Consider the following 144,179-nt stretch of genomic DNA (forward strand, 5'->3'; position numbering starts at 1 on the left):
TGGGGGACGGCCCGTCGGGGGTTATAACAAAATCTGTAATGACAGCCTATGTTGAGTTGTACATCATTTTACATGTCTACTTGAACTGAAAACAATGCCGCAAACCGGACTTCAAAAGGTTGATCCAGTCGGAAGAAATCGCTGTTCAAAGATTAAAAAATGTTTAACATCATTATTACATAAGAAATGATTAATACTGTAGCTGTTAGAAGTTAAGGGGAATACTTATTGAGTCTTTCAAAGTAGGTGTTCAAAATTTTCACCATCGGTCGTCTGGCAATGTGCTAACCGGTTATAAAAGCCGGCTACTGCATTTTGTATGTATTCTCGTGGAATAGCTTGAGCTTCATGTGATATCCTATGTCTAAGATCGTTCAGATCTGTAGGCTGAGTTCGATACACTTTGTCCTTGATGTAGCCCCATAGGAAGTAGTCAAGCGGAGTTAGGTCAGGAGAAAACGAGCCGGCCACTCAATCGCACCACGTCTTCCAATCCACGGTGTGGGAATACTGCATCTAAGTATTGCCTTACCTGAACACCATAGTGTGGCGGTGCTCCGTCTTGTTGGAAAAAACATGTTTGGAAGTCAGCGCCCCAGAGTAGCTTGTAAAGCAGGAACAATCTCATTTTGGAGCGTATCATGGATACTTGTTGGCATTTAAATTTCCATCGTTCAAAAATGGTCATATAATTGAATTATGTACGATAACTGCCCATACGTTTAATTTTTGGGGATGTTGTGTGTGACACTCACTCATCCAGTATGGGTTAACATTATCCCAATACCGGCAGTTATGCCTGTTTACATGGCCATTCAACATAAAAGTCGACTCATCTGAGAATACAATACCGTCTAAAAGTATTTCGTTTTGGTCAATTTTATTCATCATAATTTCACTGAATTCCATTCGGCGATCAAAATCATCTTCGCTTAGTTCCTGCAACAGCGGTAACACGGCATGCTTTGAAACCAGACTTCTTTAATAATTTGCGAACTGATTCGCGACCTATTCCATGAGAATTGTGCTTGCTGATCTAACTTATTCGTTTGGATTTTCAATCAAAGACTGAAGAATGTCTAATGAGCCGTCTTCGTCTGTCATAGTACTTGGTCGTCCAGATCTGGCCCGATACTTAACACTACCAGTATTTAAAAAAGCGAGCAACTGTGTACTGTGCGGTGGATTTAGAAATAGGAGCTCTATCAGAAAAAAGTAGCATTGAATAAATGTGTTACTTCTGCAAACGGTCTTACATTATCACCCCAGCCGCGCATCATTAAGAGTGTAATTTCTTTCACGCTCACTAAGCGACATCTCTTAAAACTTATAACTTACAGTAACAGGATGTGGCTGCAAAAAGTACTGTACCAAGAGTGGAACTGATAAGTGAACTGATAGACAGATAACAGCCATTATGGGGAAGTCCAGTGGGATGGGAAACCCTGACCTAGAGGCACTGCTTTCACTTTTCATTGTACTTCTTAATGCAGCAGGTTTTTCTGATTACACGTGACGGCCGAAAGGAAACTTTTGAACATCTACTTTTAAATGAGTTCACTAAGTATTCCCTTAACTTCTAACAGCTACAGTATTAGTTATTTATTATGTAATAATGGTGTTAAACATTTTTTAAACTTTGAACAGCGATTTCTTCCGACTGGGTCAACCTTTTGAAGTCCGGTTTGCGGCATTGTTTTTCAGTTAAAGTAGAAATTTAAAATGATGTACAGCTCAAAATAGGCTGTCATTAAAGATTTTTGTTATAACCCCCGACGGGCCGTCCCCCAAAGGTGAAATCTGACCACCATGTACACAGAAAAGTAGCTTACAATTTTCCAGTAACGGTATACCAAATTTGGTTATGATATCTCTTTGACGTTTAAAAGTTATAAAGTCGTCCTAAGACTTAATGGTCACCCTGTATATATATATATTTAATTAGCAAAGTTAATTATTCAGTTTAGATCAACTCTTGCGATAATGCCTTTAATACCAGATTTTCATGCAAGGATAAAGGTTTTCTTGATTAATTTTTAAAAATACACCCACAGAGCTAAATCTACACACACACACACACACGCACGCTCGCACGCACGCACGCACGCACACAAAAACGCACACAACACACATATATATATATATATATATATATATATATATGTGTGTGTGTGTATGTGTGTGTGTGTATTTATGTATTAGAAATTTCAAAGTGCCTTTGTATAGTCTTTTTTTTGCTTTCATGTATAACCTATTAGACCGATTGTTCTAAAAGTATAAACTATCATTTTTAAAGGGTCTACTCTTACTTCAATATACCTCCGTGCTACTCCCCACTAGTCTCTAAATTTGCTTCTTAGTCTCTAAAGTTGTAAATTATTAATTCAGAGAGGCTGTTAATTGCAATCAATTGTTCTGTGTAAACACTAGTTTTTTGATGGCATAATCAATATTAATTCATTTTCACCACTATTTTCAACCTTTTTTACGCTTAGAATTTGAAAGCATAAAGTAAGCTAAACAATTATTCTTTAATTAAGTAATAATTAACTAAACTGCAATATAAAGTTCTTAATATACCAAGGAAATTCAAGACAGGTCAAGGAATTGTTGAATGACCATGCCTTGGTTATGGCAAACGAATTTAATCACGAAGAAAATTATACATTCACACAATTCTGGTGATTTCCTAAAGAGTTCGTGAGCAACGCAACCTTAGTTAGAGATTATTGTGTGTTTAAATGCACGCCACCTTGTAAACACAGTTATCGAACGATTTGTGCTGCCTTTACTTTACTCTTCAGAATTAAACTTCGGGGAAGTATAGCATACAAAGTTATCATATTTTTACGACTGTATATATTAAACATACAATTACATTATATTGATCTAAATGAGATGAATATTTTTCTAGAATAGTGCAATATGTAGAATATAAGTAGAAGCTTTCAAATTAAAGTTGTAAGTACTAATTTGGAACAGAAGTAACTTTAACTATGCGTTCTAAGGACTTATTCATTTTTTATGTTGTTACAATAAAACATTCACTAAAATATAACCGCATATATTTTAGAATAACTTACTACTTTATATACTTTTTAGCATGTAGGAAGGTTCCATTATTTTAAAACAGTAACATTATATTTGAAGCAATTAATTTATGGTAATGTCTATTAGACATGTTTCATGTTAATCATCTTGAAAGAGCCATCAACCTTGCGATCAAAGTCATTGGGCTATTAGTTATGTTTAATCTTAAACTTTAAATTGAATCACTTTCAACTATCTCATCTTACTTTAGTGACTATCTTACCATATAAGATTGTAAACTGTTCCGCGTAGACGTGTAGTGTTCGAGTAAAGAGGAGGTCAAGATTAAGTGTTTTATTTATTGCACTGTATTGAAACCAAGGGTGGTTCTCTTGTAGTTCCTTTATAAGAAACATTCTTACTGGTAACAGTTCGTAGATTAAAAAATTAATAAATCAAATATACTTTCTATTATGTATAATTTTATTAGTTCTCTTTTCATACGGTTTACATAATATATTTAAAAAACAATATAATGAAACAACTTATTTTGATGAAATGGTTTTCCTTTATTTATATACAGTATGAGAATTTTCTAAGCATATTTTAAAATTTTCATAAAATGAGAGGAAATACACAGTGTCAATATTAATGACCGTTGAGAACAATTAGTTAACAATGTATAGAAGAAACACACAAAACACAATAGCAAGAATAAAAAACTACCTTTGTTTGGTAAAGACTTAGTGTACGATTATGCGATTACGAATATTTTATGCCTTTATAGTTATGTTTAACAGCAAATAAGAAATATGAATTTTTACACGAAACCTACCTACCTAACACTTTTTTGACATCTATAATAAATAAAAGAATAATCGCAAATGTATTCAATATTTAAAGAACTAAAAACAGACTGTCGCTGTTATAAACTTAATGTGCATGCAGTGACACGATATACAGTTATGAATATTTTATGCCTTTCCTGGGAATAAACCTACATTTATACTCTCTATCAGCATAAACGACCACTATTAATTGACAGCAGTTTTTGACATGCATTTTTTATTAGTTCCAACTACACGAACATTACCGCATACACTTAAAATTGTCGTGTTTTCTACCAGAGGTTATACTTTATAAGCTTAGCTAGGGTGATTCGCTTTGAGATTACTAACAAAATATTCATACAGATGTCTTAAATTAAATGCTACGACATTTTACTCTTCAAGGCAATGACATTTATTTTTGGTTAGGATAGTATTATATAGTCTCTGGTAGGGGTAGTGAATGACGTAAGTTCTATAAGTGGATTTGTTAACATAACAAACAGTAGCAAGACAGTGATTGGAAATTAGAGCGAATGAGACGATAAAGGTCACTTGTTCTTGTTCCTCGTCTTCAGGCTGAATCTAAAAGTACGAGACTAACGTAAGAGTATTTAAACTACAAAACTCTAGTCAGAAGAATTTCACGATCATTTTCTGAGCACTAAAAATTACCCAATCAACACACAAAAATAAATCTAAACTTTCTCAGAATAAACCTATACAAACAATAGTTGGCAAAGAAGCCAAGAAGACAAAGCAGTCTCAGTAAAATGTCCAGCCTAGACATAGCCCAGGCATAAATGGTTTTACTAGTTACTAGTCAAAAATAACATTAAGTTACATAAATATTCAGTTTATTGAAATCAAATCTATTCCACAGCCACCTGGACTATTCAATCCGACAGCCAACCCATACTCCCGTTGCCAGGGCTTCCTTCCTCTATGAAGAAACCCTGTTGGGGTATGAACATCATGTAACATCACCGATTAGACTATAATAAAATAAAACCAAAATTTGTATAATGATAGGTTGTAATGGTATATATAAATATTGTCTTTTAAATGTTAAAGTATTGTAACAGATTTTAATCTGAAGAATGGAGGTTAAAATATCTTATGCAGAGAATGCGCGACGAGATTTAAACAAACAGCACATTCCGCTTAAATCAGAAGAGACATTTCAGATAAGCTAAATTTAGTTTAATTATAATTCCCGTAATGCCGCCTACGAGTGGAAAAGCCCAATTAATTTAGATAACAAAATTAGTCTTTTCTCTTAAAGCTTAATAATATCGTCTGTGATGGAACTTTCATTTAACAAGCTTATCCTTCGCATGCCACCATATTAAGTACAAAGTCATGCTTGTAAAGGTAGCCAGTTAGTTGTTTTATTGCTACATAATTCACTTAACTCTAGCCGGGAAATGGGAACTAATTAAACCAAGGAACTTTATGACACGTTGGTAGGAGATATTTCAAACTTTAAGCTGGTATGAAGACCAGCTTTTATTTATATTTTTGGCCAATTAAAACGGGCTAGTACTGGCAATTTACTACTTCTGCATATATGTAGGAGAATAATATGCAAAATAATTAAAGTACATTTCCGAAATACCTGCTGTCGGTTTACTTATTCTCATAATAAACACAAAACTCTCTAGACAAGAACCCTTCGTTCTTATAACCTCCGGTAAAAACTCTAACTCCCCCTCCCCAGAATCTCTCTGGTATATAAAGATAATCTCCTGGGTCAATTGAATCTACTGAACAACTTATCCTGCTGATAAAGACTACTATACATTAATTATCATAGCACAGACACAACATTCTCCAGAAGAGAACCAGTTATTCCCTTCAACTCTCATCTAAAAAAATAACACATGTAATATCCTGCGTAAATTAAACCCACTAATCAAAATGATAATCTAATAAAGATAACTGTCCTAGATTAAGTACTCATCAGGCACTAAAACACCTTGTCCAACTCCCTGTGGTTCAGATGTCTCACTAACACAGAATTTGAAATGCCTTTCTGTGATCATTTCCGTTTTGGATCCCCTGATTACTCAAAACAGATATTATTGTGACAATGTGCACTCGTATTTGTAAATATTAAATATGGATATACGAGATATTATTTAGACAAAATTTCACTTAGTTTCATAAGAAACTAGTATTTTTAAAGATTTTTAGTTTTAAATATGTTTGACAAAAATAACAGGGTTACATTTTTTGCAATATCTTGAGAGCCAACTAAGGAACTGTTTACATCGATGATAACTACTAGACAGATAACTGAGCGAACGAAACTTGACTTTGTAGGCGAGCGCTCTCCCATCCACCAGACTTCAAGACAATCCGCACAAGCAATAATTTGCATGATGTGACCTCGTCTTTTTGCACTCAAACATTCAAATACTTAGTTGTACTCGCTAATTATTTCAAAACTTGCAGTTAAAGTATAGTAGTCTAGGTTTACTTTAATAATCAATATCATGTCTTATAGAGCAAGACAAGAGTTTACAGGGTGGTAAATAAATTCATGAATTATTCTATAATGAAATAATCAAAATCTATAAAAACTGTTAAACATAACGAAAAATAAACTTGATAAATTTGATAAAAATCAAGCTTTGATAAGTCTATTGGGTTAGTTCTCTCTCGTGGCAAACATGGCAAACAGTTTTAAAAATGCATTTCCAGTTACCTAATAAGGGTTAATAATGAATATTTTCACTAAAAGCTTTTCTTTGTTATAATGTGCTTAGTGTTGAGCTCGTCGAGGTTTATAAACTTACACAACTTATGTACGTGAATATGCAATTGCTCAAATCTTCAGAAGGCCTAAATAATTTCCGTCTCATGTAGTCTGTAAGGCGAGTGTGCTTACTGATAATAGTAATACTCTTAACAGCATATAGCAATCCTCACGCTGTTTTTAAATAGCCTTCACGATATACAATAGATATACATATTATAATATCAAATGTTATCTTATAAGAAGATTTTTCAATTCGTTCCATAATTTTACAATTATTCAATATCATTTATGGAACCTTCTACCATTCTTGGCCTAATTAAAAGGTGAATAAAATTAAGTATCGATTAATAGAAATTATCGGCCTATAGACTGTATTTTAAATATTTTTCATATTATCTCAAGTTTAGCTCTCAAAGGAAACTGCAACTATGATTAATGGTAACACAGTATTTGAAGTAATAAATGAAATTAATATCACTCTCTTCCTTATATTTATTTCTGAAGCTGTAGGCGGTACGTGCTATGACCATGTTGTGTGTAGTGTAAACCAAAAGATGAAACTTATGTGCCAATATCAAATAAAGCAATAAGAGAATGAGGGATGAGACACAGCACTGCCAGCGGCGGCAATGCAGGCGTCTCTCGGGTTGACGTTCAGTGTGTGGGGGAGGGAGCTCCGAGTCGCTGCGCTAGCAATCCAGTAATTTATATTTATCGATAAATGTGCTCAGGTCAAATCCTATGGAGTAAAACGAACCATTATCGATGTTACTTAAATATACATGAATTTTCATGCAAAATTTCAAGTCTGTATAGGTCAGCTCGTTCTCGATATATCATCGAGATAAAGTGAAAGATAGACAGCCAGATAGGATATTTGACTACTCCCTCAAGAGCTACGATCAGCCAATGACTCTAAGAATGGTCTTGTAATACCTATGAAAAGTCTAGTTTCAAAAAGTGACAGATGGAGGTGAAATAATAACTGTTTAATCTACCTCACCTGATTTTGTTCAAAGATACACCAACTATCTGTGATAGCTTGTAAAGAAAGAATGAATTGTTTTAATAAAACACGCAAAGTGAGTTTTCACGATCCGGCATCTTTTTTATCAGAAATGCCTAAAATAAAAATTAATCATACCCAAACACGTGACATCAAATGTTTATATGCCAATATTCAAAAGCTGTATTATATTAGTGGTTCCATTCTCACAAATTGCAATGCCTTCATTCGTTTTCTACCGTTCACAAAGTGTTGAATTTAAAATCCATGTAACAAAATGTATTCAATTTTTTTGAAGTAAAATTTAGTATATTTTGATATTATAAAAGAGTTATGAGTGGGAAAATGGAATTAAAGAACATACGCTTTGCATACAGTTAATTACTCTATATTTTACGTAATTTAAAACATATAAATTTACTATCGTGTTCTTACCAAACAATTTGATAATTTTTAATAATTGCATTATTATATTTAGTTTTTTATCTACTTAAGAAACAGGTTAATATAAAGTGGTAGAGAGTAAGTTATAACAATATTACTAAGAATATTTGATGCTATTATAACCGATAGCTCTGTATTAATGGTCATTGGCGTAAACGTAGTACACGTATTGATCGTCATGGCGTGATATGCATAATTTATAAAATCCAATGCCCAGGGGTATTACCAGAGTCACGATTAAAGTTCAGGTAAAGGTTGGCTATTACATCAGTTTTATTATTGAAACCAATCACTTTGTGATTTATTAATACTTTCGTTAATTTTCCTCTGAAAATAGAAAGGAATTGAAAAGAAAATCACATATAATTTATATTCTTATGTATCCATATTAATTCTGGAAATACGTTTCAATATAAATTATGTTTTATGTATCATAAAAGTCTTATGTTATTAACAAATATAGTTTATCTCAATGGAATGGCCCTTGAGAACCAGAGTTTGAATTGTAAGTTAAATTATATCCAGAGTTTGATTTATTGTTTTATTATTTTTAAATTGTATTTAATTCCAGACACTGAGGTGTGTATCACGTTTCATAGGTTAAGTTCGTATGAATATTTCTTAGTTTTCAAATACCAATCTGAACTAGGATTTGAACACGGTTTCCTGAGTTTATAAGCTGAAATTACCACCGAACAGGAACAGCTGCCTCAAATTAAGTACGGGCAGAGGAATTGACTGAAAATTAAAAGTAAGCTTTTAAACTTCTTCCTCCTGAAATCATTTAGGAATAATATTTTGACAAAACATCAACTTTCTTGAAATACTTAATGATCAACAAATACAATATTACATTTTAAATTTGTACATCCATGTTTAAATCTGGAACCATCAAGAGTTGTAATTTAGTTTTAGTTTATTGAAATAAAAACCTTTGATACTGTCTGAACTCCACAATCTTGTGATCAAAAGGGGTTTTTCCGTAGCCACAATATTCTGCACGAAATATGTGTGATGTGTGGAAATAAAATAATGTATTGAGAGTACAAGTTCATTTAACTGTAACTTTCTCTAACTCACATTTTCGGTAGCACCTTGAACATAAATAAGTACATTATGATACCAAGTAACGGGGATTATTAGCAACGCTGTAAAGATAACTGTTGTCATGTTGGTGCAGTTTATTGACCAACATATCAAGTCTGCTACAACAAGAGAGATGAACTTATCTTTACCTTGCAAATCGAAGCTTGTTAAATACGCATACAGCAAGATCAAACGATCTATTTAGCGTTCCGTAGTGTTGTATTAAAAAGCAGGTAAGAAGCAGTGTTGGATCTTCATACGCTGTTTGATCTTCAAACGAACCTTCGTAATCCGATCGAGGCACAGGTAAGTGTTCCAACCTTCTCTCTCTTCAGTTCTAATTGGACTTTGTTGTACATACCAAAGGCAGCCTATTTTGTACCAATGTTTTATCCCTCTGTACGAGGCTTTGATATGCTTCGATTTACAAGGCATTCTCTTTGATAATATGCACTTGAAACGTTAAAGGTTAACTCCTGCGCTGCAGCCATCTGAAGAAATGGAAGGACAAAGTATATCTAAGAATGATGGGTGAATATAATACCAAAGGATATGATGATTGGTCAACTATAAGACATAATTTTCAATATATATATTATACAGAAATCTAATGACACTGGCACATTTCTTAAAGAGTGCAATTCAAAATTTTTTACAAATGTTCTTGGAAGGGAACGCCCCGTGGAGGGTATCATATAAATCCTAATTATAAGCATAGGTTGAACGATATTTTTAAAGAGCTAAGTTAGTAGAGTTGAATGACATAAACCGCATCTCAAAAGGTTGATCGAATAAGATATGGTGACATGTGGAATAAAACAAGTAAATGACTACTACTAGTGAATTCCTGTTTTTGGGGTTTTCCCCGGGCATACCTTGTCACTTAAACAGACCTTTTTAGGATTCCCTATCACTCGGAGTTATGCAAAACTTTTAATCTCTAAAATATGTAATCAGCTGTTCATTTCAAAAAGCTAATCAGCTGTTCATTTCAAAAAGCTAATCAGCTGTCAACTTTTATTAATAGGATTTGTTTTTATTACATTGTATTTTTTAAGTCATATCATTATAGTGACATATTGCTCTGTTAAAATTTAATTTTGTGATTGAAATATCCCTCAATGAAAAGGAAAGAATTACTTTATTTATGATGAGGGGATGTGATGAACGGGTATAGTCTTACGAAGAAGACCACCCATATCGAAGTCAAAACAATACAACGCTTTGAGCAGACTCTGGCAGTGTTAAAGGTCGTCTAAGAAGTGGTAGATCCTTATCTGCTACAAATAAAGATAAATCCTTATAAAACTGCAAACATTTGTCGAAGAGCTACATTATTCGTAATAAATGCCACTTATCCATAATAAATTTTATCACGATGTAAGTCCTTATTTAGTGCTGAAAGTGTTAAAGATAATTCATATCCGTTTTGTAAGATTAAATTTGTCCAGGAGCCTTCAGAGGACGATTTTGCCCGAAGAATCGAATTCTGTGAAGTAATGATGATAAGTTTGACCAACTGTTTAGCTAAGACTGAGTTTTCTGACAAACTACTTTAATCTTAATGAACAATTATGTCGGCAAAACTGTTGTTTTTGGAGTGATGAAACCCCATTGGATGAGGAGGAACTATCCGCTGAGACCTTAATGTTTGGGCTGAAATTGTTAACTTCCACGTTATTGGGCCTGTCACAATTAATGAAAATTTGAACGGGGATTTTTATAAATTACTGCTGATCCATTTCATTTTATCTGCTTTACGAGCTTTGATAGGACAATTTTCGAATAGACTATGGTTTTAGCAGGATTGCGCACCCATGTTTGCATTTAATATTTCTGTGACACCCTCTACGGCCGTCTCCTTAATGTATGCTTGTAATAGTTTTTGCGTAATAAAGTAGTTAATAAAGCCTTACACCAATTTGCAAAGTTTATATATTATATCTGAAATGGGTTGAAAAGTTAAAGGCGTTTCTAAACTTTTATATTCATCGGTTGCCGCGTATCGCAGACTCAGTTCTATCTTAAACCACCCTGTTTTTTTTTATACATTTAGAGAGCGAATTAACTCTCAGAATAGTAGGAGAACACCACAAAACTAATTTAAAGTTATTAACTCATCATAATCATTGCTAATAAATGTATCCATGTTTGTTAAAGTACAGTACAGCCCATGTAAGTCTATTGATAAGACCATGATTCAAATCCAAAGTAAACAAGAACACCAATAATTGGCATACGTTCTACCCAATACTTACTGAAGCAACACAATTGGTTCAGGTCCCAGAACTGTAGATTCATACTTTACAAATATGTCGGCACTAATTGAGTAAGTTTTTTATTGTTGCTCTTGTTGGTGTAGTTAGATTTTCAGGAGGTGAACGGTTCATTACTGGTTTTGTAACTTTTTCTGATTGATCCTATAAACAAAGTTAGTTGTCCAACGAGTAGAGAGAAAACTTTAATTGTAAAATATAAAGTTGAACCTTACTTCAGATGACAGATTAGTACGTGGTGCCCTCAAGGATGCATTTTAAACCCTTTTATTGTTACTAATTCGTATACCCAAGAATATAATGACGAATTTAATACTGTCACTTTGGGAATATTTATTAATTTCAGAGCTCTGAATAGATATTCAAGATATCCTTTACATTGTTAATATAAGATTTATATTATTAATATATCCATAAGTGTGTGTGTGTGTGTGTGTGTGTGTGTGTGTGTGTGTGTGTGTGTGTGTTTGCATATATGGAAATCTAATTTTACTTTCATTCTATGGTCAGTTTTTACATTTTAATCTATGTAAGTTAAAGAATATCAGTTAAAGAAACGGATCGTGGATAAGCTTGACAAATTTAGTGATGGAATTTAGCTACGTTCTTAACGCATTATATTAATTTTCATCCAGAAAGTAATTCATTGATAAGATAAATATTAAATATTTACTAAATAGAACACTATTATCGTAATTCTAAATACAAAAAAATATATTTATTATTATTTATTTTATTATTTTTTATTTCATAATATTTTATTATTAATTAGATTTCATGGTGTAGATTCCTTTCCAAAGATTTTGACATAATAGTTTCCTATAAGACTTGCAACAATAAAAATCAGTTATAAATAAATAAAATAGTAAATATTTGACTGTTTTATCCCAATAAGTTCTTAACAGTTAGTAAATATTATTTTAAAAGTGTAAGTGAAAATATTATAAATATTATAGGAAAAAAAAACATTTCAAAGTAAAAACTACATTACAACAAAAATTTTTCTGTTCGGTAAAGTTTATATCTTGAAATTATCTCAAAAAATATAGAAGTGAAATGAGTTAGTTACTTTGGTGGGAAATATTGGACTTGTGGTAATTTAAGTTTCCTTTTTTCCACAACATCTCTTAAGTGCATAACCTTCACGGTTTCAGACTATAAAATGTTGCTAAACTATAGATGAACGTTCAGTTTAGTTTTAGCGACAAAAATGCTAGAACTAAAAGTTATTGTATTTTTCTTTGCAAAACTATAAGATATTATCCGTTACAATTTATAAAATATTGTTTGTTAATTATAATTTCATACTTGGAAAGGCAAATTATGTTCACCAGTACATTAAAGGATCCAAACCATCTACACTTTTTTTGTATGGTAAAAGAGCTATAGATTTTACAATTCATGCGACTATCCTCAAACTGTAAATGCGGTAATACAAACTGTAATACTCTCTGTAAATGCAGTGACTGAATTATTGCTGTTTTAATCACAACCTGCACTTATTGACATTTATAATTTAATTGAGCAACACGATTGAATGTACAATGAAGGCAAATTAGTTTTCGAGTAAGTTATCCAAGGTTCTTCACGAATTAAATTAGTTTATTTGTAAAAAATTACATTTCGTCTTGTTATTTCCAGCGTTATATAAAATGTATAAGGTCTATTATCTTATCACTTGTTGAAAAGTTCAAACCTTATTTATTTCCAGGCAATACCATGTGCGGTTTGCATTCATTAATATTGTATTATATATGTATTATATGATTTAGGCAATTCATACAGATCATAGAGTTTAAGGAATCTATGAAGAACATAAATGATTATAATAATGTTCATGGATATGTTCTAAATACATATGTTTTAAATAGTTTTTTGTGTAATATTTTAATGCGTATCAATTTATCCATCTCGAAATTATTTGGTGAATCATATTGAAGTTATTTTGAAATTATTAGAAGATTTGTTTAACAAGGTTTATTGTAAGTTTATATTGATATAATAAAAAAACTCTAATCTACATACGTATGCAAAGAATCTAAATACATCTCTTATGATTTTCAGTTCACAGTCTATGTAGTATGAACTATGTTGGTTAAAAATTGAAATTGTGCTTACATTTCTCCATATTGTTTAATAAAAAAATTCTAATCGCTTGAAACAAGAGCTAAGGGTGTTTTGAGGAAATTAAGTAAAAAATTGAGAAATTATAAGTACAAAATTCATTACTTATAAAATTTGTTTAGACAAATATGTATGTGTTGACTTTTAAGAGAGAGTGAAGTATAAATGAGTATTTGTATTAATTTGTTCTCATTAAGTTATAAAGTGGAGTTAAAACTATGTTTCCGTCAATAGTGGGTGTTAATCCGCCAATACAATTTTCAATATGCAACACATTGAGCAATATCAATATTTTGTAATTACCTATATTAATTTGAACAGTGGAAATTTCATCAAATGAGGCCTTACATATTTATTAAGTGAAGAGGGCTCCCCGCATAGAAGATAAAAATTTTATTTGTTTTAGCAATGTTACAAAGCGTGTGCACTCTATCTGATATTCATGACACCAACCATAAAAGTGCATGTGATAACTCGTTGAAAATAATTTTTGTATTTCTTAAAGAATTGGAATGTAACTTGTACGGAAAAATTCGTTGAAGTCCATTTTAAATTAACTAAAACTAAATACAATTTAAATTGGAGTGTTTGTTGAAAATCCTAATTTGGAAATACTCTAGAAAGGGTAAACCTTTTATTTTTTAAACTACCTGCAAAAGGTACCACACACATGTTTTATTATGCAAGTAACTGGAACAGAGGCCTCGTTAAAACGGAATGTACTGCTCGTACTGTAGAAATATCTAAGATTTTACAAAATACAAGAAAATACCAATGTAGACTGCAAATGTGTAATTTATTTTTAAAAACAATATTTCCAGATTATATATACTCTCCTTCTAATTTGTGTAAGCTAGATCATTAATATATCACAGCATATGATAAAACTGTATAGACTTTGTACTTAAATTTCTTACAGTTTTCTCTTTTTATATCAATAAACAACCTACACTATCACAGAAAAAAGACTCAAATGTATCTCTTTGACAGAGTTAGCAGAGGAGTCTGTCGGTCGGTCGGAGGGTCGGTGCAAGTGGCGAGTTTTATAAATTGATTATCGCTTTTTTTTAATATAAAAATATACCACAATTACACAGAAGAGTGTAATATGTTTTTTAATTCTAACCTATTGGGTCAAAATTATCGCCACGAGTATAGACAGCTAATCATCAATAAAATGCATATATAGCTTCTTCTGTTGTGGGAGCTTTCCGTGTAAAATTAAATCACATTTTTCTTTGCATCTGCTATGCGAACAGTTTATATTTATTCAAAATTGTTTTTGTTTAGACTGAGGAAAATATAATTACTGATCGCGACTAGCTCCCAGTCCGTAAAATGGTTAAAGTATGTTTACTCATATCCAATTTAAATCAATAATGATATTGAACGTTTCGATGATTTATTTTTGGAAAGAAGAAAATTGATCGATTGAATATTGAGCTCTTACCATCTGTAAAACGGAAGATAACAGAATCAATAATTTTATCATTATTAACAACTTACACCTGTTTCTTATCATTGACACGTTCTAACTGAAACAATAAGTCTCTCGACGAAGACATCAGATATGAATAACTGTAGCCTTAAAACACGTTTTTATTACGTGTTAAGGGAATCAGTTCACTGTTACCATAACCACCAATACTTCTTACGCGTTATTTCGTTATCGACTCTTCGCCCACTGCTTATTCTGCAAGAGATTCCGAATAAATACAAACAATACATCCTTCTTTCGTTAATGAGTTATTGGCAAAATATAATTATTTTCAACAGATATTAGTTCCAACTATCTGTATATGTAAACATGTGCTGTTTATTGATATAAATTTTGATAGGGGGAATTGTGCGTTTTAATCTAAGGGAGGTGTTTGGTTTCAATAGACTTTCAGTCCATATTTCCGCCTAAAAAGGATTAAGTTCTCTCTCAGTGTAACAGTATTATACTTTATTTTCTTCATAGAGAAATAACGTTGAAAGTATTACGTAATACTTGTTAGCTACCGTTTTGCACTATTAATTAGTAGCCTTTAAAATGAACTATATTACTTATTACCCTATAAACTTATGTTTACATAAATTTAACAGAATTTAAAAGGAATATTTATCAATCTCAATCACTAAACAGTTCAGCTTTAGTAACAGAGAGTTATTTAGTATTTATAGTTCGATAATTCAACGCTATATGTAATATGTGATATAACATATAATATATATTTATCTATATATATACATATATATATATATATTTATATTTATATTTATATATATTATAACATAGATAATAAAAACTCAGTAATATGCCTTGTAATTTTTTTGATTAGAACTATCTGAAATATTTAATCTAACGAATACACTACAAAGTATTAAAAGCAGTTATGGTTTTTTTCTAAGCTCAGCTTCAATTCGTTGGATAACAACCAAACCCTCACCACATGCTTTAATGCAGTCAATTAGCTTGTTGTGTTGTAATTCAATCCACTTTAACACAGGGTTAGAGGGAATAAGAAACAGAATATACTCTTCTTACTTATCACCTATATACGTCTATCATATTTAAACCACTTAATATTCAAATATTGTAATTTATTAAAAATCACTGACCTCAGGAACAAAAAAGATGTTTCTCTCCTCTTATCTATGAAAATCTATTAATAATAAGTTACTAAACTAAGTTTATTATTTCCAATTGATGCAGAATTTATTATTGGAAACTTGAACACTGCTTGTCATCTGCTGTGCATTCTTCAGCATTTACTGAAACCACAACTGTACATATGTAATATAGTATGTCAATTCATAAAAATCTGAAAAACTGAAACTGCAAATGAAAGTTTCAATTAAAACATTTACGACAGATACTTACTTAGATTTTAAATCCAGTTGAATCTGGTGTACCAGAAAAAATGAGAGGTAATTAAGGCAGTTTTCCTTGTGAAGCTGTAGTAAAACGTGTTTCCTCATATGTCAAAAATATTTCAAGGATAATGTTCAATATTTCTTAAATTGAAACTAAACTGTATTAATACTCAAATTAAAATATCTAAGTACAAATATTATTCTAAACCAATTTTAAAATTCGTCAGTACACTCTAAGTTGTTGTGTGTAAACAAAACATTAATAATTTTGAGTACTCTGCTGCCTGATGAAATGTATTGTTCAAACGGCAATTTTATTCCAATTTGAGACTGAGTGTCAATTTAACCCTTAAATGTTTCCGGCAAATTTAATATCATTAGCAATTTCTTGTAATAAAAGTGATAATCATATCATGTTAATATTATATTTCACAAAACGGCTTTGGATGAGGAAATCGGTAATATATGTAAGGCTAAAATGATTTCATACGTTGTACAATAGGAAATATTGCCATTCAACTGAAGTTGTTAGTATTCTAACAACAATTTCAAGTAAAACTATGACGGTGAAAATGCAGTAAGGTATAATAAGAATTGGTTTGCGAGCCTTCACCTCATTTAGCTCTGCGTGACCGAGACTGTTAACGTGATAGCGATAACGCCGTGTTATCAGTCGACAAGGCCCGCAGTGATAGCTATCTGCGTGACCAATCATAGTTCTCAAATTTTAGGGGATGGTAAATTAGAGGATAGTGAAGTGGAAACATATTTTCAACATAAGGGGAGACAGAAAAGTCTAAGCTCTGGTGCACGTTACAGGTACAGTTTAACAGTACATTAAGTGCCATATTTTACGTATATCAGTAAAAAAGGATATTTAGACATTATTTATAAACATAAATTTTGTAGTACGTTTGGCTAATTAAAAGTGTAGTAACTTTAAGAAGGAGAAAAAGAAAGAGTGGTGCTACTGTGGTAGATTACATTTAATTTAAAATAATTTTATGGTCGTTACCGTTTTTTCCAAATCCAGATCATTTGCATTGCATGGAAGTCTTATTTGTATTGTAGGTATAATTTAAACGTGAGGACTTTTTACAACTTGAAAGTAAAATGAAAAATGGATAATATTGGGTTCATTTTTATTACATCAAGAAAGATTTACAAATAGACTGGTTATATTGCTCTTCCAAGTGAGTTGTTCTAAGCAATTCTCCTTTTTTAGGTGGTGAAAAGTGCGTAAATACGATTCCGACTAGATAAAATTACACAACACTGCATTTTATTCTGATAATACCAATGTGGTGCCTGACTACATCGATACAGAAAGGTATGCAGGACAATATTCCTCTCAATTACCATCGTGAGTTCAGGATTCATGTATAATAATAAACACGCAAGTGAGTTAGCTAATTTTATTATAAACTAAAGTAGATCTGTTTTCATGATAAAATATTATCGATTATTCTTTTAAGGAAATGTGTACATTAAATTAGATTGAAGAGATAAGTATAAAGAACTTTAAGTTTCCAACATAAGCTTTTCCAAGCGTCGGCTTAAGCTTAAGTAGGACCTACCTACCCCAGTATCGAACGAGATCCAACAGCTTCTGCACAATGCTGAAGTCAATTTCATCACCTGGGCTATGGGTACCAAATAGCTAACTTCAAGCCTCGTACAATCGAATATAATATATTCAGTACTCTCCTCTGGCTGATTACACAGTCTACACCTGGCACCTTCAGTGGCGAGTCCTAAAATGTGCAATTGTGTCATTAATTTATTATGTCTAGTATTAAGGGAAATTACCTGTGCAGGATGACTTAACACTATCGACCAATTTGTGACAAGGATTTTAGTGCCTTCTTTGAGGTTCTTGGCAAATAATTGCCCAGAGAAACTCTGCCAATTATGATAGTACTTATTTATGAACCATTTCCTAATAGCTTGATAGGCAGTTGACTTGCTTATACCACAATCCAGTTCAGGTACAATAAAATGCTTCTTTGAGAAATCTCTCAAGAATTTGTCAGTGAGCTCATTATCCTCATAAATCCAGCATTCCAGGAATCCAGGTAAGATATATTGAATGTACGGATAAAGTATTAACGCATACTTCCATGTTAGCCTTGAAGTACATTATGCCGAGTTAAGAGCTGTAAGAGCGCTCTGGCCATCAGTATCACTAACATATGATCGACTTAATGCATAATTAATCATTCATTAGCGAAAGCTAGAATAGCTTATTTTACAGCCTAAAGTACTGAGCAATGCTCTCCCAAACGTTTGCTGAAAGCTGATCTGGGAGTTTAACTCCACACGTATAGTCAGATCTGCCCTCCAGCAAGTTTGCCATATGTATACCAAAACTAAATCACCTTTATACAACTTATTCCCTACTTCCTCCTCTAGTCCCCGCAATCGGATGGTTACGACAGTGTTTGCTAAATACAGACTTTTTGCCATAGAAAGAATGCTATCTCATTCGATTACCTGATGTATATGCTTCCACCATAACCAGTAGCTCTAGTGGTAGCATTCTTAGAATATATCCGATTGCAATTGTAGGGTTTCTTCTAATTCGTATCTGTTAACAACAAGGAAGCCAGTCTTTGTAAGCTGGTAAGCTAGTCTTTAACTGTAGCTTGATTTGCCTTTGTCCACCGGATAAACGAGTCATAGATTACTCGGAGTCTTCCGATCACACAATATAGACAACAAAATAAGTAGGTTTTTATAACCCGGTTTGAGCCAACGAAGCATCTGAAAGCCATAAGGGCCCATCTTGCCTTATAAAGCACTATTTATATGTTTTTTTCATGTCAGAATGCAGTTTACGGTCAGCCCTTAATCCTTGACTCTGAGACACCAAGCCGAGGAACACCCAGGTTTTCTGGTGCAGAGAACTACAACTGTACTTGCAAGTTTACTCCACAAGACACCTAGTATGTATAAAATGAAGTACAGCAACATTGCAGTATTTTCTTTGTACCAAACAAACTATGACAAAGCCCTAAGCGTATACTCGCTCGCATCACATCGTTGAGAAGGCCATTGACCTCAAGATTCCAGAAGCTTGGGTGAAGTACACTTTTGGAAAAAAGGTTTGGAATACTTATTTCTAGAAGGTTAACTGTTGCGTATATCTAGATGGTACTGGCGGTTAAAATTATTAGTCTACCTTGTATAATTCTGTATTTTTGTCTACATTTTGTTATTTTAATCTTACTTACATAAAATTAAGCACTTAATTTATCCGTAGTCATCCTTATATAATTATTTAATAATTAAATTAATACACTATCATATAAGATTTGGAATTGACCATGTAAAATCGAGAGGTCAAGAAATTGTTGGATGTCCATACCTTGGTTGTGGCAAACGAATTTAATCAGGAAATTAAGACAGTTATACATTCACACAATTCTGGTGATTTCATAAAGATTTCGTGAGCAACACAACCTTGGGTAGAGAATATTGTGTGTTTAAATGCACGCCACATGTTGAACACAACTCTCGAACTGCCGTTATTCTCTTCTAGAGAATTTAACTACAGGGAAGTAGAGAATATAAACTTTTGATTGCACGACAGTTTATTTTACTTGTACAGTAACATTATATTGATTTACATTTACAAGAGGTAACTATTTTTGTAGATCAAAGCATTATGTAGAATATAAGTAGAAACTTTCAAATTAGAGTTGCAAGTACTGGTTTGGAACAAAACTATCTTTAAATATTCGTTCTGAGGACAGGAACTTATTCATTTTTATGACTAAAATATAACCGCAGTTAGTTTAGAATAACATATTGCTTTACGAGTATATACTTTTCAACAGGTAGGTAGGTTCCATTTTAATTAACAGTAACATTATATTTTAAGCAATTATTTCATCGAAGAGTCTAATAGACATGTTTCTTGTTAATTATCTAGAAAGAGTCATCAACCTTGTGATCAAAGGCATGAGGTTATGAGTTAGGTTTCCGTTTGCTTAGTCTTAAACCATAAATAAAATCACTTTCAAATACCTTCCTCCCACTTAAATGATTGTCTTAACATATAGAGATGAATATTATTATAGAACAGGGCAATATCACCTGTCCAAGCAGCAGCCACGCTCGGCGTTGCTTGATCTGGTTATCTTGCGACAACCGCAGTACCCACTACACTGCGCCATTGGCAAAAACATGTAATGTGTGTGCATATACCAATTGTACGCTTATGAATTTTATATGCTAGTCTACGATTATTATTATTAATGCCTTTGCAGTTATATTTTATAGCAATCATGTGTATGAAATCTTATTCAAAAGGTAACTAACAATTGTTTTGTAAACTGCTAAATACAATAAAAAGATGTAACTTACTCTTGAACACTACTATGCAACGTTAATATTAACGAATTTAAGAACAATCGCTAAAGTAAACGATATTTAAAGAGATAAAAACAGATTGTAGTTCTAATAAACTGAAAGTTCATGCAGTGACACGATATATAGTAATGAATAATTTATGTCTTTTCTACCATTAAACCTGTATTTATACTCTTTATTGCCAATAAAAGACCCCAAGTACGACCCCAATGTTTGTAACATGTATATTTTATTAGTTCAAACTACACGAACATTACCGCATACACTTAAATTGTTGTGTTCTCTAACAGAGTTTATATTTTATAGCTTATTCTCTTTGCGATTTTTAAGATATTATTTTAGACGTATTTAGTTAAATAACATGACAATTTAATTTTTAAGGCAGTGTAATCTGTTTTTGGCTGAGGAAGTATTATATAACCACTGGTGGAAGGTGTGTATAACGTGAATTTCAGTTGAAACATATGGTATAGTATATACCTGGAAGACCTACAGACTAGAGTTCAGGCCAATAATCCATACAAGGTTGCTTAGAGCCTGATAAAGAATACTCACATGCTAATGTCCAACATGAATTGTTTTTCCAGCCCAGATGAGTTTAACCATTACTTAATAGGAACTGACAAACGTAATTGTCAGTGCTATCCCTGGTGTCACCTGTTCGGCCCATATATTATTAATCCAACCTGATATCAATTCTTGTTATTTTATTTTAGATTTCCGATAAGATTGTATACCATGCGACAGGCTTTAAGACTTCTAGAAGCAGCGACATACCAGGTGTGATGGCCAATCTCCAGAAGTCCATAATTCATGCTATAGCTCTTCCAAAGCTTTCAATACATTTACGAGTTACAGGATCCATCCTGACGCTCTTAAGATTCCAGATATATCCAAATCTACTGAAAAGGACAAAAATGCGTGAGACCATATTTCAATATCTACTTATTGATACTTAGAAATAAATGGTCTAATTTCAGACTGTCCACGTTGATTTAGAATAATTAAATCGACAATAAAAGCCATTATACTCTTGCTGTTGAGAATGCGGACTCATTAGAAGTCCGGAATTCCGTGCCACGTGTGTGCCATGAGCGGGACGAATGTTATGTTAAGCACGAATTGATTACCAAGCTAGAATGCTACGGAATCAGAGATGCGGTACTGAAAATGATTTTTCTAACCTTAAGAAGAGATTACAAGTCGTTTCGATGTGTGTAGCGATATCGCAATCTGCCATAGCTTTCCTTAGGAACCAGGTCTGAGTCTCTGTTTGTGATAATGATCAACGACCTCCACTATCGTATCCTCTCTTCTCTTTGCTGACGACACTACACTCTTTTCAAGAGTAGGAAATTTCCAAAAAGCCAGCCAATCTCCAAGTAAACACATGGGCAAGATCAAGACAACTCTCAGCTAACAAACTGCAGCTAAATGAATATGACACAGGAATTGGTTTGCACCCTCAATCGACCAAACTGTGATCGAAGTCAAACTTTCTTGCTGATTCAAGGCCAAGAAGGAGCGATTATGATTATTTTATTATAAAATTTACTCACTATAAATTTAAATATATTAAAATAATAAACAATATTTAGACAGCACAGTTTATTACATTTGACAGATACATTCAATTAATACTACACAACTTTAGAAACCAAGATGGAAATTTTCGTTAAAGACCATTGGGCGTAACCTAGAGGGATTTTCGAAATAAGAATAAGCCTATATTAATCCCAGGAACCGCAAAAACGTCCATTTAAAATTTTAGTACAATCGGTTGAATAATTTACGTATAAAAATAAAATTAGTAAATAAAGGCACTTTTATAATATTATTAGGACTTATTTAATTATAATCCCCTTAATTCCACCTATGAGTGGAAAAGCTCAATTAATTTAAATAACAAAATTAGTCTCTTCTCTCAAAGTTTAATAATATCGCATGTAATGGAACTTATTTAACAAGCCTATCTCTCGCATACCTTCATTTTAAGTACAAAGTTACGCTTTCATGCGTAGCCAGTTATCTGTTATCAAGGCTGAGTCACTCAGTTAACTCTAGCCGGGATATCGGAACTACATAATCATTATTTGTCAAAGCATTGCTTTTGTTTACTCATTGGAAGGAGATATTTCAAGGCATAATATATCAGCTGGAAAAGAAAAAACACTTTGATATCTGTAATGTTCTCAAGTTTAAAACATATAGTAATTGCAGTTTCTTACTTATGCAAATATGCAGGAGAATATTATACAAAAGAAGAAAAATACATGTATACTACTTCAACAAATTTTAAATTGGCTTTCTGTAATAATCTCCGTTATGAAAACCCTGAGTAAAAAAACGAATTTAGAATAATCGCTAAAGTAAATGATATTTAAAGAGATAAAAAAAGATTGTAGTTTTAATAAACTGAAAGTTCATGCAGTGACACGATATATAGCAATGAATAATTTATGTATTTTCTGCCAATAAACCTGTGTTTATACTCTTTATTGCCAATAAAAGACCCCAAGTATCGACCGCAATGTTTTTAACATGTATATTTATTAGTTCCAACTACACAAACATTACCGCATACACTTAAATTGTCGTGTTATCTAATAGAGTTTATATTGCATAGCTTACATATGGTAATTACCTTTGCGACTTTTAATATAATATTTTAGAGGTATTGAGTTCAATAATATGGCAATTTAATGTTTAAGGCAATGTAATATGTTTTTGGGTGAGGAAGTATTATATAACCACTGGTGGAGGTTGTGAATAACGTGAATTTCAGTTGAACCATATGGTATAGTATATACCTGGAAGACCTACAGACTAGAGTTCAGGCCAATACAGGCTTTAAGACTTCTAGTAGCAGCGACATACCAGGTGTGATGACCAATCTCCAGAAGTCCATAATTCATGCTATAGCTCTTCCAAAGCTTTAAATATATTTACGAGTTATGGGATCCATCCTGACACTCTTAAGATTCCAGATCTATCCAAATCTATCGAAAAGGAAAAAAATGCGTGAGACCGTATTTCAATATCTACTTATTGATACTTAGAAATAAATGGTCTAATTTCAGACTGTCCACGTTGATTTAGAATAATGAAATCGACAATAAAAGCCATTATACTCTTGCTGTTGAGAATGTGGACTCATTAGAAGTCCGGAATTCCGTGCCACGTGTGTGCCATGAACGGGACGAATGTATTGTGCACGAATTGATTAGCCAGCTAAAGTGTTACGAAATCAAATATGCGATACTGGGCATGGTGTGTAAACCTTAAGAATAAATTTAAAATCGTTTCGATCAGCGTGGCGATAATACAATCTAAAACTGTTACTAATAATGTTCCTCAGGAATTGGTTCTGAGTCTACCCTTTTTTCTGATAATTATCAACGATCTCCACTCTCTTGTTCCCTCTCTTCTCTTTGCTGACGACACTACACTCTTTTCAGGAGTATGTAATCCCCAAAAATCAGCAAATCTGCAAACTAAACCCATGGACAAAAGCAATGCTTTGTTCTCAGCTAACAAACTGCACCTAAAAAAATGTGACACAGAATTGGTTTGCACCCTCAATCGACCAAACTGTGATAGAAGTCAAACTTTTAGGTTTTCTTGATGATTCAAGGCCAAGATGGACTCTACGCTGTAGCAGTGAAGGCTGGAAGAGTTATGTATCTGCTCTACAAGCGAATATTCCCTACTCCACACAATGCACCACGCTTTACTCCACATTCAATTTGACTATGGAATCCGGAAGTGAGGTCTTACTCTCGATGCTAGAGCTTACTTCTTCTACAAAAAAGCCCTATTAGTACAGCGTGTATCAAAATGAATGACCTGATTTTAAAACTCAATATCTATTGCTAAAAATGTACTACAAAAATAATATTTATTGCAAAATACTCACAAAATCTTAAAGTTTAAGGTTCATTTTCCAACAGGATGGAGCTCCGCCTTACTGGCACAACAATGTTTGGCAGCTTCTCAACAACACTCTGCCCCACCGCTGGATAGGGCGCACAGGACCTCGAGACAATGCCCTTCATTCTTGGCCTCCAAGATCACCAGACTTGACCCCATGCGACTTTTTCTTGTGGGGATATGTGAAGGAAAAAGTGTTTGTTCCCCCTCTAACTCATGACATCGAAGAACTACAGAACAGAATAACTGTCGCAATAAGGTATGTGAACGCAGATACGTTGTGTAAGGTTTATGAGGAATTTAGCTATCGTCTGGATGTTGTTCGTGCTGCTGCTGGTGGAAATATAGAACATTTGTAATAACATACCTAAAACCTTAAGATTTTGTGAGTATTTTGCAATAAATATTATTTTTGTAGTACATTTTTAGCAATAGATATTGAGTTTTAAAATCAGGTCATTCATTTTGATACACGCTGTATAATAACATCTTTTACGTTCTTCGATTAGGCTATAATCGCATTAAACAAACAGTTCAAAAATCTTTGGTTATAATGGTATATATGTATATATAGTATATATGTGTGTATATATATATATATATATATATATATATATATATATATATATATATTGAGTTAGAAAATGTAAAAGTATAAAATATTATCAAAGTTTTGATCTTAAACATGGAGGTATAATATCTCAGTAACAGTGAATCCAGCTTAAATTAGAACAGATATATCAGATAAGGTAAATTGTGTTTAATTATAATCCATGTAATGCCGCCTACGACTGGAAAAGCCCAATTCATTTTCATAACAAAATTAGTCTCTTCTCTTAAAGCTTAACAATATCGTCTGTAATGGAACTCATTTAACAAGCCTATCTCTCGCATACCTTCATTTTAAGTACAAAGTTACGCTTTCATGCGTAGCCAGTTATCTGTTATCAAGGCTGAGTCACTCAGTTAACTCTAGCCGGGATATCGGAACTACATAATCATTATTTGTCAAAGCATTGCTTTTGTTTACTCATTGGAAGGAGATATTTCAAGGCATAATATATCAGCTGGAAAAGAAAAAACACTTTGATATCTGTAATGTTCTCAAGTTTAAAACATATAGTAATTGCAGTTTCTTACTTATGCAAATATGCAGGAGAATATTATACAAAAGAAGAAAAATACATGTATACTACTTCAACAAATTGTAAATTGGCTTTCTGTAATAATCTCCGTTATGAAAACCCTGAGTAAAAAAAATAGTTTGGCGAAAATTAAAACCCATATTTTTGAGTGCGTGTATCTATGAGTACTTGGAAATACGAAATATAAACAAGCTAATTATTAATTTGACGTAATGTGATATGCTTAATCCGGTTATAACAAACATTTTAACGATTTTAGTTTGAAACATTAATAAAAATAATAAAGGAAATAATCTTGTTTACTACATTGAGAGTGAATCTAATTGTATCCATCGATCTATAGATCGTATCCTATCTATCGATCTATAGATCGTATCGTATCTATCGATCTATAGATCGAATTGTATCTATCGATCCATAGATCGTATCATATCTATCGATCTATAGATCGTATCATATCTATCGATCTATAGATCGTATCGTATCTATCGATCTATAGATCGTATTGTATCTATCGATCTATAGATCGTATTGTATCTATCGATCTATACATTGTATGCAACTACTGGATAGATTACTGCGCGATGCATTACCTCATCCTACAAAGCTCAAGGCGAACGGCATCTGCAATATATTGTATGTTGTGTGTGCCTCGCTTTTTTATAATCCCTATCATAAGCTTAGTTTTACACGTATTATTTAGTTGAAAGTGATGAATTTTCACTGGTGTTATGTTCAGTAACTATGATTATTTCCTACACGAAAGACAAGAGTTTTTAAATTGATAAGTAAAATATATTCGGCACATTTCTGACGAAAACCAAACCAGTGAACTTGGTTAGTTCTTTCTCTTGCTAAGTCATGGCATACAGTTTTAAGGAATACAAAAGTTATTTTTATGACTATTTTAACAACAACTTTGTTAACTATTTATTACTTGAACACTATACCTTTTTAATACTTACCGTCTTTGAAATTATGTGCTTATGGTTATGCTTGTTGTTGCTCAGTGTAAGTTTATCAAAGTTTTGAGAGTTATACACTAAAATGCTATACATAAATATAACAAATTTTACTAAAATGCTCATATTTTCTAAGAGATTTCCCTTTAACGTGAATTCAGTAAAATTCGCGTACTTACATAATTTTTTACTTGCTAACAACAGTATATAACAATCAACACAATGTTTTCTAAGTAGCCTTAACTATAAATCAGAAGATGTAATAACAAATTATGTCTTCATGATAAGATGTTTCATTCCTCTCCTTCAATATTTCAATTATTTTAATACCATTGCTAAAACTTTACTATTCCATCGAGCAGTTACAGAACTGATGAAAGTTAAATTTCATAGTAATATCATCACATTTAAATGAATCAAATGAGCTGGTATGACGTATTTTAAACGTTATTCCTTTTATTTGCCATAACTCAATTTTTACTTAATTTTTGGGTTTTTCAAGATAATTGCAATATATCTCTGATTAGTAAAAATAAATAATTTGTATACTGTCCTTTATAATGTCTATGTGTGCAGCTGTAGGCGGTACATGCTATGACCATGTTGTGAGTAGTGTAAACCAACAGATGAAACTTATTATATTCCAATATCAAATAAAGCAATAAGAGAATAAGGGGTAAGAGACAGCACTGCCAGCGGCGGCAATGCAGACGTCCCGCGGGTTGACGTTCATTGGGTGGGGAGGGCGATCTGAGTCGCTGCTGTCAGAGATCTAGTAGTTATATTTATCGATAACTCTGCACCGTAGACAAGTTCAAACTTGAATTATCCTAGATATGAATAATGAATAAATGAATAAATGATTTATTTCCAGTTTTTTATATAATAATACAATACTTGTAAATCGTTTGGAAATATTACTGGTCACTTGTACAAGTAATGTGACCAGCTAAAATAAAAATAAAGTACCACTGAATAACAAAACTAAAACGTTGAGTCTAGCGTCTCAAGAAAAAATACATGTCGCGTACAACTGCAGTATCTGTATAAACTTACATCTATGGTTATTTTATATAAAGTAAGAAGCGAAAACTGATTATTTTTTTTTATTCTATGTAGGCTTCTATATAAGGACAAATCATGGACAGTAAAAGACAATAAAGACAACTAAGGACAAGTACATAACATAAGCAAAAAAGAAGAACAAAAGAATGGCCATGAAGAATAAATAATATAATAATATAATATATAATATATAATAATATAATAATAAAATACTTAAATTATTCCTAGAAGTTACAGAAAGGGTACATTTATGCAATAACGTTAAATAGGAAGTTAACATCATGAATAGAAGAAAGCCAGGTAATTGTAATCCTTGCAGAATGCCCTTAAGGAACAGCTATTTTTTACACTGGATGGAAGTTGATTGTATAATTTAGGGCCTAAATAAAGAAAACAGTGACGAAAAATTGACTTATTTACCTTAGGAAGCCGAAAATTCTTATTTAAAACATATCGGGTGTTATAATACAAGTTGTCAGTTCCCATATTTCCACTTCTGATAAAAAAAAATCCTAAGAGAACTTTAAAAATGAAAAGAATGTTGAATTGGTTAAAATGTGCAGTTGTTGAAAAAGGGGGAATGGAACTTTCTATTTTTACGTTTGTTTAAAATTATTCTTAAGTAGTAGTTTTGAGTTGTTTCGTAATTTTTCTATTAAGTATATTTATAAGTACCTCCCCAACATACCAGCCCATACTGCAGTCTTGAGTTTTACCAGGGCAAAGTAAAGTGTTCTCAGAAGACTAATGCTACAAAAATTTCTTAAAAAATAAAACTTTCTAATTGATAATCTTATTTTACTATGCAGATTCGTAATATGAGATTCAAAATGTAAATTTTTTCATCAAATATAATTCCTAATTATTTAATATTGCTTACTTTTTCTAAAGCTTTACAGTTACAATTTAATAAATTACAAAATCTTGAATGAAATTTTAAAGGAACAGGTATGTTAAAACCATAAAAATCAAAAAATATGTATTTGGTCTTGTCTACATTGACCTGCATTCGGTTTGCTAAACACCACCCTCTTAACAGCAACAGATCATTATTTATTAGTTCACCAATTCCAAGAGAATCGCTGTGGAATAAAAAAAGAGCAATATCATCGGCAAAAGCACTGATTTTTACCTTGAAAATTGAGATTAAGCAAATCATTAATGAAAATTAGAAATAAAACTGCAGAGGTAACTGAGCCTTGTGGCACACCAGATTCTACTAATTTTGGAGCACTATAAAACATTTGCTATTTTTACCCGCTGTTCTCTACCGACAAGGAAACTCCTAAACCAATTTAATGCAATTCCTCTTATTCCAATGGTTTCTAGTTTATTTAATAGAATGTCATGATCCACTAGATCGAAGGCCTTTTTAAAAGTCAACAAAGAGTCCCAGCGGTTTTTAATTTGCAATTAAGGCTATTATATATTTTTTTTCCGTTACTGCTAATTAAAGCGTCCTCAGTGGATTTACCTTTTATAAAGCCAAATTGGTAAGCACTATAGAAATTTAACCTATCAAGATATTTTTGTAATCTAACCAACATAATAGTTTCAATTAACTTAGAAAAAACTGACAATAGGCTTTATTGGTCTAAGTGAATCTATTTTTATAGAATTACTGCTTTTTAAGATTGGCACTACGGAGCTTAGTTTTAGGACTTTCAGGGAAAATTCCCCTTACTAAAACTATTATTAACAATGTATACTAATGCAGGTGCAATTTCGTTGACAATAAATTTTAACAGTTGCACGCTTATGTGTTGTCAAAGCCAGTAGATTTTTTATTTTTGAGGCCTTTTACAATGTTTTTTTACTTCATTTTCAGTTGTAGGTGTTATGAAGAAAGAATGTGGGTAAGCAGGTAACGGTGGCAAGTTCATCACAGACGGCACCGCTCTGGGCCGGTCAGCCTGTACAGAGATAAGATAGTCATTGATCTTATTCAGCTACTTCACTCGGCTCACCGATAACTGTTCCGTCTATCAACTCAATATTCTCCACGTGTTTATTGGAATTCCCACCAGTCAAGTTATTTATTATTTTCCATTGTTTGGATGAATCTCCGTTACAGCTAATCAGTTTATCCGAGTAAAAGTTGTTCTTAGTAATAACAATTTGTGTTTTTAAATCTGAACAGAATCTCTTAAAGTAATTGGAAAAACGTCAAGTCGTAAGGTCTTCTTTTGTAAATTTTGTACAATTTTTTCCGTCTATCTAATTTGTTTAAAATGTTTGTTGTAATCCATGGACTTAGTGACTTAGCTTTTTAAGAACTTATAATTACTCGTAACAGTTTTACTACTTTTATCTATACATCTACATAAAATGTTACAAAAACTTATCATAAGACGTGTTTACATTGTGTTCTAAGTATACTTCATCCCAATTAACCAGCGACAAATTTGCTTTAAACCAAATTGAAATCAATAAAGTTTTTTTTCTATTAAGGTGTTTTACGTGAGTTTAACACCTCAAAATTATGAAAATTTTGGCTATTACTTTTATAAGAGAGGCCCAAAATACAATGGTTCAGTTACACCCTTGTCAAAAACAGAACCATCAAAACCATTTATATTTCTACTTCTTACAAAAATATGATCTATACATGTTTGAGATAAGTTTTGTATTCTAGTGTGAGAGTTTATTAATGATATATAAACCGTTATTATTTAGTAAGCTATGATAACTATTTGATATACTATTTTTACCTAATAAATCAATGTTAATGTCACCTATATACAATAAATTGTTTTTTTGAAGATCAAGCTCGTTGGATAATTCTTTGTAAAAATATTGTTTCACTAAAAAACTTTGAATTCTATATAAACAAAAGAGTTTGAAAAAAATATTGGTTGAATTTTGATATTTAAAAGTAGGGCATCTGCTGATGTCATATTTACTTGTAACCTGTTACAAACTATATTATTGTCAACATAGCATATGACACCACCTGCCCTGTAATTATTGTTGCACTGTGCAAAAAGGTTGTAACCAGGAATATTATACATACACAATTCCTCAGTAGTAATCCAAATTTCACTTAATATTATAAAATCAATTTTTCGTTTAACATGGTGCAATTCTACTAGGAAACTGTCAAAATTTACTCTCATACTCCTTACGTTTGTGTATATAATAGTAAAATCATTTTCCTGGTTAAAAAATTCTGTGAAATTTAATTTAGTTGAAGGAGGCAAATAATTATTTTTGAGTTCATAAAAGTATAAAAAAGAAACAGATAATGTGTTATATATGTACATATATCAAGTCAAAGTAAAGAAAAACCAAAACACAAATAATTAAAAAGCAATTCTCGTACGATAGAGGAGATATAAGGTTTAGTTTACTTAAAGCTTATCAAAGTTCTTCATAGGTGTCAACTCTTTTGTATTTGTCACCCTGAGTTTTCCCTCACGAAAAACCTCCCGTCCCTGCACCAAGCATAGGCGTAGCCTATATCCTTACATTTTGATTTTGAGTTTGGATAAAAATACCTTGTTATCAGGGGACAAGTGTTCGTTGATATACAACCTTTGTTGGGGGAAAGTAGGGTTGACATCACGTGCAGTCATTCCTCCTCTCTTCTCTCTGTACTTGGCGAGGATGCTGTCTCGTGTCGATCTTCGGGCGAATCTTACGATGAGCGATGGCGTACGTTCTTTCTTGAAACGACGGGACCCGATGTGCTGTTCGAGATGTCATCCTCCCGAATCATTACGCCGACGGCTGCTGCGACGTCTTTCTCACGAGGCTGACAACATCTTCGTTTTCTTCGTTCACAGGCAGACCACTGACTTCTATGTTGTCCCTTCTTGAGTATTGTTCAATATAGATACAAATTTAATATATGTGTGTCTATATTTATAGAGAGTGCATATGGCGGGTAATATTCGATCAATCGAGTAACGCTTCACTGATGCTACATGAAATGTTTCAAATCTATAACTTGTGTGTTAAAATACGATTCTACTGAGTTTGTTTGAAAATTAATATGTTTTTTTTTTTTTTTTTGTAATCCCATCAGTGTAGGAATGTTCACTAAAGCCCATAACAATCGTATGGAGTGACATGCACCATCATCGAAATCAATGTTTGTTACAAAGAAATGAATTTTCTTGCAAAATTTCAAGTCTGTAGTTCAGTTTTTTCTTTATACATCGTGGGGGCAGGCAGAGAGATAGACTGATAAAAATTAAATGATTCCCGTCACTGGAGAGATACGCTAAGCCAATTTCTCTATAGTAAGTGTTCATTGATACATATGAAAATAAATTTCGTTAAAACAAGTTACGTACGTGCTACTGCAACACGAAGGTAAATTAATGTTATTACATATTATCAATACTCACTTGATTTTCTTGAAATATCTTCCAACATCTGTGTTAGCTAATTTACGATGGATAGTGCAAATCGGTTGACACCAGTAGAGTATTAAATTAGGCAAAGCGTATTTTAGAGATTTGTCATATTGTTTCTCAAGAAAACCTAAAATAAGTTTCATACCCAGACGCAGAAAATCAAGAAATGCACCATTCTGAAAATAAGTAGAATGGTTCACAAACTGATTTAAATATATAATATCTTCAAAAAATAATCGTTATTATTGAATAATTATATTATATTATTTAATTTTTTTCAATTTCAGAAAAACAATTTAATATAACATGTTATTTGTAGTAATACTAATTACGATATTTAGTACTGTTCTTACCAATGGCTCTATATTACCGGCTCGGTGTCGTAAACCTATAAAAAGTATTGATCGTTCTGGAATGGTATACAAAATATATAAATCCAATGCCCAAGAGCATTATCAGAGTCTATAAAAGTTCAGGGAAAGGTTTACTGTTTTGTGAGTTTTAATATTTAAACCCACTATTAATTTATGATTTAGAAATATTTTCGTTAATATTATTCTGAAAATAAAAGAAATCTTAATGAAAATTAATAATAGTTTTATATTCTTATATATCCATAGTAACTCTCGCGGTCCGTTTAAAGATCGTTATTCCTTATGAAACATATAAAACGTAATGGTTTCGAAATTTTGTTTGTCAGTTCAATGGGCAATTGGATACACTGAATTTTGATGGTAATGAAAGTTGTATATTCAGTGCTTTGAGTGAAATTTATCTCAAATTGAGTTTGTAATTTGTTTGTATGATTTATCTGAAAATCATTTCCCAGGCTCTGAAATGTTTATCAAAGTTAGGCTAGGTTCTTATGAATATTTCTTAACTTGTAAAATGCCCGAACCTGGATCCCCACACCCGGCTCCTTGGGTTGATTGGGTGAGATTTAACACCGACCGGGGAAAAATGCCTCAAATTCAGTGCGGACACTGGAATTTGGCCGAAAAAACACAATTAGTCTTCATGCCATACCCCTCAAATCTTTTACAAAGACAATTTTGAAAACTCATAATCATAAAATTTCTTAAAATATCTGTCTAAAAGTGAAATGTCACATTTAAACAGTACAAATCCATATACACAGCTAAATGAGGTTGTGAACAGTTTCATTTAACTGAAATTGAACTGGTTAATTTAAATTAAATGCCTGTTACACAACTAACCTCCATAGGCTTAAAACTACAAGATTCGTTTCTCCGTAACCACAATATATTAAACAAAATTAGATTATATAAATTGGTTCGGCTCGATGCAATTCCAAGCAATGAAGTTCACGAGCACCAGAGCACCACTGAAAAGAAAACTGCTGGCTTACTAATGTTGTAGAGCTTATTGACGAACATATCAAGCCAGTAAACATGAGAGATCGCCTTTTACCTTTGCCTTGCAAATCGAAGCTTATTAAATACGCATACAGCAAGATCAAGTGATCTCCATTTCCTTAGCTTTACATTAATAAGCTTCAAAGTAGGGATGAAGGAGTGTTGGATCTTCATACGCTTCTTGAGCTTCAAATGAACCTTAGCTAGAATAAAAAAAAGGCAAGAGTGTCAAACTTCTTTCTTCAGTTCACATTTAACTTAGCCATCCATAGAAATTTATTTTATTTAATTATTCATTTTAATGGTAACCCATTCACAAAATAAGTGTAAAATACAATATGTATATGATAAAAACATTAGTATTGGCACTATTTATAAGTGCAAATGCAATATTGTCCAAATCTAAGTAGGTCAAACAGCCCAAGATGCAGTTAAGATATACTGCAATAACTGTAAAGGTAAAAAAATATAAAAAACAGTACGAATAACAATTTATACTAAAAGAAAAACAAACAACGACCATTAATTACGAACCCTCTGTACGTAAATAAGCACTAGGAATTATTGAAGATGAACTGCTACCTGAGTCTGTCTGGTGCAATAGAGGACAAACCATATCTAAGAATGGTAGGCGAATCTTTTAGTATAGGGTATGATGGTTGGTTAACCATTTGACTTCCCATTTCACTAGAAATTATACAGGAATATCAGGAAACTAACACCAAGGTAACGTCCTTCCGGAAGAGTAAAATATAAGAATACAAAATCTTTCTTGAAGGTGATTTTGGGAGCTATATCATTTTGATACTTATAAAACTATCTTGCTGGGTCGAGACCACTTGGTTTATACAGGTTGAAAGAATAGTTTTGATTTCACACTACGAGATCTAGTGTTTACTGGTATCCTAATAGACTCAGAAAAATAAAAAGTTTCAGAAAGTTAATAAAATCATACTCCTAATTCTTTATTCCTAAAAAACTCAAATTATTGTCGAAATTGGGTATTAAACGAAAAATTGTTTTTATATTTAGTACTGAATAGTATTAAAAATATTGCTGAAATATTTCTTAAATTATTAATACTTAAATTTTGAATGAACGTTTTTAATAATGATTTTGCTCAGTAGCAAATTTAAGTACCTTTTAACAATGAAGATATAAATAATGTACTGTTGCATTTTTTTCCTTACTTATCTTGACCTGATATATGTTTGTGTTTAATTTCCAATATAATTCGCTTTTCATTTATTTGTGTGCGCTATATAGAATTCTTAGGCCAAGATTTGGTTTTTAGTTGCATAAACTTTTTGAATTAAATGTTTTTAAAGTAACATGCTTTTTGCATTAATTTTAAGAATACTATGGTGTTTGTAATGTTTTGTTTCATTGTGCAATGTATAAATAATGTAAAACAGTATATTTTCAAGCAATCAGTAACATTTTTGATATTATAAGAATAATCTGGAAGCAAATATATTTAGCTATCAGGAAGCGTTTCTGAACTGCAAGATTTCTTATTAATCTCAAGTTTCTAAAATAATAATAGTTAATATTGAATAATTGCATTGTATTACTTACTTTTTGTCTAGTTCGGAAAAAATGATAATATAACGTTGTAGATAGTAAGTCGTACCAGTACTAATAACGAATATTTTATGCCTTTCTGACCAATGGCACTGTATTACACACTCGGTGGCGTAAACGTAGAACATTGATCGTTATTACGTGATATGCATCATTTATATAATAAATGCCCAAGAGCATTACAAGAGTCACGTATGATGTTCAGCTAAAGATATGCTATATTGCGTGTTTTAATATTTAAGCCCAATATCACTTCGTGATTTTGAATTATCGCTAATATTTCTCTAAAAACAGAAAGGAGTATAAAAATTACAATAATAATTTTATATTCATGTAAATCCATACAACTCCAGAGATCTGTTTGAAGTTCGTCACTTTTAAGGAAACATTTAAAACTAAGATAGTTTATAGTTCTTGTATCTCAATGGAATGACCCATGTTTACCTGAATTTGAAAAATTAGTCTAGTTGTATATCTGGTGCTTGGAGTGATTATCTTAAATTAAGTTTTTATCTTTAATATTTTTTCAATGAAATTACTTATTTGAAGTTCAGGTTCTGAAATGTTTATCACGTTTCATTAGTCTAATTGCCCAGATATATTATTCTTAGCTTGTAAAATGCTGTACCCGAACCAGGGATCCCTAGGAATGATGTTGATATTAACCACCCATTAAGGACAGCTGACTCAAATTAAGTACGGACAGAGGAATTCATCAAAATTTAAACAAATTAAACTTTCTTAAAAGACAGAATTTGCCTAAAATAGGCACATCACATTTTAAATGTGCATATCCATGTTTTTACTTTGACTACTCGGTTACTTGAAATTATATACCCCAACTAACCTCCATATGCTTTAAAAACTATAAGGTATGATTTTTCTATAACTGCAATATATTGTACCATATATTCGGACTAAGGTGATAGAAAATGTTTTGAATATTATAAGTTCATTGAGCTGTGATTTTATCTAGCTAACATTATATAAATAAGCACGTTACGAATCCAAGCAATTAAGTTCATGAGCAACACTGAAAAGAAAACTGCCGTCTTACTACTGTTGTAGAGCTTATTGACGAACGTATCAAGCCATAACAACAAGAAAGATCACCTTTTACCTTGCCTTGCAAATCGAACCTTATTAAATACGCATACAGAGCGATAGAGCAACTTCCAGTTTCCTTAAGCTTTACATTAATAAGCTTCAAAGTAGGGATGAAGGAGTGTTGGATCTTCATACGCTGCTTGAGCTTCAAAGGAACCTTCGTTATGCAATCAAAACCACAGGCATGAGTGCCAAAATTCTATCTTCAGTTCTCATTTAACTTCCATACAATCAGTCTATTTTCTAGAAATTTATTTATCCCTTTGTACGCTTGGAATTATTGATTACTGTAACATTGAAGCTGTCTGGTGCAATGGAGGACAAACCATATCTAAGAATGGGTGAATCTTTTAGTATAGAGTATGATGGTTGGTCAACTATTTGACTTCCTAGTTTCAACTAGAAAATTATACATGAATATCAGGAAAAATAACAACAAGTCCTTCCGAAGAGTAAAATATAAGAATACAAAATCTTTCTTGAAAGTGATTTTTTTGGGAGCTGATATCATTTTTTTACTATTAAAATATCTTGCTGGGTCGAGACCACTTGGTTTATATAGGTTAAAAGAACAGTCTTGATTGCACACTGAGATCTTAGTGTTTACTGGTATCCTAGTAGACTCAGAAAAATAAAAAGGCTGTAAAAATCAATACAATCTTACTCATAATTCTTATTCCCAGAAATAAATATTATTGCTAAAAAATGGGGTTTAAACGAAACAATATATTAGAATATTAGTTAGTACTGAAATAGTATTAAAATATTATTGAAATATTTGTTAAATTGTTACTACTTATCTTTTGAATTAACGCATTAATAATAATGTCAATTCATTAGCAAATTAACTCAGTAGCAAATTAAGAACCTTTTCTTAAATTACATTGCAATGAAATAACAGTACAAAATAAACGAAAACTATCACTCAAACCCAACTATATACGAAGTAGATTATTTTTTTAAAATAGAATATGGTTGTGGAACAACAATATAATTATACATTCATTGAACAATGATCATTTCACTGAACAATCATTCCAATTGTGTTCTAATCAACATTTGGTATTACACTAAATAAATCATTGTTTAGTTAAACGATAGTAATTAAACTTAACTTGTGACAGGTTTGTCATGTAATTGAATTACTGTCCCAATTAAATCTTATTGCCAGTTGTGCATTTAACACATATTGTCACACATTTTATTGCTGTTTTATTTTTCAGTTTTACATTATTTTTTAAATAAATTCTAACTAAAATTCGCAAAAGACACTTTGAATAATTTAATGTGTTCTAGCCGCAAGAACTTTATATGTTAAGAGGTATACACTAAAAACAAAAACCCACATGAAATTATCAGACACTAAAGATCGGTTCCTTAGCAATTCTTGTTGCCAATATCAAATATAGAAACTTGGAGCATTTAATGATGTAGCCCAGTATATTCACTTATTAAGATGAGACAAATATCAATTAAATATCAATACCAGATGTACCAAAATAGCAAATAAAAAATGTATTTGAGCATATTCGAAACCAACATTATTACCAAATATTACGAACAAATCGTTTTTTTACGTCAGTTTATAAGTGAAAGACTAGGGAATCTTTCTTGTAACCAGCAGACACGCCGGGTTATAGTGTAAAACGTACATGTTTATTATCACAACATTAAAATATATTATTTTTCTAGTTAATTTTCTCTTAACGCAAACGAAATTTAATTTATTATATTGCGTTTTAAGGAAAGCGCCTGAATACTCATATAGGTGCAATCTTTTTTTCATCCCCGCAATTTGAACCGTCAACTCTCAGTTAGAAAGACCGAACCTTATTCTACATGAAGTTGTATGCTACAAATTAATAATTACGCTTAACTTTTATTTAATAACTTCTACTAATAATACAACAAATGTGGCATTGTTATTAGGAGTCCCACAATATACACTCGTATCCAAATACGAAAACACTTGTAAAAGGGTAATAAATTACAGAGTATTGAAGTATAGTTTTATATTTTTTTACAATAGGTTTACAAACATTGTATATAATTAATTCTTGTAAAACATAATGTACCGTTTTACTGGCACATGAGGGGTTAGCTTTGAAATTTAAAATAAACTTTTGTGAAGGTTTAAAAAGTAAATCTTAAGTAAATAAAGTTCAAACTAAAATAAAACTTCTTCTTAAAAATAATCACTGGAATTAAAATAAAAATAAAAACTTCTTGATGACTTTTAAATTCAAACTTGTAATATATTCTTCACTTGCAAAATGTACAAAGTTCTCACAGCTTGTCTTTTATTCAATTTTCAAAATTCAAACACTCACACTCTAATCTGATCTGGCAATTCTTCACTTTAATTTATCTTCAAAATTCAATTTTTATTTTGTTACTAATTTTAATTACTTTACTTTTAAAAATTATTCTTCAGTGTTAGACACTTAAAAATTCTTCAGTGTTAGAGATTTAATAAATAAAAAAATTGCTGAAAGCATCTGCAACAACCACAAAACTCTTTTAGTATTTTTACATAAAAATTTTATATACATGTGCTCACTGCACCAACAAGTTTTATATTGCACAGATCAAAAGGACAAGTTCCTAAATTCCCATTGAATTTAATTTGTACAATATTTCTTTCCCAAAATTATTCCAAAATAACTAAGAATGAATATTGACTGGACTCCAGTTAAAAGGTTTACTTACCCGCAGGTTCGATGACGATTAGCAAAAAGATTTACTTAAGCACTATTTCATCTACTCGTTACAATCACTTCAGATGAACTGAGATGGAGGTACGGCACGTCTACCTCACCCCACCTATCAATTTCGTTATCAAACACTGCCATCTGCGATGCGCGCCTCGCCGATAGCAGCCTCTTTTGTATAGTCCAGTCCCTATCATTTATCTGGGCCTACTCCTTCCACCGGTAATCCAGTTACCCCAGAACTATTATTTAATACAATCGGTACAATAAAATGAAGTAAAACACATTTTTGTGCTTCTGTTGCAGCAGTATATATTGTAAATTAAAATTCTTAAAATTAAATTGCTAAATTTATTCTAATTCAGTAGCCTTTGCTTATATACAGCCCATAGAAAGCCATTGATGAAAGCTGTTTCAAACCCAAAGTAAACAAGAACACTAATAATTGGCATACGTTCTACCCAGTAGCTACTGAAGCAACACAATTGGTTCAGGTCCCAGAACTGTAGATTCAGACTTTACAAATATGTCGGTACCAATTAAGTAAGTTTGTTATTGTTGCTCTTGTTGGTGCAGTTAGATACTCAGGAGGTGAACGGTTAATTACTGATATTGTAACTTTATTTCCAATCAGTCCTATAAACTTACGAAATAAAGTTAGTTGTCCAACAAGACTAGAAAAAACGTGTAACTATAAAAAATAAATAAGAACCTGATAGTAATAAACTTACTTCAAAAATTAGCATGTGGTGACCCTCAGAGATGTATTTCGAGACCTTTATTGTTTCTAAAACGTATACCCAGGAATACACTGACCTAACATATATTATTACTTAGAACATATTTTTAAGTTTAGAGCTGTGAATAGAAAATAAGGGTTTCCCTATGCATTATTAATAAATATAAAAATAATTTTACTTTCCAATAATGGTAACTGTTTATATTTTAATCATAATAAATTTTAAAACTGAAATACGAATATTTTTATTCTATAGCCTACATGTAAACAAGCTTATTTAAGATAACTTATTTATAAAGATAAATATAAAACTGAATTAAATATATAGTTAACATTTCATTAATTATTTTATAATTTATTCTTTACTTTAAAATTTAATTTTGTTTAAAAATTATTTATGAAAAAATATTTTTCTAAAAGTTATTTATTTATTACTATTTAATGTTTTATTCAACATAAACCTGTGATGAAAGTTTATTATTCAAATTTCTGTTATACTAATTTATACATCAAGAGTATGGACGAAAACTAAATTCTAGCATTATATTTCCACATCTGTGGAATATTATTCGAAAGATGACCTAGTTAAAATATACGTATACATAACAATATATATGGTGTGTGTGTGTGTGTGTGTGTGTGTGTGTGTGTGTGTGTGTGTGTTTAATTAAAAAATGCAAAAATGTACCACTTGTGATGATTTAACCTATTATTATTCTGATGAAAAAGTATTCCCTTATATGGTTAAAAACATATTTTCAGAAAAATATTTTAATGGTTTTGTCATTGTAAGTTATACTTATTCATGTAATTCAAATGGTTTGTATTAATGGAAACTTTAAAATTCTGCGTGTATTATATTTTACAGGTACCGCAGCCGCAGCCGTTTGTCATTGAATTAACTTAAAAAGAGATATGATCACGGTTTTATAGTTTTAATGATTAAAGTTACGCCATACAGTACCTGGTCATACTGTTACTGTTAAGATTTCCAACAATAAGCGTTAGAGGATTTGATAGGAGTAGTTAGAATGCTTGGTACTATCTAACCCATATTCCAGTAATAATGTTGATCTTGAACTTCAGCAAGGACTTGTTACTTACAAGTGTTTTCATATTATAATGAAATTTTTAATACACTGTATACTTTACACATTTTGCTAGTAAAAGTTTAAGTAAAGCATTATAATCTTCTGCAAATGTTCTCAAAAATCTTTTCCTGTTCCAGAATAGGACTGCATATGTTTTTTGCGTTGTTACAAAACCATATTATCCATCGTATGTGTTACAGATTAGTCTTATACATCAATAAAACTTTCTTATGACTTTTTAGAGTTAAGAATTATGTTCATATTGTATATATTTTTGTGTTTCTTGAAAACGATAGACATTTACAACACTTTTCATCACTGGTTTATATAGCATCTTCAATTATACCCGTTTTAATGCCCTTTTATATATCGTTCAGATTGAAAGCTGGAAAACCTGCAGCCTTGAAACTACTGCACGAAATCCTAAGGAGGTCAGATTTATCAGACTGCGTGCAATCAAACACACATTATACCTTCGATTGTATCGTTGAACTGATTGAGGTTTCAGTACGTTCTAATATTACAGTCGCCACATTTTTCGTAACTCACTTCAGTAAATAAATATCTTTGCTGGTTTTTGTTGCTTCTTGATCGAATAAAATGAAACGTTAACCCGTGTTTTATTAAACTGCAAAACAATGATTATAATCAAAGAAGAGAATTATAATAAGGTCAGATAGTGGTTTCATAACCATCTATATTGCCACGTTTGCCTTTTGCTATCAGATATTCGTAAATGTATTTGATCATTTATTTTATTTGTGATATCTAACAAAATTATAACTTTTTATAGGTATATCATTTTATTCGCTTACTTCACTTTAATACAACTATTAAAGCTATTGGTGCACAATTGAGGAGTCAATTAGAACACCTCGTCACCTAAATTACATTTTTTAGTCTAGTTGTCTCTGGATGTCAAAACGATCCAGGGGCCAGGAGTAAAGTCTGTGAGAGCGTCAGATTTCAGAAACTGCTCTATATTTAAATTTATGTTTTGGCGGATTTTTTAAAAAGCTATAGGGAGTTATTGATCGGGGTATTTTTTTATTACAATTACAATTTGTTAAAAGTGTAAGAAGTGGCGTTAAATTAGATTGCACACTCAAATTAGTAAATGAAATGACAAAGATGTCTACCTGAATATTAGTGACTACGCTACTTATCAGGTTATGGATGAGGATGTAATGAAATGGTAGGTGGTAAATGAGCAAGTCGTGCGAATAAGAACGAGGTACATCGTTAATGATGAGGCCAGCACGATTGTAGACGCTATTGCTTGGACAGCGAGCGGTCATTAGACGGACCCTCGTTAGTCGCCGGGCTCTGACGACATAACGTGACGTAGGTGAGAAACTGCTTTATCACTTTCTACACTTATACACTGATAGACAATCACCGATACTGATTCTATAGTTATCATTGTATTAAGGTTTAAGTATATTTAAATAAACTTAAAAATAAGGTGATTATTGTGCGTTTATTTACCTAATGAAACGTGATAAACTTGGCATATAAATTGTACGACTAGATCAGAATGTCAATACAAAGCTACATTTGTCAATAAATATCTGATAGAATTTAACGATCCTAGTTTGGTTGGGAGACTAGAGGCGATAAACCTGTTCAATTTTAAGGTCATAAGAAAATCATACTCAAGATCTCAAACTATGTAAAGGATAAGTTTTTCCTAACGGATATTTTAGTATCACAAAAGAATTAGCTTTGACCTTTCGGAGTGAAGGAAACTGTACATTTAAAGTGTTAAAACTAATTGGTCAATTACGTAAAGTAATCCTTACTTAGTTAAGACTTTTCATTTTCATAATTACATTTATGGACCATTCTATATAAGGAGATAGAAGTAGATATGATTAGGTGGTTTCTAGATCCCTTTTTGAATGAACATAAAATCAACAATCATGTCTGTACCATAAAGCATTGCTGTATAAATTATGTTACAATAATCCCCCATCTCTGTCTAAAGTACCATAAATCTACAGATGTAGACAGTACATCTAACACTCGTTTGCATCTAATCAGTCCTGTTGATAAATCTAAATATTATTGGTAAATCTTTGAAGGAAATCATTAAAAAAACCTTTTTAAAATTTATAGACAAAATACTTTAAAATAATTAGCAAATCTATTAGAAATGATGTCATATCTGCTTATAATAAGTGTAAATCTACTGGAACTTTTAGTAAATGTGATTCGAATTAATGATTCAATAACAAAAAACGTTTTTCGTTAATATTATTGTGGTACACTTTCATTAATCTTCCTGCATAATTTCTATTTTATCGTATCGATCAAAACGTTTATTATTTTTACATAATTTACAAGATGATCTTAATTTTTGAGCCGTTTTCAAATTTCTTGCAATATATTTATTTTTTTAATAAAAATTATGGGTCATAGGCTATATTGTGGTACAATAGCAATTAACATTTTGAGGCAAATGTTTCCTGGCCAATTGATTTCTCGGGGAGGGGACATTGTGTGGCCAGCGCGATCACCCGATTTAACCCCATGTGAGTTTTTTCTGTGGGGTTACTTAAAGGCCGAGGTGTTCAGACATCGCCCCAGAAACCTGCAAGATCTGAAGCAAGCTATACGGGAGGAAGTTCTGCGCATACCTCAAGCCATGCTCGAGAGAGTCCACGACACTTTCAGAATTCGCTTGCAACAGTGTATTGATAACCACGGCCACCACTTATATAATATTCTTTTTAAAAGAAAGTAGAAAAAACTTCCCATGTCATAGAATAAGTTAAAATGAATACATTTGTTTTTTGGAAAAAATTGTGGTTTTTATTAGCATTTAAAATAGTGAGGTTATTTTGCTGCACTCTGTATAACACAAAATATATTATAAGAAATAAACATTGTTTTTTATTAATTAATCAATAATACAAAGCAGGTTTGACATTTCCGATAAATTTGTCATTGATTCAAAGCATATTTTTCATAAATTTCCCAAAGATTTTCTAAGGATTTCCTTCAGGTTTTTAATATTTAACATAATATTTACATTTATTAACAAAACTGATTAGAAGGATACATACAGCAAAAGAGTGTTAGATTTATACATGTGTACACTTATTGTACTTTAGACAGAGTTCGGGGATTATTTCAATAGAATTTATACAGCATTGGTATATGCTACTCTGGATAGGTCTTTATAATGAATTTCTGTCCTCAATAAAAGTGAGCTAGAAACCCCATATTAATATCTACTAAAAGATCAAATATAACGTTCCAGATATTAACATTGTTTACAGCATTTATTTATTTAATTTCAACTCGAGATTGACTCATAAATCAATTTTATAACTCGTCATGTGCAAAGGGTCTTTCCTGATCTACTTAATGTAGTATAACTAATATCATTCTCTCATTCTCTCACGATCTTTGTTAATCTGTAAATATTCTTTAATAACAATCAAAACAAAACCCTGTTAATTTTAACTATTTTGTGTGTTAATGTATTCAAACTTTTACTCTATTCCATTTACTCTGTTTTTATTATAAACAATAAAAATTTATAATTTACGGATTCCTTTTACCATTTATTTAAATCCACTAACAAACAAGAGTAATGTTTCCAATTAATAAAAACCTGGGGAATATATGGGTGCTCATAAACTGATTGAAGAATGAATCCTTTACTTTTTCGCTTGAATTAACATGAACTTAGCCTTAGTCTAGGATGCGAGAGCGAATACGCAATAAATTAAAGCCAATAAACAAAAAATATTTTCGTACAAATTATGTAAGAATGAATTAAATTAATGAATTGATTTCAATAAGCCCCGGTAGTTTTAGTGAATTGATAATTTTACGCAGATTGTATTTTTTCATAACTTTAAACCAACCCCATAAGAATAGCTATATCAATGTCAGACAATGAGATAAAGGGACTGGCTGTATATGGTCAGCTAACGCTAATTGACCATTTGTTTACGTGACGATTGGTTTCCACTAAGTACAGCTAAGAAAAATAGTTTATAAACAATTATCGTATTATATTATCCACCCTTTGGAAATTCTACCATTTCAACCTCCATCAAAAGTAACATGCCTTACGGTCGATTTCTTTCTTAGTTTTTCTAAAGGTTTTTATAAAAAGCAGATTGTGTGTTTGTTCATGGACTTTCTTTCCTTATGTTTAACCCAAAACTCATACTTTTGGAAGGAGATAAAATGTTCTATCAGTAACAGGATATAATTGGGCCTCTACATTGAAATGAAATGTAATCGTTTTAATTAATATTAAAGGTTTGGTTATTGAATAACACCAAGAATTTGGTCAAAATATATTTATTATACAAATACTATTATTTACACTAATTTCATCCCATTGATTGCAATATTCGTATACAACAGTTCATATATCTATTACTAAATATTTACAAGTATACGATCAATTTTCATATAGATTAAATACCAAATCGTCTCTAAACAGCTGAAACCTTTCACTAAGTGGCAGTAGATTTCTAGCATTGATTTCTCGCAGTCTACTGTAATCACTAATCACCAACTCATATACATTTCGAAAACGAAAGTCTATGAATTTGAGAAACTTATTATGTTAATGGTGGAAATTTAGTAAGAGAAACTTGGCTACGTTCTTGACGAGTAATAACAACTTTCAGCCAGGAGCTAATGCAAGATATTAAGAAATATTATGGAATATTTACAAAATAAACCACACTAAATCTGTCATTTTAAATTACTCAAACAAAATTTGAATAAAGTATTCGTTTAATTCAATAAAAGTGTATCTTTGTCTAGTTATAATACTACAGATTCCTTCCCGAAGAATTTAACATTACCGTTTTTTACAAAACTTTTAATCAATAAACTCAGTAATTAAGAATATAGTAGTAAATCTTCATTTTAAGCCCAATACAATAAATACTAGATGTCACTAGCGGCTTCGCACGCAATTATTTAGGCTTTGCTAGTGCATGAGTACTTCTGGTTAGAGTGAAATATATTTCCGACAATATTGGAAATATTATATTTCCGAGATTGCTTCCCTTGTTGCCACGAGCAATAAAGATGTCAACTATTGTATATTTATGGCCCTTGCAATTTACTCCGGTCTTAGCATTGTTTGTGTTATAGTTTTGCCTTGCCTTTCGGATGAAGATATAAATATATAGAATGCTTTTTGAAAACGACAATATTAGTCTAAATATTAAAGAATTTATGTGGAGTCTTTTTCTTTTATTGTTTAAAGAAGCCTCTGCGCATTTTTTTCTGCATACAGTATATACAGGGTGTTTGAAAAGTATGGGTACGGCTTAATAATTTAAAAACCATAGGAGATAACATCTATAAACTTTGCACAGTGTCATATGGCTATGTAAACTATTTTTCCTTGCTATTACCATGACATGCCAACCATGGGGGGACGGCCCACAGAGGAAAACATGGAAAATCTTAAATTGAAGCATGGGTCGAGTGATACCTCATTTGAAAGAGCTCACTTAGTAGAGTTGAATGCCGCAAACCGCATCTCAAAAGGTTTATACAATCAGAAATGGCGGGTTGTTTTAGGTACACATTGTGAAGTACATTATGCGCTGCCATTTCTGACTGGATCGTCGTATTCTGATGCGGTAGGCGGCGTTTCACTCTACTAACCAATGTGTTTTCACTAACTTTTTTAATTAGCAAATTATGTCATAAATTTATAACACAATAAATAAAACACAATAAAATTAATGTTAAATGTTTTTTAGTTTTATTAATTTATAATATTTATATTTATTTTATATTTAGTTCATAAATTACGCTACAAATTACGTTAATAATAATAATAATATCTGTGTTTTTTTTATTGGAGCTAAATCTTCTAGAGGCTTAGTTTTTATGATTTTTAGCGCTAGTACTGGTTGATTGACAATTTTAAAATATTTTGATAATTTCCATATCACGATTCTTAATGTGACAACACAAGTAACTATTAATGACCAAGCCATAACATATAAAGAATAATGAAAATTGAAAAATTTTACGAGCAGCTTGGGCCTTTATGTGGAATTGAAGGGGGGAAATGAGGATATAAATTTAAAAAAATGCTATTCATAAAATATCATTCAATTGCTTATATGTAGAATTTGTATTAAAAATTAAAGGAAACACAGATTGATTGCAATCTGTCAATAACTAGTATTGTTATTAATATTATGTTTTAATTTTTAAATTATGTTGTACTTGTAATAGTTGGAGTTAAATAATACTTTTTGACATTTCCACCATTTTCGCAACAAAACAACTGTATTTAAAAATAGGATTAATAAAATACCACTGGAGGAATGAATCATTTTTTCATTTAATTGTCGGCTTTCTCAATTTTATTACAAATACATATCAATTGGGTTTTAATATTATGAACATTCATCATTGTTTAGTATCACTACATTATTTATTGCTTTAGACATAGAACACTCCAATAATTAAATTAAATTTTACGAAAAAAACTTTTGTACACGAGTAAAAGTAATCTTTTTGCTTTTCATAAATTAACCTCATGTGGAATAATCTATCTTTAACTTTATCACTCTTGTGAGTACTTATCCAGTTCAAATAACTGGAACAGGGGCCTGTCCATAAAAGTACTGCTCGTACATTAAAAAAGTATAGGGAATATTAAAAAATTTAATAAAATAATCAATATAAGCCTAAATTACACAGTTTTGTTGAAAACGTAGTTTTGTTCTTTTATATTATTTGTAAATCTCTACTTCTCATTTATTAGATCATTCACGGGTTTGTAAGTATATGTCTGTCAAAACAGTGTGGGACGTGTATTGAACTTTCGTAGATGTTTCCCTTTTGAAATCACAAAACCTAACCTGGAATAATAACATTAGTTGCCAAACCAAATGTATCAACTTGTACCAGGTGTGTTCGTCTTCAACCCTATTGATGCTGTCTGTAGTCATGGACGAGATGCAGGCTTAAATCTGCCAAAATGCCAGATATCACCTAATGACTAAAGAGACCATCACCAGTGTCATTGTGACACTGTGGTACCGCCAGTAAGGTGCCCGGCTGAGGGCGCTAGCATGGCACCGCAGATCCTCGGGGTAGAGAGACAACAGAGGAGTCTGCCGGTCGGTCTGAGGGTCGGTGCAGGTGGCAGCCCTGGCGGTGAGGACCAGGTGTTGGGCGGCGTCCAGCGGCGCTGTGTGGAGCTGCAGGGACTCTCGGAGCCACCGGCGCAACCACTGCCCCACCCAGACGAGCCCGCAGTCACACACCCAGGGGTTGTCGTGGAGTAGCAGTCCTCCTGTAAGATCACACATTCCAGATTCAAACTCGAAGATTCGGTGTGATTAAGATATGGCTATCATGGATTGACCGTGAGTGTTACTCAACAAAACAATGTCCATCACTTTTAATCCCACTTTTTCGGTGGTAGAACTACTGGAAATAGTACACTTAAATTCATTGGCACCCTTTTAAATTAAATGAATCATTTATCCTCGGTAAGAATCAACAATGTGCCCACTGTTACGACTAATTAGGCCGAGTGCATTGCAAGGGTGGGGATTGCGTAACCTTTCGCCTAGCATCCAACTGTACATACCGTAGTCTGCTTGTGCAGCGTAGGCATAGACCTATTAAATTTTAATGCCTCTTTGTGAAACGAGTGATTGTTTCTTGCGTTATGTGTTTTGTGCAACTTTAACTACAAAATCAAAGCCATCCAGTGGATTCAGTTTTATGCTCTAATCTGATGATAGAGTATTGTCTCCGAAATATGCTTATTGTGACAACATCTCAAAGTTGGTTTTGCATTTTTTTAAAGGTAGAGATTCCTGATTAAATATTACGCAACGGAACGTGTTATATTTTGTTTTGCAAAGTTCGATTTACAATATGGAACAAATTAAAAACCGTTTGAATGCTTGTGTTTAAAATGTAAAATATGCTGTAGTTCTAAACTCACAATAGAGCGTAGAAATATTTAATTTTAACCTTAGTTCTTATTGGCCTAAAATAATGGCCACTTATACAGACAGTTTATAAAAAATATAATTTATACAGATTTTTCATACAATTTAAACTTTGGTTTTCATGTGATACTATAATAACTAAAACATTCTATACCTGTATGTTCCTTCTATACCTGTAACTTCCTGTATGTTTCTATGTATATGTATATCTGCCAACAGGGTATATCGAAAACGAATGGACTTATAGGCTTTCTATACAGGCAATAATGAGTTTTATAATGGTGCCAGTCACTCTATGGAATTTCTTTATGCAAATGTAAAAATATTCGTTTACGCTCAGCCAAATCTCATGGAGTGGCAGTCACTCTTACTTAAGTGAATTTCACTGTTTAGGATGATGGCAGAATTTGGTTGCACCAATCTCCAGCGGGATTATTATATGAACTTTCCTACGAAGCATAATTCAATTAATTAAAATGTCAATGTAACACGTAGCACGATATCTGGAGAAAGACTTCATATGTAGTGTTTAAATTTGTAATGAAACTTCATTTCTACATCAGATTTACGTTGGTACAAGTCCAACAATTAAATTTTCCACCTTACGTTTACTAATTAATTTATTTTGCTATTTTCTCGTTCCCAGGATTATGGAAATTAAACTTAAAGCAACATTTCAAGTCTATATATTATATCGTGCTCGTGACATCGTACGACAGGTAATAACACATAGACAGAACATTTATCCAGCCTATCACTAAAGCTCATACAAAATACCTAATACATCTCATAATAAGTCTATAAACCAAGGTTCCTATTTCCAGTTCTAATACCTTTTGTGCATTTTACAGGAAATTTATTCAAACCACAATATAGAGTGTTAATATAACGTATACAATATTTAATTTAACGTAACACAATAAAACTGTAATTTGAACATTCAATTTAATTTGGAACGAAAAAGCTATATTGTACGTTAAATTAAATCTTGTTCACTACGACACATGAAAGCTAAATAAACACTGATCCATGAAAAACCATTAAAGCGTATAAACGTATTTTCCAACATTCTTTTGTTCAAGCATAACAAGAAGTACGTCACTATGTCAAAAAATGTAGCTGCACGTCAGAGTCAATAAAATAACCTTTACAATTGTATTATGGCATAGTTGGTTAGTTAGACTTAAGGTTCTTTCATGTCTGAAGAAAAATATGGGTTCCTATCCATGAAATACAGTCTTCGCATTTTGTAATGAATAACATAGAAATATTTTCTAATATCTAGTTATCTACTCAATTGGTAAAATTTTACCTGCAATCAATTTAGTGCCCATGTGTTCCCATGAGGTCGCATTGCTGTAGAACGCTGCAGGGCTGAGGGAGAGCAGACTGTTGTTTCTCAGGTTGATGGAGAGATGGGCGGCCTGGGAGAGGCCGGCGAAGAACCCACTTGGGATATCCTCCACTTGGGTGCCTGTCATCTCAACCACCAGCTCCCTGGAGTCCTCCAGGTACGATAGCGCCCCTGGCTCCAAGAACATGAGCGTCTGCCCGGAGATCGTTAGGTGTCGAAGGTGTGGCAAGGTCAGACCATGAAGCTGGTCTGACAAAGTTTCCTCGAGCACTTCTAGGGAAAGTCTCCTGGTAGACCCACAAAGATGTGCAACATAATATTGATTTTAATATTTAAATATATTTAGATATCCTTACAATGAAAAAGTGCCTTCGTCACCGACATTTTTGGATGTCTTCAGACAGCAGTGAACTCCAAAGAAGTCGAGTCTCTGACAGTGAATTCAACTGGTATAATGGGGGTAAAGCTAAAATTTGTATTGAGCAGATGTTTTTAATAATAAGGGAATTTGAATAGCAAAAAAAAGTGGTTAGTAAAATATTAAATAATTTTTATAGTGTCTGGTTTAACATTCTTTCCTTCATGCTGAATGCGAACACTGCCATGGAACCGCCTTTACGTTATTGTGTATTTAAATAAAATTTTGTATTCCAGAGTTGGTGGTTGTGAGACAAAAATGATAGTTGAGTATTTTTAATATTTTTGCTGCAATAATTTTTTATTTTTTATAAGGTAAGTTACCTTAAAACTCTTTATAACTTGCTCATGTGTACATTTACATGTTGAAAGCCAACGTTTCTTTAGTAGGCCATGTATCGATCAGTCGATGAGAAACTTTATCCCTTAAAAAATTAAAACTACTTTTGTGAAAAAATAAATTTAATGAGCTGATTGGCGTAAAACTAATCACCAATCTAAACAAAAATAAAAATAAATTGACAAAATGTGATTCAATTGTGCTTATAGTACGATTACTTATTTGAATTTCAATTAGAACTTTATCCCATTACGTAATATGTCTACAAGGACTCTTAGAAAGCATATTTACAGTTTATAGTTAACTTACATACAGAATGACCTAAAAGATAGAGTACCTGAGAGAGGTCACTCCTTGCAGAATGGATGATACCTGGAACCCTTTCTGCCGTAACCATCGTCAGCTCTGGAGCTCCAGAGAAGTGAGCACTTTCAGTTCTGACAACGATCCGGCATCAAATCTTTCTAGGCGATAGAGTTGCTTCAGATTCAGAGAATCCAGTGTCTGAAGGCCTAGGAAGCTATCTGAGGTAATCACCTACAATTTAAATTTTACCTTTGAATATGCTTCAAATGGAATATGCGTATTTCCCTGAGTAATGTATGTCCAAATTTAGGAATATATGTTATTCTTATATAATTAATTTATAATTCTTATATATTACAAGGATTGAAGATTTTAAAATTTATACCCATATTTTCTTTCAATACAGTGAATGGCTTCAGGACACCTCATTGACCATTTCATATTAGTCTTCTAGGAAACTATTGTTACAATTTCATCAGTCAACCATAAAACTAAAGTCACATAACATTGTTCAAAATAATACTTTATGAATTTTATTCCTTATCATATATACGAAAGTAACAGTGTGATCTTATTTCATAGTGTAGTGTTTTCTACAATAATAGAAATATATATTCTAAATCATTGTTACGATATATTGTTCTCGATTGGAAAAAAAAACAGAAGTAACTATTTGCAAAACTGCTGAGAATTTAAATCTTTAATATAATCTCCATACTCAATAAAAATAAATTTTTACTTTCTTCTTGTAATATTCATTGTTGATTTTTTGTCCAGTATTTAAAAGGTATAATAGATAATACATAAAATAATATTAATATTGTGCAAAAAATCTGTCAACTCCGTTAAAAGTTATAATTGTAATATTAAGGAAGGAAAATGATCTTATGCCAATAATCAACTAAATTAAGTTAATAATACTCTATAAAACGATGTACAACTTACTTTGATAGGGTTGAGGGAAATATCCAGATGCTTGAGCATGGGAAGATTGGACCAACAATTGGATGGAATACTGGTCAGCCTGTTTCCACGTAGGTTCAAAGTCCTTAAATTCGCCAATCCTTCCACAGAACTTGTCGGTAGGTTTTCAAGGACGTTTCCTGAGAGATTTAAGTGTGTGAGCTTGGGAAGAGGCAACAGAGGTGAAGATTTCATCCCAGTCTGAGCGAGGTTGAGGTAACGAAGTTTTGGTATGTAGTGGAGAAGTTCCTTGAAATTGGCAGTTAGTGGATTTCTGCAGAGATCCAGCCTCAAGAGGTTCCCGAGACTCGTAAATACGTTGTCGGGCAATATGTTGATCTTGTTGTGGCAAAGGTTCAGACTGGTGAGGAACTGGGTCTCGTAAAACATCGTGCTGTCAACACGGTCGATGAAATTACAGGATAGGTCAAGGTGTCTCATAGTAAACCCTATCTCTCCGAGAGCCTGACTCGGGAACACTATAAACTGGTTGTTGGAAAGCACCAGTCGTTCTATCCTCGTATTCTGAAACGTGTCTCTGGGTAAGGCTCTGATGTGGTTGAAGGACAAATCGACAACCCGAAGATTTGGACAGCTGACAAACTGTGAGACCTGTAGTGACTGTATGTGATTGTGTGATAAATCCAAAATCTGTAAATTACTGAGTCCGAAGAATGCCTTCCTTCTCACGCTGACTATCCCGTTATGCTCCAATTCCAGCACTTCCAGCAGAGTCAGGTTAGCAAAACTGAAAGGACTGATCTGATATATCAAATTGTATCCAAGGTTTAACCTGGTTAGAGAATTCGACATGAAATTCAAAAATGTAATCGGTACTTCACTCAACCTATTATGACTTACATCCAATACCTTAATTTTTATATCTGCAGTGCTGTTATCAAATGTAAGTAAACTTATCTCATTCCTTGAAATATTCAAAGACAGACTTCCGTATGATGTCACGTTTTCAAACGCGTTCAAGGAAAATTCTCTCATTTCGTTTAGCTGCAAGTCAAGTTTCCTCATGCTAGGAAGATTTCGGAAGCACTTCCGGTGTAAAGTGCTGATCCTGTTTTGTGACAGGATCACAGTTGACAGTTTCGGCAAGGTGACAAACGCGTTTGAGTGAACTGTCCTGATGTTGTTTGATATGAAAACTACCGTTTGAAGATTCCACAAATTGAAAAATGTAAAAGGATCAAGCTTTTTTACGTGATTGTAGGAGAGGCGGATGTCTCGCAGGTTACTGTGCACGCTGCTGTTGAATAGTCCTCTAGGTATCGAAGTAAACCAGTTAGAATCAAGATTTAAATATTGCAGCTTCCTTAGATTACCCAAGGAATTCGGTGGTATATATCTAAGGTTATTGTTATCCAAAGATAGCCAAACAAGTGACGATAATTTTGATATGACCTCTTCGGGGAAATCATCTCTGTAAAGACCAAAGCTTATCTCTAAGTTTTCTAGGCTATTCACTACATTTGTGAAAGCATACGGGTCAATATCAATCAATCTGTTGAAGGACAAGCTCAACTCTCTTAGATGAGGAGTATATTTGAATAAGTTGCTTTCTAATCTTAATATGTGGTTGTTTTGGAGGAGCAGTACATCGATGTATTCCCCCCATCCCATAAAGTCTTCTGGAGAGAGTTCAGTTATTTCATTGTATCCCAGATTCAAATGAGTTAATTTCATGCATTTCGCTAATGCTGCTTGAGGAACTGCTCTCAGATTGTTTCCTGCTAAAGATATTGCTTTCAGCGTCCTTGAAAAGTTGTAGAATGCTGTCTCATTAATATAATGAAATTTTATTTGATGGGATGTATAAATACTTTAATTTCCTAAGCATACTTAGGGCATCAGGGAAGGAGGTTAGTAAATTTCTCTCCAAGTCTATGTATTCTAATGAATCCTCTAAACCAACAAAAGCATTTGTCGATATGTTCTCTATTCTGTTCAGTGCCAGAATTATTCGTCCAGCATTAGTTCCGAGAAAGTTTTTGTCGTTTAAACTCCTAATTTTATTTAAATCTAAACTCAGATCTCTGACATTTATTGTTTTATTAAACATGTTATCGATATTGTTTATGAAATTATTTCCAAGATCTAGCTTCTCTAGACGCTTTCTATTTTGGAGGGAATAATCCGGAACACTTTTAATCAAATTTCCTCTTAGAGACAATCTTACTAGGCTTTTTATACGATCAATGTTTGGAACCTGAAACAAAACAAAAACAATTTAAAAGCTATTACTTAATTATGACCTCATTTCTTAGACGAACACTCATATTAATGAAAAAACAAGTCACGTCATAGTGTTTTCAGTTAGACAAAACTATTTATTTTAGGTTTTAATTCATATTTTTACCAAAATAATAATATATCTATAGTGAATTATACAATGACTAAAATAATATTTTCGTCCATTTTCAGATTGGAGCATATGATAGAAACTCTACGTGTTTATTTGAAACTAGTTTTAAAGAACGTATTGTAAAGATTCATACAAATTATTTGTTTAATAAAATTCAAATTTGGTTAGAGAACACTTATTACTCATAAGATTTATTATACTAAATACTTCAATAAAATATCTATTTAGTGGTATTAAACAGAAAAGTATTAAATTATCATGTTTTAAACTTACAAGAAAGTCGTAATAACTTAACGTAATAAGAGTTATTTTTTAAATAATAAAACATTCTAAATTACCCTGTAATTTCTTTAATAAAAAAAACAGAAAATTAACCATTTCCAAATAAAAATGAATAATTGAATACAGTACAATCTCATTTATCCGGATCTCATTCATCAGGACCTCACTCCTGGGTTATCTGGATAATTTTTGCAGATTGCAAGGGCATATAATTTTTGAGGGTTAGACAATTTTTGTTGTTTTTATTAACACATTTTCGGTATTCAGAATAATGCGCAAAATATGATTATTACTATGTTGAACTGATCTACGAGAGGTTGATCATTCTAAATTTGGACTGATTGGCTTCAGACCTGAAATAGCATCGGTGCTAACGTAAACATTGATCAGATCCATTTTCTATAGCACTACTTTTAACAATTTAAAATGACAATGGTAATGAAAAACCAAAAGACAAAGCAAGATGGACCGTTGTTTATTTTTGGCGTTAGCCCGACACTTCTGTCGGCGGAAATAGATTGTGTCGAACATTTTCTTGGACTTACTTCTAAGAACTGGTGTACCAATGTTAAACCAAACTAGGCGATTAAGGTTTTTATGAAACAATAAATAACATTTTATATTATGTTTATATTTAATTTTCCCCTGAAACGAATCAATATTTATATAAAGTACTAGTTGTTTCCCTCGGTTTCGAACGCTTTTCGTAAGCCTTGTACTTCTGGAAAGTGAATTATATTTCCAATGCCGATGTAGACTTTTTCTTGTTGCGAAGATCAAACGACGATCAAGAAAATCTGTCAAAAGCGTATTTTTCTAGCCATTGTACATGCACATGCACATGTACTTTATTATAAAGTGGTCTAACACTCAAGCTTTAAGGTCAATCAGAAATTTATTTTAAAGACCAATATACATCATAACTTAGCGCCTTCAAATAGTGTTTGGCTATTTAATATACGTAACTATCTCGTAATTGCAGTTTTGTAATGTGCAGGCACTTTGAAAACATATATTTTGCAGCACTGCCTGGTGACGAGTTACATCAATGGTCAATGGTCATTAGTAAACCTTCTCTGTGAAAAAATACATAGCCTATTCATACAAATTCTCATAATTATCGGTAAGATAGTTTACGATTCTATAAAAGACATACAGACTAACATTCATTTATACATATGGTGTTTTGTGTATTACCCGATTATCCGGACCACATTCTATACCAATTAATCCGGATAAAAGAGATTGTACTATAATTTCTTTATAAATTAAACATGTGTAGGTATCTGTAGATGGTTTAAGACTTCTACTGAGGATCTGTCAGCCCACCTGCTCCAGGTAGTTGTGCTGAACGCTGAGTGTTTGAAGCGACTCTGGTAAACTCAGCGGTTCCACCTTCCTCAGCAAGTTGTGATCAAGACTCAGCCACGTCAGTGATCTCAAAGTTCGCAAGGTCTCTCGTGGCAGCTCCTGTAACTCATTCTCTCCGAGAAAGAGGCTGTCGAGAGTGTCTTTCAGATGACACCAGTCGTTCCCCTCTAGTGTTGGAATCTGGTTACTGGGGAATGCAAATGAAACATATCGATTATATGAAACGTACTGCATAGCTACAAAACTACTAGAAGAACTCGTATGCAAATCTAGCTATTTAATTTGAAAAATGTACATCCTTATTGACACACAACGTTAATTTAACCAAAGCTCGTAACCAATGTATCATTAGTTGATTTTAGATTAATTCTAAAGGTTGGACAAGTTTAACAAGAAATAGATATGCTACAACTACTCTAAAAGTTACTTTACTACCCTTGTGGTAAAAGAATCGGTGTCATGTTACTTACAAAAGAAGACTTGCGTAGTTATATTCTATTCAATAATTCGGAGTTACTTAATTTATTTTAGAAATTCTGTATGTATATATATATATATATATATATATAAATTCATATGTTTGTCTTTAGCTATGCTGAATATTACAAACCTTTGAAACCTATGTGAAGCTTACAATAAATATAAAAATTTAAATATTTTACTATGATAATAAGCAATAAGCATGATTGTAAGCACTTCATAAATATGAAATCACACACAAATACACACACACACACACACACACACACACACACACACACACACACACACACACACACATATATATATATATATATATATATATATATATATATATATATATATATATATATATATATATATAAAACAATATATATATATAGAGCCAAACCCCAATCAAAATACCAATCTGATAAATTTAAGAAATGTTGAAATCGCACATCAATTAATTTTAAAATCAAGGCAACCAGATGGGTTGAACCTAAGATGATTCTCTTTTCCTTTTTATAACAAAACATTTTTTAGTTCTATGTAAACATTTACAAATATTCTACACACAGCTGATTGGGATCTTGTTGTTTATGGCATTTTTTGTTAAAATTTTATTTTGGTTATGTCTTTTGTTTTTGGTTTGAGTTCTGTTTATATGTTTTAATTCAGTGTGTTCTGATGAAGGGTTGTGTCAACTCGAAAATTAAACATGAGCACTGAATTTTTGTTTCTGTTTTTGTGTACACATTAAAGTACTTCGAAGAGTATATATATATATATATATATATATATATATATATATATATATATTATATATATATATATATATATACTCGTATCATATTTATCAGGTGCTTACAGTCATGCTGATTGCTTACTATCATAGTAAAATGTTCACTTTTTTTATTTATTATAAGCTTTACATAGGTTTATAATATTCAGTATAGCTAAAGACAAACATGTGAATTGTAAATGTTTAAAAATAAACTGATAAACTAAACCAAACCAATCAATAAATAGTAACATATTTGCAAAGCTTAGTGACCTTAGTCTCTAAATTCAATAATAAGTACTCGTAAACAATTATTATTCATTTAAGTACTATTCAACTTAATAGTGGGCCCGGTTAATGAGGTAGCATTTAGGGAAGTTTTAAATGCATTTATGGAATTCTACCTCTTTACATTTGGAGTCAATTTATTAGAGATTTTGAGACCTGAATAATAAGGACCCTGCTCGATTAGTTTTAATCGGTGCATGGGGTATTTCTGATGTTATAAAGGTGCAATACTTTTTTTAAGAGTTCTGAGTTTTGAATAATTGTTTTGATAAAACCTAATTTCCCCAAAATACCACCCAATACCTCAGATGCGAGTAAACATAACCATAGTAAACTGCTTTCACAGTATCTAAACTAGCCACATAAGAGATAGTTCTCAATGCGAAACAGGCTGAATATAGATTCTAAAAAGGCTATGGGTCTTCCCATAATATCGAATCATCCACAAATAAACCCAAAACTTACATGATGATTAATTATTACTTGCATGACTGCGCATGCGTTGTCTCAGGCCCATATAAACCCGATATCCAGTGCTAGACTCACTCGCTTCAGAACTCTGATTGAGACGGATCTTCGATAGTACTTAATGCTTATGACCATCACGTAAGTTTTCTCTCATTAGAGCAATGATCCTTCTCGAAGATAAACATTAGTTCAACTTAAGTTTCCAGCTTCATTCCTCGTCAATATCTCTAAATCGTCCCTCAACATCTCGGCTTAGTGCTAGAGATAATCACGCACTTCTTCACCATCGACGCTAGAGCAATTCACTTACAGTACTGTCTCAGTCCTGTCCTGTTCTTAGGTAACTTTAATTTAGTATAATACAGAATGGTTAATTCATTGAAGACTTTGTATACAGTTGTGGGCAAATTTAGAGGCAAAATCCTCAGAGACCATTTTCTCTTCTACTCCGTTGTTGTGATAATATTGGTGCATTAACGACCTTCTTGGTTAATCGTCACCTCCTCTGGACCACCTTCTTCCTTCTTTGCTAATCTCTGACTCCTGGAATGCGCCCCACTCAGCCAATAATGAATAGTCCGAAGTTTTGTGGACACTCAACCATTACACTCCGATCGCTGCGAAATACGTCACACTGTATAAAAAATGCTGTTTATTATACAGGGTGTCCAGCAACCATTCGAACAAACTTTGCCACATTGTTCAGCAGGGCAAAACTAACAAATAATGCAATATAGCAGGTGCCCTATTTCGCTTCGTTTACCGTCTGTCTGTCTGTATGTGTTTTTTGGGAAAAAAATTACTACTCAAAAACCACTTAAGATACAGAATTCAAACTTAACAGTTATGTTAACCTAGTGTTGGTCCTTTTCAGTGAAAAAAATAAAACAAATATATCTCATTTCATTTCAAAATGGCGGCCTTTTTTAGGTAAATAAACCTAACAAATAAACTTTTAAAGGTTCTTTATTAAAATACTGAACAATTATTATAACCTAAAAAAAAATATTACTATCATTTTTGTTCCATTTACAGTAATCAATGTGTTACACACACACAAATGAAAAAAACAAACTATTCACAATGCTCTTAAAAAAACAATAGCATAATATTACATGAAAACAGCTGACCAACAATCAGCAACCAAATCAGGAGTTTTAAATGATGAAAAACTAATAAACTAACTATTAAGACATTGTTGAGCAAGTCTATGTTTTGAATGTGATTGTCACTGTTTGAATGTTCTGTTCTTCTTTGTACTTCCTGTTAGTTTTTCCTGTTAATTTAAATTTCTTTTATTACTTTGTTTCTTGTACGATATTAAAAGTTTTACTTTTGAAGAGTATGCTGATATTCACTTTGTGTACGGACTTGCTGGAGGCAATGCCAGATTAGCTAGCAGATTGTACAGAGAGCGCTTTCCAGATAGGCTGCACCCAGTTCATAGCGTCTTCAGTGCCGTTCATATTCGTCTTAGGGAAACTGGACATTTGAAAAATAATTTTGTAGAACGGGTAAAATCCGTATGGACTGTTGATTTTGAAAAAGAGGTTTTATTATTCGTAGAAGAAAACCCCTCCACCAGCGTTCGCGCTATTGCTCATAATTTGGATGTATGCAAAAGTTCTGTGTGGAAAGTGTTAAATGAAGAACGTTTGTGCCCTTACAGACATCAGAAAGTACAAGCTTTAGAACCTGCAGATTTTCCTCTCAGGGTAGACTGCTCTCGTTGGTTCCTTCACAAATTAGTTGATGAACCCGATTTTTTAAGGTATGTTCTCTTTACTGATGAAGCTTCATTTACTCGAGATGGCATATTTAATAGCCGAAACAGCCATTTATTGGCTGAAGAGAACCCTCATGAAATTGTGCAACGTAAGTTTCAGCACAAATTTTCTGTCAATATCTGGGCTGGAATAGTAGACGGATATTTGATTGGGCCACACATTATACCAAACAGACTGAACGGACCTACTTATGAAGTTTTTTTGAGGGAAATCTTATCTGAGCTGTTGGAACATGTTCCTATTGAAACTCAAAGACAATAATGACAAAGAATGTGGTTCCAACACGATGGAGCACCGGCCCACTTTTCCCTGATTGCTAGACAACATTTGAATGAAGTGTATGGAGATCGTTGGATTGGACGTGGGGGTCCCGTCCCTTGTCCTCCACGGTCACCTGACCTCACACCCAATGATTTTTACTTGTGGGGACACATGAAGCAATTAGTGTATACCACTCCAATACAGAATGAAATGGATCTAGTAGCTAGAGTTGTTGAGGCTGCTGCAGTTATTCAAGACAGTAATCCTTTTGAAGGGGTGAGAGAATCGTGCTTACGACGCTTCAGAATCTGCAACGAGTTACAAGGACGCCACTTTGAGCAACGATTATGAAAGTTTTACAGTAATGAAATCATTGATTTCTTAATAAAAAATATCATGTTCAATAAAATTGTTCAAACACATTGAATTAATTACGCTGTTTCACACAATTGCCATGTAAGAAAACCCTATACCCAACCATAACGTAGCCCTATTAACATTTTTTTTAAGATTTAAAAACCAGGATTCACAATTGGTTAATAACTTTTTTTTAATTTACCTTAAAACAAATTTTAAAAATAAATATTAAATTTCAGGTTATAATATTCTTCACTATTTTAATAAAGAACCTTAAAAAGTTTATTCGTAAAAATCCACTACATTGTTGTATATGTTTTTACGTTTGGTGCTGTAACTAAGTTATTTGTTATTCAATCTTTTTGAAACAAACATTTTTGAATTGTTAATAAAATACGCTAAAAAAAGTTATCCTGGTGAATTTGTTGTCAAAGTAGCCGTTTCAAAGCTAATACAATTTGAAAATTTTGAACGGCCGCCATTTTGAAATGTAATGAGATATTTGTTTTATTTTTTTTTCACTGAAAATGACCAACACTAGGTTAACATAACTGTTAAGTTTGAATTCTGTATCTTAAGTGGTTTTTGAGTAGTAGTTTTTTTCCCAAAAAAACACATACAGACAGACAGACGCTAAACGAAGCGAAATAGGGCACCTGTTATATTGCATTATTTGTTAGTTTTGGCCTGCTGAACAATGTGGCAAAGTTTGTTCGAATGGTTTCTGGACACCCTGTATAACTACCTACGCACAGTTTTATATCACAGTTGAATACTTTCAATAACTCACTGCATCATAAATTAACCGCGATAAGAGCAGTCATGCCCAAAATCACTCGGCTGCAACTAAAAAAGTGAGCTAAACTACACTTACAGTATGTATTCCCTGACTGCAAACTATGCATTATCTTTTAACTTACCCGTGTAAGTTGAGCCAGTTCAGCGACTTGAGGTAGCATATTGCTTGGGCAGGAACCTCTTCTAATCTGTTTTGGCTGAGATCAAGTGATCGTAGGGAATTGGCCATGCTTCTGGAACGTCAGAAAATGTAAAGAAATATTTTATTACATAGTACAATATAGCTATTACTACAAAAATGACTCTAAAGCAGTGGTTAATTTCAGTGGGAACGCAAGGGAACGGCGTTCCCTTACCTCCCAAGAGTGCCGGAACGCAAGGGAACGCTTTTAAAACTACGAGTACAAGTTTTAGTTAAAAAAAAAATTGTAGGTAGGATCAATATTATGCTATGCTTTGTTTGCGAGTGACTCGTAAGCAGATAGTAAGCGCCCGTACAAGCAGTTGTGAGCTGTGCTGTGATGAGTCTTGCACGGAATCAGGCAGGAGGAAGGTGACGGGCGAGTCATCCTAGTCGCGCATGCGCGGCTGCGCCTCTCAATAACAAAGCAATACCCACCCCACCCCCTTCCTTTCCCCCTCCATTCCTTCACCGCGCCACCGCCCCAGTGATCACAAGTGTGTTGACTAGTTGACTTGACCTTGGTGTGTTTTCGCGTTTAAGTTACAAGTTGCATCGCATCCCATCACGCTTAAGTTCGTTTTTGAGGTGCAGGTCGTTGATTGTGTTCGTGTTTATGCTTATTAGTGCTGGTGCAGCTAAATAGTTTCCTAATTGACTATATGACTACCAGAAAAATTGTTGATTTCTTTAAACCTAACCCTAAGAAACAAAAAGGTTATGCGAATAATGAGAACTGCAGTTCGGAAGCATTGACTACAACTTCAATTGTTGATCAAGATAAAAAAGAAGACGCAATCGGGATCAATGAGGATAATTGGCGATTACCATTCCCCTTCGACTTCCTCGTCGGGTCAAAATAGTATCCAGGTTGGTGGGTTTGGGATCTGATGCAGACGAAGCTAAGGTTAGTAATGAAAAATAATGATTTTGTAATAGGGTGTGAACAGCCAGTTTGTTGGTCCTGAAGAACAAATTGTTGAATTTAAAGCTAAAAAGCAATGGTTAATTGTGAACAGAGAACTAGGTTGCAACGTTTGCCGTAGTGTGAGTACACTAGGTGCAGAGAAAACGAAGGGCCTAAAGATTAGCGAAGAGTGGGTTTTAGGAACTGTTACCCGCTTATGGAAACAATAAAAAAGACCAGCAATCCTCTCTTAGGAAAAAGATATTTTTACACCGTGGGTCTCGAGCTCATTCTTTAGCTGAAAAAATACTCATTGAAGCTAAGAAAGATACAATGAAAAAAGCTGTTGCTTCTATGCATAAAAGAGCAGCAGATTGTAACTGAGCGCATTTTCCGCACGGCTTATAAGCAAGCTAAACTAAATAGGCCATTTTTTTTGAGTTTTGAAACTGAAATTGATCTTCAAATAATGAATGGCTTAGATATGGGGCGAATCCTACATTCAAATGTTGCTTGCTCCAATATAATTCATCATATTTCTGATGAAATGAAATCAGACTTGATAAATGGCCTAATTTTATCAGACTCTAAATTTTCCCTGCTTTTGGATGAAGCCACTTCAGTTTCAAACAAAAATGCTTTGGTGGTTTATATCAGAACTGTTCTAAAGGAATGCAAAACCCTTAATGACAGTGTTCTTAACACTTTTTGAGCTAAATAGCACAACATCAGCTGGTATATATTACAAGAACTTTTAAATCAGTTACAAGCATTAGGTCTAAGCTTTGAATTCATGAAAGACCATATGATTGCCTCTAACTTGTGATGGTGCTTCAGTGCTACTAGGCAAGAAAATCTGGCCTTGCTATACAGCTTACTGAAACGTTCCCCAACTTGTTCATTTGGCATTGTTTGAACCATCGTTTAGAGCTTGCCGTGCACGATTCCATAGAAGAAGTAGCTGGAATCAATCATTTTAAGATATTCATGGATAAAATTAGAAACATGTTTAGTTTGTTCACCGAAAAACATCAGGGAGTTGGCAGAAGTTGCTAAAGGACTAGAGGAGCAAATGTTGAAAATCGGCCGTGTTTTTGGATACTCGTTGGGTAGCCTCCAGCTTAATGGCGGTGAAAGCAGTTTGGACAGATTTTAAAGCTTTGTACAATCATTTCATTTGAAGCATCTGAAGACAAACAAAGGGACTCGAAGCAACGTTCAACTTACATAGGGCTTTGTAGTACATTATCTTCTACAAATTTTGTACACAACCTGGCATTGATGTTCGATGCTCTAGAAAGAGTTATCGGATTTGTCCTTACAGCTTCAAAAATCAAGCCTCAAACCTTATCCAAGCCCACAGTGTGATGTAACACTGTTAATCAAAGTGTTTGAAAACCGAGTTGAAAACATGGGTAGACGTTCAGTGGAAGCTAAAATTGCTATTTACGATTTGATGTTTCAAGATGTTAAACTTTGTGTAAGATCCAAGATACCCAGTATTCCAGAAAAACAGTTCTATCGGAGCCTCGCTAACAACTTGACTTCAAGGTTGCTATCATCATCTTCAAATGCGGGCTGAACACTACACCAAAATCATGAATGACATCAAAAGTGATCCACCCCATGTATTGGCCAAAAGACTTATCCATCACCTACGGAGAATGTGAGATCCAGCGAATCTGCGATAGATTTAAGATTAGCAGCTCTCAGGATATAATTAGAGACTTCAGACACTTCAAGCAGGGACTGAAGCCTATGTTAAGTGGAGAGAAACCTACTATTCTAGAGCAACCGCCGTCGTTTAAGAAACTGATTTCCATCATAAATAGTATTGCAGTGTCTAGTGCTGAATGTGAACGTGGGTTTTTCTGCAATGAATCTAATTATGTCTCCTCTTAGATCTTCACTCTACATTAGCACTGTTTGCGATTTTATTGCGGATCAGGCTCCTAGGACCTCCTGTGGCTAGATACAATCCCGAGCGACACGTCAAAACCTGGCTGGCGAAGGGACACCATTCTGCACTTGACACCAAAGTCAAAAACAACGAGGGCAGAAAAACTTACCATGAAGACAGCATTGCATTGTGGGGAACTTTCTTCCTAAATCTGTTTTTTTTAAATATCTTTTAGAATTTCAGAACATTAAGTTTTCATTAAAATAACTAGCCTATGCCTAACTTATAGTTGTGTTCTGAACTCAAGTTTCTGAGTTCTTTTTTGTACTTACAGTTAGTTTTGTGTATTGTTGTTTTTGTTTCTTTTGTAGTTTTCACTTTAAAATATTAACAAACAACTAAAACTAAGTTTACCAACAGTCTTGGCATTGCCTTACAATATTATAACTACAAATCCGTACATATTTGGTTATAATAACTAATAAGCAAATTAAAATAATCAACCTTAACTTTTTAAAACTACACTAAATTTTAAAAAAATGAAACCGTGTTACTCCACTCTGTGTGTCATTTATTGTTGTGTGTAATTAAACGCTTCCTTTTTCTTTCCAAGAAGTTGGTTTATTTTGAATGTATTAATATTGTTTTGTACCCATAAGGTATGCAATTGTTTTGTAAAATATGCAAACTTGTAAAAAAGCTGTTATATTAACAAACATCCATTTACATATTAATATGTATTATTATTACCTACTGTAATGTGTATAAATAAAACTGTGAATAAGGCTCAATTTGTTTTTATTTTACCATTCATTAAAAAAATTAATATTGGCGAGCTTCATTGATTCAAACAAAATGGTCAATGAAATCAAACCAAATATTTCTGGGAAATTTAAAGTAGGCAACAAGGTGTTTTTATTTTCTTACATCCTAATCAAGCACCTTAAAGAAAATAAACAGCATTAAAATATCACTTGGTATTTTTATAAAAATGAATGTATTATTATGTCTGGGTGGCCTAAAAACAAAGGTTTACAGTTATAATTTTCAAAAGTTTTCCTGGGTGAGGGCCCCCCTCCTTCCTGGGGTGTATTCCATACCCACCGGTCTGAGCTTCCCGCTTTAAGAGTTCCCACACCTAAAATTTTAGAAATTAAGCACTGCTCTAAAGTAAATATTCCTTACGTTGCTTCAAAAAACAACCAATTGTGCTTCATGTATGTTTTCTAAATCATGTTTGTGTTTCTCAAACTTTTTAGACAATCTATATTCTTTGAGAAATACCCTTTATTTTAAATGTTAAGTAAGATTGTATTTTACACTAAATACACATATCGATGGACTCACGTAAAGGTTTTGTCAGAGATAGTGATGATGCTATTGGTGATTAGCCGAAGAGTCTCTATCTGCCCAGCCAAAGAGTCGTCTACGGTCTCCAGGCCTGCTCCCACCACGTCTAGGTGAGAGATGTCGATGTGAGGCAGATCTGTACAAATCATTAAGATTAATTGTTGCTAATCGAAGTGAAAAAAGTAAAATTATTTGATAGATTACGATTAACAGTACCACTTTGTACATACAAATGTTTATTTTATTAATGAAAATACTTGCAACAACTTAGACGTAACAAGTAAATGTGAATTGTGTGTAACTACAAGAATAAATCTAGTTTTGTTGTTCACTGAAATCAAGTCATTGGCAGGGCCTGTCTTTTCATAATCAATTATCTTAATTTTCCTGCAATAAACAACAACACTGTAAAATACTACTCTCTTCGTAGGGATGGTCAGTTAACTCACTCATTAAAATATCTAATGAGTGAGTCAACCTAATCCAAATAATGAAGCTTGATCGATTCATATTTCACCCATGGATGTGTATTGTTAAAGCAAAAGCTAATTGTGCTTGCAGGAATTCACTCATACATATACGTATGAAATTGCAAAAATGACATCTTTTTACTTAGTTACGCTGGCTTAAAATATACGCTACAGTGCAACATTGTTCTTTAGCTTCAAGGGACACCCACTTGACATACGCACCAGAGGTAAAACGCTCTCTTTAATAATTTTAACTTTCAACATTTATGACGTTAATTAACCTTTACATGGATGCCACACGTTTAAATGACAGAAACATATCTTTTAGAACCCAAGTCTTTGTATACATCTCATAACCAACAGCTATGTTTGACTGTGTTTCAGTGGTTAACACTTGTGTCCTGGTTTTACTCTTTGTACAGTTTCAAATTTCATTTATATGAAAACAAATATTCATTTGTGGATAAAATAATACTACAATATTACGTTTGTCTTCCTATAATAAAACTTTTACCGTTTAAACCTTAGAGGATGGCCAAAAATTCGCAAAATATATTAAGTTTTTTGGGCTCGGACAAATAAATCTGTTATTGAATAACGTTTTTCTATATATATATTTTTTGGAAATATTAGTGTGTAATAATAAACTGTTTAAAACAAGCTTCAACCTAGAATGGACAAAATATGACCAACTTGTTTCCTTTGAAACAAAATCTTTTCTAGAATAACTTTTTCCATGTGCATTTTAATATAAAACTAATGTTATTGTACGATTTCATTTAATACATTTTTGACGATTTAGTGGCAAAAAGAATATGCTGATGTATGCAGTGTTACCAACACACAAAACAAATTTCCCTTCAAAATAATCATTCTATTCGTGTATCAAGAATTTGTGTTTAATTTTGTAATGGCTTGTGATTCATCAAACTGCTTTTAAAAAGTGTTGCATAAAAATCAATAGTTATTGAAGGAGGAGCTCTTCTTATTAGAATACATCATTTTCTATTAATTTATGAAAAAATATCATAATTATCCAACAATTTTATTTTTATACTCTAGGCCTTTCAACATCAAAGATGCCATCTTCAGGTGTGAATCAACAATTTGAATGATTTAAATATTTTAGATTTTAAAATAATTATCAGCTGAATAAAGTTTAATACAAGAGTTTTTTTTTTTATTAAAAGTAAAATAAAATAAATATATGTATAGCAATTTGGTAAAAAAGAATGTTGTTATATTTTAGAGGAATGGTACATTTTGAATCGGTCCAAAATCATTACTTAATCAATAGTTATAGGTATGGTTTGATTTTGCGGGTAAATCCGTAAACCATCCGTAAAGAATATAATCGTAAGTGGATATAACTGCAAGCACAGTGCTTAGCGGATATATTCCTTCCAACCGCAATTGTTAGATATTCAACATCTTTTTATGAGTAAAATAGCTTTCTTTGGCTATATTAATTCTGGTTATATTATAAACTTTCTACTAAATCACTGAATGATGTTTGTGTTAGCGAGTGATAAAACATATAGATATACATGTCAAAAACAACTTTTTTGTACTTCCAACATTCCAACTGGACATTTTTAATGAAAACAGAATGTCATAGTAAAGTAAACGGAAAGACCTATTCGTTTTTTTTAAATAGGAGATTGGATTTAAAATTTTCTAGTTATAAAATATTGGTTTTATTTAAGAGGTGGGTTCTTTTCATCGATTTTGATATTTTTAACCGATATCAAAAAGGAGGACATTATACAATTAGAGCTTTTTAATATTCCTTTTTTGTGTAGTATGTGTAAAGACTGTTTTCCCCGAAAAAACTATACCAATTTGGATACAACTGTTTTTAAGCAAAAAGAGCTGCTTTTGACTGGCACCACTAAATTTTTTATGGATTGTACACGTCTCTGATCAGGAAATCACTTTGGAATTTTTTGTTTTATATATATATATATATAAATACACATAAAAGCCATTCCTGAGACGTGTTTTCTACGTCTTGCCTCAGAACTGCTAGAAAACATTACTTTCATTATTTAGTTTCGGAATGACGTCTCTATACTCTTACGGTTCGACTACAAAATAAAATATCTACTAAATGGATTTACCAAGAGTTACGTTGTTACATCGCATCGTTTGTATTCATAGTTAAAGGAGAAAACACACAACATTAGGCACTAACCGTAAAAATTTAATAAAAAAGTAAACAAAATCAATACCTACTTGACTTAAAATTAAGGAATTAATTATTTTTATTATTTAGAATATAATATAAAAAATATTTCGATATTCTATAACTGAATATCGAAAGGGACACTGTATTATTATTATATGTGTTTATTAGGAGTTTAAACACTCTATGAAAGTTTGAATAATAATTTCATGTATTTAATCTGCCTTGTCAACGTAAATCAATGGCATCATTTAAATTCCTAATACCATATTCTAAGAAAATATTTCCTTTTAAACATGTTTTACAAGAACCCGAACTATCTTCAAATTGAATATTTGTGTATCACATCATTACTTTTCAGTATATTAACATTTTTAAGCCGATTTTAAAATTTGTTTGGTACTAGCTTTGAGTAACTTTTATTTTGTCATATCAAAGTTATATCTTCATTTTTGGTCCTTTAATTTTAGTACGAGTAATAAAATTCGATTTATTATCATTTTTATTTTGTAAGCTCCGTTCACACTCAAACACATCATTAACTTAAAGTATTATTATGTTTACCAATTATATCAAACATAACATGAGCCTAGTAATGGATTGGATAAAGCCACCAAAGTAAAATAATTCTCTGGTAAGAGTAAAATATTTAATTTAAAGTGCTTCGATTTTCAAATATTGTTTTAAATATACAATTGTGTTAAACGTGATTTATTCTGTGATAGACATGTAGGTTTATTGAGAAATATAAAACGCTTCGATGCTCAAATACTATATTAAATATACAATTGTGTTATACATTGTTTTTATACTGTGATAGATATGTAGGTTTATTCAGAAATATAAAACTGACCTGGTAGTTTGTAGAATGGCACTCCAACACAACTGACGTCCCTGATGGTGCCGGAGGAGTTGATGTAGCGACAGGAACACATCGAGTTGAAGGAACAAGGCTGTGACGGCTGAGAGGAGGTGAAGAGAGTCCATAGGAATAGAAGCATCAACCAGACCATTCTCATCTGCAGGAACACAGAGCAGAAGAACTGATCTTGATGTTTATGAAGCTCAATAAGGATATGTTTAAGATATAAGACTATTAAACAAGGTTTTGGATTGATGTTATAGACAAATTTATGTTTAACGACATAATGATTATATGGATCAATAGCAAGACAATTCTTATCTGCAGGAAGACAGAGTACACTATGGACGTATAGTAAGGTTTATAAAAATATCATAAGGACAAAATATGGCTTTAAAAAAATGTTTTAATCCCATCATGTTATTTTAAGACATATATACACGAGTGTATAATTAGTTCGTGAAACTTGTTATTATATATATATGTATTGCATTAGTTGTATAATAAATTTTCTAGTTCGAATTATACATTATGTAATACATGTTTATCTTTATAATTGTTTAATGTTTTGGTGTTTTCTTTATATAATTAATTGTGTGGTTAGGTTCTTAACATTTATATTGAATTTATATTGCATTTTTTCTCTCTCAATGGGAAGGTATTTCCATAACATAAGCCATCATTGTTGTTGTAAACCCATACAACAACTTTAAAGCTCCCAGATTTAATTTAAAATAAACAACGTATAAAACGTTAACAACTTATGTAGAATGTTGTACAGCTTGAATATGCTATTTTACTCACAACTTGAGGTAGGTGTTTGAGAATATTCTAAACTGTGTAACTTTATATCACTAGTAGTTTGATACGTATAATAAATAAATTTCATACATTTATTTATTATTTGTATATTATATGATCCATCATATCTCCCATATGCTAGTGGATAGGAATTCTGGAGTTGAATTTAAATCTGCATTGTTGGAAACATGAAAATTTGTTAATCAAAAGTTCAAGCTGTTATTGAAACTTTAATGCACGTTTCCGCAACAATATACTAGGTTCCATAGTTTTCATATTACGCTATAAACAGGGATTTAGACATGCGGCACAAATATAAATTTGGTAATAGGTTGGGCAACGGTAAATAAAAGAGTGATAACCTTAACGAGGGAAAAGAGAAAGAGTGATTTCTTTGCTTTTGCGTGATAGGTTACATGTGATATAAAAATCAATCGACAGTCATTTGCATTTTATAGAAGACACAACCTTAAATTTTTTACCAAAGAACATCTTGACAAAGAAATTGAACGTAAAAATAAACATGGTTCACATTAATCAGTTTTTTTTTTTTTATCACCAATAACTTATAAATACGGTAAACTGATAAATTAGCTTTTCAAAATGAGTAGTCGTGAGTAATTTTCCATATTTTATGGTGTAGCGAGAATGTACAATACTAGTGCCGAGCTTCGAGACGGAAGACAACAGAGGAGAACATGTTCTTCTATGACCATCATAGGTCCGGAATTCATGTATATTAATCACTCAATTACGTTTTTTTAACTATAATCTAAAGAAGAAAATCATTCTGTTTCCAAGACAGCAGACCATTATGAAAAATTGCACTATGACAGAAATATGTTTAAAATACTCCTAAACGGGTTTACGCATTCTTTGCTACAGTAAAAATGGGAAGAATTAAAAGCAAAGAGAGAGAGAGAGAGAGAGAGAGAGAGAGACAGACAGACAGAGTGGGAAGGGGTGAGGGGAGGAGGAGAGAGGGGGGAGATGTGTGTGTGTGTGTGAGAGAGAGAGAGAGAGAATTTGTCGAGTATAGGTGTTGCATGAATAAGTCGTAGTTGCGCCGTAAAGAATTTTTAAATAAAGTTCGAGATTGAAATTTTGTGGAAGAGATTTTTATGGTTTATACATTTCTACAAAGCGCTATCAAGAAATTCATTACGATATAGATCAAGTTGAGTGAGTTTAAAACAAAGATTTATAGCTGATTTTGGAGTTTAATTGACGGAGTGGGGTTCATAATTAAGTCATTGAATAAAAATATACTTCAGACTCAACCGATGTCATGTCAAGAATATATATATTTATTTTTGCCATATTGATAATCATATCCCAAAATTGCTAAATTGTGCAGATTCTATAACTTACAAACCATAATGCTGTTCTAGTATACTTTTAGGCTTGGGTAGTCAATTTACTATTACAGTGCCACTCAGAAATTATAACTTTTTTATCAGTGTAAATAGCTCTTAATTATTATTTTTCTGAATGCTCATTATTAATTCGTTTGATTTTTCTAGCATGGTGTAGCTGGTATGAGCCTGTTTAGCAAATTGTTGTTGAAAAAAAGAACAAGCACGTGGGCTGTAGAAAATAGTTCTGATGGTAGGATATACTAGTGTCAGATTACTCTAGATATCCCTGTTTATTCATAATCGATGATAAAAATAATTGTATCTGGTGATAGACACAATTATGTTTAGATGGATATAATACGTTGTAGGCTGAGCCTTCTGCGACCGTTAAACCAATACACTTGTGAGGATTTTCCTTCGCAGGCAGTCATCGAAGAATAAAAAATGCACTTTTTACAATCCCTAAATAATTTATATTATTATTACCTATTTTATTTTTTTAATGAACATAGAAGATTGAGAACAAAGAAAGTTTATTTGGTTTTCATTTAGATTAGAGTGGTCAGAAGGCTACAAGTTCCAGTTTCCTTTGATCTGATATCAGGTACACAATGAACCCCCATAGAGTTTGGTCCCTAGACCGCGCTCTCTTGTTTGTCTTATCGGTATTGTCCCGCCTATACCCGCAGTTCAAAAGAAAGACACCGGTTAGAGGATTTAGATGGTAACTTTCCATGGATAAATTGTCGCTTAATGTTTTACATTACGTAGATGTATTATTATAAACTTCGAATATATAATATGTTTTGAAACGTTCAACGACAAAGCAGATCTTTATAATGTTCAAAGTTTAACACCGAATTGGAACCAATATCTCTGTACATACAAGTCTTAACACTCACTCACTCAATGTTTCAGGAAGTTTAAATTTGGTATACGTTAACCTATTAAAATAAAAAGTAACATATTTTAGTGAAGATTGACCACCCATAGGGTGGAAATTTATTATTGTTTTATAAATTTATTATTGGCCGTATAAAGATGAAATTCAACTACGCGTACTCTCAACAAAGGATTTTTTCATGAAGATCAACCACTCGTAGGGGCTGAAAGAGTGTTTCAACCCTTAGAAGAATGCATCCCACTGTCCTCAAAGATAAAACAAATGTGTATTATGCTCTCAACATTCTATCAGCAACGTAAAAAAACGAGACTGGAAGCACATATTTCCTTAATTAGGGCTACAATTCTAACGTTACTACGGCATCAAGAATATCTTAGACTGGAAATAGATTGTAAAATTCGGAAGTAGGATTATAAAAAATGAATTGTTTGTGAGGAGGTATATATTTTTTATCAAAGGCATTACGATTATTACGCCATTCAAAAAGGATATGCCTATGATATACCAGTTATCTAATAGGAAATCGCATGCAAAACCAAGGAACCTGCTAGTTTCTTCATATTTCTTTGTTTGAAGGTTATTTTTGACGATGGAAGGACTGTGAAGGAAACAATATTTTTCCGGACATTTGCCATCGTTCAGTGAAACAACGATTCTTCATATTATGCCACCGACTAAGAAGATTTTTATGCAAGGAGAGAACAGTTCCTAAGCAAATTTAAAATTTATATATATATATATATATATATATATATATATATATATATATATATATAATATACATTTATATATTACTTATTTATTTATGTATTTTATTTGACTATGAATAAATCTTCGTACGTATTCACTGCATTATTAATATCGCACAGTAAAAGAACAAGAGAGAGGCCTTTTTTACAACAATCATTGTACCCTTGTGTGGTATTTGAAAATAAAATAAATAGGTTCTCGTGAAGATCTAATCCGTTATGTGAGTTTGATAGGTATGTTTTATTAAAAGAAAACTATTGATAATCCAACGGACAAAATTAAATCACGGACCAACTCAACATGCTTTCGCAGAATTCCAGGAGTAGTACACCATCAGAAAAAAGGGTTTGGAAAACCTTTTTAAGATGGAGCAATGTTTGAGGATGAAGACATATAGAAACAATTTAACCTGTATGAAATATTTTCGTAGAGACTAATCAAAGACCGAAGAAGATGTCTATTGTAGAGTCTGAGGCTGTAAAAATGAATTAACCTCTAAGGTCAAGACCTTATAGTACTATTTTACTGATGAAACTGTTTATATAACTGAGATTAGTAAAGATTAAAAATCTATAAGGCCGCATTATTCCAAGAATCCAGTAGTTTTCAGACCTGTAGTTGTAGAAATTTCAAAATGTTGCAATATATAAAGTTTTGTTGAAGCTTATATTCAACTGTAGATGTATAAGACTAAACTATTGCATAAAATGCTACTCCTTATCGTTTGAAGGTATTTATTACTCCTTACGTAATAAGTAGTAAGTTGTAGTACAAAGTTTGGAATAAACCAAAGTAAAAACGCGAGGGGTCAAGATATTGTTGGAATTTCCGCCCCTTGGCTGTAGCAAACGAATTTAATCAGGAAAATTATACATTCACAGAATTCTGGTGATTTCCTAAAGAGTTCGTGAGCAACGCAACCTTAGTTAGAGATTATTGTGTGTTTAAATGAACGCCACCTTGTAAACACAGCTATCGAACGATTTATGCTGCCTTTTACGATTATTTTCCTTTTCAGAACCTAAAGGAAAGTATAGAATATTAAAATGTACTGCACAACAGCATATATAACTCGTAGAATAACTTATCGTTGACTTACGTGAGTTGTTTATTGTAGTTATGTACTGTGTGCGTTATTGTAACACATCTACATATGTCTGTATTTTCTTGATCAGGGCAACTGGAAATAACTTAAAGTCCAGAACAGATCAGGAAATTCAAATACCTATCAGTAAACATATCTGATTTTCAAGATTGTTTATTTGGCTATTTAAAAAGGATAGACGTATTCCTTATTATTCAATAGAAAATTGTGTGAACATTCGCAGGTTGATGCTAGTTTTATAATAAAACTAAGGTACATTTATTCAAGGAAATTTCAAGGTTACTTTTCAGAGCTATATGTGAAGTTATAATACTCGACATTATGTTATAAAATTAACACAGAACAGTTAAACATGTTTCTATTTTAATATTTTTCATACTATATGCAGGCAAAATAATATATGGTCCAAATAAAACGTTGAATTAAATTATTATCATAACATGGTTTTTCAATATTCCAATATGGAAGTGAAACATGCTAAGTTAAAATTACTGACCATTGAGAATAATTATTTAAGAATGTTTAGAAGATAGAAGAGACTGTTGTTTGAATAAAATGAATGTGCATGCAATGACAAAGTGTGCACCTATGAATATTGAATGCCTTTCCTCCAATAAACCTACATTCATTTATACATTATTGGCATAAACGATCACAAATTGCTGACTGCAGTGTATTTCACATGCATATTTTATTAATTCCAACGACTCGATCATAACATCATACACGTAAACTGTTGTGAACTCTGGTAGAGTTTATTTTTTCAACCTTAATTTACTGTATTATAATTAATACAATGTAAGTATATAAGTATTATTTTAAATAATATTACATTTTTTAAGGTATAAAATGCAGTGTTGCTTGCGAAACGCTTTCATTAAACTTCGGGCTTATTAAATTAACTTTTTCAAAAAAGTGTTTTTGAAAACATGAAAAACTATATTCCTAAAAAAGTTAAAATTACAAATTTGTGTAATTTTGTATTCTGGCTTCAGAGTGTGTCATGTTTTATTTATAAAAGTCAATTCATATTCTTAAAACACGCCATATTGTTATTGCTTAGTAAAAAACATGGGAGTTATATCAATACAATTTCCTTAAAACATAAATACGTTTAATACGTTTTTATTAGAAATTGCTTCTTTAGTATATATTTTTAAAATTTAATAGTTAGGAATGGATAGTAAATCGCTGAAAATTGATCTACCAAAATAAGAGTTTACTTACTGCAATCGGTGAATCGACAGTTTATTCATTAATATTGTAGATATCTTGGAAACCAGTCCACAATAAACTATATAGAATTATAAACGCTGATGCAGAAATGATCTTCTCGTATTTATTGTGTCCGAATCACGATTTCTGCAGTTACAGCTGTTGCAGGAAACGTGCTCCCGGATGTCTTGCAGGATAGATGGTGCACTGTGATAGCGTGTTCTGTTAACTGCCATAACTGACAACACGGATGCTTGGACATATATTTCTGTTCGGCCACAAATCTAACGATTGCTTATTGTAAGTGCACAAGCTTCCAGACTTGTGGATTTGCGTAATGTTGCAGGAATACAGCTAATGACAGTCGCTGTATTACGTAATACAATTTCAAATTCAAGTTTAAGAATATTATTAAGACTGTTTCAATACTCATTTTTCTAAGAAACTTTTTGCTAACGGTAGTATAAAACTAGGTAATTATTTTGGGAATTATCATTGTACATTATTCTATTGTAAGAAAGTGACAAAATTAAAAAAAAAAAACAAAAAAAAAGTAAAGAATGCCTTATTTGACCAGGCGAAGTTAGGGCTAAGAAGCCCTCTCTAACACTTAACCTGGGGACCAACAGCTTAATGGTAACTTCCGAACCACCACCAATGCCCGGGCAGGCGGGCCGCTTGCAAGGACAGGATCGCTCAGCGGTCACCTGTCCAAGCAGCGGCCACGCTCGACGTTGCTTGATCTGGTTATCTTGCGATAACCGCCGTACCCGCTACACTGCACCATTAGCAATTATTCACGTTTAGTTGTAGGATTTGTATTTACCAACACTGACGTCACAATGTAACATTGTATCTGAAAAATCGAGATAAATTTCTGCTACAGAAATGGAAAGAACAATAGGGTTCAAAAAAACTGTGCATTCTGCTTAAATAATAAGAAACATTTTAGGTAAGGTAAAATCAGTTAAATTATAATCCATTTTATGCCGCTTACGAGTGAAAAGCCCAATTTACTTTGATAACAAAATTAGTCTGTTCTCTTAAAGCTTATTAATATCGTCAGTAATGGAATTTCATTTAACAAGCTTATCCTCCAGGTGCTCACTTAAGTGCAAAGTCACGTTAGCAAACGTAGTCATTCCGTGAACTCTAGGCGGAGAATCACAACAACAACGTAATCCATTTTTTTCATATCGTATGATTTTATTGTAAAGATTGGAAGGCGAAATCAGCTAAAGTAGATGACCACAACTAGGATTTCAAAATATTTTTAAGATTAAAATATGTTAGTTACAGCAGTTTTCCGAATTTTGGTTGAGCGTTAGTGAAGTCTACCACTTGAGGAGCTAGAAAAATTTAATTTCAGTCTGTTTGTCCACATGATATTGCTAAAACAAACTGACCTATTGACTAGAATTTTTTATGGATTTTAAATACATTATATACCAAACATATTTACATTGATCTAATGGTCATCTATGATGTCAACGAGCAAATATCAGGATAAATGTGTAAACACACACAATGGTAGTAATTATACCATTTTCAGACAATAAGAAAGTAAAATTAATTACATTAAAAGTTGCTTCTTTTTATGTTTACCTGAACCTGATTTAACATGTTTGACTTATTTACTTGTCTTTTGGTTTATTTTTGTGGATAAGCTACAGAAGCTAAGAAAAAAATATCATTCGTATTCCTACAAATGTAGTTCGACGATGGTTGTTTTCTTTCTTAGGGAAAATTTAAATACCGATTTCAAGAAAATTCTGATGATATAATTATACAATTCAATTACCAATCAGGTCTTGGGCTATATATTAATACTACACTAAAATGACTCACTCCAGATGCTATTTTATCCCCATAATTCGAATCTTATTTAAAAATTATTGGTAAATCTGAACCTTGTAACATTATTTATAGTTTTGGCAGTTACTCGCGGCTTCGCACGCAATGTTGTAAACTTCGTACGTGTAAGAAGACTTCTTGTATAAGTTAATAATATTTTAGACGCCAATGTTGAGTTTACCTTGTTGCTGCGACCAATACAATCTTTCAAAAAATGTTTATTTGTGGTCATTTTAATTTAATACGGTCTTAGAATGTTTCCCCATAGTTAATTTTACCATGTTTACGATCAAGGAAATATGCTGTTAACAGACAACTAGATGGGTTTTATAATAGTCTGTAAGTTTATACCAAACGCTATATATTAGCTTTGTCTTTTATATCTGCACTGTTAGCAGTTACTTTCGATTTCGTAGGCTTCGCACGGGTATGAGCACTGCTGGTTCGACTGAAGAATATTTCCGACGCCTATTTTGAGTATGTCTTGTTGTAACGATAAAAAAATCCGTCAGAAGATGTATATTTATAGCCATTACAATTTACTCTGGTCTTAGTATTGGTTTCATAGTTGATTTTTGCCTCGATGCCAAATTAATAAAATACATATACACATACAGATCTGAGGAGCCTACTCCTATAAAAAGACAGCTTAACATGGGTTTTATAACAGTCTTTAAATGTATAGTAAAATTTCGACAGTAACTTTGTATTTTATATCTAATACTTAATATTTTGTAAAAGTATACTTTAATTTTTAGTTTTCTTACCTTGATATTTTCTTACTCTGTGTTCAACAGCTTGCAGAAAATAATGAAATAAGAAATATCCTTATTATAAACTGTGTTTTCTCACTGTAATGTAAACTAATTTAAACTAGTGATAAAATTAATTAAACAATGGTTATTTTGTCTTAAAACAATCTTTACACCGAGCAGTTGACTACATTTAACAGAGTATATCAGTAAATTTTTCGAAGCTTTAGATAACAAGATGCGATTTTTAGCTACTTTAGAGACCAGTCCAGCGTAGCCCGGAGTGATTTACGAAATAATTCTAGAGCTAAACGTTAAACAGGGACCCTAAAAATGCCCATGCAAAATGTCAGCACAATCGATTAGATAGCTAACGCGTTAAAGAAATACAAACAAACAAAGTAACTTACGCATTTATAATATTATTAGAACTTTAAACTCGGCTCAGATGTTTATTTGTTGGCATATTTAAGTATTTTTCACATACCTGACGATCCAGTAATAACCACTCACCTTCACGGGACAACTGGAACATCAGAAGCGCTAAGATAATATACCATACTTGAATAATAGCGCCTTTGTTGATTTTATTACACAAGGAAATGTCAGCTGAAACTGAAAAGGTGTCTGGGAGGTTTATTGTTTCACGAACCTGTGTGGGAGCCAGAAAGAAACGTTCAAAAGGGAGCTTTCGTTTTCCTGTTTGGCACTGTTTGTGGTGCTTTCATTTACATTTATAAGTAATTCTTAGTATAACAGTGTTGGTTCAAAGTTTAAAGAAGATACCAACAAAAAGGGTATAACTGAGAAACATTACTTGTGTAAAGAAAAGCTTTTATTAAATTTTGTTACAGTTAATTTTCTGGTCCTTAGAGGTGAAATGTGTATTAATCATCTGAGATTATAAAAAACTATTTTGAACGGGAGTTTTTTTAAGCTGTTTTTTGTTTAATTGGACAAGTAAAATAAAAAAATTTTCTTCAGATTTAGTACTGTCTTTCTATGATAAATTGTATTAGATCAATTCGTAAATTAAATGGTGAATCCAGTTACTCTTGCCCAGAAAAGGGTTTTTAGTTTCAGACTAAGACATTTCATTTCTCTTTCGATCAATAAAAAGTACTAAAATGTCTTATAACCTTAGTAAAATTTGAAACTTAATTCAAATTTAAAAACAAAATGTTAGCCAATTGTTTTAACATCCTAGTAATCGTTAATTACTATAATAGTTCTTTTAAAGTTAAAGAAATATAATTTTTCGAGACTAATACATTATGAGCGGGAGGTCATATAGCTCATAATGTACACGAGGTTATTTTGAATCTATAGTTCAGATGAGTACTGATTGTGTTTAAAACTTTCTTATGTAATGATATTGTATTTCTGCCGTACATAATTTATTCCACTATAATATAGTTCATATCCAGTAGATATAGGATTGCTTTATGCTCAGTGTTCTCAAATTCATGATTATATTTTTTTAAGATAGAATATTAATTTAATTCACTAAAACAACTTTATGTAGAGGATTGAAAGAGTGTTATTTCGACGAGGAAATTTAAATATTCCTAATAAATTTAAAAGTGAGGAAAAAATATGTACCAACAGTGTGTGTAAGTTTTTCATTTAGAAAAGATTATTTTAGTATTTTTTTTGGTATTTTAATAACACACGTTGTCTGATCTCTCTTCCTGATAAAAGTCTAAAATTTAAGAGCATTCCGGGAAAATGTTCTGATAAAGAAACTTTTTTTAATAAGTAACGATCAAATGTGTAATATGCTTAATAACTGATAAAGTCGAGTTGTTTGATTATGCGTGCTATAAACTGAGTTTGAACTAAAACTTATTATATAAAATATATAATAATACATTTAATCATTTTCACTCTTTTTTACTAAAGTGTACAATTTGAAGATGAATTTATACTTATTTATATTCTTTGTCTAATGAAAAAATTTATAAATAGAGTAAATGACACTTTATAATTTTAGTGTTGGCGTCTTAAATATTCTCACATTTCCAAAGTAAAGTTATTTATTTTAGAAACATCAGCCTACATCATAATAATATATGACTACTTCGCTAAAACATTTCTATTTCTATTTCTGTTTTAAAACTCTAATGCAAGGTGATAGAAAGTATTATTATTCCTATTAATAACGAATATTTCATGCTGCTCTGACCAATGACACTGTATTACACGCTCGTTGCTATAAACGTAGTACACGTATTGATCGTTATAGCGTGATATGCATAATTTATAAAATCCAATGCCCAGGGGTTTTCATTACCAGCGACACGAATAAAGTTCAGGTAAAGGTTGGCTATTTCATGAGTTAGAAGTTAGCTATATCCCAGAATGTTGAAATTTCTTACACGTATTCCTATTTTTTAAATGAAAAATCTAATTCAAATGAATAAAGATCAAAAATTCATAGGGTATATGTTTTGTTTTTCATCCTCTCGATATCATAGAAAGATGAAATTTGATAAACACATCTTATGTTCTCAGCAGACAAATAAGTTAATCCAAGAAAATGGGGTTGAGCCACTCAAAGAATTATATACACTCTTGCCTTATGCCTTCAGAGAAAAACAATTGTTTCATGCAGATTGAGCTGAAAAAGAGTTGAAAGCCTAGAAGGAATTTGTTTCGTTTTTCAAATTTCCGATTTCAAAATAGATGAAACTTTACACACACGTTCCTTATTGCCTAAATATGAAAAAGTGCGTTTATTAGTATCAACCATTTAAAGGGATTAAAGCATAGGAGCACCTATAAAACTAAGTTTTTTGTTTTAAACATCCTATGACGATGAAAATTTAAATACATTTTCCTTATGCTCTCACCAAACTAAAGAATTCATCAATTTCAACCCCCCGTAGTAGTAGAATTCATCGCTAACCTAGGATAAATTTGACGCAGATGAGTATGTGCCATTCTGCAGTTGTTCAGAATACTGGAATATATTATTTTTTGAAGTGTTCATTAAATCATTGTAAAGACATGTATATGATGTTTCTATTATTCAACATGGAATTGCGTATGAAGCCGCGGGTAACTGCTAGTCATTCCCATAGTGCGTTAAATGTCATTTAATATTACACCAAACAAATTAGTGTTCAGTTAAACGAGACCAATTAGATTTAATCCGTGACAGATTTGTCATTCAATTTAATTACTGTTCCAATTACGTTTGATTGGCAGTTCGTATTTCAAATGTCCTGCACACATATTTCTACAGTTTTATATTTCTGTTTTATATTAATTCTTAAATAAAGGCCCAATTATAAAAACATATATATTATCTAGAGATTGTAAGGTGTTTTAGATAAAAGAAGTTATCAGTTCATCAGTTGAGACTTTTACTTTAAAATCAATCATGATTGTAAACTATTCGTAGTTCCAAATGGCTGGTAAAGAACTTCATTCAGGCTCATCATTCAGTTAACGCAAGGCTGATCAGTCTGTATATTGAGTTATCTTGGAATTCGCGTTTTCTTAAGTAGTTCAAGTTGATCGTTCTATTAGCAGCGCGTCCTTTGTATTCAGCATTTTTACTTATTATAGCATATTCCAAAACAGACAAAAGCTACACAAGACAAAGAGAAGGGTAGGTAAGGTTAAATAATGGTTGATGAGAGGACGCAAACAACAACAAATACGGCCACACCTCAACGCCAGACTAAGCGGGTACACAAACTAGACGGTGAGCAATTCTTGCCAGAAGTGACTGTACTAGGCGAGTGATCGTACGCGTCTCGACTGCCATCTTTCTTTAGTGTTCCATAAAGTTCAGCTCTTCGTTTGTGTAACACCCAAGTATCGAAGTATTATTGGTGCACCATTCAAAAAGGCAAGAGGTGTTTTTGCCAGCGTCATCATCTAATTATTTTAAGACAATGGCATTGTACCTTTCTGTGATCATGCAAACGCGTCATTTTTCCAACCAAGGTGTTAGAGTGTCTGCCTGTTCCTCAATCAGGCGAGCAGCTCGGACTGGATGACTACTACTGACATGTAACATTGCGTCATCAGCACAAGGTATAATCTGAAGCCCGGTATTGTGGGCATGTTATTTGTACATAGGAGATACAAAAACGGGTCAAAAACTGTGCTGAGCAACTCCTGCATGTATTGGGGGAATTTTTAATATTTCCACGTCAAGGCATGCGCGGAATACTCGTTCCACCAATTATGACCGAGCCAGGAGTACCATTGATTGTGAGAAGGGGACTCACTAAGCTTAAATAGTAAGTCTTTGGCTATACTCTATCAGACGCCTAAATGACATTCAGTAAGATGGCAACAGTGATTTTTTTCATATTTGTCTCGTCCACAACTTAGAGAACATCCTCGATGGTTTTAGTATGGTTAAATGGGCTTTACGCAACCCAAATTATGCCGGTGTGATGTTTTCCTGAATGTAAATATATATTCCGGTTAAGGAAAATACTTTTTTCAACATTTTAAATTGTAGGCAGAAAAGATATTGGTCTGTAACTTGGGGTGGGAATGGGGAATTATTCTACTTTGTAGATCAGGATATATGTGATTTTTCTCAGATGGATGGCAAACCTCTTGGTTAAGTTCTGAATTAAATATGGCGAGGATACAGTCCAGCAGACATCAGAGGCAACAAACCAGGGTAATGGCTCCAATACAATCAAACCTCGGTGTATGTGTGGCTTTACTTTCATGACCAAGGCCCGTACTTTTTAAAAAGTGAATTGGGGATATCTTCATCGGATTGGCCGTCAAAATATACTTTCATGAAATGCTCCACGCGAACTTCTGTTCTTACATCATAAATGTCCACGTGGGTCTACAATTGATCTTCCATTGTTTCTGTGAACTCCTCCGAAAACCTTATCCTTGAATGAATAGGAATGCTCCTTTGGTTTATACAAAAGATGGGACTCTGACTTTACATTTTCTTATATGTTTTTTTTTTTAGTTATAGCTGCTTTTTATGCTAAGCCATCCTAATTGACTCCTGACTCCTAAATAGGATTCCCAGTATTTGGTTCCATGGTCATCCAGCAGCTTCTTTAACGGGTACAATTGCTCGTTGAAGGCTGTTTTAGCCTCTATGCTACCGGTGGTCGGACAGGTACGTCGTATCCTTCTTTTCCTGACCAGCTCGAATCTAATTTTGTGAATTAAGGAGGCTTTGGTGCGTCTAGGAGGGCCAGAGACAGATCATTCACTCAAGGCTGTTAACAGTCTTCGTTCGTGTAGATGTTTACCTGCTGATAAGAGTGAGTGTGGCTGCCACCGGGGAAGGTCCTCCTATCATAAGACTGTGGTACTTTTTCATGACGTCATGTGTGTGATTTCGTGACGGTGACAAGTCAAGGGCGTCCGAAATACCTTGTGCACTTATTGGTTGGCAAGTGGGTCATCTCAGTGACAGTGAATGCTGAGTTCGGTGTTGTATAGGCCTATATGATGGTCACCCCAGCTCCCTTCAACTGTATCACAACAGCTGTTGATTCAAGTGTCCCGATGGGTCAAACTTCGGCCAAGATAGCCATGCCACCTATAGGGCGCCCGTTACCATAAAGGCGAAATTATGCCCTATTAATTCTGCACACCTAATAGGAGATAAGAGCATCGGTGTTGAGGTTGAAGTTGAGTTCCTGGATAATGATAACGTCACTTCGTAATCAAAGGTGAGGTGGTGGACCTCGTTTCTCCTTGAAAGACGTTTTGAATTCCAAGAAACCAATTTCAGTCATCTACTGTACATACATGATTCGTTAGGGTATCTGAGGATTCGTAATATCGAGACTACGTACGCACCCAGCACCCTCACACATGCAAAAACTACTCGAAGTCCTCGTCGTTCCTCAAATGGCGCTCTGGGAAAATGCTCAGTTTACCGGTGTGTATATAAGGGCTTGATCACAAATAAAGTTTTATTTTCAGGAGAAATATTATAGAGGTCCACAATTTTACTAACTATAAAGGTGTGGAAAAAATACTAATTATAAGAACTCGCCGTTTTATTCTAATAATAAAGACCTTTAGTTTGATGTGCATATCAAACTATGCTTCTATTTAAGATTTTCATCCGACTCCTTGTGGGCCGTCCCCCTGAAGTGGTAGCGGTTCATTGAAATTGTAGTAAAATATTGCTTATGCCCAATAACAGTGTACCAACTTGTATAGCTCAATCTGTAACGGTTAAAAAATATTATAGAAATCCACAATTTAGTAACGATAAAGGTGTGAAAAAATACTAATTATAAAAACTCGGAATTTTATTCTACTAATAAAGACCTTTAATTTGACCGGGACTTTTCACCAACCCTGTATACTATATACGTTTTTTGGCTCTTTTGTAAAATGGGTTTGTTTCGTGATTCGAAATCTCCACAAGAAATATAATTTAAAGTTGTTCATTAGTCATAGCTTTCATTTAGCCCATGCAAACCGTCTGATGAAACCGTGTTTCAAACACAAAGTACATATGAACACTAGACCGAAATAGTTACAGAAGCAACACGATTCGTACAGGTCTCAGAACTGTAGAATACTGACTTAACAACAATGTCGGCACCAATTAAGCCAGTTTGCCATTGTTTCTCGTGGTGGAGCTCGATTCTCAGGAGTTAAAAGGACAGTTACTGGCTTTGTGTATTTTTCCCAATTATTCCTATAAACTTCCGAAATGAAATTAGTTACCCGATGAGCAGAGAGAAAACGCGCTTTAAATTAAGAAAATGTCTTTGCGCGAATAAACGGAACTCTAATTAGTTTGATAAGTTTTAACATATTAATTTATATAAACATTTGGTTTAAAAAAATTATTTGTATAAACATAAATTATATACATATATAAATTGAGACTTTAGTAAAAGCTGTTTCGAAACTATACGTTTACACATGCTTATTGTAAATTCTCGTTTATACATAATTAATGTGAAATTTAATTATATAGTTAATATTTAATAAAATAGTTTATACATTAAAGCTTATGTTTTACATTTAAATTTTTAAACTTAGTTTTCAATTCTGTTTTTATACTAAACTTTTATACTTTTAAAATGTTTTAGTTATTAAATATGTAAACTATATAACTACATATAGTATTACAAATATATACTATTACATACATATTTTATATTTAGGCATTTCATATTTTTGTTAACATAAAACCTATGATAAAAACTTTTTATTTAACAAATTTTTAAAACTTGTTTAGTTGTACTATTGAGGTATTAAGAGTTTTAATGAAATTCAAGCTTTAAAATTAATAAATATGTATTAATTACGTTTTCGTATCTGATAATCATTTACCATCCGGAGCCATCATGTACTATATTAGACCATTACATTCAATTAAATCACTATTTTAGATTTGGTTAAAATTTATAGTAATTATAGTCAGGTTTGAGACAAAGAAGTGTAATTTTATCAAAAACTCACCAAAAATACATAAGCAGTATTTCTAAAAATTGCTCTAAGAGACGTATAGGCCTGAAAGAGATGTCATTTGCTAGTATATTTAATGTGGTTTCCATTAATATATAAAACAACATGTTAAATTTTGTAAAAAAAATAAATAAAATAAAAAACATTTTCAAAGTTCTCCCTCTCTATTATACAAGAATAAAAGAATTGTTTTTCAAGAACAATATTTAATTGGCTCTCTTGTTGTAATTTTAGTTATTCATGGAAGTATTAAAGTATGTGTTATTATAAAAGTTAAATTTAAAAGAGAACAGATATTGAGTTCATTATTAAATTAATTTCCAAATATTTATGATATGAAAATATTTAATATCAGGACAGTTCTCTCTGTAAAGACTTTCAACGGTAAGCGTTTAGGTTTTAAGGGAGTTGTTAAAATATTTAACATTATCAAAGACATATTCAGTACCAGTTCAATCTTGAACTTAATTAGCCTTTGTTGCTTTCAAACATTTCCAGTTACTTGGAAATTACCAAATGTTTCCTTTACACATTCTTCCTGTATAATTTAATTATTACAACTCCTTTATTATGCAAGGCATCTCCACAAAACAGTGTTGTGTCTCAGAATGGAATTCCCTTCGCTCCTGAGTTATTAAAAAAAACTCAATATCCATTTTCTGAATAGTCTAGGAGTAGTTTACTTTGAAAACTAATTTAGAAAATCCGTAACCTAATGGGTTTTAACGAAACATTTATAGTTACATCACTTCTTTTGTAATAACTCATAAATTATGAAATATTCCTATTGTTTTATCCAAGCGTTAAAGATTTTCGAGTATAATTCCCAATGGTGCAGTACAATGAATATTATGGCGAGAATAAAGAATCAAACAGCTACGAATGGCTGAAGTTTGGATTGATGGTAGCTGAGCGATCCTGTCTTTACAAACAGCCCGCCAAACTGGCATTTAGTGGTGGTTCGGAAGTTATCCTTCTTAGTTTTTGAGCTTCTTAGTTCCAATCACCAAGTTAGTCATGGCATTCTTTACTTTACTAAACACCTAGTAGAGTTGCTTGTGCCAAGGTTCCACTGCCCACCTATCTCGGTCCCATTCCCCGAGACTATAAATTGACATAGAAAATGTATGATACTTTTTGTTTAAAGTTAGTTATTGACGATAGAAGGATTGAAATGATAACAGGATTGTGGACATTTGCCATCGTTAAGCGGGCTCGCTTGGGGTAGAGGGTCAGGGCCTTCATGCTGGGGGTTCAGGGGGTTATAGTGGTTGGCGGCTTTGGAATGTGGTACTTAAGGCAATTGAATGCAAGTTGAATGAATTCGTGTGTGTCTTGCTATAGTATTGTAAATATGTATAAAGTTAAATTAATTATAGATGTTTGTTTTTTTAGCTAAGTTTCATTTAATATATAATGTAAATAAATTTATTTTTAGTTATAAATGTATATGTATTTTAGTTTAATTTTTTTAAGAGGTTAAGTGGTAGAGAGGACTTTATAGTCCTAACTTCGCTTCTAATAAAGACATATTTCATTTCGTTATATGTTATAAAAGGTGTAACACGGCGTTTCGAGGATTGGAATCTATCCTGCGTGGGGGGGGGGGTAATAATACACACGAAAATAAATAACAGAAAAACGGGAAAGAAAAGGGTTTAAATATACCCAAAAGCTGCCTGTAGTACAGTCCAGATGTTTTTCACTGCACAGGATGCAAACCCGAGCACCGATGGCAAATGTCCGAAATCCTTTTATCGTTTCATTATAAAATAATCCTACAATCACACATTTGAAAATAACTTGTATGGTTCCAGGTATAACCATACCGGTTTAATGAGGTTCATAAGGTTTAATCCGGTCGTGGATCGATATTAATCATTCCACCTGAGTCATAAATGATTTTAGTTCATTCTAAAAATATTTGTGTCATATATATTGGCATTAGAGGCAAATAATTCAATTTCGTGCACTACAACAGATGGGTACTGACTTCAATGAGACTAAACTATGTTACTTTTTGGACTTCTATCATTTTTCAATGGACTGCAAAGCTGAACAAATAACCAATTACGTGATGTTACACTTTATTGGAACCATTATATACATTATAAAACACATACATATGTACATAACTAAGAAATTTTTAAAGAATTTGGATTTATTAAATTTATCAGACGTTTTCTATTCCAGTACACAATAAAAAGATTATTCACAGTTTGAATTTGACTAAATATTTCATCCATTCCCATATAATGCAATTAAATGTATTGTCAACGACGAAGCTCTTACATACACTTTCACTTTTACACTTTTATTACCTTAATGTTGGTTCGTTTTCAGGTCTTTTTCGAAATTAGTATTTACATGACCAGTGAAATGGTTCTTCGTGACAGTAAAGATGACTGAAGGAAATCTATTATGGGCAACTAAAACTATTACTATTTAGAAACATATGTAAAAACTTTAACCATTTTAAATATTCATATTTAAGCATAAATTTTACAATTTGCTATTGGAAATTCGACCTGAGAAAGCTGAGACCCTAATTGTAGCTGAATGTGACTTAGTATGAACTTGATCCCTCCCCCATGGTATGATTTACTGCCTCCCCCTGCCTATCATCCGCCCACTCATTCATCAAACCTTGGGATTATTTCCTTAATTGATTTCCACCAATGTTTATTTTAATCTCGTTTCATTCAATGTGCATAAATAGTTTATCCATTTATTTTTGTTTTATTAAATAAACATTTTTATATTTATACTGACAGATAATCAATATTATAACATTTACATTTAATTTTTCATTAAGTTAATATGTATTGTGTAAAGTAATTTTGTAAGTTTTAAGTTTTTTTAATAACATTTCTGTTGATTGATTGATTCATTTAAAATTGATTTCATCATGCAAATCAAAGCCCAAATTTCCAAAATATCAGGCTTTTGGACAATTTTTCCTTAATTTAAGAGATGTTTATTGTAAAAAAGAAGAAAAGACTTTTTAAGAAGGTACCATTCCTTTTTAGCCCAATTCATGTTATCCTCAAGAGCTGCTGGCTTGTAAGAGGACCTCATCAAACATAAAAAGCACGAGAGCCAATACAATACGTCGATGGTAGTGAAAAAAGAGCTATGGTCACAGTCAGTATTGAAATATGCACTTCCTAACTTGTATCCCAAGTCCAACATATTATAGCATTTGGCTATCGATTCTCTGTGGGAAATTTAGTTCATTAGGATTATAGCAGATCCATTATAGATGTATTAGTGTACAGTGCCACATTGAAATTATGTATTTTACAAGTATTAATTAGAGATTTTGAATATAAGAAAATTATTTTTATGTTCTTATGAATTTGATAGTTGACAAAGAATGTCACAGTGGAAAAAGGATTTCATACGACAGACATACGATGGAGGCACAAATCTATATTGATGCTTATTTACATATCTACTACCTTAATTATCTTTGGTAATGAATAAAATTCATGCCTTAAGCATAAGTTGACTCTTTACATCTACCCTTTTTAATACTCTTCAATATCCCTTCCGATTGTAAGGTGGAAAAAATTTCAACCTTCAAACTACGGCACGAAATCCTAAAGAGTTCACATTTATCAGATTGCGTGCAATCAATCTCACATTATACCTTGGCTTATACTGTTGAACGATTGTACGTTGTAAGCTTGCGTGCGTTTTATTGCCATTTTTACACACCCTAATCGCTGTTTTGATTTCTGTGGTATCAATCAAAATAAATCAAATTTCAAACCTGTCCATATGTTATAAAACTGTAAAAAAAATGGTTCCAAACAAAGAAGGGTGTCAGATAAAAGTTTCTTTGATTTTTTGGCCATGCAATCTACATCGCATAATTTTATTTAGGAAGTTAAACCAAGGCAACTTTTGTTTCTATTACTTTTTGATTGGAACTGAAGCTATTTTTACTTTACTATAAAATAATTCGAGGACAAGTAAAGTCGGGAAGTTTTATTAGAGGCTAAACTATGAAAAAGTTAAAAATTTCTGAAGAATATTTATTTCACTTTTTGATTCTTTATCTTGGCCTAAACAGGAAAATAAATATATTACAACATTTACCGTTTTCATAATTGAAAAACGTTCTTCGTTTAATATGAGATTGTATGTCCATATTGGGTATAATTTGGTAATTTCGGTTGTATTTTAGCTCTTCCTAATTTTTGTTTGTTTTTTTGTTTTTTTTTTTTTTTTTTTTGTAGGAAGTCAAATATTTCCTCAAAATTTCTAAACATATGTTCTTGTTAGGGTTAACTATTATTTTCATTATCGCTATGGCTAAAAATTAATGAAATTCCTAAAAAAATACCACAGCAACTCCTTGTTTGAAGTGTTTTTGACCATGGAAGTAATGTGAAGAAAGTAGGATTTTACCGAACATTTTCAATCGTTCAGAGATCAAAACATAAGTAATACAATCGGTCCAGGATGTTGCTGATTTTTTATTTCACTGAATTATGGTAAATTGTCGGAAAATCATGTTTCCTTGATAACAGCTAATAATTTTCAAGGATTCGATGTTCCATCATCTAGTAGAGTACGGCAATTTAAATCTCAACCACCTGTTGCTATAATCATACATCTGGAAATAATTTCAGGAACAATAAACGCTTTATTTATTTTTTTAGTTATACTAAGAAATTTATACATTTTCATTACATACACTTACTTATTAATATTGTACTTTAGTTTTTGCATGTGGCATAATTCGGTGGTCTGTTTTAGAATATTATTTGAATTTATTCTAATTAACCTATTTAATATTAGTTGTGTTTTACGTCGCACGTAAGTGGCTCAAGACAAATCTTTTTTTATTTTTGGTGCAATAGTAACAAATGAAATTCCATTTGTTATAGGACAATATTTTTATAGTTTTATAATTTCTGCTCATTACTATAGAGCACAATTTCTATATAAAATGACGTAATTTTTTTTAAGCCTTCATTTTTAACTGATTTCAGATAATACTTTACTATTTTCAATTGAAAGGTCCTTATAAGTATAGCTAGTCTTAATAATTTCAACTTTATAATAACTGTTTCTTAGAAAACACTATAACATAAAAATTACAGACAGGTAGATTATTAAGCGATTTACGTCTTATATTTATAGGATTTTTTTTCTTAAATATCATATCTGTACCCAGAATCTTAGCACCCTATTTTAGAAACACCTGGTGTTTGTATATATATATATATATATATATATATATATATATATATATATATATATATATATGTATATGTATATATACATACGTTGAAATTACTAATTTTTAAAAGAATTTTTTCGAGTAAAAAAAATTACGGTTGCCTGTAAAGTAGGTTTTACGGGCGAAGATTTTACGTGACAACGTCTTTTTCTCGGTATATATTATTATTGATATGAATATTATTTGCACAATAGGAACAAATTGAATGAAAATAAGAATTGCACAAATTTTAACTATAGAAATATATTTTGTTTACTAAAACATTGTACATAATTTGAAATTAATTAAAATTTGTTATTGTAAATGGTAAAGCGTTGAATAAAACATTTACTAAAATTGGAATTTGAAATTCTTGCTAAACACAGTTAAATTCTAACTCCGCGCGGTGATTGGTCGGTTTAGTTCGTTTGGTCGCACGATGACAGGTTAGACAGGTTAGAGGTTATAATTTGTTATTTTAAATGTTTGACTAGCAATACGCGCTGTTTCTTCTCAATCGACTGAATTACGATTGATTGCAGAGTGATTTAAACTAATAATTTACTTAACACTATCAACATTTGTCAATAGTATGACATAACCTATAAACTCAGTTTCTCAACTTTTGTGTCAATCTAACAATTAATCAATCAATCATAGTTTACGATAATGAAATATCAGTGTACAATTATTTACCTTTATTGTTGTAGTTTTTGTAAATGACAGGAATCTAAGCACTCCACATTTTCACGAATAAACATAGTTATCTTTATCTGCTTTATCCGTGCGTGCGGCGGACTCACAGTTATCTGCTTTATCCCGTGCGGATTGCCGTGCGGCGGACCCACTGGACGGGCATCGTAACGTTACCGGGCGTTACACTTTTTCATGAGTGACTCCGAGCCGCAACCTAATGACGTTGTCACGTCAAAATCGTTATAACTATTGAAAAATGTATTTTGAGGCGTAATAATTAAATTTCCAAGAATACCCTACTACTTATGCCGAAACTTAAGTGGAATAACAAATGTAAGATGTTTTTTTATTTTTTACAATCTAACTTATCCCTTAGTATAGTTAATAACAATTTCAACCCTACGTAAAGGCTTTCACTTTACAAGAAGTAAAAATTCAGTTATTCAAGTAGCAAAAGAAAATTGGGAATTATATAAGAAATTGCTACCCACTAGGTAAATGTAGTGGCCTGAAATTACAACTCCTTGGTTACCAAATTAACCAACAGCCAATAGGTCAGCATGATACACTTTACACCCTTATTAATCCATTCTGCCATGATTTTGTTAACCTCCTAATTACTTTAAGATTTAATTTACAAACTTAATTAATTGGCCTTTATTAACTTTACCCCTCAATCAAATGCATGCCCAATTTATTACCAATACTATGTTACGTTAGCTCTCAATGTCTTATTACAGACCTTTTACAAAACCAGACTTAGTGTATAATTGGTTTTATGACTTTAAGACTAATAATTCTATCTAGGTTACAATCTGCAATATTATCTCTTCAAAATAGTTTTCTCAATAAAGCTATACTGTTCTTTATATATGAGCGTACAAAAATATTGTAATACAAGATACCACCTTTTCTCTCCTCAAAGAGAGGTCATTTACAAGGCTTTTAAAGCCCACCACCGCCGAGATACATTCTTGATAACAATGCCTTTGAAGTACCCATTCCTTTGTGTGAGGGCGCTTATTATACTGTAGTCCCTACATCCTACTCAACCTGCTGCTGTGTAGGATAAGCTCCAGGCAGCGTCCAGATTAACATTTTAATTCATCTGTAAATATTGTATGAACAATCCAGCCACTACATATTTTAGTGTTTGGGAGTGAACATGTTTATTGGCGGAGCGTAAGCTAAGCATCCCCTGGGCGTCGGTATGAGGGGTTTCAGTTATGGTTCCGGTGTAGTTTATTACATAAATGGGATTTATACTAACGACAAACTAATCATGTTACAAAACTATAGACACTAACTCAGTAAACTGTTAAAACACATAAAGAGATATTATCTATGCAAGGAATCAATTTTTGTTCAAACAAAAGCCAATTAATTTCAAAACAATTAAATACTTTACACCTTGGATGTTACTACTAACACTTATAAAGCTCTGCTGATTTATTTGCCATAACTTTACTTTTCCACAGCTCATTTGGTGATAATGTCACCACGATGTCAATTGTGCCAACATGGGAAAGGAGACTACTTAAAACAGAAAAGAAAACTATTAACCACTCGAATATTTGTTAGAATTCCAGCGGAGGTAGATTGTCTCATAGGTTCAAATAAGACATCAACCAATGATCTTAACAATTTAACATAAACTTTATAGTAATCTCTACATTAATTATTTGATAATATTTATTAATTTTCCGTGCATAAATTAGCATTTTTAATTATAAAATGCCACATACATAGAATTTTTATATAGTGGTATACTGGAATAGTACCAATACTTTACATAACATCGGTGTAACTGAGATGCTCACATTTGTTATATAAAGATTTATGTGATGATTATATTTAATAAGCTTGGAGTATTCGCTTAACATACTTTATTGAAGTTGCATGCAAAATATCAAGTCCATTGCACACTTCATTATCCTACAAGTTTTACTATAGAATATTACTAGAATATTACTATCCCATATAATATATTCCCATATTTCCTGTGTTGAAATTTATTTGTATTAGGCGATATTCTTGTTTCTATAATTGTTACTCATAAGAGGAATTTACAAAATTTTCATTAAAGCTCATACAAATCCCATGAATTGACAAGCACTATCTCTAACTCGATGTTTGCTATAAAAAAACTTATGTTTCAAGTTTATAGGTCTGTTGATTCTCGAGATAGTATGTAGACAGATAGACAGAAAGAAAGAATTGTTCGAGCTCCCCGAGTGATAGCCTCCGATAATGATTAGGGCAAATAGATTCAATTTCACTGTTATCACGTTTTATTATCGTATGTTCTTGTCGACATCTAATGATATCAATTTAACGTTTTTAATGTTAATTTACAAACACTTACTTGTCCGTCAAAGGTTGACATAATTAAAGTATTTTTCAGTTGTATGCCATCGTAAAGTATGGTGTGGATTCTATTCTCCAATTCCCCCCCCCCCCCCACTACATTTTGTAACTTCTTAAGAAAACGTCAAAGAGGGTCGAACTTCCCATACCATATTTTGCTACTCTACTCGCAGCGTGAACTATAATGAATACTACAGTATTAATTTCATTAGGTATTTTTCCATGTCTACCATGTCAGTAGATACAATTTGTAAATGTACACTATTTCTGAATAAATAATGTTTTGTAAATAGGTATAGGTTACATAAAATTATCAAACTTAAAAAGCGTTTTAACAGGCAATCTGTTTTAGATTGTTACACAAATTTAGAGTACCCAGTGATCAAAGTTCACTCTGATTTTCACCTTTCTAGAATATTATTTATTCGACCGATAAAACCAAATAATTAACGCGAGTGAACTTTTGGTTATTTTTACTATTTTATTGGTTGTCCTAAATTTCCCGTTTCTAAAATTTTTACCCATGCACAATGTTATAATTTTTACATATTTCTAAAAGTTAATGATTTCTTATAAAACGCATTTATTCGAAATTAATTGAATTTTCAGGCAAAACCAATTGTGCAGTATTGACTCGTATTGCAGTATAGGATCATATACATTCTAAATTGAAGTAACACAGAAGTAAAAAAATAAACTTTATATGATTTACAATTAATTAATTATCAGATGGCTTCACTGATAACAATTAAGGCTTATACCTTGTGTGCCTAATGAAATTTACCATTTCATTAAAAACTATTTTAAACTAAATATAGAAAGATTAATAATCCTAAATCCTAATTTACTTGAAGACACCACAGTTTACTTACTTTCTCTAGTAATACTGCTCAAAAAAGTTCGTTACTTATAACGTTTGCACCAGCAACACTATTTTCGAAGTGGAAAATGTTGTAATGAAAAATATCGAACCGAATCACGAAATAAAATCGGATTTTTAAATAAAATTTATTGAAATTTTGTTTTATTTTTAACTAAAATACGAGGTAATAGATAGGCCTCACCACGCGCGTTGTCGTGTCGCGACAGCCAATACAACCACGACCTCTAGGGGCGCGCTCTACTGCGGAACTGCCGCCCCCGTCTCGCCGTCGCGGCGCCGCGCAATCGCCACCCCTGCCCCCACCACCCCTCAGTTTATTTCAATTGAGTTTGATTTTTGTTATCCCCAGTAACAAGTTGAGAAGAAGTGACCCTATTTGTTCCGACCTCCTCTACCCAATCGCTAGTAACGGAAATGTTCTCACACCTTCATTTTACCTCCACCGTCGAGCAATCGAGTTACGACTTTTGTTCCAATAGAAGATATTAAGTTCTTTCCGAAATCTATTTTACTTTATATTTCATAATCTTTTGTCATTTCATTTTTATAGATAAAATACAAATCTTTTTAACCTCTACAGAGAAGGCTCGTTTCTAAACCAATGTATTTAGAAGCTTTATTCCATAAGCTTCATGGAACAAGAAGCATCAACAAAAGACTTTTTAAAACGCCTAAAGTAAACAAATCAATTTTTAGACAATCGTATCTCTATTTAGGGCCAAAATATTTTAATCAATTACCAAGGAAATTAAGGATATTATTTATATTATGGATATTATATTATGGATATTAAGGAAATTTCTAAATCAAATTAGTTTTGTACTAAGCTAAGAGCTTGGCTATTTACTAAAAGCGATCTGAGTTTCATGAATAATTTTTTTATTTAAAACTATACTAATGCTAGATTGTATTCACCATTTCTTTACAATCGAATGTCAGTAACGCTACAAGTGAGGAAGGAAGAAGGAGTTATGTAATAGATTTAGTCCTACAATAAGAAGTACTCTTTTGTTTGTTATCAGCAGTGATAAGCCGTGCGCGCTGCAGTGAGCTGTTTGTTTAGTTGTAAGCATCAAGACGGACTAGACTCATTCAATTTCATCAGGTATGTTATTTTTGTTTGTATATTAGACGCCAAGCCACACATACTGGCAATTGTGGCAAGGCCTATTCCAAGCTCTGAACTCTTGTTTGTATACAGTATGATATTGAGGAATAAATATTCATTATTTCATTATATTATTTCATTTAGTATAATCCTTTGTTATAAACTTCAACAATGAATAAACCTGTATAAAGAAACAAGTATTGGATGATCAGACGGAACGTAATGGAATAGGTAGCGTACAAAAGGATTAATTTTTTAATCTTATGTCAATAGAGCTCTTTCTTAAACCAAGAGGTGCCTATTTACCAGGTTTCAAGGACATATTTACCACATCTAGGACCTTTCTACCAGGAATTATTGCACCGAAAAGCACACGGACGGACATGCAATGACACGACGAAGATCCTTATAAAGGATATTTTGGGATCAAAAAATTGGAATCATTTTTTTAAATAAATACTATCTTAAATTCTTTCTCTACAGAAAACAAGATACTTAACCCACATCTCAGCCGAGTTACAAAAGACGTTAAGGAGACATACCGTTTTTACAACCCATTCGGAAGTACATTTACTCTTAACGACCCCGTATTGTGGAAGTAATAAAGATGTTATAACGTCATATATGTTACTTCCCTTTCTCATAAGTTAAGGAAACAGTTTAATTACAACTCCCAAATGAGTCGAAAGCTTTCATATTAAATTGAAAAGTAGTTTAAGAAGTTAGTAAAATGACTTAAGTTTCCCAAATACAACAGTCTTGTTATTTAAGAAATGAATGACAATTTCATGTTTCGACAACTCAATGATTATCCAAAAACTTATCATTATTGATACTCGATGATTCAAAGGTGTATTACAACTAAAGTATTTGTGCGCGAAATCAATAAAACCATTTTGTGTTCTTGTCTAATTTATTAAGGAAACGTCGGGTTGTCAATGAAATCGTTCAAACGATTGAGTTTGGGGTCAAAATTTGAAGGAGCGTTCCCTGTACTCTTTGTACTGTTGTCCGCCTGCTCACAACATTCGCTTGAAGGCCCTAAAGACCTCAAACTTGATGCTTAAGTTTCTTTTAAACCAAAGAAGATATATTCTGCAGAGGTGACTTTGTGTACTTTTGTCCGCCTGCTCACAACATTCGCTTGAAGGCCCTAAAGACCTCAAACTTGATGCTTAAGTTTCTCTTAAACCAAAGAAGATATATTCTGCAGAGGTGACTTTGTGTACTTTTGTCCGCCTGCTCACAACATTCGCTTGAAGGCCCTAAAGACTTAAAACTTGGTGCATAAGTTTTTCATAAACCAAAGAAGATATATTCTGCAGAGGTGACTTTGTGTACTTTTGTCCGCCTGCTCACAACATTCGCTTGAAGGCCCTAAAGGCTTAAAACTTGATGCTTAAGTTTCTCTTAAACCAAAGAAGATATATTCTGCAGAGGTGAAATAGCAGTCCGGTTCGAATGTATGCCCTATATTTTTTGCGTTGAGGTGTATGTCCTTCGATACTCCGTTGTACCGGTATATTATCGTTATAGGTATATGTTATAAAATGTTTAACACAACGTTTCGAAGGATTGGAATCTATCCTTTCGTCAGGTGGGGGATGTATTAATACATACAAGTAATAAAGAACAGAGAGGAGTAAAGAAGGGATAGAAAAGGGTTCAAACATACCCAAAAAGCACAAAAGCTGTGCTAGTGTGATGAGTAATAGTGACCCTCTTTCTTGTGATTTGTACTCGGGGCTTGCATTCTGTGCAGTCATGACAACGCCTAGACTGGGACTCCAAGCAGCTTTTGGGTACGTTTGAACCCTTTTCTTTCCCTTCTTTACTTCTTTCTGTTCTTTATTGTAGTTTGTATTAATATATCCCCCACCTGACGAAGAGGATAGATTTCAATCCTCGAAACGTTGTGTTATACCTTTTATAACCTATAACGATGGCAAATGTCCGAAATCCTGTTATCCTTTCAAACTTGCATTGTCAATAACAAACTTTAAACAAAAAAATATATGTTATCTAACAAGGTGAACTCTGGAATGAATACCTTATATCCTTCCTTCACCGTTATAAGAAACAAGAAGTTTGAATAAAACTCTAAGATACGAGTTGATTGGTGTTAGAAATTGTTTGATATGGTTTAAAATTGGTGAATATAGTGCATATACTATTACTAAACCAATAACTTTTCATGAACATATGAAATATATTTCAATTTTGTTTTCAAGGAAACTTGCTTAAGAAATGTAAACATTTCACGCATAATTTTATTACTATACAGTGTTTCTGCAAAATAACTCCGGAATTTTGAACTTAAATATTTTATCAAATCAGAAACCCACTTTTATGTATTATACATCATTTCAAAGGAAATATAACCAAGATTGTTTTATTTTCATACAATTTCAATGTTTGCCACTTTAGTCGCACGGCATACATCAATAAAAGTTATTGAACTTGATGAAATGTATAACCATATTGGATACATTATTAAATATCTGTACTGTATTAAATCCATTTTAATGTTCTATTCAACACAGTATAGAATTTGAAAGAACGTTAAAAAACTAATTCATAGATTTTAGTGCACTTGCACATTACATTTTCAGTCAAACTTTGTAACATTTAATACAGAACGGGAACTTAAACATAATATTCGTTTTAATTTATCTGATTTGAATGATCCCCTACTATTTTTGATAAAAAAAATTAAACATTTCGGATTAAATAAAAAAATGTTTATTATACAATAGTCAGAGATCATATTGAATTCGAATAAATCTTGTCGCAAGTTTGTACAAAAATGAAAGGAAATAAATTTATCGGTCCTCAGATACTTGAGATCCACAAGGTCCAACTGGCCTGGGAGGTCAGAGAGAAGTTTGATGCTGCCACGTTGGCAACATTGTGTTACAGCTGCCAACCTACACAGCTGAGTTCATTGATGATGCCTCAGCAATATTATTTGATCTCGGCACGCCAACTGTTAACACCGTCTGATCTTAAAAATATTCCCGGCATTGTGCCTTGTTATATAACCGCATCGGTGAATTTTTATATCATAACTAATTGATTTGTGTTTATTACAGGGTGTGCGTATGATTAAAGTGTATTATATTATTTTTGCTCATTTAGCATTAAACATAAATCATATAATTGGTTTTGCATATTTGTTTCTAATTTGAATTAAAAATTAATTGTGGAACATACATTTATTGAAGTGATCTTCAAATAGCGTAGAAAATCAAGATTCTTCAGAAAATAATTTTAATCAATTGAATATTACGCTATTTTTAACTGAAACATTAATTACCTATCTTTGCATCTTCAGTCAAACATATATTAACATAAGTTTCATAATTCAAACAATATTACGAGATTATATATAAACTAAACTTAACCAAAGAAAGTTTGAAACTAACATGATTTCACTACATTTTTGTACGGGCCCAAACTTTTCAATAACCTTCTTGCAATTTTAAAACAACTCATAAAAATTAAATCTTCAAAGAAAACTGAAATGTCACTTGGCTGAGAGAGATTTTTTGTTCTCTTCAAGAGGCACTGTGTGGAAGCCTCTCTGATGTTATTTGTTCAGACAAAATTGTTTTATTTTTAACGCATTTATATTTTAATGTAATTTGAAGAAACAATATTTTCCAAAAGTATTGCATTATATTAAGAATTATGTTTTTGTGACTGCACAGAAAGATGTATCATTTCTACTTCTTGTGCAAAACATTAATTTTATCCTATTCCTTTCTATTTAGTAACATAATACACGTAATTAGTAATTAAAACATAATTAGTAATTTTATTTTTTAATTTTTATAATTTATTCCTTTTATACCGAAAATTAAATTCTTTACAGACATCAATAAATACTTCTCAAGACTTCAATAAAATATAATATTATTTACTTTTAATTTACAAGAAATACATAAAATATTAGCACATTACTGTAAATGTCACTCTGTAAATTCTCGTGTTATAGTTATAAGATATTAAACAATATTTGTACCACAACCATGCTTAAAACTGCATTAAACAATATTTGTACCTAATGCAGTTTTAAGCATGGTTGTGTTTAGTACTTAATATTTGGCTACATATTATTAAATCACATTTTATACTGAAATATGTATAACTGGCTGAAGAGATCATGCAAGGGGAACAAGAATAAAGCTTTTTAACTCTTACATTAAAGAACACTTAAGCGTATTTAAGGCGGCTGGAAGGGTTTGTATCCTCACATAATATTTCAACAATACAAGGCTTCCGATAAAGAACTCCGGGGTTTGGAGGTTAAATATTTTTATCAAATCAGGAACTTAATGCAATGTGTTTTACATCATTTTAAAGGTAATATAACCAAGATTTTGGTACAATTAAATAAAATTTATTGGGGTTCCCATTAATGGAATGGCACACATTAAAACGATATTCTAGCTCTTCTAATGTCCAGCTGGCCAGCATTGCTGGCTTGACGAAAGCAAGTATCCTTTGACTGATATGGTTCACATTACTGATATTCTCTGCATATACGATGTTCTTTACATGTCCCCAGAAGAAAAGTCTAAAGGGCTCATATATAGAATTCTTGGAGACCAAGGAGTAGGCCCTAAGCAGACTTTTATGGCTTCGTAGGGATGAAGTTTTGATTCTATCCACATTCTCTCCTGATACACGAGACGTACCACACGGCTTTTCTTTCAAACAACTTTTAGTTTCTTTAAAAGGAGTTATCCATTGTCGAATGGTATTATTAGTACGCATATCTTCGCCATGATTGCGATTAAATTTCCTCTGAACCACCAGAATTTTATTGTCAACGTTATAGTGATTTGAGACTATACAAATAATCTAGCACCAAAGAATATAGATATAGCATACAAGACTATGCGTAATCCCCTTAAAATGATTACTACTTCATACAATAAAATAAGGTGAAATTTTTGGTGAAATACATTTTCGTATAAAAAATAGTTTAGTAAATAAATAAAATTGGCCACATAATTTCTCTGTATTAAATGTTCAAACATTCCTGTCCTAAAACGGTGAGCAGTTTTTTAAGTGATGTCTTAATTTTTTATTGCACAAATTTTCGTTGACATATTTTGTGTAGTGGTACAACCTTACAGTAAAATACTTCCTTTGTCAACTATTTAATTTATCAGCCTGTATTAAATGATTTTATTCCGGTTCCTGATCGAAACAATGCTCACCATAGAACAAAATTGACGCCAACTTATTTTCTGAGCGTACTTATCATAAATGTTTTTGAAGGTACGAATCCGGTTGCAACGATATACTTGACAGTAGATTCACAAAGCAAGCAGAGTTTAGTTACACTTTGAGATGGTTGAATAAATAACTAATCTGAAACCAGTTTATACAATCCAAATAACCCATTGTGCCTTTTGTAGAGTAATCGCCATAGCACTGCACTAACTAATTATCTGCTAAAGCATTTTCAAAGTCAACGATCAGCAGCACTGCCAACTATAATTTAAAACATTTATGTTTCCTTACAAAAATGAACTCGTGAACTATTCTGCAAACAAGAATATTTTCTAAAGTATAAAAATGGCTACACGTTTCTAGTACATTATTCTTTTAGCGATTGAGACATTAACTATCATTAATTAATTAGAATCTCTATACCATTAAATTGCTCCAATTCTTATTACTACCATGTCTCTGTAATTATTTCAACAACTTGAAAATTACAGCTAAATAACTTAAAATTTCAAGAAGATACTGCCACCCTGAATGAAATAAATGTTTCTATTGGGTTAACCTTACTGGGCTTCTAATTGCGCTAGTAAGGAAATTGGAAACGAGAGTATTAAATACATATGTATGTATTCGACATGTATTTTATATTACAAGTTTTTAATTGGTGTTGATTATTGGAAGGTTTATGTCATTTAAAAAAAAACACACATAAACCATATACTATAACAAAACTTTTTTTAAAGTCGCAATAGAGAATTATTTTATTTTTTTCTGGGCATCAATGAATGTCTATAAATTTTCAAACATTTTTGTTGAAATACTCTTTGTTCTAATATTTTTTTAATGTAGGACATTTCATCCTTTTTATTTTAGCATATACATATATTTGGGATTGAATGATTATTTTGAAAGTTGGAAACTAAGAACTAATCCAAAGTCACGATTCTTTGCTTATTAAAAGGATTTACAATTTCCACTTAGACACACCATTTGCTGGTCTATAAGGAGTAGCGGTCTAAAATTACCACTTGTTGAACAATCTAATCAGTCCGAACTCGGATGAATGCGGGTATGCTGTTCAGTTGTGAAACTACCATTAACACAAGAGCACGGGTCCTCAAAGTGAAATGAACTTAAAAGCTGCCTTTCTTTAAGGACGTGAATGGCTCATGTAGGTTAAAAGGTTAGGTCATCCGAGCACCAACGATGCAGTAAAAACGGCGGAAGAAATGTCAAGCGGTCATGATAGACTACTTATACAACAGACGTCTGTAGAGAGAATGTCAGGTGGGATTGTAGTAAACGAAAGTTTATGATACGTACATTACAGTTTTAATACCACATATTAATGTTTCTCTTCAACTGAATTCTTTAAGGAAGATAACAAACGTGTACATAAAAACAAGAATATTTTAAATACCATATCTTCTTATTTTATTTATCTTACTTATATTATAATATTATAAATATGAATTCAAATCTTTTTAATACAATTTTGTATGATCATGGAAAAATTTAATTTGCAAATAGTTTTATCGTGTTTATAATGTTTTCCTTTTTATTTTTTGCAGTGTGGCTGATTATTTATTTAAAAAATAATTTTTTTTATATATTCCAATTTATTATTTATTCCATCCTGAATTTAAAAAGGCAAATGACTACAAATTAAATGTGAATAACGTATTTAACATTGGTTAAACTTTCTTTAACAAATCTTTTCTATTTATATACATGCTACTAAAATAATATCCCAGTTGACAGCAATAATGTTTAGGACCTGACATCCAATTTCCACTGTATAAGGACACAGTCTACCTTTTAAAATCGAAATATACATTTCTCATAAGAAGTAAATAAATTGCTAGTTTTGGTGGAGATCAATAAAGGAAGGTATCAAAAAAGTTAAAATTATGATTTTTTGCTCAGTTTGACACACTTAACTGTCATAGACGTAAATAGGTTAAATCAGTGTCCACTAATCACATACAGAGTGGTAACTTTCAGTGTCGCTATCCAGTTGTCTGGCGGTGTTTAAGTTATTATTTTTGCCTGGCAGTGAGTTTTAAAGTGCATTAAGAGGAAAACTATAATTTGGGAAAACATTTTATTTGTTAGCCTTTCGATACCCCCCCCCCCATATTAACCTCCACCAAAACCAACTGACGACCAATTTCTCTCTTGGGAAAAATTCCTTAATAATTTCAAGAACAAACTAGTTCTGTACTACAAACTGGTTCTCAGTTGCTAGACTATTTAATACCATGAACAAATACACAATAAATAACAATATTATTATTAGTTTACACTTAGCATTTTATGTAATAACTACTACATTAATTTAAAACTTTTTTCGTAATTCAGATTTGGTTTCTTCTTGACACACAGGTTCTAGTTGATTTTTAAAACCATTATATAATGTTTGAAGAAAATCAAAGGTGCCATTAAGAACCTACTATAATTGCGATCATCTTAATTTTAGTGCATTAAGAATAATTTGAAACTTTAAATCATACATTATTTGTAAACGTTAACTAAATGGGGATGTGCATGAATTTTAAATATTATTATTTTATACGCAATCAAACGCTTTTTAGTTAATTTTATTGGTTTTCCAGGACCTTTTTTTTTTGTTTCAACGTACTTAAGTTAAGGCTCACTTCTCAAAGTATAATATCAAAGTCAATAACATGATCTTCTCCTTGAGCGAGAATACTTACGTTAAACCGCAGCATTTCTTCGAATTCACGATCACTTAAATAAATTGCGACTAAGGATTTACCAAGGCAGGCTTATTAACTTTGAGAGGTATAATAAAGCACCACCATAACTTTTGTTGCTATGCAGGTTTAGCTATTTCTTTCATCTCTTACGTTTCAGATGAATAAGACGAGTCCACCAATTCATACCCTTATTTTGTTTATTTCCATTATGGAGGTAGCAATAAAAAATATAAATATAAAATACAAGTATATAATTCATTTGAAGAAACAATACGTGGTCTTACATTGATATTTCAGCCTTAATAAAATTATTATTCTTTTCCTCGAATTAATTTTAAGGTTTACTCAAGTTAGAACCAAGGTAAAACATCTCACCGTTCTTTGTAAACACTCAAGCTTTATGATGTTTGCTGGAGCGTTATTACTTCCTTTACAATTCGTTCACTTTCTTCCTTTATTTTTAATCATTTCATTAAAACACCTTTCCTTTCACGCGTCTGCACTGCAGTAATTTCATTTTACTCAACTTTATTTTTCCAAGAACTCGTTTGATCACCATTTCGTTTACACCGTTGAAAGTATTAACATTTAACTCGCTCACTGCCGAGGTCTATTATTTGGTACTGCGGTTTAACTTTATTTCACAATTCCTAGCATTTTCCAAGACACCACTGACTTGCCAAAATGCTATTCACTGGTACTGCGGTTTAACTTAATTTCACAATTCCTAGCATTTTCCAAGACACCACTGACTTGCCAAAATGCTATTCACTGGTACTTACTGCGGTTTAACTTAATTTCACAATTCCTAGCATTTTCCAAGACACCACTGACTTGCCAAAATGCTATTCACTGGTACTGCGGTTTAACTTTATTTCACAATTCCTAGCATTTTCCAAGACACCACTGACTTGCCAAAATGCTATTCACTGGTACTGCGGTTTAACTTAATTTCACAATTCCTAGCATTTTCCAAGACACCACTGACTTGCCAAAATGCTATTCACTGGTACTGCGGTTTAACTTTATTTCACAATTCCTAGCATTTTCCAAGACACCACTGACTTGCCAAAATGCTATTCACTGGTACTGCGGTTTAACTTTATTTCACAATTCCTAGCATTTTCCAAGACACCACTGACTTGCCAAAATGCTATTCACTGGTACTGCGGTTTAACTTTATTTCACAATTCCTAGCATTTTCCAAGACACCACTGACTTGCCAAAATGCTATTCACTGGTACTGCGGTTTAACTTTATTTCACAATTCCTAGCATTTTCCAAGACACCACTGACTTGCCAAAATGCTATTCACTGGTACTGCGGTTTAACTTTATTTCACAATTCCTAGCATTTTCCAAGACACCACTGACTTGCCAAAATGCTATTCACTGGTACTGCGGTTTAACTTTATTTCACAATTCCTAGCATTTTCCAAGACACCACTGACTTGCCAAAATGCTATTCACTGGTACTGCGGTTTAACTTTATTTCACAATTCCTAGCATTTTCCAAGACACCACTGACTTGCCAAAATGCTATTCACTGGTACTGCGGTTTAACTTTATTTCACAATTCCTAGCATTTTCCAAGACACCACTGACTTGCCAAAATGCTATTCACTGGTACTGCGGTTTAACTTTATTTCACAATTCCTAGCATTTTCCAAGACACCACTCACTGACTTGCCAAAATGCTATTCACTGGTACTGCGGTTTAACTTTATTTCACAATTCCTAGCATTTTCCAAGACACCACTGACTTGCCAAAATGCTATTCACTGGTACTGCGGTTTAACTTTATTTCACAATTCCTAGCATTTTCCAAGACACCACTGACTTGCCAAAATGCTATTCACTGGTACTGCGGTTTAACTTAATTTCACAATTCCTAGCATTTTCCAAGACACCACTGACTTGCCAAAATGCTATTCACTGGTACTGCGGTTTAACTTTATTTCACAATTCCTAGCATTTTCCAAGACACCACTGACTTGCCAAAATGCTATTCACTGGTACTGCGGTTTAACTTTATTTCACAATTCCTAGCATTTTCCAAGACACCACTGACTTGCCAAAATGCTATTCACTGGTACTGCGGTTTAACTTAATTTCACAATTCCTAGCATTTTCCAAGACACCACTGACTTGCCAAAATGCTATTCACTGGTACTGCGGTTTAACTTTATTTCACAATTCCTAGCATTTTCCAAGACACCACTCACTGACTTGCCAAAATGCTATTCACTGGTACTGCGGTTTAACTTAATTTCACAATTCCTAGCATTTTCCAAGACACCACTCACTGACTTGCCAAAATGCTATTCACTGGTACTGCGGTTTAACTTTATTTCACAATTCCTAGCATTTTCCAAGACACCACTGACTTGCCAAAATGCTATTCACTGGTACTGCGGTTTAACTTTATTTCACAATTCCTAGCATTTTCCAAGACACCACTCACTGACTTGCCAAAATGCTATTCACTGGTACTGCGGTTTAACTTTATTTCACAATTCCTAGCATTTTCCAAGACACCACTGACTTGCCAAAATGCTATTCACTGGTACTGCGGTTTAACTTAATTTCACAATTCCTAGCATTTTCCAAGACACCACTCACTGACTTGCCAAAATGCTATTCACTGGTACTGCGGTTTAACTTAATTTCACAATTCCTAGCATTTTCCAAGACACCACTGACTTGCCAAAATGCTATTCACTAGGTCCCAGTCGTGTTGCATGTTTATATTTGTGTTCTTATTAATTATTATTTCCTAATAATTAATTTATTAAAATGTGTAATGAGAGAACAGCTCTCTTTTAAATTCAGGCAACATCGATTTCGATGATGGTGCATGTCTCTCTGTTGGATTTTAGTAAGCGTTGACGGACATTACTACGATGTCAACGATAAAACCACAGAATAAATCAATTTCTAACAAACTTTAGCCTAACTATACACAATATATCTCTATAAATACACTTAATATTTCGCATGAAACTTTATAATAAAATAGCAAAAATAAGTTCTATGATTGTGCATATCCATGGCATTTGTTTGTGTATCTTAAAATCCTACAACTCAGTAGAGTAGCGCAAATTCTTTATTTATCCGGGGATGATGTAAAATTTGTTTGTCTAATTACAGTAGATGCCTGTGTGTCTGTCCGTTTCACATTCAATAACTAAATAAGCTATAGATTTTAAATTCGAATTTATACCTTGTTGTAAAGTAAAATTAAGATAACTGAAATAATTTAGAACCATAAAAACTTCACCCATGTATTACAAATTAATTAATACAAAATGTCCCTACTCTTAACAGGGAATTATGACCTATTTATATCTCGCACTAGTAAATATTTTTCTTTTATTCTATGGAACGAAAATAACAGGGAAATGGTGAATTTTAAATAAACTCTACATCCTCTTTGCTTTACAAATACATCACAAATATTGTTACTGGAGACCACGCACTGCAAACCCTTTGAAAAATAAGGAAAAACAAATTTGAGTTATGAAAGAGTATTTGAAGGATCTTATATTGAATTTCATTCAACAAAATATTACAAGGATGTTTGTAACGATAAAGCGTTCCGGATGTTTTGATAGATCGGAGTGTAGAGGAAATTGAGTAATACCATGAGCATTATTGTTATCGATTATATTCTTTGAATGTGACTACTTTTCTATGCAGCATTATTTAAATTAAGCTATAATTATTACAAAAACTCCCGTACCACTGGCATTGATAATACGCATATATTTGTCGTCATAGATTTCAGAAGTCTTTTGTTATATTCACTTAAGAAAGAAGTGTATGTCAAACAATGTGTCGCGAACAAGCTTCACGGAAGTTTCATGCAACATTTTAAATCCATAACTTTTTTTTAAATTATCTCACGAACAGATAAACATACAGAAAATAGTTTTTCGAATCTCCCAGACAAGCGGATAGAAGGGACATTTTAGTTTCATGGACAATAGATTTCAGTAGTTCACAGTCAAATGCTGTGAGGGGGATGTAAAATTATTGAAGTCTATGTTGCCTTTGTGACAATACATTTTCATGCAAAGCTTAAAATCTATAGCTTAATTTCCTTTTGAGATTCCTTTTCCCCAGAGTCTATCACTCTTTTACCAGCAATCAATCAATAAAAAACCGTACCGTAGCTGTATAGTTATAAATAAATCTTACCCTTCAGTGCTAATAATAATACATTAAAATACTCTGATGTGTGTATTATCGTGGTGGCTAAGACAGGCTAATTTGTGTAACGGAATTTACCTCACTTGTACCGAAGTGGGGTTTTAAGCACATTTTAAAAACATTGGGGATGTTCAGAGATTATTTTACTACCGTAACACTGTATACTATAATTTATTTTTATCGGTATAACACAGTATATGAGCGATTTCGAGGTGCACCATTCATTCATTCATACTTGGGTGGTATCTGTAAAGGGTCCACTGCTGTCTGATACATATGAGTATGCAGGTGGGACTGTCACTTTATACAGACTATAAGACGAACTGGTTAAAAGGGGAGCGGGAAGGCCCTATCCCGACAATGTTAAATTACCAATTTGCAAGTACATTTTTCTCAAGAACTAATTGGACTACGTACATGAAATTTTTACACCGTATTATATACACTATATTGAGTAAACACATGCTGTTTTAAACATTTCTTAACAAAGTTTACTATAGTTTATGAATTTTTGAAAAATATGATTTTAAAAGTTTTAATTTTCACATTACTTAATTTTTTATAAAGGGTTAATGTAATGTTAAGACCTTGATTTAGCATGTATTTGTTGAATATAGCCATCTTCAAAAGCACAAAAAATTTCAACTCTCTACCTCCAATAGTTTTTGAGAAAAATGTACCTAAGTATTAAAATATTAAAGTTACGGAGAATGAGCATTAAAGTCAAAACTCACCAATAAGCTCAAAACATCCCTCCACCATAGGCTGGATCATCTGCTTTCTCTTCTTCCTCTTCCAACTCAATTTTTCTTTTTCTTCTGTTAATTCTAGCTTCCTTTGTCATATTTTCAGCCGCTTTGTCCGCTTTTTTCATATACTATATGAATGTAAGCTTAGTTCATAAGCGCCCGCCCACGCGCAAAGGGTAAAAAATCTGACGTGACATGGCTTACAAAAATATTTATAGTAAGCTAAATAATCATCCCACGACATTGAACCTTATATTTTCTTAAAGAAGACATTCCAAGGAACAATAAAAAAAATTAAAGTGAATTTGTAAAAATAAAAAAATGGCCTTCCCGCTCCCCTTACAGGTTTGAATAAGATTTTATCATTTTTTAATAAAAACGGATCTATAACGTTATTTAGGTCGAATAGGTTTTAAAATGTTACCATATTGGCTCCATACGCACTGTGTGTTTTTTATTAATAATATTTTGTAATTCTAACAAAAACCGTCTATAGGAAGCATCGGTTTTACTTGCTAGTAAAATGCTGTTATAAAATGAAAATGTATTTACACATTAACATAATTGTATAATATAATGTGAGATTATAACTCAAGTGGTAAATGGAAATAAAATTATTTCATTTTATTTCATAAAATCATTTTTTAAATTTTACTATGTGCTTCATTCGCACTCTTTGTTATTTATTAAGAATATTTTGTAATTCTGAAAAATAGGAAACATTGGCTATACCTTTAATTTTTTTCATAATTTAATGCACTTCTTAAATGAAAATGTATTAATCTAGTTGTATAATATAATCTGAGTTCATAACCCTTGTAAGTTAGTAAATGAAATAAATTCTATATTTTTGTAAATACTTGGAAAAAGCCAATTTTAGCAGTTGGTAGAAATTATAAATCTAGAAGAGTGTTTAAAGTGTTCCAAACTTTATTTGTAAAATAAACTACTTAAAGGGTGGTGGTAATCAAACACAAGAAAAACAAGAGATTATTATTCTCCTCTGTTGACGAGTACACGTCACGTAGCCTATCAATGCACAATAAAAAAGAGACAAAAAGCATAACAATAGTTAAAACTGTTAACCGACTACATGGCACCGTACTATTCAGTCCTCACCATGAACAATAGGAGCGGAATCAGGGCCATTGAATCCTTTATTATCAGTCACAGAAATTCTAAACTTCAGTACTTCCTCATGGTCGTTATAACCCGCCCAACTCGGCTTTTGTGTCTACCCACATTAAAACTTTTGAGACGTTTCTGACAATAACAATACTTTGACATAAGGGTTTGTTTGAAAACATGTACATTTTATAAGTAGCATAACAAGCATGATCGTCTTTAACAGAATTTCTTGTTGTTTTCATACTACAAGGAAACATTTACTCATTTAATTAGGTTTTGTGTATTACTACGCTTTTTCACAACGCGTCACGTAATAGACTTTGCAGAGGTTGCATACAAGATCTGAAGTCTTTAACTCATTTCATTAAGCTACACATGCATTACTATGATACATATTACAATTCACATGATGGTACCGAAATTGTTTGCAAAAGCAATTTATTTTTTCGATTGTCTTCCTACCATCATGTTTATCCATAAAATTAATGCAAAAATGTTCTCTAAACGCTCAGTCAAATTCGATGCGATGATTTTAAAACCGTTGGATTTCCAGGTAGTGGCCAATTAATTTTAATGACATTGGACTTTAAGTAGTACAGACATACTATATGAAAATAGCTTGATTTTGTTATCTAAACTAATAAAAAAGTTCAATATGGCGGCCGTTATTTAAATTAATTTATAATCAATCATTTTACAATGTAAGTTAATTTTATAACACATTTGTTTGTTTTGCAAATTTTTTCGTAACGTTTAACAATGGCGGCCCATCCAAACATTTTAGAAGTACGCCTTCAATTCGTTACAAGAAAATAACTTACATACAAAATGTTGGGTTGATTATAACTAAATCGAATATACGTTGAGTAACTTTGATAATGATTGTCTTGTACCGTTTCAAGATGATCAAGTTCCTAAATCTTTTAATGTGTTATATTACATTCAATTGACAACCGTTATAGCTATAGTTCTACAAATGTTGTGCAAATTAAACCTATTATAACCTAATAATGCACTATTAGTTTCACATTTAAAGAGCAGAAAATACATTACATCCTTTAATATGAAATTAATGAATTAAAATTTTAGTTTCAGCTAGAACACTCAATGCTTAAAACTGGTTTTCCTGAAAATATCTGACCATAACTAGACATTTTACTGAATTTAGGAACTACGACTAGTAAAAAGAACTAGTTTCTAGTCCTGCGTTACGGGCCAAAAATGGTACATCCTAGGTTAATCCGTAAGACCACGCTGTGAACTGTGTACCAATTACACTTCTAATCTGGCCGTTTAGATGTGTGCGTGTGTATAGAAAAGAATCTTAGAGAAGGCGGTTAAAAGTGTTTAACTCAAGCCACAAAATTTAAACTGGGTACATTTGTTTTTTGAGATTTTTTAGGTTAGAGCCGCAACACAAAAGCATATGCTTTGTGATCTTTCTCGATAACGTAATTTTATTTTGTCAAAAACTAGAAATGTGTTTATATGATCAACAAAATGCAAAACGCATAGGACAATACTGCATAACAACATAGGAAAATGCAAAACTGTTGCCCATAAAGTAACTAATATATAATATAAATATTGGGAGTGCCGATGGCCGAGTGGTCTAAGACGTTGGACTTTGAGTCTGAGTTAGAGATAGCGCAGGTTCGAATCCTGTCTGTGACCGTTGCACTTTTTATCAGTACCATCGACCTTGTACTTGTACTGTATCGACTCTCCCCCTTATTCTGTTTGATAAGATCCTCGCACAGGCCAGTGGCCCATGAGGACGGGCAGAATAAGGCATAAAAGGAGGATCGGCTTCTCCTTAAAAAAAAAAAAAAAAAAAAAAAAAAACAAAAAAAAAAAAAAAACTAGGTGCAGTGTTCCAAGCAACCAATCTTCCTTCTATAAACTTCCGTCAAGTTAAAGTTGTTTTAAAAATCAAGTGCAGTGAGTAATTTATAGTAACCTAATTGTGAAATATAAGTATAACATACGATGAGGTAGGAAGAGTTGTAGAATTTCCAATTCAGATATAATTCTTCTTGATGTTTTTTTGTAACTGTGGTGACATGATATAATAGTCCAGGAACCGAAAATCAATTTGTATTTTTGTATGAATCCATATATAAAAAAGTCCCTTAAAGAAATAAATTTATCATTTTCGCGCAATTTTTAATAAAGGTTGCAACGTTCTCCCCTAGGGGAATTGTGCAAATGTCCGGTATCACTCAGTGGAGAAAGGGGGTGGTCCTTGACAGCGCGCCGTAAGGGTAAAGGGTAAACCTACGATTAGTACTTCTTCTTCTTTAAGGTTGCTAGGTGAGGGAAAGGGCGCCACCTTGTTGTAGGATAGGTAACAGGCAGGGCTCCAACAAGGAACAGTACCCTGCTCAAGGAAAGTACCAATCAGGCTCCCTACTACCATACACTAAAGCTATTTTTTGTCAACCAGGCCTTTGGATTACACAGATATTTGTATTGAAATATTCTGAATATAAGGTTAAATATAGACCCCTAATACTTATGCGATGGTTATCTAAATCCAGTTTACTAGGACTGAACAAAAGAAACAAAACACTCCAAATGTTTGCAATTAAAACTAATTATTTATGTGCAGGAAATGTATGACATTATCACAAGTAAAATCCAGCCTTACAGTAAAGTAAATGCTTTAGACAGAAAAATAATCAAACAACAAATATAGCGAAGATACAATGTTACCACTTATTAGAGAGAATTACAAATGGCTAAATGAACTCTATTTATGGTAGGGAGCGCTCTCCACTTCCTCAAAACAACATTCAACATACATAAATAAATACAATAAACACATGCAATAAATGGCCTAGACATGTAAATAATAGACGACACAAGTAAATATACTAAAAGATACACTATAATGCACTAAGGTGTGCATAGTTAACGTCTGGAGGGTAGCGTTGAACCAAATTTTTAAGGGCTCCTTCCACAATACAAAGGCTCCTGGTTCCAGAATTAGACATCAGTCCGCGTCCGACTCCACAACTAATCCATAAGAGCACTCTGTGAAATAATCCAAGTCTGTACTCACCAACTGGGAAGTCACAACACAAAAGGCCTTACTACGTCCGGTCCAGACCGTGGCGCGGAAGAGCGCGGCGCGGCGAGAGCGGATCCGCGGTGCGGTAGTGGTAGGTGTAAGGGCGGCACGGCTAGGAGCAGATCCCAGTGTCAGGGTAGTGCAAGCTGGAGTACCCACTAGCGGCTCGGCAATAAGTCCACCAGGCTCTCCGGGCGCAGTCCAGAAGTGTACCCATACCAAATCCCAAAAGCCCTGATTAATAATGTTCAACCAACAGAGAACATCAGATAACAACAGTTCTCAGTAGTAATTGAAATGGACATTTACATACAAAATGAAAAAACAACAATGAAACATTTAAAAAATAAACACATTAGGTTTTTGTTAGTTTGGAAGCAAAGAAAATATTATGCTAGAATGTATATTCAGCTGATTAAGCAACATTACTCTAGGGGATAATGATATCTACCTGTATTTTATGCAATTTCTGGCTATAAAATCATGAGGAATTGTAAGCTTGACTGTTCATATCAAAGGCTAATAAACACTGTCGAAAAATAATAAACAGTTAAAGTACCCTACATGTACACAGTATGATTTAACATAATAGGCAGTATAATAAACAAAATTGAATTTTATAAATTTAATGTGATATCAAGACTAATTATTAATAGCTTGAGGTAATAATTTACCTTGACTTTTATTAACAAATAAACATTGATACATTTAAGAAGAAGCGTTGAAACTTATTGTATCGTACTAACATGAAACTGTGACACATCAAATTAGGACTGTACAACGGTCTGTTTACAAAATATATGTCAATCTTGGTTGTATTTTATGCGACTTGTATGTATTTATATAATTAAATACTTACTTTACTATAAAAGAGATTAATTTTCTTCGATTAAAACATTTAAAACATTGCAGTTATAACAGTTCAAGTTGTGACATTAATTCTCAACATATGTACTATTTATAAGTTTACTCTTTCTCTTAGAAATGTTGTCAACATAGTTAGCGTAATTGGTTTTGAAACAAATACTTTAAACAAATTATTAGGTAAGATTATTAACTATTAAAAGTAAATGCCACGTTTTAGCTTTACACGTTCAATTCAAACCCTAACAGTTTTTCCAAAGGCTCAGTGAGTGATTCTATAATCTTGAGTAGTGTTTTAAACTTTTAAAATTAGTATATTGAATTCACGTAAGAGTGACGAGAACTAAGGAAAATATATGGGTAGTAGTTCACCTTGGCCAAATTTATTAGTCGGCTCCCGAAAATCCAGCGAAGCTGAAGGGCTCGTAGACACACACAGCACCGACGCAATCCAGTCACTCGCAAGCTTCCTCACTAATCAATCCACCAGCTGTTTGTTATAAGTTCACCTGCCGCAGCGTGTCGTCCGGTCGTGCGGTGAACAGTCCACCGGAGATAAAAGGTTACTCAATGGGCTATTCTTTTATGCAGAACAGGCAAGAGTGACGTACGGCATTGGTATACATTTGGTACAATGTCGGCGCGCTACGACATTGATGAATTGAAATTTATATAATGTAGAGTGATCAGTTCTACATTATTTATACCATAACTCACCATAAACTGCACACGTCACAAGGTGGGAGTGAGAGGGCATACAAAAGGGTTAAAAATATTAAAATTATTTTTCTAAAATCATATTTTTTTATTTTACTCAATTAAAACCAACCATCATACACGTAAATAAATGTTAAATCATGTCAGTTGTTATCTGTCTGCCGATGAGTGAGGAGCCTCTTATCTTTAGTCTCCACGCTTAATCTAACTACGGGCCATAACCTGTCCAGTGTAGTAAAGATATGCTTTGCCAGTGAATATTTTATAAGTTGTATAAAATTATTTTGTTACTCCCATCGTAAAAGATCTATTTTATTATTGGTGCGTATTTTTCCAACGAATTACTATGTCCAAGTGTGGAAAGTGCAGTGTAGAGTTACGTATCGGCGACGTCACCACTGAAGTGCGTGGACTGTAATGTTACGTTTCACCCAGCTTGCACACGCCACGTGGGTGCGGTTCAAAATCTTACAAAAACTAAATAAAATTTTGGAAATGTGACACATGCAAGAGTGAATCAGCCCTCCGTACAAAGCAATGAAAGATGTGGGAGAAGATAGAAAATCCATTCTTGAGGCCCTAAATGTAATGAAAACGGAAAATTATTTCCAACGTCGATACCAAAATGGGACGTATTGAACAAATGTTAACAAGCTGTGTGATGAAATAAAAGAACTTAATGTCAAAGTTAACAACTTGGAAGAAGAACAGTGCAAGTTGAAGGCAAGATGCGACGGGTTGGAGCATGAACGGGACCGACTGAGCGGAGAGGTACGAGACCTGCGGCTTCGAGTTTTTGGATGCGGATCAATATTCTCGGAGAACCAATATCGAAATACAGGGTTTACCTCTTTACACCAGCGTGAAGACATATACGAAGTTTTAAATAAATATTTCCTCAAAATCTCGGAGTGCAATTTAAGAGGGAAGACATTTCGGTGGCGCATCGATTGAGACTGTATTCAAAAAAGCAGATCCACCCTCCAATTATAATAATACAGTTTATTTCTCGAAGTGTTAAGAGACGAATGGTTCGCGGCTTCAAGGAAGAACAACCTACAGACAACAGATATTGCAGCTGCGTTACCGCCAAGCAGAATCTACATTAATGAAACACTTAACGGCTGAGAACAAAGCGCTACTGGGAAAGGCCAGGAGACTTTTACGTGAAAGGGAGCTGTATTTCGGCTTGGTTACGTCCAACGGAAAAGTTCTGGTGAAGCGCCGAGAAGGTGATAACGCTAGGAGAGTGACAACCCTTGATGATCTCGACACCTTCATTACAGAATCTCGTTAATTCTGAAGATCATTATTTTATTTTCGTAAGTAATGTACTTGTATTTTGATTTGTTTAAAGTAAAGTAATGTAGTTTTTTATTTTCAAGTTCAGTACAAATATTTTTGTTATTTATAATTTACATACATAGGTAAACAATGGTTTAATCTGTATAAAAACAGCATTAGTTAAGTTTTCTTTGTTTTTGCATGTAATAATAATGAAGGAAAATCATTCTTTTGAGGATTATTGCCCTGAGCCCAACCAAGTTTTTATGATCTATGTGGTGAATGTATATAAGTTTAGAGTTCACAAAACTCTTAATTCATTTTTAATATAAGTCACAAATACATTGTCCCAATGCACCCTGCAAGGTGCGTGCGGGAACCAAAACTAAACAATTATATGTCCATTTACTACTGACTTGCTGCATTTTCTTGCTATGGTATTTTTATTTATATAAATATGGCCTGTTTACACTGCAATCAATTACATTTCTCTGTTTTATAGTTTTTAAATAATTACAGTTGGTTACTCAAACAAAACAAAAAAAAAACTATATTTTTTACCTTAGTTTGCATTGTGCGCATTTGCATTCGCATACATATGGCACTACAACAAATAACCATTATATAAACTGTGAGAATGTACAACGATATAAACTGTGACAATGTATAACAATGTAATCTATGAGAATGTATAACAATATAAACTATGAAAATGTATAACAATATAAACATGAAAATACGCACTGGTGTGTGTGTGTGTGTGTGTGTGTGTGTGTGTGTGTGTGTGTGTGTGTGTGTGTGTGTGTGTGTGTGTGTGTGTGTGTGTGTGTGCGCGCGGTGTGTATGTGTGTGTGTGCGTGGTGTGTTCAACAAAAATTGTAAGTGGGCTAGTTTTTATTGATAAGTACATAATTTTAATCATACATTAAAAATAAGAATGGTATAGTTTAGGTATGACTATGCAAGTAAAATATAGGACTCTGTTATGCTTGTTTCATAAATAAAGTTAGGAATGCATATTGTAATTTGTTTTCTTTCAATTTTAAAGTATAATGATGTAGAATACTCTTAAGCTAAACTTGAATTTAGTTCGGAACACAGTTGTGTTTATATTAATTGTCATAAACACATATGTATATATCAGATTAGACATAATATTAAGATTAAATAATTTAGTTCAAGGTTTATTATTTTTATCATACACTAAAATAGTTATTGTATAATAATAGTGAGCTTAGCAGAAGACTATGCGCACAAAATTTATCGATTCAGTTCTTAATTCTCATATTATAGTGTTTAATAATTGGAGTATATGTTTTTTAGAACTTTTTTGTATTGGTAACTATGCCAACTTAGATCTTTTTCATATTAGAGTGGCATAACTTAAAACATAAACATTGACTATTAAATTAATTTAGTACTGTTCACTGGGCAGGTGGGCGTCGTGGGCTATGGATCCGATAGAGGGCAGCGATAATGATCTAATTGAAATTAACTCATGCATACAAATCCCAGATTTTTCACTTCTCAATAATTTTTTTAGTAGCAACAATGGTCACGACAAACTAAAAATATATCACTGTAATATTTAGGAGTTATTCAAAAAACATAGATGAACTGATGATTTATTTAAGCCATTTGAACTTTAATCTGGATATATTAGTTATGACTGAGTGTTGGCTGAGTGATGGGGTGGAGGGGGTGAGCATTGATGGCTTTGACATTTACTTTACAGATAAGCAACGGAACCGGAATGACGGGACAATACTTTATGTAAACAAGCGATTGACTGCCACTGCCACGCAGATTACGTTGGGGGAGGTGTTTGTTTGGAATTAGTTTAGATTTTATTTATTTAGGAGAACAGTTCAAACTTACTTGCACTTTACAGAACTTTTGATAGCAATTTACACTTATTTATAGATGAGTTAGAAAAATTATTATTCGAGAACGTTTAGAAACATAAATGTGTGTATTGATAGGAGACATAAACATAGACTTGCTTAAGAACGAAGTGCTGACGGATAAATACATGAATTGTTTTACTTGGAACGGGGACTTTGTGAAAATGTGTAGACAAACCTACTAGAGTAACTGAAAACACTCAGTCTTGTCTCGATCACATTTTTGTACGATATAGAGATATGAGTAGAGTTAGCAGCTGTGGTCGAGACAAGCCTCACAGATCATTACAGCAACTGTTTTGACAATAACCGGACCTACGGCCACTAACAAGACACCAGACTGATACAGCTACGTACGTAGACCGAATGTTACTTGCTGACAAACCTGACACGCGCCCACTGGGAACCCCGTACTTGAGTCCTTGGAGGCCAATACTTGTTCCACACTATTTAACGATATAGTACAGAAATCAATCGAGAATGCCCACAAAGTTAAGTATAAAATATCTACTATATCTAAGAAAACTTTAAGCCTTGGATATCTGCGGGATTGATTTGTTCAATAAGAGCGAGGGATAAGTTAAGTAAAATAATTAAAAAAAAATAAAACCTTTTAATGTGTCATTAAAACATTATTACCACAACTATAGACAAACTCTAAGCACATCATTAAAACACGCTAAGAGAGAATATTATCGTTCTAAAAATTACTGAAAACAGAAAAGACCCTAAAATGTTTTGGGGAATAGTAAACGAATTGGCGGGTAGGGTGCAAAACCAGGGATACAATTTCCAATACGAAAGTTTCTGCCGACAAATTCAAACATTACTAACGATTAAAATTACTCAAGTAGCAAATGATTTCAATAATTATTTTGCGTCTGTTGGGAAAACGTTAGCCGATACAATTAACCCGGTAGGGGAACCCAGTGGTGAGCGATAGCGACTATAGGACTGGATGCGACATTTACGTTACGTACGGTGACAGAACTGGACATAATACGGCACGTGACAAATTTACGTGGAGGCTCTGCCCGGGTCATGATGGCGTTTCTGCACGGGTCCTCAAGGGGACAATTTAAGCACTTTATGAAACCACTGCTATACTTGATCAATTTAAGTATAACCCAGGGAATATTCCCTGACAATTTTAAGTTGGCTAAAGTGTACCCTTTGCACAAGTCAAACAGCTTTTACTGACAAAAACAACTTCCGTCCGATATCCCTCTTGAGTGTCTTGCTAAGGTACTGGAGAAGGTAGTTAAGGAACAGCTCGTACATTTTCTCCAGGTAAATAATGTACTTTCTCAGTGTCAGTATGGGTTTAGGGACGACAGGAGTATTTCGGATGCATTGTTTGATTTAAATAAAGAATTTAATAGTGTAATCTCAGAAAACAAAAAATCAATGCTAATCTTTTTAGACCTCAAAAAAGCCTTTGACTCTGTTGATAGAAATAAGTTAATGAATAAATTAGAACAATTTAGGTGGTTAGGGGCAATGCCCTTACCTGGTTTCAAAGTTATTTTACCAATAGAAAACAATATGTCTCAAAATTTTGTAATGTTAGTAGCGATGCAATTAATGTAGACTACGGTGTAGTTCAAGGAGTACACTTGGGCCAATTCTGTTCTTATTATATATAAATAATATTGCCAAGCTAATTTTTTAAACGGAAAAATAACATTATTTGCCGACGACACACTTATTTTTCTGAAAGGAAATACATGGGCTGATGTGAGACGAGAAGCATTAAGTGATTTAATGTTATTGAAAAAGTGGTTTGATCAGAATGTCCTTTCCCTAAATATAACTAAAACAAAATTTATGCCAATTTCTTTGAATCCTCAGTCGGATTATGTCTTAGGAAATCTGATCATACATAATTGTGGAAATCACAGTAACAGTACCTGTATTTGTGAAGCAATCGAAAAAATAAACTCGTATAAATATCTTGGCGTTATTTTAGATTTCCGTTTGAAATGGTCAGACCATATTGAATATCTCAAGCAAAAGACCCGAAAGTATATCTTTGCCTTTAAGAACCTTAGGGATATTCTTACTGTTCAAGAAATGAAAATGGTATATTATGCATACGTGCAATCTCTTTTTGCATTTGGGATAATTTCTTGGGGGGCAGCTTATAAATCAAATCTTGATCCTCTTTTTACGGTTCAGAAAACAATTTTGAAAGTAGCTTTTAAAAAATGTCATAGGTTTTCAACATCCATTTTATTTCAAGAAACTAAAATGTTTACAATAAGACAACTTTTTATAAAATCTCTTTTAATACACATGTATAAAAATTTAGATGATTTATTTGTAAGAACTCAACACACCCATAACACACGTTATTCTAGATCAACAGGAATTCTACCATTGCAATTAACTAAATCTTATTCTAACACCAACTCATACTATCTTGCTCACGTGCTTTTTATAAATATGAGTAAACAGTTTCCAAATTTTAGTTTTTTCAGTGAAATTTCAACAATTATTTTTAAAAGGAAGGTTAACCAGTGGTTATTATCATTGTCTATTGAGGAGGCCGAGGCAGTGCTGTCTTCGGACTACAGACGGACAGTTTGACATGTAAACAGCCACCACTCCTATCCCATCATCATTCATTATCAATAACCTATTATAATCTGCGGTGACCCTGCTTAATTACCATTGTTGCTAATATGTATATGTTTTAAAATTAATAATATTTAATGCTTAAAACAGGTACAAAGCAAAATTACGCGGTTTTTTTCCTTTTAATATATTCATTGCATATTCGCATGTGTATGTGCATGCATATGTATATGTATATATATGTATATATGTATGTGTGTGTGTATGTATGTGTGTGGTGTGTAATGGTGTATTATTTTGTACTATATTTATATTCATTTTTTTTTTTATTAATCCAGTCCGTTATTTCTTCAGGCGTGAACAACTCGAGACTGCGCACAGGCATCATAGCCCATGCAGGCTCATTTCCCGAGGACAATGTTTTATACATGATGCTATTTTTATGATGTTTATTTTATGTTGTTTATTCTATGATGATTATTATTTCTTATTCTTTCTTCACATTTCAAAATTGTTCGGTTATTGTAACAATCTAGAAATTAACTGTACAGATTGTATTATAATATTGTACATATTTTTGGGAAATAAATCAATTCATCATCATCATCATTCATCATCATCATCATGTCAGTTAACTATTTACTTATGTGGCTGACGTTCAGTTATGATTAAATAATGATAAAAATGATGTAGTTGATGATGTAATAATTCTTCTCTATGATACCAGATCACTATTCACTGTCACATGGGGCTGCGAGCGCTGGGTGAACGAGTGATCAATCTAGACATTACTCTTGTGACAGGAGTAATCAATAGATGATGATTGATATAGCATTATGTCACCCTCAGGTAATTCACATTATGTTCCAACACTCTCGCTTGGCTCTGACATACAAAACATCAGATAATCATCATGTAATACGTCATAACATTACATGTAATATTTGTGTTCCTCAGCAACCTTTGTGACAAAGGTTGGAAATCGATACATTTTATATTATTTATACGAATATTTTTTATATATGAAAACCTCTTCCAAAGATTCGCGTGTTTTACTTTTATTTAAGAACTTCTGAAGAATACTAAACCTCCTCAAAATCACTCATAATACTATAACTATATCATATTTTACCAAGCACCTTTACCATTTCACTAAACAATCGTTAACTACTTATTTGTAGTTCTGTAGCAAAGATATTTATATTCAGTTATTATATTCAGATATTTATATTATCAAGTATATTTATATTTAACCATTTAAAAAAGCCTCAGCAGCCTTTGTAACAAACTTTTGAAATTCATAAAGTTTTAATTAGTAGCACGAATAATGGTGAAATCAAAAGCTATTCTAAAAACACTTGTTTCATGGTTGTTTATTTTATTTAAAAGCTGTTGAGGAATACTGAACCTCATCAAAATCCCTCATAATACTATAACTATATCATATTTTATCAAGCACCTTTACTTTATCATTTAACTAAACATTGGTTAACTACTTATTTGTAGTTCTATAGTAAAGGTAGTGAGTATATTTATATTTAACCGTTTAAAAAAAGGATCAGGTCAAAAATATGGCATGCTTCTAAGATGTGTTTTAATATTTTCTCAATGGTATTAACCAAACTACTAAAACAATGCCGATTAGTTTTTTAATAAAAAGAGCAATTGCTGGTTTTCCTTGGTTAGTGCTTGGAAAACGTTGACTTTTCATGTATAGCTTTAGGATTGTGTTCCTGTTGGAGGCAATGTTGAATCCTCACTGGAGCAGTGAGAGGGGTTAAGAGTGCAAAATTGAGTTTTATCCCATAATTTTCACAGGATATACGGAAAATGTTCTTCTTTATATAAGGAATAAATATAATGTTCCGTTAGGTGGCATTTAATTTAACTGGGCAAAAAAAACTACAAACTACTAAAATAATGTCGATTAGTGTTTTAAGAAAGATGGCAATCACTGGTTTCCTTGGTTACCACTGGGGAAACGTTGACTATTCGTGTATAGCTTTAGGATTATGTTCCTGTTAGAGGCAATGTAGAATCCTCACTGGAGCAGTGAGAGGGGTTAAGAGTGCAAAATTGAGTTTTATCCCATAATTTTCACAGGATATACGGAAAATGTTCTTCTTTATATAAGGAGGAATAAATATAATGTTCCGTTTAGGTGGCATTTAATTTAACTGGGCAAAAAAACTACAAACTACTAAAATAATGTCGATTAGTGTTTTAAGAAAGATGGCAATCACTGGTTTCCTTGGTTACCACTGGGGAAAACGTTGACTATTCGTGTATAGCTTTAGGATTATGTTCCTGTTAGAGGCAATGTAGAATCCTCACTGGAGCAGTGAGAGGGGTTAAGAGTGCAAAAGTGGCTTTTAACCCATAAATTAGTGCAAGTGATATACGGAAAATGCTTCTCTTTATATGAGGAATAAAGATAACGTTCCGTTAGGTGGCATTTAAGATACTGTATTGGGCAAAAAATAAGTGCCCTAGTCAAGTGTGACTTTTCTACCTCTGTCCATCACTTACTTCAGGATGCTATAGACTATTCCGTGTGTTCAAAGTAAGTTTGCAAGTGATAGCCGTGTTGGAAGACTCTCACAAATCAGCATAACAGATATCAGAAATTGGGATTTTCAACTAAGCTTAAAGTGCCTCAGAGATAGTATAGGAAATGTTTTGTTCAAGTCAGGGTTCCAGTAGGCGCTTCTCTGGGAGACATTTAGTAAAGAAAACCTAAATGAAATAGGTTACTGAGATAGAATTTTCTCTTAATGGCCATTACTTACATTAGGGATGCTATGGAACATTTTTGTCCTTACCAGGATTCCGAGTAATGTCCTTTTTTAAAATGAGGTACTCTAGAATCCGTTATGGAGTTACGAGATCAGATATTTCACAGAAAGTGAGAATTTTCAAAATTACTATTACGGGCATTAGTAGTGCTAGTACATACTGTGTAATTCATATCGTAGTTTTAGAAACATTTTAGGAGAAATGTAAAACTCATGGAGCAATCAGACTTTTATTCACAGATTTCATGAACTATTTTATCATACTAATCACCGGAATAAAGGAATATCAAATAATGAGTTTTGTAAGGTTTTGTAGTTTGGTTTACTTTAAGATTAAGGTTGTGACATATTTTGAGCAAGGGTTGCTGTGAGAGGATTTAATAATAGGTTAGATTGGCAGTACAAATACCCTCAAATGAACCAACACATTTATTTGTGACAACATTTCATTAAATTGATTTAAAAATTTTAATTAACAATTGATTGCGTCAATCGACATATTAAGCACAAACCTTAATACCTTAATACTTTGAAAACATGTTTGATATTAAATTATTCATTACAATTTATTTTAAATTTAATTCATTATAACATTTACTAGTAATTTTGTAGTGTTGCAATAATAATGAGTTCATGGACTAACATGAGAAACTTTCTTTAAAATAGCTAAACATTTATATGAATTTACATTTTCGAAATTGTGAACATTGAAATAGATATGCAAGCATTTCCTGTTTGTTCACCATCGGCGTCTGGGCGGATGTGCGTATCCAGTTACATCCGGAGGATGTTTGTATCGAATTGTAATACAAGAATTCCTTTCCAGCAACTATCTGTACATTGATTCTATGAATTTTTATATTACTAATAATTACATAAGTCTTACAAGTTTACTCATAATTAGTTACACAGTGACATAGCTTTTTCTCGTACTGAATATAGCCACATTACCATGGCTAGTGAGCAGAAAACAGTAACAACACATTTGAATCATGAGTCCAGGTCTGCATTTTATCACTATAAAGCAGCTCACTGCGGTATTCTTTTCTCACAATATTATATAATATTTAAATAATAGACAGTTTTTCCTTAAATCAACTTTTTTACTTATTTGTGCACTTCGTGCTACAAAGGCATGCAGAACGAAACTCATAACCTTTTAAAAATGTTTACTATGAATTGTTTCATTATGTCCATATCTTTTTTCAAAACAGGGAACCCTTTCATTTCATCACGCATTTTATCGACTCTTAAATTGTTCAATATATAACAGCATTTTATAAAAAGAAGCACCTGGGCAAAGATAAAGGAATCTTCAGGTTTTAAGTCGTTATTATGTTATATTACTTCCATATCATGATCAACACGCGTTGATCTTCTGTTACCACTCCTTGTGTAGAACAATTTAAAGTTTTAAAGCAAAACTAGTGTTTAGATGGAAGTATTTTCAGAATTTAAAACAAATTAAATGACAACTTTGTGTTGGAATTAAGCTAATGAATTTGTTTTGAACTTTTATAGTTATGTCAATATTAGTCTTGTATGTGCTTCCTCGACAGACAACACCGTATTTCAATTATGAGTGAACCAGCAAGACCAATGTAAAATATTCGCTAACGCTCAGCCAAATTCTAAGTAGTGACATGTGTCATGTAGTATAATTATTTTTCCCCAAATATAATATTACTAAAAATTGCAACAGCCCCAATAATTAGCAGGTATTAGTAATAACTGTTTAATGAAAGTCTACATTTAATTGTATGATAAAATCTAAAGCTCAGCTGTTGTTTAGTATAACAGTTTCCACTACAGTACAACAACTCACGTGAAAGAAAACGACCTAACCATCATTTCACAGCCGAAAGCCCACGTCGAAACTGTTTCAAATCAGAACAGCTTTGAAACAACTAATTAAGCACATATTGATTGTTGTTTACATAACATAAGGCTAATTTTAAAAGCTATTTACCTTTATCGGGAGTGCGCCATGTTGGGTAAAAGGTTTAAACGTTTCGAGCGGCAAAGAGGTAATAAAACTGTAATAGAAAGGTCATACAGCCATAATAGTCTCCTTATAGCAGACCTAAATAGATTAATGGCAAGTAGTTTAAGGTTGTACAGTTTTATGGGAATATCCTTTCGACCCACCTTAGAATTTCTGACGTGACAGAAAAGTCTAGACTTGACATGACATCGGCTAGGCCCTTCTTGACCCAAATACAATCGGCCATATGTTTTGGTTTTGACTCTTTTTTTAGGGATTCATACAACACTAGTATACGATGAACACAATGTATGTATAAAACAGCGTAATGAATGTTGATCCATTTTATAAAATCATTTTGCCTTTCAGCCAAAAATATATTTATAACGGCATTTAAATTTAACTCTGAAAAGTAAGAATAATAGTATAAACTATAGTGTCGACTGTTCTAATTTAAGTAACGATATTTAATACACTTTAAGTTATACCTACCGTCTCCCACCAGTTGAAAGTAAGCTGATCTAGTATTCAATATATAGCTACATCAATCTTCTTCTACCTACCTACTTTCACTACAATAAAATCTGATCTGATCAACTATACAACGTGTACACACTATTCATTGCATGATCAATCATTCTCTTGTACCTACACCAGAATAAAGTCTACATCAGTTACACAAGACTTATGGTATGTGTTCAATACATCTTCAATAATACTCTTCAAGCTACTATAGATTATGAATAAATGATTTATTCCTTTCAATATTTTACAATATAAAAACATATTATTACTCTTATAAAATTAACGCTGGTTACGTTTACAAACAGTGTAAACCAGGTGAGTCCAGTCCATCACTTAAATTGAACTTTTGCCGAACTCCAAAGCGATTACAAGAGAGTAAAACAAAACTACATAGTAAACTCCTAATACTAGATATTTGTCTAACATAACAATACTACTCCTAAAGAAACAGTAATTTATTACCAATATGTCCAAACTAACTATTTATAAAAATAACAGTAAAATGGTAAACAAAAATTGTTTAACAACGCTTCTACTTGTCTTGCTCCTCTCATGTTACTCAAAACAAACCAATACTTAGCCAAGTAATTTCAGGCTAAGTATAAAACCAATTTAAAAGTAATTTTGAAAACAACTGCAATCTTTTCTTTATTTCGGCCGGTAAGCTATTGACAATTGTTTAGGTTCTACATACTTCTGTTGTGTGCTTCTAGTTGTATAAAATAGATTTTCTGTTCCTTTAATCCCAATTATACTGTAAAATAATTGAAGAATTTTATAATCAAATAGATGCTGTATTTGTAATATTTCCATTTGGAGAATTGGTGGAAACGAGCTTACTCTTTTTGGGCTGTATAAGAATAATTCTTAAATAGTAATTTTGAAATTACCTATAAAAAAACAACCTAATTCAAAAATAACCTTCAAACAAAGAATTTTGAAATGTTCTTAAACGATTTATAAAGGTTATGAAATTACCTTTCCAGCATGAAATACCATATTGCAAACGTGAATGTATTAAAGCAAAATATAGACATTTTAGTAAATTGTGATTACAAAAATTAATCACATAGTAAAATGATTCTATAGAAAATTTGATTTTATTGTGCAATTTTAATGTGTCGAACTAATATATTATGGTATGAATTGACCAATTAAACAGTGTTGGCAACATCAATAACAATCTTATTGTTACCAGAATAGAGTCTAAAGTGGTCAATTAAATTAATTCTTTCACAATTTTTACTACATCACCATTCATATAATAATTATTCTTAGTAATAACTCAGTTGGGCTTATTAATAAACCTTGCTTTCAAAACAAGATTAAGCATGTGATAACATTAATAATTAGTATGTATTAATACACGCTCAATTATAAAATTAAAATAGCTTAATTTGAAAAATCCTCATTTGTTTTATTTTGGCTAGTGCTAATAGAAATGCTAATTAAACCTTCAAGGGTTTTTAGTGTTTATCTGCAGTAAATTTCTTCTAAATACAGGTATATATTGTGTTTATTATGTTTTAAATTGTATGAATGCCCATTTCTCTAGAGACAGAAGATGAGAACAGCATATGAGAAAGAAGGCAGAGAGAAAGGACCCCGTGTGGTGTTGACATCGCATCCAGCGTTTTGATGGATCACAGTTCACAATGTGAAAGCAACTCCTGGAAACATTAATACTACTTATACTGAAACGTTTACAACTTATACTTTATATAATCACCATACAAACACATTAACTTTTATATAGGCATTAAGTTATCAATATAACTTATTTATAAAGTATTCTACCGTTAGACGTTTATATGGTGTTTAGAATTTTACTCTGTTATAACAAAGAATTTTACTTAAGGTGTATAATATTTACAAAATGTATAGTGATTAGAATAAGAGAGACTCTTCGCTTAAAAAAAACAGTTCAGGACATTCCAGGGTATAATTCGGTGACCTAGCTTAGTGTACTTTGCTCCATAATCCGACGAGGCTAGCGCATCTCCCATTGGTGGAACTAATCACGTGGTCCCGTCTGGCTGTCCATCTGCCGTCCTAAGCGTCCCCTAAGTGTGTCTTCAAAGTCAAACCCTTCGTTTTCCCAGTATCAGAAGTGGTCTTATGTTCTTTCTAACAAGGTGCGTGGGTATTGAACCCCTCCCCCCCTCTATTATAACTCGTTGGCTGTAGCAAACCCAACTTGACTCTCGGCTTGGGATGAGCTATATCTTAACAAACCCTTTGTTTTCTCGTTGGCTGTAATGGTGCCGTCTTGGGTCCCAATGCTCTTTGTTAACTCGGTCACAGCAGTGCCGCTCGGAATATGCTCGTGTGCGATAGATACACGGATTCCCTCCAAACCTGTGTCCTCCCAGACCACTGACTGTGTAGTAACAAGAGATTTGTCGTAAGAGGTCCTTTCTTCCATGGACCTCAACGCCACGGGGGCCCTAAACCAGTTGGAAGTGCCGCTACAGGATGAAGTTAGAACAACGTCAATGAGTTCAGGGTCACCTCATGAACCTTTCTCTCTGAGTCCTCAGCAATAAACCTATCCAGCAATGTCTGTTTCTTTAAACTCATTCTTGAATAATTTTTTAGTAAATTTGCATCTTTATTCTAATTTGTAGCAACACGTTAAAAAATTCAGATTATTTTTTTTTATACATGCAGTTTTATAAATAGTTATCAATAAGCTTAATTAACTGGCCGCATTCAGACAGATTATTACTGTATGGTCGAGTGATTGTCTTCTCTCTAATTAATCTGTAGCAATAAAGCATACCTCCAATAGACAGAATTGGGATAGCGTTGCTTCGAGCGCGACCCTTTTCGACCACTTCTTTCTCTAAAACTTGTCTTGTGCGTGGAGTCGCTTACTTAGATTGTGCACATGGTGCTTTCTGGCACCCCTTCTTATAATAATTAAATGCATTAGTTCTTTTACAAGGTGCGTGGTTTGCTCCGCATGAAAACGTAGTAGCTTGGTGGATTTTCCTTTTATCATGCTCCCCTTGCCTACATTGCCAAGTGACAGCCATGTGACTGTTTTTCGAGCTACAATTCTATTGCCAAGTGCCCAAACAGTGTGACAACCCTGTGCTAATCTTTTCCTGAAGAGTTGAAACCAATTTTTGTGGCGTTTTTTGTGGCAGGTGAAGACAAATTCGATGAGTGGCCGTCCTATGCGATACAACTCTTAACCTTCTAGTAGTTTACCTTCTCTCCTCCCACACAAAAAGTGTATTAATTTCGATTTTGTAATATCTATGCGTAGGAGCACCCAATCCCACGTGTCGCTTAACAGGCTTCACTGTAGTCGCTACATTTCAGTTATTTCATTTTCGATATGTTCTGATTCAGACTTTTGATTTTCACTACATTTTAATAAAAAAGAGACTATACTGAGTAATAGACTCTAATGACCCTGAGTCAAATTCCATTGTCAAACCATCATACTCTATCATATAACTCATTCATGTCTGTTTGGAAATGAAGTTGGAATGCAAAATTAATCTGCAGATCAAAGTTTCTATAAATTTTACACTTACACTTTTGTTCATTAAGTTACGTTCCAAAAGCTGTGTTTGAATAATAAAAGTTCTGTTTGAGCTAGGAAGGATACTAATATCACATTTTACATTAGCTTTACAATATATTTTTATATTTACGAGTAAAGGTTAATACCCTATACACAAAGGTACCAGAAGGTAGGATACGTATTTTATTAGTTCACATATCGAAATCTCTTATACCCGAACTCAGTTCGTTTACAAAAGTTATTTATTCTGCTATTTTCTCGTTGCCTACATGACTATCCATAAGACCAATATGAAAATGTTCTCTGGCACGCTTTATCATCGAAACCAGAGTTGCTGATATAAAATGAAGCTCCATACAAAATGTCGTCTATAGGTCAGTGCATTTTCGAGATAGCAGTAGTTAAATAATTCAAAACCCTTAAGTGGTGAGCTTCACTAACACTCAGCCAAGACAGTAATAAAATAGAAGCAACATGTTGTAAGCTGGAAATTTAGTCAAAGAAAAAGCTGCCTTGGCTTAAGGGTGTAAATTGGCTTATGTTGGTTAAAAGGTTATATCGTCTCAAGAGACAACTTGGTTGTAAAACGTAAGAAGAAAGGTCAGTCGGCCATAGTAGACTTCTTATATACACTACGTAATTTTTTTGACTGAATATTAGTTGGTTTAATACTAAACTTCGAACAATAAAGGCTGCAATAAATTTATAAATTACCAAATAAAGTTGTATATTACGTTATAATACACTAGCTGTTTCCCGCGGCTTCGCACGCTTTTCGTAAGCTTTGCCCGTGTATGAGCACTTCACTTCAGGTGAATTACGGTACTTATTCCAACGCCGATGTAGAGTTTACCTTGTTGCCACGATCAAGAACATCTGTCAAAAGTGTATGTTCATAGCCATTACATACATGTACTTATTATAAAGTTGTCTAACACTCAAGCTTTAAGTTCAACCAGAAATTCATTTTAAAGGCAAATACATTATTGAAGGATACATTAATACTTAGTGCCTTCAAATAGTGTTTGGGTATTTAATATACGTAACTGTCTGGTAATTTCAGTTTATAATTTGCAGGCGCTTTGATAATTTTTATATTTTGCAGCGCTGCCTGGTGGTAAGTTACATCAATGGGCACAGCATATAAACCTTCTACGTTGAAAAAATACATATAATACAAATTTTCATAATAATCAGTCAAATAGTTTCTAGGTCTATAAAGGACAAACACACAAACACATATTTAATTTATATATATATATATATATATATATATATATATATATATATAGAGAGAGAGAGAGAGAGAGAGAGAGAGAGAGAGAGAGAGATGAAAACTGTTTCCATTCTAACAAGATTTCAACGTTTCTTGAAAGTAAATTTCTAAGTAACAATCAGATACTAGCTTTGTAACACAGTCTTACCATTTCTATATTTTATATGAATCTATTTCACATTTTAACCACAACAAGTTTATTCCACATTTATTTTACATACAACAAGAACAACCTTATCTTGTTTTTTTTGTTTTTTAATGAACAAGAGGAAAATAAAGTGAGTATTTAAATATTGGATTGTGTGGTTGGTGTTTTATTTGCTGGATAAAAACGAGATGTGTTCACTTACCTACTATGTGACCACATGGTTCGAAATGCAACACTCCCTACTCGTTTTGAGTAAACTTATTTGTTCAAAGACCAATGTAAACTTTCATTTCGGTCTTCGAGCAAAAAAAAAGTACCCATGACGCGTTAAGGTAACCTAAATAAACCAGTTTTTTGCAACAACGCGTCTTGGAATTTTGATTATGTTCTAAGACCGAATACGTTATCGAATTGCATAAATCATACATCCTTAACCTCCTATTGCCTTGACAGTTTTACAACGTGGATCTACAATCCATTTAATCTCACCCTGCCACAACGAATTTTTCGTTCACGCTTTCAATAATTATTTCTAAAGTATGTAATCTTTTTAAATACGACAGTTAACATTATTGCGAATATCCTTAATAAACATATGATTATGCTTGTTTTTTTTACTGGACCAATAAGTAATTTTGGACTGGATTCATAGCTTGTTCTAAAAACGATGTGTTTATAACGGCGGCTAGTTTCTTCAGTACAAATTCAACATTAAATACGACATTTTTTCAAATAGAAAGGTTAAATTTTTTAAGTTGTATGTTTTAAAACCAAAGCCACACACACATATTTATAGTGGTACTTTTAATAATATATTTCACTTGATTTGTATAAATACATTACTAAAAAAAAATCAAATACGATTTAAATTTTTCCACTGTATATGTGGAAATAACGATGAAAATAGCCCTTAGAATATACCAATATAATAACCTTACTTTTACTTATATTAGGAGGCACTCCTAAAGAGTATATCATATTTTTTTTAATTACTTCCAGAAAAACGTGGAAAATTTAATCTAAACAAGAGAGTACAGTAATTTACCAATATTAATACTTGATGAAAAAGATTGTTACTTTTTTATTCGTTTTATTAGTAAACTATTAAAACCATGACATTTTGATTCAACATGGTTTCATTTCTATTACTAAAGTCCAAATTTGTAATACAGTCTAAAAAACATTCATAGTTATTAGATGCACACTAAGGAACAATGTACGAGCCTTAATTAAGGTACCCATTTAACAGTAATGGACTTTAAAAGCTTCTAGTGATTAAATATACATTGTTATTTCTGAATGTAGTGTGAAAACTTTAATGTAAGTTTGGCTGCTTTGTTAATTTCTAACACTGTATATTTGAGCAGACTTGCATAAACTTTGTTTTATATTTGACCTACATTTACCCAAAGTCGAGTGGAATACCATTCACGCAAGAGCTGTGCATCTGTACTTTTTGTGATTCAATGTTTATTGAAATTAAATTCAGCTTTTGCCATTTATACAAATTTAATGAATGTAAACAAAAGCCGTTTGACAGGTATTTCGTCTTCCGATCATATGTAAGTTTAGTTATTTAAACGCATATGTGACAGATATGGCCAAATACAAAATTATTGAATCGTAAAAAGTAAGCGCTCTGTGGTGTAATGGTAGCACATTCATCCGGGTTCGAGTCGCGGCGGAGCAAGTACTTTTTGTGATTCAATGTTTATTGAAATTATATATATATATATATATATATATATATATATATATATATATATATATTAATATTAATAAGCATTCACTGCAGGTTTATGATAATCTCTACCGCGAAGTTGAGTGGCTCTTTAGTTTAAGAGGTAGCAGGAATGTTTGTGTTGTTTATGTGTGTGTATATATATATATATATATATATATATATATATATATATATATATATAAACTCTTTAAGGACTATTACACTTCGTTTCTTTAATTAGAACATTGTCCTAAAAATTAATATTTTCATATAAAAAGGCGTGGTGCCACTTTTTATAGTCATGAGCTTTCGAAAATTGGTACAGCAAATTTAATGACCATAGATTGAACCTATATATGCTTTATTCGTAATGGTGAGTATAACCTTAATGACATATTCGTCGAAGAAGGGAACTTCCGCGTACTGATAGCGAAGAAGGACTAGTAGCGATGAAGTGATCATAGTTGGTGATGCATAAGACTAAAATATAATAAACAAGATGTGCTTCCGGAGAAGACCAAGAGTCTCATACATTCAGACCTAACATAACTCCAATAATAATATAAGATTATTATTATTAAATATTTCGGAGATATAAATATATATATATATATATATAATATATATATATATATATATATATATATATATATATATAAATATATATAACGTTATGGAGCGTGTATTATATTTTATTTTGCTTTTTGTCATAAATAATGTTTATATCTGAAACGGTTTTCGATATATCTATTGCATGTAAATCCCATAAGAAATAATTTATTAATACTTTATTTTTCACAAAATCTACCTACTTCTTCTGACCGGGACGAAATAACTATTTTACATAGGTTCATCTTGTTTTTGTTTATTTATTTTTTACTAATATTTTTTGCCTACTTTAATATGAAATTGACTAATAGAAACGACTCCTGTCCTTCATTACATCTTGAAGGTTATTCCAGTGCACTTGTTGGTTCAGGCACTATGTATCTCTTCATTCAGCTCCTCTCTCCATTCATACACCCGTCATCATCGCAATCTCTGGGTTGATGAAACCACCTTTTCATATCTCCACGCTACCAAGTGAATAGCTTTGAGGTTCCATATGAGTTTTAAAGTCTTTTCTCTGCACCTATCTTTTTGCAAAATACACACACACAATATATATATATATATATATATATATATATATATATATATATATAAACTATAAATACTTAATATTGTATACAGTTTACAAGCTTGATCCTTAGTCTGAATGAATTAGACTTACGCATGAATTATAAGTGAGAACAGCATTCTAGGATCTTGATTTTTATGTTTAGTAAAAAGGTATAAGTCATTCCTTTATTTTAAATGGAATAAGATATCCAAACACATTATGTTTTAAAATTATGAATTGTAAGGTTTTTTTGTTTATATTAAGGTTGTGAAATATTATAATGTATTATGAGCAGGGGCTCTTGTGAGAGGATTTAAATAATAGGTTTGATTGGCAGTACAACACCCTCAACTGAACCAACACATATTTTATTTGTGATAGCATCTCATTATATTGATTAAAATTTTAAATAAAAATGGATATCATCAACCGACATATTGAACACAACTTTCATACCAATTATGTTTAATAATATTCATTACAATTTATGTTGTGTTGAAATAAATATGTGTTCATGAACTAACGTGAGAAAAAGTTTTTTTTAAATATCTAAACATTTACATGATTAAAACAAATGAGTGACTTTTCCAAATTGAGAACATTTAAATAAAATATATGGTATAAGAAAATATGAATTTCAATATTAAACTATTCATTTGATTTCAACACATTATAATATTTTCTTTTCATTACTTTAGGTACAGGTACCTTGTATGAGGAACCTGTACCAAGGAATTGTAAATGAAACGTATTAAAATGATTAATGAACCCTGATATATAATACTAAACTTCTTAAATACTTCTTAAAATTAAATACAAGATTTTCTTAACTTACATTTTGTTTGCACTTGACACTTATTACGCCTAAAAGATTTTTTCCCGCACACAAACACAAGCTCTGGCACTCCCGAACGTCGCTTTTCGAATCCAGTCCTCGACTTCTTGCCTCTCCCTCGTTGTTCCTTATTTTTGATGTTGTTCTCCCCCCAGCTCTCCATCACCACGCCTATGCCAAATGTCTCCATCATAATCGGTGAGCACCAATTTTTCATATCAGTATGGCTTTCCCTTACATTGTCGCATGATTTTTAGAAATAAACATTTCCGCTGCTTAAACAAGCACTTCCTGTTTGTTCATCACCGATGTCTGGGCGGATGTGCGGATCTACTTACATCCGGAGGATATTCGTATCTAATTGTAATACAAGACTTCCTTTCCAGCAACTATCTGTACATTGATTCTATGAATTTTGTTATACTAATAATTACGTATGTTTTACAGAATGAAAATTTCAAAAGGTTTTTGAAAATTATAATCTATAATTGAAGTTTTAAACACAAAATAAACAAGATAAAACTAAAGAAAAATATTATTAAATATGTATAAAGTTAGAGATATAATATACTCTTGCTATAAAAAACTATTTTTTGTTGTGTTTGTATTCTTTTATAATTATTTTATAATATTTAACTATTATGACATTTTTGCTGTTTTTGGAAAGGTTAATGCAAAATACTATTCATACTCCTGAGCAGGATTACTAACAACAAATCCTACACCTTCTATAAGTCCTATAATTTTGCACTTGGCAAATAGAATAAGAAAAAACAATGTAACATATTGTTTAATTTTATCCGCACTTAATCATTGGTTAAATATTATCTAATATCCAGAAATTTGGATGCCATATATTTGTATGATTTCAGCGCAAGTTTAATATTTCTGTTTTCTAACGTTAGTTCTCTACAATTTGAAAAGTCTTGTAAATTCATATAATACTTTAAATATACCCCATCGTTTTTCTTTCTTTATATACAAAGGTAATTCCAAACAGGTTTAGCCCTAGGAGTGCCTATATATTCAGTATGTAAATAATTCTTGTTTGTTATGTTGTTTTTCATATAAAATGCTATTTGCTTACGTACATTATTTTGGTTGAAAGTCATTTACTAATATTACAAATTGTATATTAATACTCGAAATAAAGAAATACATTCGTATGATTTCATAAACCAATTGTCATAAATGTAAACGCATATATAATGTTTATGAAATTAAACTGGAATATTTGCAAAGTTAAATTCTTGGTTTAGCACCAACTATACTCACGAGAAGCAAAGAACCGATTAACGTTTAACAATTCAATAACAAATTCTTGTGATTGTTCAGGATAAATTAATATAGGGGTAGAATACTCCTAGCGCAACGTATTCTGGAGATGGGTCAGACCCTTTCTATCAACCAATCCAAAATATTTTGTGTATAAAATTAAATTTGTTCGAATTGAAAATTTGGTGTGAATATTAGTAAATATATAGCCATAACATAATAATAACCACGTAAATAATAATAAACAATAATACGTATTGTAAAACTCAAATTTGTTTTTTTTAATTCAAAATAATTGAAAAAAAGGTGTACTTTAAACACTTGTTCAATGTTCGTGAAAGTGTTGTTTAATATTTAATATATTTCCTTACAAATATTGAATCTTTGTAAAAAATATTCTTTTTTAAAGCTACTCTTTTTACAGTCCGACAAAACCAACGTCCCTTTTCGTTCCCAAAAACATATACGAACTTCAAAGAGTAATAAAATAGATCAGCGACTCTAACAGAGATTTTATATTAACTATTATTGTATTAAAACATAATCCACAGAGTAATACGAATAAAACTATTGTTCAGGTAAATGTCTGTATTTAAAACCAAACGGCCGTTATTGGAACGTTTTTCTCAGTCTAAGGACAGTTGTTGTATGATTATTTTAATTTTAATAGAAACGCCTTTATTTTACATATTTTTCTCAAACTATCAATACCATTTTTAATCAGAAAATGAGAAATGTAAATTATTTTCATTCTTCATTACATCTTGAAGACCTCTTTGCTACCTCGTGTCGTCGCGACCGGAAGAGGGCGCCTTTCCAGAGGACTAATAATTAACCGTGGATCAGCCACTAGATTTCCCCTATCCAAACCTAACCAGCTTTGATTACGAAAGATAAACTAATAAATTAGATATCGTTCCGAAAAGTTCCCTAAAATTAAACTTAAGCCTAGACAACATACGTGCACTTCTACCCGGTCCACTCTACCTGTCCAGAAGAATTGTGGATAGTAGGACGCTCCTATTGTTTAAGCTATGACCTAGAGGTCGGCGCAGCTGGCTATTGTGTTCGCGGCTACTGATAGATTTCGCGCGCCAAATTCAAATCTATAGTGGCACTCACCGCAGCTTTAATGTATTTACCCTAAGAGACTAATGTATACTATATACATATAGTAAAAAAAAATAGTATTAAAGTCCCTTTTGTTGGTTTTTCAGTTTTTGGTACTAAGTTGCGAAATGTTTATGCACCAAAGGAATTTTACGGTCGGAATTAAAGTAATAAAACAAAATCATTTACTCTACTTGAGTTTGTCCATTTATTTTCCTAACCATTATTGTCATTTAATTTAAAAATGCGTAATCAAAAAGGGCTTGAGTTCTTCATTACATCCTGAGCTATTCGAGTTTATTTACTGACTCAGGAGTTATTTAACTCTCCTGCCGCAGCTGTTTCCATTCATGCACCCGTCATACTTCCAATCTCGTGGTCGATGAAACCCCCTCTTCATATCCCCACGCCACCCACTGAATAGCTGAGAAGGTCCATATGAATTATAAAATCCTTGTTTCCTACGACGTGACATACATTTAAAAATAAGGTTTCCTGTTTTATAAATCATTGGAATATTTTGTACTGTTATGCATTTACCTTTTTTATGAAAAAACTGTTATTGAGAATATTTAACGAGTTTTCATTAAAGAATCACAAATTTATATTGCTATAATTACTATTGATTATTGCCCGAAGTCATTTTTCTCCATGGTTAAAATAACTTAATCTTGTATCTTGGTTGAATATAAATATAAGTTTTCAATTTTATTTTATTATTAAGAAACCGTAAACAATCTTTTATATGCATTATTACATTGTAAATTTGTAGGTAATTAAATAAATGCAATATGTGTGGTTAAATTTCGTTTCCAAAAAGCAGTAAGCAACTGTCAAGTGTTGCCAACTGCTGCACCTTACTTCTAAATTGGCATCTTATCCAGGTGAGTTAAACATAGCAGAGTACTACTAACCTTAATCATGATGTGGAATATTGTGTTAAATTTAATTTCTCAACACAAAATGTAAATTTACAAATTTCTTTAACTGTGGAAATAAAACTATTAAACGTTTTATTATTTGTTGATGTCACCACGAGATATTCATTTCGATTTCTGACTTAAAGTTTATTATTCGTGATAAAATAAATTTCCACTCTTTCTGGACAGCTTAATTACAGTTATAAGTGTTTATACTAGTTAGAGTAATTAATATTTCCTCTCCATTTTTTATAAGTTTATTTAAATAATTTACTGACGGATCACAAAACCGAAGTAGATATGACAAGCAGATACTTCTTGTGTAAACTTTACAGAGAAATAAAATGCCCTAATTTGGTTAAGAGTTTTATGGCTTAAAGGTAATACTCTCATTTTTGTCAATACAAACGTTTAAGGTAATAAAGTATAATATTCATACTGGAAATATCGTATATTAATGACCCAGTATGTCTTTCTTAAAATAGCTTCGTTGCTTATTCGTCTGTCGTGGATATCTATTGATTGCCTTTTTGCATATCTACCTCTTGATACAAAGAGGAACTTATTTTGGAGTCAAAAGGAAAAGAGAAGTTCACCTGTGTGTATGTCCACTTGTTTATCCATCTGTATGATAACTCTTGATTTTCTTGCTGCATATGTACCTCTTGATCCAAAGAGGAATTTATTTTGGAGTCAAAAGGACAAAAGACAGTCCTTCTGTGTGTATATTCACTTTTTTATCCATCTGTATGATAACTCTTGATTTTCTTGCTGCATATGTACCTCTTAATCCAAAGAGGAATTTATTTTGGAGTCAAAAGGACAAAGGACAGTTCATCTGTCTGTATATCCACATGTTTATCCATCTGTACTATAACTCTTGATTTTCTTGCTGCATATATACCTCCTCATCCAAAGAGGAATTTATTTTATAATCTAAAGGACAAAGGATAGTTCATCTGTCTGTATATCCACTTGTTTATCCATCCGTACGATAAATGCTTCTTGGTTACATACTGTCTTAGAGTTGAAAATATTTTAATATTACAATTTATATGCTATATTTCAAATTTTTGCATATGGATAAAATTCACGGACTGACTTAGGAAATTAAAAATTAATTGGGGTCAGCGTTTGCTATTCACCTGGAGCATTATCACCAATAACATAAAAGCACTGTTGTTATTAAAGTTATTAAATTTTATCTTCAATACTAAGTTAACCGTTACGTTTACCAGATAATAATATATTATATTTCAGTGCCCAGGAGGGTAGAGAAAGGAGTAATGTGAGAGGTGTGTGAGACTCACACAATGTTCACTGCATCAATCATCTTCCTACAGTGCTGTCATCACAGTAATGTCCTAACTGATCACTTACGTACCCCTCCCCACTATTTCAGCGAGGTATCGGGGGATAGAGTTCTAATATATAAAACAGTTGTGTATGATATAATTGAATTAGAAACTAAACAAAAATTGAAAAAAAGAGTTAGAACTACAAGTAAGCGTTTACATTTTGTTTTATCTTGCGAGATCCTAAAACTTTTCAGTAGATTCCATTTATTGAGAGGACAGCTTAACAATTTTTTAAAACGTTCCTAGCCAATCAAAGATGCCTAAATAAATTTTAAGATACTATAAATATATACGAGGCGGTACGCTTTGGTAGTTACTTGTTGGTGGTTGTTTGTATTATTCATAACAAGGTTTCTCATATTTTCATTAAATTCCACATCCGTTTCCCAAAGAACCCACTCCACATTACTCTACTTTATTATCTCCAACTACTGATTCCATTTCCAAATTTCGTTCCTTTCTCACTCCTTCCTCTAATTTTTATTACAATACCAGAAAAAATTCTGCACCAAATCTCTCTTATGCTATTTTGTGCTCTCGTACCCATCTGCTATTTTAGCTTTATCTCGTCCTTTTCTACCATTTTCCAACATTGATATATCATATTTAATTCTTTCATGAACATTACACTCTACTTAAATTATGCTTTACTTCCCAAAGTATAAAATACATTTTTATTTTTCTAGAAGTCAACAAAACCAGCTTCAGGTACATTGTGTTAGGACGCATAGAATGCAGTCACCACTCATGTACATGCGATCCTTCATCAGAAGCGTGAAGAAGGATTCCTGGCTGACCCCTAGCTTCCGAAACAAGTAGTTTTGTCTTTGATAACACTGGGCATAAGACACACGGACCAGGCAAGATGCCATCCGAAAGAGTTCCGGCCTGGGTCCTCCGTGGCCGTAGGGGGGTTTAGTGGGTAGTCCGCAAGGGAGTCCCACACTCCGCGCGCAAATGCAAAAAAGTAAAAAAAAGAAAAAAAGCGGTATCTCTAGCCTCAATGATAAGTCCAACATCCTGAGGCACAAAAAAATTTGCCTACCAAAATAACATCAGTGAGCATATGTCCATGAATCTTTAGGCGATTTCCGAGAACTGGCAATAACTCATTTCAGCATATTGAAGCTGATTCTTCACAGTGGCCCTACCAGAGTCAATTTCACTTTAGCAGCTGTCAAGAGCTTAAATATTGAAAACAAATATATGGTAGATATCTTCAAATGTTTATATAAGAGTACGGCCAACGTATTTCAGGAATCTAGGGTGAAATTAAGGTAATTTTTAATATGTTAATTGATTAAGTATCTGGATCCCTAGTTAATATCAATTTTTAAAGCACATTTCAGAACGCTTAAGTTGAAGGACCACCACTTAACAGCTTTGTCATATAAACGCTGTAGGTAGGGACAGGCAGGATCCATTGTTATAATAAAAGTTGTGTTTCACAGCAGAGCAGTGGAACACATCAACAATGAAAGTGAACGACTAATTTAGAGTTACCTCAGTCCAGTCCACCACAACTTGTACATTCTTCTATTTCTCTAATTCTTCTAAATACATAGGACTCATGTATAGCTTTTAGACGTATAAGATTTAACATTAAAACAAGTACTACGCACAAATTACTAAAACAAAAGGAATAGCTATAATGAAGTTTTGTTTTGTATTGCGTAAGTCTAAAACTATTTTTAAGACTCTTAACTAGGCACTAATCATTTTAAGCTAATATAATTATAATAATATTTTGGAATTAATAAGAACCCAAATGTCCATTATGTACATTCGTGGAACAGACCTTTCGAGATACCCAGTTTTACATATTTGTTCTCTTGGATCTCTTCGTGTTCTTTTTTTTATTTCAAGTGACATTTTGCCAATTAGTTCTCAATTATAGACGTTATTGAAAAAATTGAGATAATTTTCTATCTTCCTTTATGGAAAATTTTATATAATGAAGCATTTAATTCTCAATGCCGAGTTTATGATTTATAAATGAAATACCATATTATATAATGATGTATTGCTCTCTGATGGTTAATTACTGAGAATTTCAAAACTGTGAATCTTACTTTGATACTGATTATCAGAATCTTTTGTTAAGTTATTTTAAATGTTTATTTGAATTTATATCTATTTAATATTAAACCTGATAAAGTTTAATTAAGCCACCTCGAGTTCGTTATTAATCCAGGACAACCACTGTAGATGATGCAGTAGCTTTTTGAAAAATTAATGTTCATTGCTTGTTCTATAGAAGCTCTAGCGTTATCAATTTTAGCTAATTAAAACTGCTTATATTTTGAAAATACCAAAGTAGATTGAATCAATTAAGTTACTGGTTGAGTTCAGATTTTCTCTCTCTTGTCAGCCACTTAAGTCACAATTTCATGATGGTCAAATTAAAAGTAAGGTTTATCAAAGGAAACTTGCACCACAAAAGTAGTTGACTTCTTTACACTAAAGTTTGACCGTTAAGATAAATCTGAGATTGACTGCAGTTCCGCACTTCCTTTATACAGCGCGCTGATTATTCAGAGTGAACTCGCATTGTTTAAAGCAGTTTATGAACTACGGTGCTCTGAAGGTGGACAACCAAATGAGATATATGACAACCCACTTCATCACAACTTTTATGTTCGCTTCCACCCATACCTTTTACGTATTTGCGAATATGTATATATAAATAAAGACCAACTATTTGGATAATTTTATTTCAATTCTAACTAGTTTCAACGGAATCCGTCAAGGCATAAGCGGGAACAACCACTTCAAATGTACGCTTGGACAAGCTATGAGCAGCATACAATTTTTCTGACCAATTGAACGTTTTATTTTGTTTTACATTAATTTTGCAACTCAAAAAGTGTACTGTAATACATATATTTTATTTATCTTGATTTAATTTTAAAATACATTTTATTACACTGTATAGGCTGTGAATTCTAATGTGGAAAAATTCCTAATACATAGAAAACTATTTTGGAGCAACTGGAGGGAAGTTATTCTTTCATAGCATCTTTATAGATTATTTGTGAGCCTCTTTAAGTACAAACTTCACTTTTTGTGTAATGACTGTGGTCCATAACAACCTATTTAGTTATTGTATTATTAATCTTAGCTCCAACTTATGTACAACGTTCTAATTTTGTAGCTTCCTTCCAACTCATTACCTTCACAACAAACTTTAAGGTTTTCCATATAAACTTTGAAAGTGGTGGAAATCGATTAAAATAATATCTGTGACTTAGTGCAAATGTTTAAATACGAATAATAATTCGTCTGGAAGAGCCCATTTCAGAAGGGAATTATTGAACTGCAATCGATCTTTTAACTAAAACGAATGGTCAAACTTTGTAGCTGAAAACAGTCACCTTTCTCTGAGTGTAAACCATTATCCGTTGGTAAAGATTACATTCGACCCATCAGTTTACCTTTATTGCATTACTTTGAAAGAAGTATTGTCAATAACAATTTCTTTTATTTTTTTATAATTTCTTCGTACAACTAAACAAAACGCTCCAATATTTAATACCAGTTCCAAGCATTAAACTACCAACTATACAATTATTCCTTTAGTTTAATTTCACGTAATAATTATGCGCGGTTATAGAACGAACGATAAATCAGGAATAATTACTAGTTATTTAGAGAAAATGAAGCCAAAATTTAAAACTAATTTTTAGAAACGTGAATGAGCCATATTGGCTAACGTGGCTTCAATTAATTGGTAACGTGGTTGTAAAATATAAAAAGGTCAGCCGACCCTGATAGACTTCTTATATATATACAAATTTATATATATATAAGCTTCAGGTGGTAAAATTTTGTTTGAAACGTATTTCTAATATGATAAATTTACGTATACTATTTGACTTTTACTACGAACCATTGACACTTACCTGGAGATATATGTAGTAAGAGGTACATATATATATATATATATATATATATATATATATATATATATATATATATACACAGGGGGATTCATGAAGTTCTCCCCCCACTTCTACAGCACATTGTACTAGTAAAAATAATGAAAAAATGTTCTTTGTTTGAAGGTTATTTTTGACGATGGAAGGATTGTGAAGGAAACAGGATTTTATTTTAACCTAGTTTGTAATTATGTATTAGGTTAGTTCTTTACCTGAAGAAGAGATCAGATTGCAGATCTCGAAACGTAGTGTTACTGTTTTCTTGTTTCACTTAACGATGGCAAATGTCCGAAAAAATGTTATATAAACATAGGTCCGAAAACGCTTCGTTAGCGAGTTACAGCTAGCGAAAGATTTCGCCTGAATTCCTGGGTAAAGAGTAAAATAAAGCCATACTGAACTTTTGGAAAGGTTAATTAAGTAAGAAATATCGTGGATTCTTATGTATTTTTACCTGATAAAGCTAATAAAATAGGTTTCAGAACTTTACCTGTAGTAGTTTTTGAGGGATTCAGGGTTAAATGCAAAAAATTGGGGCACGAAACAATGTTTTTTTATGTTTGATGTACAATAACTTTGTTAAATTGGTAATAAATACATAAAATTAACAGACATTAATTGTAGAGAATTTAATTCTGAGAAAATTGATATAATCAAAGTCTAAAATAAAACAGAAATAAGTACCAAAAAATCGATTTTATTCAGTATAATACATTACTAGTTTTAAGCAAAATTAATCAGGTTGGGCCAACCGTATGCACCTTTTTATAATAGATGTTCGAAAATGAGACCATCATTATCAATACATTTTGCAGCACGTTTGTGTATTTCTTTTGTTGCGTTTCTTAATTTTTCAGGACTTCCCTGTATCTGCACAGCCGAATCCATAATACGGGCAATTAATTCATCACGAGAATTCACTTTTGTCTTGTATACAATGTCTTTCATCCATCCCCAGATGCGATAATCCAATGGAGATAGATCTGGTGATCTTGGTGGCCAAGGGTGAGGCCCTCCACGGCCAATCCAGTGTCCAGGAAATTGATGATTTAAGTAAGCAGAAACGGCACGTGAAAAGTGGGGAGGTGCTCCGTCATGCTGGAAGTACAAATTTTGTCTGAGATGTAAAGGAACATTCTCTAACAGCTGCGGCAACTCTTCTTGAAGGAAATGCAAATAGAACTCAGCATTTAGGCGTCCAGGTAATATGAAAGGTCCAATCAGCCGATTGTGCAAAAGGCCACACCAGACATTAACGCTAAATCGGTGTTGAAAGTTCTGTTCCACTATCTCATGTGGATTTTCTTCTGCCCATGAGTGTTCATTGTGCAAGTTATTGACACCATCCCGAGTG

General features: G+C 32.4%; 2 protein-coding genes across 3 annotated transcripts; both read right to left on the reverse strand.

The window, feature by feature from the left end:
- Nucleotides 1-46,660: 46,660 nt before the first annotated feature.
- Nucleotides 46,661-53,912, reverse strand: LOC124366916 (trophoblast glycoprotein-like). 2 transcript variants are annotated; one of them, XM_046823518.1, is made up of 3 exons: nucleotides 51,286-51,424; nucleotides 50,150-50,478; nucleotides 46,661-48,167 (listed from the first exon to the last, which is right to left on the reverse strand). In XM_046823518.1, the coding sequence occupies exons 2-3, from the start codon at nucleotides 50,376-50,378 to the stop codon at nucleotides 47,860-47,862; spliced, it is 537 nt and encodes a 178-aa protein (XP_046679474.1). In that variant the 5' UTR covers nucleotides 50,379-50,478; nucleotides 51,286-51,424; the 3' UTR covers nucleotides 46,661-47,859. The 2 variants fall into 2 exon arrangements, 1 of the variants encoding a protein (XP_046679474.1); XR_006922842.1 differs by lacking the exon at nucleotides 46,661-48,167 and adding an exon at nucleotides 52,200-53,912 and having other exon boundaries at nucleotides 50,352-50,478; nucleotides 51,286-51,485.
- A 97-nt stretch (nucleotides 53,913-54,009) lies between these two features.
- LOC124366917 (chaoptin-like) lies at nucleotides 54,010-94,893 on the reverse strand. Its single transcript, XM_046823519.1, has 6 exons — nucleotides 94,652-94,893; nucleotides 69,293-69,458; nucleotides 65,782-65,920; nucleotides 61,569-61,679; nucleotides 56,203-56,431; nucleotides 54,010-54,435 (listed from the first exon to the last, which is right to left on the reverse strand). The coding sequence occupies exons 2-6, from the start codon at nucleotides 69,456-69,458 to the stop codon at nucleotides 54,010-54,012; spliced, it is 1,071 nt and encodes a 356-aa protein (XP_046679475.1). The 5' UTR covers nucleotides 94,652-94,893.
- Nucleotides 94,894-144,179: the final 49,286 nt, after the last annotated feature.

This window comes from Homalodisca vitripennis, chromosome 7 (assembly GCF_021130785.1).
Source record: "Homalodisca vitripennis isolate AUS2020 chromosome 7, UT_GWSS_2.1, whole genome shotgun sequence".
In the NCBI taxonomy this organism is placed as follows: domain Eukaryota; kingdom Metazoa; phylum Arthropoda; class Insecta; order Hemiptera; family Cicadellidae; genus Homalodisca; species Homalodisca vitripennis.

Coding starts and splice junctions, on each gene's coding strand:
- LOC124366916 (XM_046823518.1), bottom strand. CDS start 50,378: ATGTTCTTGGAGCCAGGGGCGCTATCGTACCTGGAGGACTCCAGGGAG. Junction 48,168..50,149: donor GGGCACTAAATTGATTGCAG/GTAAAATTTTAC, acceptor GTGATCTTACAG/GAGGACTGCTACTCCACGAC.
- LOC124366917 (XM_046823519.1), bottom strand. CDS start 69,458: ATGAGAATGGTCTGGTTGATGCTTCTATTCCTATGGACTCTCTTCACC. Junction 65,921..69,292: donor GCCATTCTACAAACTACCAG/GTCAGTTTTATA, acceptor TGATTTGTACAG/ATCTGCCTCACATCGACATC. Junction 56,432..61,568: donor AACTGGCTCAACTTACACGG/GTAAGTTAAAAG, acceptor TGCATTCCCCAG/TAACCAGATTCCAACACTAG.